At 55.4% G+C, this 134,790-nt stretch overlaps 9 protein-coding genes across 26 annotated transcripts in view; 4 read left to right on the top strand and 5 right to left on the bottom strand.

Moving 5' to 3' along the window:
• Positions 1-7,420, bottom strand: part of SIGLEC11 (sialic acid binding Ig like lectin 11) — a 9,723-nt gene extending 2,303 nt beyond the window's left edge. The window contains exons 1-8 of one of the 3 annotated variants that reach the window (XM_047834963.1): positions 7,290-7,420; positions 6,816-7,196; positions 6,157-6,441; positions 5,906-5,953; positions 1,176-1,433; positions 800-1,090; positions 446-542; positions 78-159 (exon numbers count right to left, since the gene is read on the bottom strand). In XM_047834963.1, coding sequence (XP_047690919.1) covers positions 78-159; positions 446-542; positions 800-1,090; positions 1,176-1,433; positions 5,906-5,953; positions 6,157-6,441; positions 6,816-7,196; positions 7,290-7,326 — 1,479 coding nt within the window. In that variant the 5' untranslated portion in view covers positions 7,327-7,420. The remainder of the gene's footprint in view (positions 1-77; positions 160-445; positions 543-799; positions 1,091-1,175; positions 1,434-5,905; positions 5,954-6,156; positions 6,442-6,815; positions 7,197-7,289) is intronic. The other 2 variants (XM_047834964.1, XM_047834966.1) reach the window with 2 other exon arrangements.
• A 15,318-nt stretch (positions 7,421-22,738) lies between these two features.
• Positions 22,739-26,802, bottom strand: ATF5 (activating transcription factor 5). 2 transcript variants are annotated; one of them, XM_047837073.1, is made up of 3 exons: positions 26,505-26,802; positions 24,900-25,196; positions 22,739-23,962 (listed from the first exon to the last, which is right to left on the bottom strand). In XM_047837073.1, the coding sequence occupies exons 2-3, from the start codon at positions 25,075-25,077 to the stop codon at positions 23,298-23,300; spliced, it is 843 nt and encodes a 280-aa protein (XP_047693029.1). In that variant the 5' UTR covers positions 25,078-25,196; positions 26,505-26,802; the 3' UTR covers positions 22,739-23,297. The 2 variants fall into 2 exon arrangements, with proteins under 2 accessions (XP_047693029.1, XP_047693030.1); XM_047837074.1 differs by lacking the exon at positions 26,505-26,802 and adding an exon at positions 25,416-25,678.
• NUP62 (nucleoporin 62) lies at positions 25,820-51,274 on the top strand. 2 transcript variants are annotated; one of them, XM_047837072.1, is made up of 2 exons: positions 25,820-25,943; positions 47,455-51,274. In XM_047837072.1, the coding sequence occupies exon 2, from the start codon at positions 47,519-47,521 to the stop codon at positions 49,097-49,099; it is 1,581 nt and encodes a 526-aa protein (XP_047693028.1). In that variant the 5' UTR covers positions 25,820-25,943; positions 47,455-47,518; the 3' UTR covers positions 49,100-51,274. The 2 variants fall into 2 exon arrangements, with proteins under 2 accessions (XP_047693028.1, XP_047693027.1); XM_047837071.1 differs by lacking the exon at positions 25,820-25,943 and adding an exon at positions 26,448-26,579.
• IL4I1 (interleukin 4 induced 1) lies at positions 26,456-62,707 on the top strand. Of its 8 annotated transcripts, XM_047837067.1 has the most exons (10): positions 26,456-26,579; positions 51,811-51,933; positions 53,873-54,017; positions 57,264-57,298; positions 57,402-57,640; positions 58,297-58,409; positions 58,849-59,050; positions 60,731-60,799; positions 61,125-61,261; positions 61,752-62,707. In XM_047837067.1, the coding sequence occupies exons 4-10, from the start codon at positions 57,286-57,288 to the stop codon at positions 62,686-62,688; spliced, it is 1,710 nt and encodes a 569-aa protein (XP_047693023.1). In that variant the 5' UTR covers positions 26,456-26,579; positions 51,811-51,933; positions 53,873-54,017; positions 57,264-57,285; the 3' UTR covers positions 62,689-62,707. The 8 variants fall into 8 exon arrangements, with proteins under 8 accessions (XP_047693023.1, XP_047693020.1, XP_047693019.1 ...); XM_047837064.1 differs by lacking the exon at positions 57,264-57,298 and having other exon boundaries at positions 53,898-54,017; XM_047837063.1 differs by lacking the exon at positions 57,264-57,298.
• A 254-nt stretch (positions 62,708-62,961) lies between these two features.
• TBC1D17 (TBC1 domain family member 17) lies at positions 62,962-75,285 on the bottom strand. The gene is made up of 17 exons (XM_047837062.1): positions 75,027-75,285; positions 74,648-74,746; positions 74,344-74,418; positions 70,213-70,336; positions 69,293-69,500; positions 68,758-68,869; positions 68,489-68,647; positions 68,030-68,158; positions 67,831-67,934; positions 66,898-66,992; positions 66,348-66,464; positions 66,144-66,244; positions 65,964-66,063; positions 64,663-64,760; positions 64,385-64,501; positions 63,772-63,858; positions 62,962-63,681 (listed from the first exon to the last, which is right to left on the bottom strand). The coding sequence occupies exons 1-17, from the start codon at positions 75,045-75,047 to the stop codon at positions 63,463-63,465; spliced, it is 1,965 nt and encodes a 654-aa protein (XP_047693018.1). The 5' UTR covers positions 75,048-75,285; the 3' UTR covers positions 62,962-63,462.
• Positions 75,286-75,379: 94 nt separating this feature from the next.
• AKT1S1 (AKT1 substrate 1) lies at positions 75,380-83,632 on the top strand. Of its 3 annotated transcripts, none has more exons than XM_047837076.1 (5): positions 75,380-75,534; positions 79,435-79,820; positions 80,854-80,931; positions 81,014-81,183; positions 82,574-83,632. In XM_047837076.1, the coding sequence occupies exons 2-5, from the start codon at positions 79,442-79,444 to the stop codon at positions 82,715-82,717; spliced, it is 771 nt and encodes a 256-aa protein (XP_047693032.1). In that variant the 5' UTR covers positions 75,380-75,534; positions 79,435-79,441; the 3' UTR covers positions 82,718-83,632. The 3 variants fall into 3 exon arrangements, with proteins under 3 accessions (XP_047693032.1, XP_047693031.1, XP_047693033.1); XM_047837075.1 differs by lacking the exon at positions 75,380-75,534 and adding an exon at positions 75,576-76,191; XM_047837077.1 differs by lacking the exon at positions 75,380-75,534 and adding an exon at positions 76,205-76,660.
• Positions 83,633-84,399: 767 nt separating this feature from the next.
• On the top strand, positions 84,400-90,573 carry PNKP (polynucleotide kinase 3'-phosphatase). Its single transcript, XM_047835827.1, has 17 exons — positions 84,400-84,520; positions 84,803-84,966; positions 85,621-85,667; positions 86,004-86,315; positions 87,183-87,262; positions 87,352-87,409; positions 87,483-87,590; positions 87,895-87,966; positions 88,910-88,958; positions 89,066-89,136; positions 89,222-89,314; positions 89,389-89,485; positions 89,573-89,634; positions 89,910-90,019; positions 90,098-90,185; positions 90,265-90,326; positions 90,413-90,573. Exons 2-17 carry the CDS (start codon positions 84,816-84,818, stop codon positions 90,528-90,530), a joined length of 1,578 nt encoding a protein of 525 aa, XP_047691783.1. The 5' UTR covers positions 84,400-84,520; positions 84,803-84,815; the 3' UTR covers positions 90,531-90,573.
• An 807-nt stretch (positions 90,574-91,380) lies between these two features.
• PTOV1 (PTOV1 extended AT-hook containing adaptor protein) lies at positions 91,381-100,705 on the bottom strand. Of its 3 annotated transcripts, none has more exons than XM_047835830.1 (13): positions 100,547-100,705; positions 97,083-97,220; positions 96,885-96,967; positions 96,746-96,803; positions 96,551-96,658; positions 94,850-95,005; positions 94,283-94,369; positions 94,108-94,181; positions 93,974-94,031; positions 93,562-93,666; positions 91,942-92,139; positions 91,784-91,853; positions 91,381-91,513 (listed from the first exon to the last, which is right to left on the bottom strand). In XM_047835830.1, exons 1-12 carry the CDS (start codon positions 100,688-100,690, stop codon positions 91,842-91,844), a joined length of 1,221 nt encoding a protein of 406 aa, XP_047691786.1. In that variant the 5' UTR covers positions 100,691-100,705; the 3' UTR covers positions 91,381-91,513; positions 91,784-91,841. The 3 variants fall into 3 exon arrangements, with proteins under 3 accessions (XP_047691786.1, XP_047691784.1, XP_047691787.1); XM_047835828.1 differs by lacking the exon at positions 100,547-100,705 and adding an exon at positions 99,789-100,107; XM_047835831.1 differs by lacking the exon at positions 100,547-100,705 and adding an exon at positions 97,520-97,699.
• Positions 100,706-110,510: 9,805 nt separating this feature from the next.
• On the bottom strand, positions 110,511-127,614 carry MED25 (mediator complex subunit 25). Of its 3 annotated transcripts, none has more exons than XM_047836263.1 (18): positions 127,398-127,614; positions 127,256-127,301; positions 126,940-127,064; positions 119,505-119,603; positions 118,983-119,103; positions 118,545-118,707; positions 118,289-118,419; positions 117,909-117,996; positions 117,623-117,816; positions 117,075-117,203; positions 116,610-116,695; positions 116,474-116,531; positions 116,261-116,368; positions 115,951-116,139; positions 115,496-115,567; positions 115,145-115,363; positions 114,657-114,837; positions 110,511-112,346 (listed from the first exon to the last, which is right to left on the bottom strand). In XM_047836263.1, exons 1-18 carry the CDS (start codon positions 127,529-127,531, stop codon positions 112,102-112,104), a joined length of 2,388 nt encoding a protein of 795 aa, XP_047692219.1. In that variant the 5' UTR covers positions 127,532-127,614; the 3' UTR covers positions 110,511-112,101. The 3 variants fall into 3 exon arrangements, with proteins under 3 accessions (XP_047692219.1, XP_047692220.1, XP_047692221.1); XM_047836265.1 differs by lacking the exon at positions 110,511-112,346 and adding an exon at positions 114,051-114,182 and having other exon boundaries at positions 127,398-127,613; XM_047836264.1 differs by lacking the exon at positions 115,496-115,567.
• Positions 127,615-134,790: the final 7,176 nt, after the last annotated feature.

Here is a 134,790-nt window from a genome sequence, read left to right as displayed (position 1 = left end):
TCTTCTAGGGTGTGGCCGTGGCCATCCCAGGGTGGTGGCCACATGGGACACCGACGGACAGAGGGCTCAGCACTCACCCAGGAGATGGGACCCAACATGCAGGCAGCTTCCTTGCCGCCAGCTGCTGTCTCTGGGGCCTGCTTCCTGCGGGTCTTCACTCTGCGGGGGAGGCCGGGACCTGTCAGCCTGGAGTGAGCTACTGCCCCCTGCTTAAGAGGCTGGCAAGGCTGAGCACGGCCGGAGGAGGGGACACACGGAGCCCGCCGACCCGCGCAAACAGGCGTGATCAGGGCGGCAACAGCCCTCCTTTGATTCTCTGCCCCAGTGCCCCAATCTCGAAGCCTCGGCACCACCAGGGCTCCTCCCGCTGGGGCCGCCTGGGACCGTAGGACGCGGACCCCTTCCATCCCGCGCACCCGCCCTCTCTCCCAGGGACAACACTCACATGAAGAAGATGAGACAAGCACAGAGACCGAGCAGGCCAGCGACACCAGCACCCCCGGCAGCCGCCAGAACGAATCCTCCCCCAAGCAGAGGCTGCGCTGCAGAGGAGTGAGGTTTCCGGTGAGTCCCCTCCAAGCCCCAGGCCGCTTGTGCCCCTGCCTCCCGCAAACTTGGGCTCTCATGTTCTTCATCCCCCAACCTGCAGAAAACCCGGACTCTGCCCCCCTCCTTCCTCCTCTCTCTCACCCCTTCCCATCCAGACCCCAGCCCCACGCCCACCCAGACCGTCTTCTCCAGGATGCAGACTCCTTTCTCCCCCCCGTCTCTGCCCACCCTTTCCCCACAGCCCCCAGACCTGGCAGCAACACCAGGACGGCGGCAGTGCTCTGGGCCCCGTGCTCATTCCGGGCCTCGCAGCCGAGTCTGAGGTCGGAGCGCAGCGGCCCCCTGAGGCTCAGGGAGCTGTTGGCCCAGGGCCCCTCGGAGCTGGAGGTGACGGTCAAGGAGGCGTCGCTGTGGTTCCCCTCCAGCAGCCCCTCCCCCAGCCGCCAGCGCAGGGTGGGGGCCGGCCGGGCTCGGGCGGAGCAGGTGCAGCGTAGCGCCTCGCCCTCCCAGGAGCAGGAGGGGCCGAGCAGCCGCGGGGGGCCTGCGGGGGGGTGGGGGGGCAGGGTCAGCGACGCCTCTGCTCCCCAGGCCCCGGGCGTCCCGCCCCCGGGGGTCCCCACACTCACAGACCACAGAGAGACGCAGGGAGACGTGCTGGGAGCCCCGAGCGTGCTGAGCTCGGCAGGTGAATTCGCCTTCATGGCCCGACTCCACTCGGGGCAGCTCCAGGACCCCGGGCTTCCAAGGCTGGGACGGGCTCAGAGTCCGGCTCCCCTGGGCCCAGCTCAGTGTGGCTGGAGGGTTGCTGTCGGCGACACAGACCAGGAACACAGATTCCCCTTCCAGGACTGGAAGAGATGAGCCATTCCCTGGGTATTTCAGTTCTGGAGGAAGAGAGAAAGAGCGAGGGTGAGCACCCCCAGCCCAGGGCCGAGGCCTATTTCTCTCTCCTCTCCATTTTCCATAAGTTGGGAAGGGATCTCCACAGGTAGGTTTTGTGTGTGTGTGTGTGTGTGTGTGTGTGTGTGTGTGTGTGTGTTTTATGTTTATTTAGTTTTGAGAGAGAGAGAGAGCGCGCGCAAGTAGGCACGTAGGGCAGAGAGAGAGGGAGACACAGAATCCAAAGCAGCCTCTGAGCTGTCAGCACAGAGCCCGACGTGGGGCTCGAACTCACGAACCGCGTGCTCATGACCTGAGCCACCCAGGCGCGCCAACCACAAGTAGTTTTTAAGCAGCTTTATTGTGATATAATTCACATACCATGCAATTCCATGTATATACCACTTGAAAAGGAGTCCTGCGGTGACCATTACCACAATCAGTTTCAGAACTTTTTCATCACCCCCAAAAAAGCCACCCCTCAGCTGCCTCCTCCGTTGCTCCCGTCCCCCGGCCCCTGGCAACCCCTAACCTACTTTCTGTCTCCACAGATCTGTCTATTCTGGACATTGTATCCAAATAGAATCGTAGGCCACTGTGGGCTTTTGTGTGCCTTGCAATATGATGTTTCCAAGGTTCACCGCCTTATAGCACCTGTCAGCGCTACACTCCCTTTCTTTCTTTCTTTCTTTCTTTCTTTCTTTCTTTCTTTCCTTCTTTCTAAATTTATTTATTTTGAGAGAGAATGAGCACTCACAATCCAGCAAGCACATGTGAGAGCGGGCAAGGAGCAGAGAGAGAAGGAGAGAGAGAATCCCAATCCCCGTGCTGTCGGCACAGAACCCGTTGCAGGGCTCGGTCCCACGAACTGTGAGGTCACGAGCTGAACAGAAATCTACAGTGGGATGCTTAACTGACTGCGCCACCCAGGCGCCCCAGTGCTGGACTCATTTCTGTGGCAGAATCATGTTCATTGCATGGATGGGCCACGTTGTGTCTATCTGTCCATCCACTGATGGACACTGGCTTCTTCAAGGCACACGCCCTTCGCTACACTTCTCTCTCTTTCCCCAGCTGCTGAACACCCCTGGCTCAAGTGCCCAAACTTCGAATACCAAACCCTTCAAGGCTCTTCAGGACTTGACCCCTACCTCTTCACCTCCTTTCCCCCAGTTGTCTCAGGATGAGTGGGGTGTCCACATTTTGCATTCTAAAAGTCACAAAGGAGGAAGGGGTGTTCTGAGAGAAGTCTCCCTTCCATGCTAACTAACCTGCAGGCAACAAATTCCTCTCGTCAAAGGCAACATTTATCGCCTGTTTCTTGTGTGGCCTTCCAGAGCTATTCCATAATAGCCTTATCTAGTAACATTGAAATACACGTCCCTAGGGGCGCCTGGGTGGCTCAGTCGGTTAAGCGTCCGACTTCGGCTCAGGTCACGATCTCGCGGTATGTGAGTTCGAGCCCCGCGTTGGGCTCTGTGCTGACTGCTCAGAGCCTGGAGCCTGTTTCAGATTCTGTGTCCCCCTCTCTCTCTGCCCCTCCCCCGTTCATGCGCTGTCTCTCTCTGTCTCAAAAATAAATAAACGTTAAAAAAAAATTTTTTTTGAAATACACATCCCTAAAATCCCACAGTTTTGTTCCTGGGCATGAAATTTACAGTCCCATCCCCCCGGGGTACCCTGGCACCCTCCAGAAGCTGGTTAGAAAGGCAGAACCATGGGGTGCCTGGATGGTTCTATCCCTTAAGCCTCCAACTTTGGCTCAAGTTATGATCTCATGGTCATGAGTTCAGGCCCCCTATCAGGCTCCCTGCTGTCAGCACAGAACCAGCTTCAGATCCTCTTTCCTCCTCTCTCTCTGCTCCTCCCCTGCTCACGCTCATGCGCACCTGAGTGTTCTCTCTCTAAAAAATAAACATAGGGGTGCCTGGGTGGCTCAGTCGGTTGAGCGTCCGACTTCAGCTCAGGTCACGATCTCGCGGTCCGCGAGTTTGAGCCCCGCATCGGACTCTGTCTGGGCTGATGGCTCAGAGCCTGGAGCCTGCTTCCGATTCTGTGTCTCCCTCTCTCTCTGCCCCTCCCCCGTTCGTGCTGTGTCTCTCTCTGTCTCAAAAATAAATAAACGTTAAAAAAAATTTAAAAAAAATAAACATAAAAAACAAAAAAAAGAATGCAGAACCAGAGGCCATACACGCCTCCTGAGTCACATCTGCATTGTCGCAAGATCCCTGAGAAATCTACGTGCCTTAAAGAAAGGCTCTTCTGTTGACAAGGGGAATGTTCCCAGCAGCATTATCATGAAAACTGAAAACCGTGGACAACTCAAGTGCCTGTTGAAAATGGGATGTGAGGGGCGCCTGGGGGGCTCAGTCGGTTGAACGTCCGACTTCAGCTCAGGTCATGATCTCACGGTTCGTGGGTTTAAGCCCTGAGTCCAGCTCTGCATACTGATGGTGTGGAGCCTGCTTGGGATCCTCTCTCTCTCTCTCTCTCTCTGCCCTCCCCCTCAAAAATAAATAAATACACTTTAAAATAGGGGCAGAGAGAGAGAGAGCGAGAGAGAGAGGAGAGAGAACTCCAAGCAGGCTCCACAGTGTCAGCACAGAACCTGATGTAGGGCTCAGACTCACACACCGTGAGGTCATGAGCTGAGCCAAGATCAAGAGTCAGACACTTAACCGACTGAGCCACCCAGATGCCCCTAAAAAAATCTATCTACAGATATAGATGATATGGAGATAGAGATAGAGATAGAGATAGAGATAGATGGATATATAAAAGAAAACATCATGCTAAGTGGAAGAAGCCAGACCAAAAGACCACATGCTGTAAGATTCCATTTATATAAAATATCCGGAAAAGGCAAGTTCACGGCCAAAGAAAGTTGATTAGTGGCCAGGGGCTGCAGGGAGCGGGAAATAGGGAGTTATTGCTAATGGGTACAGGGCTTTTTTGGGGGGGGTGACGAAAATGCCTTGCAACTACATACAGCGGTGGTTTCACAACATCACAAATGTCCTGAATGTCACCGAACTTGCTCACTTTGAAAGGGCTGATTTCATGGGATGGGAGCTGAATTTCAACTTAAAAAGATAACTCAGACGTCAGAGAGGAACACGTATGTTTCAGTCCTGTGTCACATAAGCTTTCAAAAACACTGGCAAGCAAACATCGCGTAGAGATTCCAACATATTTGGTAAAATGGTAAGAAAAAAAAGAAGATACGTGGATGTGTTAATTAACTAGATTGTGTGAATCCTTTAGCAGAGTAAACGTGTATCAAGTCTACACATATCGAATCTACCTGTATCAAATCATCACGTTGTACACTTTGAATATATACAATTTATTCATCAACAACACCTTCGTCAAAAACAAAAATAAAGGCATTTGGGTGGCTCAGGTGGTTCAGCATCTGACTCTTGATTTTGGCTTCCGTCACGATCTCAGAGTTTAGGAGATCGAGCCCCTCGTGGATCCTGCTTGGAATTCTCTCTCTCTCCCTCTCTCTCCGCTCCTCCCCCCACTCTGGCTCACTCGTGCTCTCTCTCTCTCTCAAAATAAATAAATAGGGGCGCCTGGGTGGCTCAGTCAGTTACGTGCCCGACTCTGCCTCAGGTCGTGATCTCACAGTTGGTGGGTGCAAGCCCCATGTTGGGCTCTGTGCTGACAGCTTAGAGCCCGGAGCCTGCTTCAGGTTCTGTGTCTCCCTCTCTGCCCCTCCCCTGCTCAACCTCAGTCTCTCTCTCTCTCCCTCAAAAAATAAATAAACATAAAAAATTTGTAATAAATACACTTTAAAAAATAAAGTAAAATTAAGTAGAAAGAATGATAACACAGCATCCCGTGTGATGGCTTTCTCTGAGGCCAGATGAAAGGGGCTGAAATTAGGAAGGAGCATTCAGGGTGTTCCAAAAGTGGGGTTGCTGTTCCTTTTTTTTTTTTTTTAAAGTACCTCTATGCCCAATGTGCAGCTCGAACTCACAACCCTGAGATCGAGAGTTGCACATTCCACCGAATGGGCCAGCCAGGCGCCCCTGTTCTAGTTCTTTTTTTTTTTTTTCAACGTTTTTATTTATTTTTGGGACAGAGAGAGACAGAGCATGAACGGGGGAGGGGCAGAGAGAGAGGGAGACACAGAATCGGAAACAGGCTCCAGGCTCTGAGCCATCAGCCCAGAGCCTGACGCGGGGCTCGAACTCACGGACCGCGAGATCGTGACCTGGCTGAAGTCGGACGCTTAACCGACTGTGCCACCCAGGCGCCCCATCTAGTTCTTAACCTCGTCACTGACCACCAAGGTGTTCATTTTGTGGTGATTCTCCATAACGTGCACGTATTTGACAAGTTGTCTTTGCGGCTAATGAATAGTAAGCAAAAACAATCCGTCACACAGCGAAAGGGAAGCCTCCGGACTCTGCTCTCGCTGTGCATCACCCTGGCCCTCCCGGGTTGGCTTCGAGGCCCTTGGACCCACCTGTGCAATTTCCTCGGGAGATGCCGATGGTCAAGTTCTGTGGAGCATCTAGGACAGAGGGACACAGAGAGGCATAGAGTCAAAGCTGGCCCTTCCCCCGCCGCCCGCCCCCAGGAGACGCAGAAATGGAAATAGAAACAGACAAGTCCCGTGTCCCCCCTGCAGCCCCTCGGAGCCACCTGCCCCACCCCGCAGGCATCTGCAGACAACTAGTCCTGCCCCTGCCCCCCTCCCCCCTCCCCCACTCTCACAGGAGACGTTGAGCGTAATGGTGCTTTGGGTGCTCACACCAGCCCTGGGGAAGGTCACATGACAGGTGAGGTTGGTGCCGTGGTCCTGCGGACGGGGGGTGAGCAGGATCTCCGAGGAGTTATAGGCCTCCAGGTCCGGTCCTGGAGGTCTGAGCGCAGCTCCCGTCCAGGAGAGGGTGAGGGGCGTCACCCCATCACAGACCCCGGGCACAGAGCATGTGAGGTGGCTGGGAGAGCCAGACTCCAGGGGCTCCTCGATACGGATATCTGGGGTCTGTGTCAGCGCTGGAGAGGAGACACGAGACCAGAGGGGACCCCTCTGTGTGTGCCTCTGAAAGAGGCACCCCAACCCTAAATTGACCACGCTCCACTGTTCCCCCCTTAAAGGTGAGCACCGGGGGCGCCTGGGGAGGGTGCTCAGTTGGTTAAGCATCTAACTTCAGCTCAGGTCATGATCTCACGGTTCGGTTTGTGGGTTCGAGCCCCACATTGAGCAGGGCTCCACGCTGATAGTGCGGGGCCTGCTAGGGATTCTCTTTCTCTCTCAAAAATAAATAAACTTAAAAAAAAAAAAAAAAGGTGAGCAGCAGGAGGTCCATGTCTGCCCTCGAAGACGTGCTCCCCCATCCCTGTCACGGACTCTCGGGGCCCCTCCATACCTCTTACAGTCACAGTGAGCAGGTCACTTTGGTAACTGTGTCTCATGGAACCTGTGTCCAGTTGAAAATAATACTTTCCACTGTCTCCCTTCTGGGCGTCTGTGATGTTCAGGGAGCAGTCCCTGTCCCCAGGGTCTCCGGCGAGGTGAAATGAAAATCTGTTCTTCCTCTTTGCGCCCTTGGCAGGGTTGTTTGTGGCCAGGAGAACATCCCCTCTGGAGTTATAGGTTTTCCGGAACCAGGAGCCATAAACATGTGCAGAGGGGCTCCTGCGAACCCCGGGGTAGGAGACGGTGCAGGGAACGTGGACACACAGGCCCTCCTGCACCGTCACAGACTTCTGCACCTGCAGCTTGTACCCGGGATTCTCCTGCAGGGACCCTGGGGGCACACTGAGGCTCAGCGACAGTGACAGGCGAAGCCCCTGCCGCCCCCCCCCCCCGACCCCGGCCCTCAACCCCTCAACCCACTCACCTGCCCACAGCAGCGGCAGCAGCAACGGCAGCAGCATCTCTGGGGTCCCCGGGGGCTGGGCCCGCCACCGAACGGTCTGGCTTCTAGGCGTGCCTGTCTGTCCTGGAAGGAAGCTCCAACAGGAAGCTTCTTGTGGGGGAAGAAGTGGAGAGTGACCATCCACAGAAGAGGAACCGCAGGAAGGGAACCACAATGTCCTGGAGAATCCCTTCTTCCAACTTCTCCTTTCACAGAAGGGAGCAACAGGGCAGAAAGGGTTCAAGGCTGGGCCTCAACAGGGAAGGAGCCCAGTTCCAGCCTCGGGGGGTGGGGGGGTGGGGAGGGCAGTCCTGGCAGTGGGGGCTCTCGGGGGAGTCAGTGAGTAAGGGCTCCAGGTGAGGTACTAGAGGCAGAATTCTTTCTTTCTTTCTTTTTCTTTCTTTCTTTCTTTCTTTCTTTCTTTCTTTCTTTCTCAGAATTCTTTCTTTCTCAGAATTCTTTCTTTCTTTCTCAGAATTTTCTTTCTTTCTTTCTTTCTCAGAATTCTTTCTTTCTTTCTTTCTTTCCTCTTCTTTTTCTTTCTTTCTCCCTTTCTTTCCTCTTTCTTTCTTTCTTTCTTTCTTTCTTTCTTTCTTTCTTTCCCTTTTTCTTTTTTCTTTCTTTCTTTCCTTCTGTCTGTCTTTCTTTCTTTCACCAGGCAAACATCTGCTACATACAGAGACAAAGAAGAGAACCCAGTGCCCACCCCGCTCCCCAAGGGCACTCAGCCTCCCTGCATGCCTCGGGCCACGTCTGTCTGTCCGTCTGTCTGCAGTCCACACACGCTCCGGGTTCCACGGTGAGAAGCAAGCAAGGACACAGGGTCCCCGCACTCAGAAGGGCCTCACGCTTGGTGGGGGGGGTGGGTGATGCTCTGAGGTTGCCATCTTGAAATGCTTAATAATTTTATCTTTGAATTTGTGCTTTGTAAGTGAAGCCCTAATGAGATAAGGAACACGAACTAGAGAAAATGGAACCTTGGGTCACACGCCGTCAAGCCTCCCCCACGCCCCCACCTCCTCCTTCCCCGGGCCCCACTCCCACTCACACGCCCCACCTGGGCACAGAGAGGGTCTGAGCCTTGCCGAGTTGAGAGGTGGGAGCCCTAGGCACCTGTGAAGGTCTACACTGCCCACCCCCCGGTGATGCCCACCTCCCAGTCAAGCCTGAGGGGGACTTGACCTTAAGTTGTTGACCTTAAGTCCCTGAGCCTGTGTGGCTCAGTTGGTTAAGTGTCTGACTCTTTTTTTTTTTTTAAATACTGTTTATTTATTTTTGAGAGAGAGAGAGACAGACAGAGCATGAGCAGAGGAGGCGCAGAGAGAGAGGGAGACACAGGATCCAAAGCAGGCTCCAGGCTCTGACCTGTCAGCACAGAGCCTGCATGGGATCCTGTCTCCCCCTCCCCCGCTCGGGCTTTTTCTCTCTCGTTCTCTCTCTCAAAATAAATATACTTAAAAAAAAAAAAAAAAAAGATGTGACCACCAGTTGACCTGTGAGCTGGACCCAGGCCATTGGAGGCTCCGCATCCCCTCCCCCGTCCTTGGAACGTGGGTCCTGCTTGCCTTTTCTGCTCCCAGAGTCCGCTCCAAGGACACAGCTTCGAGAACACCCGCGAGGTATAGGTGACTGAACACAGTTAAGGCCTCTCTTTATATAAACTTTAAGATCTGGAGGGCAGGGGGCGCCTGGGTGGTTCAATCGGTTAAGTGTCCAACTCCAGCTCAGGTCATGATCTCACGGCTCGTGAGTTTGAGCCCCCACCCTGGGCTCTGGGCTGACCACTCAGAGCCTGGAGCCTGCTTCGATTCCGTGTCTCCCTCTCTCTCTCTGCCTCTCCCCTACTCCCCTCCTCTCTCTCTCTCTCTCTCGCTCTCGCTCTCGCTCTCGCTCTCGCTCTGTTTCTCTCAAAAATAAATAAGCATTAAAAAAAAAATTAGCCTTTAAGCAAAGAGAGGTCTGCTCTTTGCCTGAGGGAACCCTTGAGCCCTTGGAACGGGAGTGTCCTGCCTGATGAGAGTGCGCTGGTTTACCTGGGGGCCTTGGGCCACAGCACAAAGGCATTGGATCAGTTTGACTTCTGGGGGAGACGGTTAGAATCTGAACAACTGAGGTCAGCCATGCTGGCCATCCCTGTCTACGTGCAGAGCAGCACAGACTAGGAGGTTTACAACAATAGGAATTGAGGGGCGTCTGGGTGGTTCAGTCAGTTAAACGTCCAATCTGGATTTCCGCTCAGGACATGATCTCATGGTTCGTGAGTTCGAGCCCCGGATCGGGCTTGCGCCCACAGTGCGGAGCCTGCTTGGGATTTTCTCTCTCTCTCTCTCTCTCTCTGCCCCTCCCCCTCCTCAAAATAAATAATAAATTAAAAAAAAAACAAAAACAAAAACAAAAGGAATTCGTTGCTGACACCTCCAGAAGCTGGAAGTCTGAGATCCCGGTGTCGGCAGGGAGGATGCGTCCAGGCCTCTCTCCTGGCTTCTGGCTGCTGCAGGCCTGGCTTAGAGACCACACTCTCCCTGTGTCTTCCCATCAGCTTCTCTCAGTATGCTTATGCCTCTGTGTCTCACTTTCCTTTTCTTATAAGGACACTGGTCCTACTGGATTAGGGCCCACTCTCGTGACCTCACCTTAACTTGGTCACCTGTGAAGACCTGATTTCCAAATAAGGCCACATTCACAAGTACTGGGGGGTAGGACTTGAAGATCTTGCGGGGGGGGGGCAAGATAACAATGCACAGCAGGACCCATAAAACCCTGGACGTCAAGACGCCGGGGAGTTCTCGATTGGCAAGGCTCCATGGGTGTTGTGACACGGTATCGCTGGGTACATTCGTCAGCTTTGGGCCCTAAAACACCACAGACGTGAAAGCCCAGAGATGGGGGGCTCAAACAGCAGAAACTGCATCTCTCACAGTTCTGGAGGCAGCAAGGTGCCGGCCGGGGGAGGCCCAGCTTCCTGGCTTGCAGACGGCTGCCTTCTCACTGTGTCCTCACGTGGTAGAGAGAGATCTTTGATGTCTCTTCTTTACTCTTTATTTATTTATCTATTTGTTTATTTATTTGAGAGAACAGCCGGGGGAGGGGCAGAGAGAGAGAGAGAGAGAGAGAGAGAGAGAGAGAGAGAATCCCAAGCAGGCTCCATGCTGAGCACAGAGCCCGACAAGCCGAGAGATCAAGATCATGGCCTCAGCTGAGATCAAGAGTCCAACGCTTAACCGACTGCGCCATCCAGGCGCCCTTCTGGTGTTTCTTCTTATAAGAAAACTTTTCCTGTGGTTTCAGGTCCTCTTGTGGTTTTGTGACTTCACTGAACCTTAGTTACCTCCCTGTCCCCACATGATATGATACAGTCACATCAGGAGTTAGGGCTTCAACCCATGAATTTGGGGGACACACAATTCAGGCCACGGCACTGGGAGAATTAAGTGCTGTCCACATGACTCCACGACGAGAGGAGAGAAGGAAGCGGGAGCCAGGTCTCTCCTGGCCCTGCCCGGTGCACCTTTCCCATTGCAGATTTTTATTTTATTTTACTTTATTTTATTTTATTTCTTTTCATTTTATATATACTTTAACGTTTATTTATTTTGAGAGAGAGAGAGCACGAGCAAGGGAGGGGCAGAGGGAGACACAGAATCCGAAGCAGGCTCCGGGCTCTGAGCTGTCAGCACAGAGCCAGACACGGGGCTTGAACTCGTGAACCGTGAGATCATGACCTGAGCCAAGGTCAGACGCTCAACCGACTGAGCCCCGCAGATGCCCTGTATTTTTATATATTTTTATATTCTTATTTTAAGTAGGCCCCACACCTAAAGTGGGGCTCACACTCACAACCCCGAGATTAAGAGTCACACGTTCTACCAACTAAGCCAGTGAGGCGCCCCGACCATTGCAGATTTTAATCTGTAACCTTTAAAAACCACGAGTACAACAGGGGCGCCTGGCTGGCTCAGTGGGTAGAGCATGCGTCTCTTGATCTCAGGGCTGTAAATTCGAGCCCCACTTGGGGGGGGGGGGGCGGGCAGAGATCACTTAAAAACAAAATATTTAAATACATACACGCATACATACACCATGCATACAACAGTTTCCCTGCGTTCTTCAGGTCTTTCTAGTGACTCATCAAGCTGCAGGGTGGTCTTAGGGACCCCCGGAACATCTGTCTCCCTCCTCAGACGCGGGTGCAAGAAGCCAAGCAGGGGCGGTGCCCCGCGGCCTGGGCCTCTCTGTCCGCAGACCACGGCTCGGCGCGCGCGCGCGGGGCGCCCCCTCGTGGACATGCTGCGCTCTGCTCGCAGCGAGCCCCAGCCCGAGCTCGCGTGCGTGGGGAACCGGAAAACCACCGAGTTCATCGCAAATACAGAAAAGGAAACGGGATGTGCACAATCCGAAACCGCACAGAGAAGGCATCAGTTCCTTTTCATCTGTAACCAGGCCCTCACTTAACTCTTTAACCACTTGTCTCTCAAACATGAGGCGACTTGTCGCTTTAAATGGTCCCAGGACATACCACAGGGACGCCGCACGGTGTCAGCAGAGCATGTCCCCACCTCCTGGCATGTAGACCCAAGGTCACTGTGTTCCTTGCCCATCGCTCCAATTGCCATTGTTACCGTATTGTCCACAGCCCGGCCTGGGTCCCACGGACAGCAGCCCTGAAGGGGTCTCCGGGGCAGGCCCTGTGGAGAGGGGACAGAGGACCCCCCGCCGTCTCCGGCTCAGTCACTCTGCCTTGTCTTGGTCTGAGCCAGTTTTTCGATTTCTGCAGAATTGCAAGATGGGCCCCTCAGACTTCCCTCCTTTCAAATCAAGTAAGCAATTCCTTACTTTTCCAATAGGCAAGCAGAAAGAATGAGGGTGAAGCGGCGAGCCCCTGGCAGGATCCCAGGGACCGGTGACCCCATGGCATTGACCCGGTATGGGTGCTAAGGACCGAGGAGTCACCCAATGCCAGGCCGTGTCCAGTGGAAGAGAGAAACCCTAATTCCTTCTCTTCCCCAGAAGGCATCATTCGTTGCTTCTGGGTTTCCTTGGCCTAACAACCGAGTCCCGTTGCCTGGATACAGAGGCCACCCTTCCTGAGACAAATAACAGGGCACAGAGTCTGCCGGATGCACAATGAATAACACCCAAATGTGTGTGCGTGCGTGTACGTACGCGTCAGTCTTGTGTGTTTGTTTCATCTGGACGTGTATGTGTCCGTATCTGTGTGTCTGTCCGTGGGTGCACACGTCTGTGTCTCTGTGTGTTTTGTACTCATGTGTCCATATGGGGTAAGGATACCTGTTTGTGTGTGTGTGTGTGTGTGTGTGTGTGTGTGTGCGTGTGTGTGTGTGTCTATATGTTCACACGCTAGGTATTTGAAACCAGCCTCAGAAGTTAATATTGAGAGAGACCTTATACACCTTGGGCACCATGTTAGGTATCTGGATCATAAGCGTCCGACTTGCGCTCAGGTCATGATCTCGCGGTTCGTAGGTTCGAGCCCCGCGTCGGGCTCTGTGCTGCAGAGCCTGGAGCCCGATTTGGATTTATGTGTCTCTGCCCCTCCCCTGCTCAGGCTGTGTCTCTCTCAAAACTGAATAAACTTAAAAAAAATTTTTTTAAGCAGGAAAAATTTTAAAAATTTTAGAAATTTAAAAATTTTTAAATTTAAAAAATTTTTAAAAGCAGGAAAATTGGGGCTCCTGGGTGGCTCGGGCAGTTGAGCGTTCGACTTGGGCTCAGGTCCCGATCTCGCAGTTTGTGACTTCGAGCCCCACGTCGGGCTCACCACTGTCAGCGTGTGAGCACAGAGCCCACTTTGGATCCTCTGTCCCTCTTGCCCCTCCCCCACTTGCACTCGCCCCAAAATAAATAAATATCTTTTTAAAAAGCAGGAAATTTGTGGTTATAATAATGAAAATACTGAGTGGACCTCCAGAGCCTGATCACTCATTAGAGAAGACCCAGAAGTGGCTGCCCCCCACCTCTGACTCGTTCTGCACAGCGAGACTCATTTTTTCGTCTTAAAAGGGGTATCTCTGTGCCTGATCTGTGTTACCAACGGTAACGTGCCTGTGAGCCCAAGCTGGGCCAGGGAGAGCTGAATCCTGAGCCGCTCACAGCCCTTGAACCCTAGAGTCCTGGGACTGCCCCAGGTGAGTTCCGGACATGCAGGTGAATTCACCTGTTGAGCTCCGGTACAAAAGCTAGAGATTTGCAGGTGCAGAGTCAGTCGGGACCTCCCCAGACTCCTCCCAGGAGCTCGGCTGAGCTCCCTGGGGCTGAGGGCAGGGAGGGGCTCAGACCAGGGGCAGAGGTGGGACCTCTAAGACTAGAAAATGTGACAATGCCCAGGGAGAGAAGGAGTGGGTGGCGAGGGGGTGGGGCTGAGAGGGCGTTTCTTTCTTTCTCCTCCCCCAGACAGAAAATCAGAGAAAACGCCACATTCCAGGGGGAGGATTCAAGAAGGCAGAGTATGTAACAGACAGAATGGTGGCCCCCAAAGATGTCCACACGCTAATCCTTAGAGCCTGTGAATGTGTGAGCTTGCAGGGCAAAGGGGACTTTGCAGGTGTCATGAGGTTAAGGATCTCGGGACGGAGAGGTTATCCAGGTGTAGCCTAAGTGTAATCACAAGTTTGTAAGAAGGACGCAGAGGGAGATGTGACTACAGACGGGATAGGAGGGGATGTGATGACAAAAGAGACTGTAGTGACGCCATCGGTCCAGAAGTGCTGGCGACCACCGGGAACCTGAAGAAGCAAGGAACAGATTCTCCCCCTAGAACCTCCAGAAAGAACCAACCCTTGGCGACACCTTGATTTCAGCCTCGTGAGACTCAGTTGGGACCTTTGGACTGCAGAACTGTAAGCGAATGCATTCGTTTTGTCTGAGCCACTAAATGTAAGTTTAACCCCTGCTCCCTTGAGAGGCTCCAGGGGAGGATCCACTTCCTGGCCTTTCCTAGCTTCTAGAACTGCGTTCTGTGCCTCACGGCCCCTTCCTCCATCGTCAAAGCCAGGGGTGCGGCAACTTCTCCCTCTTGCTCTGCCTTGAGCTGCTTTTCTTCTGTGTTCAATCTCCCTTTGCTTTGGAGATTGTTTCCAATCTCCTCTTATAGGAATGTTTGTAGGGGCAGGGCTCCTGGGTGGCCCAGCGGGTTAAGTGTCCAACTCTTGATTTCGGCTCAGGTCACGACCTCACGGTTCATTGGATTCAGCCCAGCGTCAGGCTCCATGCTGACAACACAGAGCCTGCTTGGGATTCTCTCTCTCCCTCTCTCTTTCCCTCCTCTGCTCTCTCTTCCTCAAAAATAAATAAATTTAAAAAAAAATGAATAAATAAAACAGGGAAGGAGGGGTGCCTGGGTGGCTAAGTCGGTTGGGCATCTGACTTCCGCTCGGGTCATGGTCTCACGGTCCGTGAGTTCGAGCCCCGCGTCAGGCTCTGTGCTGACTGCTCAGAGCCTGGAGCCCGTTTCAGATTCTGTGTCTCCCTCTCTCTCTGCCCCTCCCCCGTTCACGCTCTCTCTCTGTCTCAAAAATAAATAAAAACGTTAAAAAAAATTAAAATACACCGGTCGTGTTGGGTTAATCACTCACCCTCCTGTGATAGGACCTCACCTTTTTTTTTTTTTCATTTTTTAAAATGTCTATTTTTTTTTAGGGGGGGAAGGGCAGAGGGAGAAAAAGAGAATCGGAAGCAGGCTCTGCGCCATCAGCACGGAGCCTGACGGGGGCTCGAACTCACGAACCGTGAGATCATGGCCTGATCCAAAGTCAGACACTCAATCGACTGAGCCACCCAGGCGCCCCGGGGCGGGGGGGGGGGGGGGGGAACTCATCTTAACCGATTACATCTGCGATGACTCTATTTCCAAATAAGGTCACATTCCGAGGTTCCGAGAAGGACATGAATTTGGGAAGAGAGGGGGAAACGCTCTCCAACCCAGTACACTTGGTCGCATGGTCATAGGGAACCCCATGGGGTGTCGTGGCGTCACCCTGACCGTTCAGAGTGAGATCACAGAGCAGGAGGCGCAGATGATAGGGCACCTGGGACACCTGTTAATGCAGCTGACCCGTGCGCTCTGGCCTCGTTAGATCCCTTCTCTTGAGGGAAGAGATTCTGAAGCCGGGAATCTCAACGCCCAACCTTCAAAATCCATCAAGTTCAGCACCGAAGAGCCGGTACCTCTCCACGACTGCTCTCGGCCAGCTCACTTCAGTTTCCTTCTGCGTTCTTGTTGCAACCAGGATGCAGTTCATAACATGAAAATGATTTAGGGGCGCCTGGGTGCCTCAGCCAGTTAAGCATCTGACCCTGGATTTCGGCTCAGGTCATGATCTCACGGTTCGTGAGTTCAAGCCCTGCCTCAGGCTCTGTGCTAACAGTGTGGAGTCGGCTTGGGACTCTCTCTCTCTCCCTCTCTCTGCTCCTCCCCCTCCCCGCTTTCTCAAAGTAAATATACTTAAAAAAAGAAAAAAGAGGAAAATGATTTATTTACTTGTCTAATTATTCCACTGACCCAGACACAGGGTCTCACTCTAGGTCCCGCCCGGACTCCACCCCTGACTGGTGTCTGGTGGGGCCCTGGTTCTCGCCTGAGGATTTCACTCTGGGCTTTCCCTGCCCTCCACCAATGCAAAGGGAGCTGCGCTCACTCCTACAAGCGTGATGCAGAGGAAAAAACTCGGAGCTGGGAATCAGAATCATTGGACTCTATTCAGAGATCCTCCTAGAGGGTAGAAATGTGGCTTTGACGATTCACTACCCTGCTCTGGTCCTCAGTTTTCTCTCCTGTAAAATGGGAATTTGTATCCATTGATTTAACAACCATACCAGGCCCCCGCTGAATGCTTTACAGATATCAACTCGTTCAATGCTCACGACAACTCTGTGCAGTGGGTGCTATTTTCCCATTCTATAGCATTGGAAACTGAGGCACGGAGAGGCTAGGCAAGCTCTCCAAAATAACACGGCCAGCTGGGGGCAGGGTGGGATTCCACCCGGGCTGTCCTGTATACTACGCCAGCCTCTTAAGCCCTAGGCGGGGAGGCGTCCCTGTGGTGGCGGGGTCGCGACTGTGGCTTCTTGTCTGTCCTCCCCACTGGGATGCGAGCTCGGGAGCAGCGACCCCGTCTGGGGCACAGAGGGAGGCATCGGCTGAACACTGCGGAATAAGAAAGGAGGGGTGGGGCTCGGGATGGCCGCATCCCTTGCCGGCCTCCCAAGCCCTCCCACCGCGCTCTGCTCCGGGAGCTGTCTTCGTGGCGGGGCCTCCAGTCCCAGCGAACGGATCCTCTGGGCGACGCTGAACCAGAAGGAAACCCGGGCCTGGAAGGTCGGACCGAGCCGAGCCCTCTCGCGGCGGGACACGGGCGCCACCTGGCGGCGGAGTCCCGCCAACGCAGCGCCGCCGAGAGACGGGGGTTCGCTCTGGGCGAGGCTCTCAGAACGTTCCCGGCGGTGGTCCGGAAAGCAGTGCGAAGCTGGGAACCGTCTATTGGCTTCCAGGCCTTTCTGACCGTGATGCACAGCAAGAAATCATCTCACATCACCATACTTTCGGGAAATGCCACCCCGTACGGCATGATTTTTTTTATACTGTTCCTGTCTTTCAACGCTGGTCAGAATCCTTTAAATTGATTCTTTGACTCCATAACGGGCGCCCTGCTTCGCCGTTCTCCTTCCCCTCCCCCCCCCCCCCCCCCCCCCCCGCCCCAGCTCGCAAAGAAAGATTATGATGGAGCAAAGGTGAGCACCCAGGCCGGACTCCCTCCAAACCCAGGGTGATCTCCCTCCATGTCACGCCGCCTCTAGGGTCCCTGCCTGCTATCCCCTGACTTCCAGACAAGGAACCTGGGTCCGGGGAGGTGAAGACACTTGTTCAGTCCACACAGCGGTGGACTGCCAGCTTCTGCCTCACTTCTCCAGGAGAAAAACCACTAAATGCTCCTAATTTTACTGTTGAGCAAAGCTTAATTTAGTCCTTTCTCCATTTCAGCCAACACGATTGAGCTGCCCTGGCCTCCTGTTTTCCTGTAATGTACGATGGAAATTAAAGGCGTGGCAAAGCAGGCCTAAAATTCATTATGTCACAAAATGAGTCTGAGATGGAGATAAAGAGTCTGTGTTTATTCTCCATCGTGCAAACAAACCCACTTAAATAGATGTAGAGGCGACAAGTAAAATATGAACATCATCTTCTGGGCAGCCGTAGTCAGGGACCATCCAGGCCAAAGTCCATGGGGCGGGAACCCAAGACAGGAGTTAGCACTGAAATGCTAGGTGAACTTGAACTTAGGCCTCGACATTTGCACTTTTCCTGCCAGGTAGCAACCAGTGGTCAGGAGGGCTTCCTATTTTTCCTTTTTTTTTTTTAAAGCTTATTTATTTTGAGAGAGAGCGTGCAGGCAGCTGCTTCAGATCCTCTGTCCCCTTCTCTCTACGCTCTCTCCCACAAAAATAAACATTTTAAAAAATGGGGTGAGGGGAATGTGAAGTAACTGCCTAATGGGCATGGAGTGATGGGAGTGTTCTGGAACTAGGTAGAGGGGGTGGTTGCACAACATTGTGAATGTACCAAACGCCAGTGAATTGTTCACTTTAAAATGATCAGTTTTAGGGGCGCCTGGGTGGCTCAGTCGGTTAAGCGTCGACTCTTGGTTTCGGCTCAGGTCACCATTTCATGGTTCATGATTTTGTGCCTTGCATCGGGCTCTGTGCTGACGGTGACGAGTCTGCTTGGGATCCTCTGTCTCTGCCTCTCTCTCTCTCTCTCTCTCTCTCTCTCTGCCCCTCCCCCACTCTCACTCTCTCAAAATAAAGTTTAAAAAAATTATAAAAGTGTTTAATAAAACAAAATTCAGACCTGGTCAGGAGAAACTTTATTAGCAAGGATTATTACAAGGTGGAGGAGAGTTCAGGCTGAGAATGAACTACAGTTCCAGATTCTGGGGAGCGGGGCAGGGGGGAGGCACGGCTTAACCGAGGTTCTGTTAACAAACATTTTGTTCTGATGGATCAGTGGGGACAAAACAGTTCAGCTAATCGTTTATGGGTCCCATCCCCACCCCCTAAAAAAGGGGTGGGGAATTTGAAGGGGCTGTGCATGGCCCTGTCTTAGGTTAACAAGGGGGTCATCAGTGGGGGGCTGGGGGTGGGTCTTCTTATCTGAATCATGGGGAAGATGGCTTCTTTGCAATAAGCCAGTTCCTGGAACGCAAAGCCGAGGGAGGATTTCTTAACCATAGCTGTCTTCCAGATGCACAAGGCTCAGGTAAACTTCAGCACTGTCATAAGTAAAGATGGAGAAGGAGAAAAGCTGACTCTGAGAAGCTCTAAGGACTGGCCAGGCCTTAGGTGAGATTTCAGCCCCAACTCACAATGCTTGGATGGCCCAAAATCTCCAGATTTGAATTTAAGTGGAACTAAATACTAGATTTGAATTTAAGTGGAACTAAATACAGGAGTTCTCAAACTTTTTGGTCTCAGGACCCCTTGGCACTCGTAAATAAATATCAGAGGCCACAAAGAACTTTTGTTTGCATGGGTCGTATCTATCCATCTTTACAATTTTAGCAATTAAAAGTGCAAAACTTTTTTTACTTTTTTCCAACATTTATTTAATTTTGAGAGAGGGACAGACAGAATGTGAGCAGGTGAGGGGGCAGAGAGAGAGGGAGACACAGAATTGGAAGCAGGCTCCAGGCTCTGAGCCGTCAGCACGGGGCCCGATGCAGGGCTCGGACTCACAAACAGTGAGAGCACGACCTGAGTGAAGTCGGAGGCTTAACTGAGCCACCCAGGCGCCCCCAAATTGCAAAACTTTTAAATCACAGGAATACACAAGCACATATTGCATCAGCTGTCAGACCATTGATGTCATCACACATCACACAACCTCAGGAAAACTCCACATTTTGGTGGGGGGTGGAGGCAAATAACATTTTGGTATTATTATGAAAAGAACTGTAACCATGCAAATCACCTGAAAGGGTCTTGGGGATCCCGAGGCCACCAGACAACACCGCTGAACTAGAAACCCCTGCATTCCTGACTGACCCTTGCTGAGCTTTCGAGTTTTATCTTATTGACCATAGTCCCTAACGTCGATTTTTCTCTTCTTATTATAGTAATAGGACCACCTAGGTTCTCGCTGGGAAAATGGCCACCCATCTAGAGACTACATTTCCCAGGCTCCCTTGCAGGTAAGCTTGACCATGTGACTAAACTCCGCTCAAAGGAAAGGCACAGAAAAGATGTAGAAAATGCCCAGCTCTTGTCCTTAAGAGGCGACATGCTCTCCAATATCCCTGTCCCCCTTCCTGCTTGCAGTAACGAGGTCGTGGTGGTGGTGACTTCCCTTCAACTGGGTTGAACAAGGAAACACCTTATTTTTATTATTTTTTAAAGTTTTATCTATTTTGAGAGAGACAGAGCGAGTGGGGGAAGGGTAGAGAGAGAGGGAGACAGAGAATCCCAAGCAGGCTCCACACTGCCAGCGCAGAGCCCGATGCGGGGCTCAAACCCCGAAACCATGAGATCATGACCTGAGCCGAAACCTAGAGCTGGACGTTTAACCGACTAAGCCACCCAGGTGCCCCAGGAAGGAAACTCCTTGGAATAACGGTTCCCCGGGTGTGGTCCCCGGATGAGCAGCAGCAGCTCGGTCCCCTGGGATTTTGTGAGAAAGGAAAATTCTCAGGCTCCATCCAAGACCTACTGAATCAGAAACTCTGGGGTTTAGGATCCAGCAATCTGTGTTACAAAAAGGCCTCCAGGAGGGGTGCCTGGGTGGCTCAGTCGGTTGAGTGTCTGACTTCAGCTCAGGTCATGATCTCACAGTTCGTGAGTCCGAGCCCCGCATCATGTTCTGTGCTGACAGCTCGGAACCTGGAGCCTGCTTCGGATTCTGGGTCTCCCTCCCTCTCTGCCCCTCCCCCGCTCATGCTCTTTCTGACAAAAATAAACATTAAAAAAAATTTTAACCCATCTTCTATCTTATTACAGCGTCTGTTATTTGGTCTTTAGTAAATGAAATCAATGTCTTTTTTTTTTTTTTTTTAAGTAGGCTCCACACCCAACATGAGGCTTGAACTCATGACCCTGAGATTAGGAGTCGAGTATTCTATCAACTCAGCCAGCCACGTGCCCCTCAAATCAGTATCCTAATCAAAAATATATTTTAAAACACCCCTTGATTTTTTTTTTGAATTAAGAATTTTAGGCATGTATCTTGGGCGCCTGGGTGGCTCAGTTGGTTAATCGTCCAACTTCAGCTCAGGTCATGATCTCACAGTTCACGGGCTTGAGCCCTGCGTGGGGCTCTGTGCTGACAGCTCGGAGCCTGGAGCCTGCTTCCAATTCTGTGTCTCCCTCTCTCTCTGCCCCTCCCCCGTTCGTGCTCTTTCTCTCTCTGTCTCAAAAATAAAATAAACGTTAAAAAAAAAATTAAAAAAAAAACACACAAAATAAATATTGGCAAGGACGTGGAGAAATTGGAAACTGTGTACTGTTTGCGGGAACGAAAAATGGTACGGCCGCTGTGGATGTTAGGCATTTCGCAAGAAAATTAAAAATGAAATCACCAAAAAAAAAAAAAATGCAATTACCATATGATCCTTTGGCATAAAACTTTAGGGCATGGAATGGTATATAATACACGCAGAATCATACACTAATTTTTTGTGACTGGCTTATTTCACTTAGCATGTCCTCAACTTATCCATGTTGTAGCGGCTGTCAGAATTCACCTCCTTTTTAAGACTGAATTATAGAAAGATCCACGTAACATAGGTCCAGACAAGGAGATGCAGGCAGATATCTACCAAGCTAAGAAAGTTTTGACCTCCTGCCTCGAACTCATACACAATGCCTGGAGTTGTGGCCTCCATCTTGTGACCATGAGGAAAAAACTGAATCAGACAGGCCTCAGCAACAACAGCCTCTGAACCTCTGAACAGTGCCAGTAGCCCTCTCCCTCTAGACTTCTAGGAGAAAAATCAACCCTTTATTTGCATGCTGATGATCGGGTCTGCTGTTAGTTGCAGCCCAAAGCATTTATTTGTTTAAACTTTAAGTAGATTCATTTATTTTGAGTCCGACACAGAGCAAGTGGGAGAAGAGGTGGGGGGGCGGTGGAGAGGGTGAGAGAGAGAGAGTGACAGAATACCAAGCAGGCTCTGTGTTGCCAGCCCAGAGCCTGACATGGAGCTTGAACTCACGAAACCAGATTATGACCTGATCCGAGACCAGGGTGTGACTGAGCCACCCAGGCGTCCCCTCCCCGCCCTCCCCCCCCGCCCCCCCAAAGCATAACTGAGCCTGACATGGAGCTTGAACTCATGAAACCAGAAGATCAGGACCTGATCCGAGACCAGGGTTTAACTGACTGAGCCACCCAGGCTTCACCCCCACCCCACCCAAAGCAGAACTGATACACTTCAAGTTACATAACTTGTCTCCCTGGCCACAATGTAGGTTTCGTGGTGGCAGAGAACTTGACTTTGTTCACACTGCGTGCCCAGCCCTTCCTGTCCCAATCGGTGGCTGGCAGAGACCGCACAGGTGGAGTGCGTGCTTAAGGTTCTTCATCCAAAATCTAACAGCCCCATCCTCTTGTGACCGCTGAGATAATCACAGCTTCAAATAGTGCTGGATGCATAGTAAACCCTCCACAAAGAGATGTTGGGGACCATCTTCGTTATAGCTTCCAGGCCGTATTCTCACCTACTTCCCAACTTCCCCTGGGGGGCTTTCATCAGACAGCGGGCTCCTCGGCACGGGTGCCCCATCCCCCTTGCTGCAGCCCCCCTCTTGTTTCCGTGTCGTCCCCTTTGGTGTGTGTGACAAGAACCACAAGGAGCTGGCATCTTCTGTCTACACAAGTAGTAAGCGGTCTGGATCTAAAAGTGGGTCTTGGGGGCTCCTGGGTGGCCGAGTTGGCTGAGCATCTGATGCTTGGTTTCCGCTCAGGTCAAGATCTCACAGTTTCGTGAGTTCGAGCTCCGCGTTGGGCTCTACGTTGACAGCAGGGAACCTGCTTGGATTTCTTCCTCTCCCTCTCTGTCCTTCACCCGGTGCCGTCTCTGTGTCTCCGTCTCTCTCAAAAATAAATAAACTTAAAATTAAAAATAACTAAAATAACAAGTTAATTAATTAAAAAGAAGTGGGCCTTGAGTCTTGACCAGTTCAATGATCCCATCTGGGCCTTGGCCATGAGCCAAGTGTGTGTGTGTAATAAGGATTATCTGTTGTATCTACGTCATCATTCTTTGGCCTAAGACTGCCCTCTCCCCAAAAGAAAGACACACAGACCAGAGAAAATTCTTCATTTTATTTCTGCTCACAAACCACCAAAAGGATCAGTCCCTGCCCTCCCTCACCTAGATGCAGCCCCTCCCCCAACACAACACGACCCCTCCCCCCACAACAAAACACTGATTTCCTCCCAGAGCTAAAATGAACACCCAGTCCCGACTATGGCCGTTCCCCCGCCCTGCCCACCTCCCCGGCTACCTGCATATTCACCTGCTCTGTGAACTTGGCCACCTTTTGGCTTCCTGCCCAAATATGTTTCCCTAAGGTCACTTGGCTAGCTTTTTTGGTTATATTATTATACAGGGGCCATTCTTAAGACCCTCCCTGGCTCACATCCCCCGGGGGCTCCCCTGTTTGTTCCACATTCATTCTGCACAGCTTCCTGGCCTCACTTCCCTGATTGAGAGACCAGGGTTGCAAGCTCCCCGTCTCTGGGCCCCCAGCCCCTCAGCTGTTACTTGAGAAGTGGAGATGTTGAGTAAGGCCAGACATTCCAGGATTCTGGGTGGGAGAAGGGGGGCAAATTCAGAAATGGGCGAGAGCGGTCAAAGATAAAAGGAGAGGGGGGGGAGAAAGTCAGACAGAAAAGGGGATGGTGGGATCCTCCGACCCCAGCCCCAGAAATAGAGGTGAGCCAGAGATGAAGACCAGTGCCCCCTACAGCCCAAAGCCCCTCTAGCTGTGCCGGGTCCTCTGGCTCCGAGCCTTATACACCTCAATGAGCAGATCCTTGACATACTGGATCTCGCGCTCTACCGACTCAGCCCTCTCCCTCAACTCCCGGTTTCGAGCCTCCAGCCCCTGGCACTCGCCCTCCAGGGCCTCGCCCTCTGCCCGTTTCCTCTGGCGGTACCTCAGAGCTGCTGACTTGTTCTGGTCTCTCTTCTTTTGCTTGCGGTCCCCTCGGGTGGTGGTAGGATTCGGGTAGGGGGCCGGGCGAGAGGGTGGAGGTGGAGGTGGGGGGGCCTGCTGTGGTGGGGGCAGGGATGCCAACCCCGAGTCTCCTGGCCCGGCCTCACTGCGGCAGTAGATAGCCAGCAAGTCAAGGGTATCCAGAGCAGGGGGCTGGGGGAGGTCAAAGGTGGGGAGGGGGAGTGGAAGAGGGAGGGAGGGGGCTGGTGGTGGCGGCTGAGGCAGGGGGGAGGATGGTGGGAGGAGTGGTGCATCAAGGAAGAAGTCTTCTATCTGTTCCAGCTCCTTCTTGAGGAGAGAGGCCATGGCCTCCAGGTCAGGTGGGGGTGGGGAGGGTGGGGGGAGGGCACCTGGGGGTAAGGGGGGCTCCAGGGGCAGGAGGGCTGTAAAGTCCACCCGCTCAGTCATCCAGTCAGAGAAGCCGTCACCTGGAGAATTGGAGGAGGGACATAAATTTCCTTGAGTTCCCGGTCTCCTGCCTCACCTGGTGCTCATTCGCGTCGGCTTCATTCATCCCATTCACTGAGTGACATCACCCACGAGCCAATCGGTCAACCGACCAACCCGTGAATCATCAGACCCCTCAACAAACCAGCCAACAAATCAAACATCTAACCAACCAGTTAACCAGCCAATCAACTACCCACCAGTTGGCCAACGGATCAACTAAGTGAATGAAGCAGTCAAGCAACCAGTCAACCTATTAAGCAGCCAATCAATGGATCAATCAACCAACCAATGACCCAAACGACAAAACTCAACCAGCTAGATCTTCAACCATTCCCAAATAATCTTTACTAACTACCCTACGTCCATAGTTTCTGATTTACTCTCCATCCCTAAAGACAAACTAGGTCTCACACACACAACACACCTGTTTCATCTTTAACTCATTAATTATTGAGAACAAACCATGTGCCAAGCGTTTGGAAAACACTAAAATAACCCCTGCCCCAGGGCCTCTGCGTATGGCGTTTCCTCTACCCGAAAAGCTCTTCCTTTGAGTCTTTTCTTGGCTTATTCCTTCCCAGCCTTTAGGTCTCAGCCAAAATGTTACCTATATGTTTCCTGGCTACTCGCTGTAAACTAAGGCTGTGTTTTTATTTTTTTGGCTCAGCTACTGTTTCCCACTTATCCCGATATATCATCACTTAATTTGTCTCTTGTCTGCCTCCCCACTAGTGTGTGAGTTCCGGGAAGGCAGGGATTATGTTGGTCTTGTCTCAGCTGTATCCCCCAGCACCTAAAACATGACCTGGCTTATTACAGGTACTCAGTAAATATTTCTTGAATGAATAAATGAATTCTTCTCCCCTGTCCCCCATGCCCCAGCTCACCCCACCTCCATTCTCCACCTGTCCTTACCTGCCAGGGGCTCTCCTCCCCCTGGGAGCCCACCCTCCAGGGCTCCCCCAAGGATTTCATAGGAGCCGAGGGGGGCAGGGGCCAGGGGGAGTTTCCCATAGTCTACGAGCCAGCCCAGACCGCTAGCTGGGAGCAGGGCCCTGTCCAGCTCCAGCCCCAGGGTCGCCAGGAGTGACATGGCTGCAGCACGGGCTCTGGGCACGGGTCGCAATGAAGAAGGCTGAACCAACAGCTAGAAGGAGGCTCTGGAAGTTGCTCAGCGGGGCAAAGACAGGCAGCAAGGTGAAAGTGGAAGACCTACATGTGAGACAAAAGTAGTCAGTGTCAGAGGCTATCCACAGCCAAAGTCACAGGGTAACCAAGCCACACCCCCAAGTCCCCAGGGTCTTCCCGTCCGCCTTCCAACTAGGCTGGAGACTGCACCTTGCGCTCGCAGAATTCTAAACCAATGCTTTCTTTCCCCAAATCTCTGAGCCCCACCCACTCCCAAGGGAATTCTCTTTAGCCCTCACTTACTTTCCTTTAGAATATCCAAGCCCCACTCCTTCCAATATAGAAACATAATGGTCTCCCAGGGGAATTTCCTTAAGCCCCTCCCAGCCCCCCTCCACAATTATTCAACTTCATAAAAAACTCAATCCCACAATTTTCTTCCAGCCACACCCCTTCTTTAGGCTCCACCCTATCCCTAGTTGCAAGCTCGAATCGGTTCTCAGGGGAATTGCCCCAGCCCTGCCCCGTTGTCAACGTAGAACACCAAGTCCCACTCTTTCCTTTCAACTTTGCGGTGACCCCCTCTAGCCCCGCCCCCATATTTACCTTAACCCCACCCCTTCCCGAAGGCCCCGCTTTGTCTCCTATTGAAACCCCACCCCTCAGCGACGTTTGCTTAGCCCCGCCCCCTCTCACAACGGGCTCCCCAAGGCCCCACCCTTTGCAACCAAGATGATCCTAGCTCCGCCCCCTTCTTAACAGGTTGCCTCTAAGCCTCGCCTTACTAATCTAAATCAGTCCCCCTCCCCCGAGCGGGTCCCTGAGTCAAAGGTAAGTTGTGCTGTGCGCCTGAGCAACATGGAGCGGGAAAGTGGAGGGGCGGCAGAGAACAGCTCCCCACCCCTGACCCTTCCACACGCGGCTCTCTAGCCGAGGGCCAAAGCGCATGCTCCGCCACCGAGCCAACTGCTCTTACGCCTGCGCGGGATCGGGGGGTTAGGGCGCATGTGCCGTTGCTTCCGTCCGCCCTTCACACAGAAATGCGGGCTCTGGTGGCTCGTGCACGTGAGCAACCGCTCGCGGACAGACTTGCTCAAGGAGATGGTGGGTGGGAGACAACGCACCCTCTCTAGGGGCTAGTGCGCAGGCGCACCTGCACACAGGCCATCTTTAAACACCAACATTCTCAAGAACGCACCCTTCCCCCCATCGGCCCAAATGCGCATGCCTGGCCACGCGCCGACGGCGCGTCTTTTCTCTTCTGCGCTTGCGCGACCGTGATTCCTCACTCTCGTCTCCCCACCCCACCCCCACGAGACCTGGTCGAGAAGGCCGCGAGCTTCGAAAGGGCGGGAAAGGCGGTTGGAGAGGGAGGGGCGAGCGGTTACTCACTCCATGGCTGTGGAACAGAGAGGCGGCGGCGGCCTCCGCTGAAGAAAGAAGGCGGTAGCGAAGAGCGCAAGCGCGGTGAGCGCAGAGACGGGCCGGGGCACGGAGGGGTCGCGGCTACAGAGCCATAGCCAGGGCTATGCGGGCGGAGATGGCGTCGCGGTAGTCTGAGGAGAGATTGTGATCTGAGGATGGGGAATGAGGCGGCCCCGGGGACTGGGGACAGATATACCGCGGGTGGCGCAGCACAGCCCGCCAGGATCCTTCCGCGCTCCGCCCCACCCCACGAGGTCCCAACCGGGGGGCGGGCCTGGTCCCTGCCTCTCGGGGATCCTGGGATCCAGTCCCCTCCTCCTCCCGACCCCTAGAGTTCGACCTTTCCCTTCCTCCTATTTGGGGATCCACCCTCCTCATCTTTCCTACCCCGGGGGTTCCGAGCCTCCCTTTCCTCTGACTCTGGGATCCAGCCGCCCCCCGCGATTTTCTGGATTCCGTCCCCTTCCCCCCCCCCCCCCGAGCTGCACCAATTCACTTTTCCCCCTGCTTCCCGAATTTCCCACTAGTGTCCTCATCCCCCAACTGCCCCACGCTAAGAAACCTTTTTGTGGGTTAGAGTCTGGCGTGAGTCACGATGAGATCGCGCGCCTTTCAAATCTCAGACCTTCGAGGGTGGCAAGTGACAAGGTCTCTAGTCTCGTAGATTGGGGACTAACTACCTGTAATGAGGAGGATTAATAAATCAGGTATACCTGGTGAGGTTGTTTGTTGGAATCGAATAGGTGGATGCCTGTGAAACCGAGAGCCGGGCTCTTATGTACCTGTTCAGCGTATTTTATTTTATTTTTCAACGTTTTTTATTTTCATTTTTATTTTTCAACATATTTTATTTTTAATAGGAACCCTTACCCCTTCCTCCCGCTCTGGCAAAAGCCCCGGACATTTGAACATCCAGCATGTGCTAGTAGGTCACTCCTTCAAGGTCTCAGTAATTTCCAGCCATCCCCACCCTTCCCCATCGTAGATGATGGACGCTCAGCACATCCCTGTGTGGGGTGCGGAGAAGCCAGCATCATCACCATAACTGCCTTTTCTCCATCCTCTTACTCTCCATCAGCTTATTTCTGCATCAGCTCTTATCCTCAGCACTTCTTTCAAAAGGTCCTCTGCTTCAGCTGTCCCCCAGCCACCCCTGATCAATTTCCCAAACCTGCCGGAAATAGTGAGATCTGCACTTCCCTTTACTAAACAGAGGGGCTTCCTGGCCATTCCCTTCCTGTGCAGTAGGCCCTCCACTAGCCCAGGCGGTTTTGGGTCTTTGCTTCAGAAACCCTTCCCCACTTTGCATCTGCCCACAGCAGGACACCTGGAGTTCAGCTTTCATCCCTTGTGAGGGTTATGAGAAAGAAAGTGGGGGAACCCTGAACTTGAGAGGTATCTGGGAATGAAGACGTGCAGGCTTCTGTTACATGCAGGAAATCCTTCTTGGGATCGGACCACTTTCACTTAGAGCACTAGCTGTCCACTCTGCCAGTGTTTGAGGACTTGACCTACATGATTACCTGGAGAGCACAGAGTCGCAGTTAAGCACAGACTGTGGCGCTAGGTCGTTGGGTTCAAACCCTGACTCTACCCCACTTATTAGCTTATTGGCAATTTCGCTTACTTCCCTGTGCCTCAGTCTCCATTAATAGTACCAGAAGAAAGTATGAAGTTCAGTTAATAGAAACATAGCAATATACATGGCAGTTTAGAGTGCCTACTTCTTGGGTGCCTGACTGGCTGTTAGTAGAGCATGCGACTTGATCTTGGGGCCGTGAGTTTGAGCCCCACATCAGGAGTAGAGTTTGCAAAACAGTAGTGCCTACATCTTAGTACTGTTATGAGGATTAAATAAATTCAGGTCGAGCACTTAGATTAGTGCCTGGCAAACAGGTGCTACATAAGTAGTGGTGGTGGTTGTTACTGAGGCAGCTGTGTTTTATCCCCACTGCTAAGCAGTAAGTGCTTTAAAAGATCTCCCAGCCTTTTAAGTGAGACTTAAGGACCGACCTTCCTTCTACTTCTCAGTATAGATATTTGAGCCATAGGTAGGATTAGGACGGACTGCTGGCAGAGAGTCGTGTTCCCCCCACTACCCACCAAAGTCTGAGTTTTTTTCTGAAAAGATATTCTGTGATATACCTGTGGACTAGATCTACAGAAAAGTCACAAAGATAGTACAGAGAGTTTCCATATACCCCTCATCCAGTTTTCCCCCTCGTTGACATCTAACATTACTGTGGTACATGGGTCACAACTAAAGAACCCACACAGATAAGGGGGGTTTTAAAGTGCATGCTTTATTCTCATTTCACTAGTTGTTCTTAATGCCGTTTTTTTGTTCCAGATGCCGTATCACATTTAGTCGTCATGTCTCCTTAGCCTCTGGTCTCTGCAGCAGTTTCTCAGACTTTCCTAGTCTTTTCATGATCTTGGCGGTTTTGAAGAGTTGGTCATTCTATAGAATATTCCTCAATTTGGTTTTGTCTCGTAGACTGGGATTATGGGTTTTTGAGAGGGTGGCCAGGTAGGATATTTGTTAATTACTGGACATGAACTTGCTTAGTATGGGAATCATGTTGCCGGCTGCATGCCACATATGCTGACTGAGGAGACATTGGGGCAGGGACCCTGGTCCTCTTGTCCCAGCCCCTTGCAGCTTTTTCTCTCCCTAGCTGTTGGATCTCACCCAGTTCAGCCCTGGTGCCAGCTGTCCCATCAAAGCAGCTTGACTGATTCCTACTGAGTGGGTGCCAGTTCACACACTTAGCTCCCTAGCCCTTCCCGGTGTATTCTAATTTGTGACTGGTGGGTCATCCATGGCCACCTGTGAACCCCGGTCTTGGCACCCCAAGCCCTCTCCTGTACCTCCTCTTGACCCCAGACCCATGGCACCTCCAGGACTCAAATGCCGCTGCCTCCCCAAGACTTGCAGTCTTGCACGTGCCCCAGTCCCTTCAACTCCTGAGCTGGGGCTGGGAGCATGGGCGGGGCTTCTGGGGACTCATTTTCAGTGCGGAGGAGCCAGGCTTGGGGAGTGCAGTGGCCATTGCAGGCAGGTTGCATCACCCTGGCTCTTTGATGGGGAGGGGGAGTGGGGGGATTCTCTGGGGGCCCTGGCGCACCTGGCAACAGTTCCTGGTTAGCGAGGCCCTAGAGGCCTGGGTTGGGGAGGGGCCCCAGCGCTGCGAGGGAGGGAGAAGGAGAGCAGCCACCTATGCAGGATCCCAAGTGTCTGAGACCAGTGTTGAGAAGAGGCCTCAGCTCACAGGCCGACCTGCTGGTCCTGCAGGGGGCAAGACCGAGGCCCTGAGAGGTGAAGGGGGTTGTGCGCAGTCACACCGCTAGTTAGAGCCCAGGCCTCCACCATACCGCATAGCTTTCAAGACCCCACAAGCCCCAGGGAGAGCCTGTCTTCTTTAGGCTCTGTGAGGTCCCTGACCCGCAGTCCAGGGCATAGCCTGCCGGGAGGCCGCCTCATCTAGACCTTCACCTCAGGTTTGCCGCTGCTCACGATTGCCAAATTCCATCGATTCCGACCTGTTCCTCCCCATCTTCCTGCCCCAGTGGAGGCCCTCCTCACCAGCCACCCCTCACTGTTTCCCAATCAAGGTGACTGGGCCTGGCATGATAGAAAAGGCACCCAGTTTGCATCAGACAGACCTAGATTCTCTCTGAAGAGGTGCTAGGGCAGGTACCGGGGTCATGCAGGCCCGGAAGGGGGCAGGAGTTGGAGGTGGGTGTCCTGGCAAACAAGGGCAGGAGGGCCAAGGCCAGCCCGGTTGGGGAAAGGGCGGTACAGGGGCCAGGCATGCAGAGCATAAGTCCGCCACGTGGCCTAGTAGCTCAGAGTCCTCGGGAGCCCTTCCGCTGCTCCTGTGGTGTCTCCCTCGGCAGAAGCAGCCACGGCCCTTCAAGCCTGGGTAGGCCCCACATGGCTGTACCGACTCCGGCACCCTCGGTGCTCATCTTCTGTTTGTTTCCCGTGGCTGTTGCAACAGACCATCATAAACGCAGTGGCTCAGATCAACACACTTTCGTTCCCTTTCACTTCTGAAGACCGAAAGTCTACAATAGGTTTGCAGGGCCGTGTTCCTTCTGGAGGCTCAAGGGGAGAATCCATTTTCTTGCCTTTTCTAGAGGCGCCTGTGTTCCTCAGCTCATGGCCCTTCTCGCATCACTCTGACCTTTGCTTCTATCATCTCCCCTCCCATTTTCTCCTTTGATCCTCTTGCCCTCCCACTTACATTACATTAGGGTTTGTGATTACATTAGGGTTCACCCAGATCATCCAGAATATCTGCATTCAAGATCCTCAGTTTAATCATATCTGCAGACTCCCTTTTTCCAGGTAGGGTAATCTGTTCACAGGCTGTGGGGACTAGGATGTAGACCTCTTCGGAGAGCCATTATCCAACCTATCACACCTCCCAAGGGAGCCTATTTTCTCATCTGGAAGATGAAAGCTAGGGCCAGCCCTAGGGTGCCCCCAACTGTGCCCACAGGGACTGGCTATAGGAAGAGGACTGGGCAAACTGGAGGTAGTTGACAGCCTAGTGCCCAGAGCTCAAGATGCCATCACTTACTGCACTGTGGCCTCCAGCAAGATACCGGGCCCTTGTGTGCTGCAGTGGTCTCATCACTAAAGTAGGGACGATAACAGAACCCTCAGAGGGCAGTGGTGCAGACAGATAATACACGAAAAGGCGTAGAACAGTTCCTGGCTCAACGAACAAGCCTCTCCTTAAACGCAAAGGACCTGTGTTCAGGAGAGGCCAACAAAGCCCCTGGGAAACCCCAAAGGCACCTCAGGGGTGACCCCACCTTGCAGTGCAGAGCTGCTGATTTTATGAAGTTGGAAATCGAGCATTTCCTGTGAGATCCAAGTTTTAAAAGGTTGGCAAGTGATTGAGAGAAACTCCAGGGAACCATGAGTGTGGATGAGACTCAGGCTGTGGGTCCTCCCTGACCTTTGGTTCAGTGATTTCCCCTTCACCCTCAGATCTGTAATCCTCGCTGCCCAGAGCGGAGAACGAAAGGAACCAAGTACTTCCATTCCAGAGTTGCTGAAAGTTGAGACCACACCGCTCCCTGCTGAACTGATCAAGATTGAGGAAGAGCAGGGCCTTGCTCAGCCCCAGCCCCATGTAGAGTCGAGAGGACAGTGTTTGTGGGGAGCAGGGAAGGAGGCCTCTCAGGAATTGTCGTTGAGGGTCAAATGCCTGCTAAAGAGGGGCTGGTGTCTTACTTCCCCCGTCTGTTCCTCATCTGTCCGCGCCTCATGCCAGAGGCTGCCAGGAGCACCTATAGTTGAACATCGGGTTTCTTGCCCTCCACCATTGGGTCCCTCGGGGCATCTCAGTAAGTGGGTGTTATGGAGAGCTTCTTATGGGAGCTGGGTGGGGTTAGGTAGCTTTGGGAAGGGTTCGGGAAGCAGGCTTGGCTCTGGGTTGGAGGCTGGGCAGCAGAGGCAAGTCCGGGACTGGGTATCTCCACTTCATCTAGAGGCAGGAGGAGTGAGCCCAGCTAATGCTATGGTTAAGGTAAGAAGCTCCCGTCTGCTCTGAGCCAGGAAGGGGATTTGGGTCATTTTTGTGCTTTGGACAAGGTTTGTGCATCTGTCTGTGTTGAAATATGATTCCAGAGTGGTCTTGTTCTGTCTCATCCACCACAGTCGGAGTGGCCCTGCCTGGTGTTCTCTGAAGTTCTGTCTGACGGGAGCGAGCCAGGGCCTGGCTTTTCCTTTCTCAAAGCAAACGTGCCCATCCTTCCAAATGGGGAAAGAGAGATGGAGAGTCCCTGCTATGTGGTGGGTCACACATGCAGAGTCCCCACAGGGCTGCTTGAGCACAGAGGAATATAGCAGAACCTGAACCCAGCCAGCACTCGGGATGGCCAGTTGTAGTGGGAGCTGCGGGGAGCAAGAGACAGGCTGAAGCAGAGGCAGAGGACCACAACAGGGATGCCTCATAGGTCCCCATGAATGTGGGGACTGCCCGATGGAGAGCGCTGGGTCAGCGCCAGCAGAGCCCCGCTCTGAGTTCAAGAGCCCTTTGCCTTTCTCCTCTGCCAGCCCCCGCCCAGAGCAGGGACAGATTCCCGAGGTGGGGGCAGGAAAGAGCAGCTAATGCCCTTCTTAGCTTCTAGCCTTTGGGAGGTAGACAGCACTGAATTGGATTCAGAGTGAAACCTGAACAAGTCTGGAAGGTGATGGAGATGCCCCGGATGTCCTTAGAGGATGGGGAGTGCTAGAGATGGCACACGGTGTGGAAGGTGGACACGATGTCGCGTTGGAGAGGCTAGTGAGTGATTAGCAGCTCAGCTCTGGGATCGGATAGCCTGGGTCTGTCCTGACTACCTGTGTGACTTGGACTAAGTTACTAAAGTTCTCTTGGCTTTAGCTTGCTCCTCTGTAAAATGGGGTTTTGAATAATTCCCACCTCATAAAGTTGGCAGTCGGTGCAGGTAAAGCACTGCCAACAGCCCAGCACGTAACAAATATCCAGAAATATTAGCATGGTGATGGATACCCAGAGGCGGGTAGGTGTGATTGGTTTCTAGTTCTCAGAATCGAGGCCACCTTGCCCACCCCCCCTCACTTCTGGTGGCTTTCACTTGGTTCCCAGAGAAACCATTTCCATGGCAACTGTCTCTACCGCAACCTGGCCTGGGCCTTTTCCTCCCCAACCAGTGACATCACTGCCTCTCCCTCGAGATGCTGGTGTTGATTACAGGGATTGAGCTGGGGAGGGAGCACAAGTGTGTGCGGTTCTACACACACACACACACACACACACACACACACACACACACACACACACACACACACGGTGCTCTTAGAGTCCCTCTCCAAGTCTGAATGTCCTTTCTATGCCTAACTGCATGTCTCAAGGAGTCCCTGATAGCCTCACAGCTGAGGGCATTTCAGATCCTGTCTGGAAACTCCTCTGCCCAGTCCCTGCCCTCAAGGTAAAGTCAGGACTGAGTCTGGCCACTGCCTACTTCTGCAGGCTCACTTCTGCCCTCCTAACCCCTTCCTGGCATCTCCTACCTATTGGTTAGTTTATTGGCTTTTATTGAGGTATTGTACAATGCACATCCATTTATTAAAGTGAACAATTCAGTGGTTTTTAGTACATTCACAGAGTTGTCCAGTCATCACTATAATCTAATTTTCAAACATTTTCATCATCTACCCCCAAAACCCCATATCCATTCATTAGTAGTCTCTCCCCATTCCCCCATCCCTCAACCCTAGGCAGCCACTGACCTGTCTCTACATTTGCCTTTCTGGACATTTCATTGGAATGGAATCATGTCATAGAAGGTCCTTTGGCTTTCAAGGTCTATCTGTTTTGTAACATATATTAATACTTCATTGCTTTTAAAGGCTGAATAACATTCCATTTTATGGATATACCACATTTTGTCCATTCATCAGTTGGTGGGCATTTGGGTTGTTTCTACTTCTTGGCTATTACAAATAACGCATGTACAAGTTTGGGGTGGACATATGTGTTCATTTCTCCTGGGAGATACTTAAGAATGGGATTGCTGGATTATAGGGTAACTCAGTGTTTAACCTTTTGAGGAATTGCCAGACTCTTGCACAGTGGCTGGACCGTTTTATATTCCCTAGCGGTGAATGAGGGTTCCAGTTTTTCCGCATCCTCGCTAACACTCCTTGTCCATCTTTATTACCATCCTATGGGGTGTGGCCTGGTATCTTCATTGTGTTGTGATTTGCATTCCCCGGTGGCCAATGATGATGAACATCTTTTCCTATGCTTATTGGCCATTTGTGTATTTTCTCTGACATCTTGTGGTTTTAACGTAGGGTGTTTAACACTGTTCCATAAGGCAGCAGGCCCTTGCCTGTCCGACCATTTGCCTGGAATGAGGTATTGATCTAACCCCTCCCTACCCTAACTCTTCCATGTTCCTCAAAACTATGCTTAAATATCCTTTTTCTTCTCTAGGAGGGTTTCCCTGGCCCTCCCCTTACCCATCCCCCAGGTGAAGGTAGTCGTCATCTCCCCTAGGTTTCCAGTAGGTTCTAAGTCTTTTATTTTTTGCGGGGGTCAGGGGGACACAGGATCCAACGCGGCCTCTGTGTGGACAGCAGAGAGCCTGATGTAGAGATTGAACCCATGAACCATGAGATCATGACCTGAGCTGAAGGCAGACGCTTAACTGACTGAACCATCCAGGCACCCCTTTAAATTAAAAAAAAAATTTTTTTAATACTCATTTTTGAGAGAGAGACAGAATACGAGTCTGGGAGGAGCAGAGAAGGGGGGTGGGCACAGAGTCCAAAGCAGCCTCCAGGCCCTGAGCTATCAGCACAGAGCCCAGTGTAGGGCTTGAACACACAAACTGTGAGATCATGACCTGAGCTGAAGTCGGACACTTAACTGACTGAGCCACCCAGGTGCCCCTAAATTTTTTTTTTTTTTAATGTTTGTTTACTTTGAGAGAAAAAGCAAGTGAGAATCCCAAGGAGACTCTGCACTGTTAGTAGAGAGCCCAACCCAGGGCTCCATCTCATGAACTGTAGACCTCACTGTATTCATCTTGACTTTGAAGTTCATGTTGACATTGGACAAGTTACTTAACTCTAAAAGGGAAATAGTAATGGTACCTATCTCATGGTTGGAGTTCGTATACAAAAAGCACCTGGCACAAAGAAACTCCTGGATGCCATTGACATCCATTTAGTGTCATTGACAACCATTTAGTGAGTGCCTGCGATGGCCAGCAACCATTACTAACTGGGAATACAGCAGTGGAAGTCACAGACAAAAATGCTGCCCCTCATGTAGCCGACATCCTAATGGAGAGACAATAAATGAGATCCGTATATTATTTCAGATGGTGCTAAGGCCTAAGGATAGCCAGGGAAAACCTCACTGAGTAGGTGAGCAAAGGCTGAAGAAAGTAAAGGAGTGAACCCTGGGGACCCTTAAGGGAGAACATTTCAGGAGAAGGGACCAGCAAGTGCAAAGGCCCTGAGGCAGGAGTACTTTAGGCCTCAAGAACAGGTGGGGCTGGAGTGCAATAACGGAGGCAATGAGAGTACCTTTTGGCTGTTGGGAATGGTGCTCCTGTGAATATTTGTGTATAAGTTTTTGAGTGTCTGTTTTCCATTCTGGTAATTTTTTAATTCATATTTAAATATCGCTCTGGGTTTCATGAAAATGGTAGCCATACCGTATATTACTGTCTTTGTTTGCCCAGCACAGGGTCTGTCCTGTTCTACATCTTAGTGGACTTAGTGCCAACACATGCTGGCATATAATGAGTGCTGAATGGTGCTTTTTTTTTCTTTAAGTTTATTTTGAAAGAGTGAGTGTGCTTGAGTGGGGGAGGGACAGAGAGGTGGGGAGAGAGAGAATCCCAAGCAGGCTCCATGCTGTCAGTGAAAAGCCTGATGCGGGGCTCGATGTCACAAACCATGAGATCGTGACTTGAGTCGAAACCAAGAGTCAGATGCTTATCGGATTGAGCCACCCAGGCGCCCCTGAATGGTTAGTGCTTTTATCGTTATTTTTTAGTAAATGCAGTTGGTACATCAGATGGGTGGGACTTTCCTAATCTCACGTGCTGGCAAGTTGTAGGGAAATGATTCTCTTTAGGAACCAGGATAAAAACAGGTATAGGCAGGTTGGAGGGCAATTTGGTCATCCCCAGTAAAACCAAACTGCAAGTGTCCACAGCCAGCAACTCTGCTTCTGGAGATCATCCTGGAAAAACGCACCTGTGCCAAAGGTGTGAATGAGCATGCTTGTTGCCATATTGTTCAGGAAAAGAAAAATCGGAGTCATTTCATTTCCTCAGGCTCTGGATGCACACACAAGTTTGCAGATAAAAGATATGCAACAGCTTTTAGCAGCGGCTACCTCACAGGTGTGGGCACCAGGGTGGAGGGTAGTGTTAAGAGAATCTTAGCTCTGTTGGTGATGTGCAAGACATTATTTTAAAGGAAGGACTGATGTATTAATTCTGTAGTTAAAATATGAATGTTAAAAATGCAGCTAGGGGCCCCTGGGTGGCTCAGTCGGTTAAGCATCTGACTTCAGCTCTGGTCATGATCTCACAGCTCATGAGTTTGAGCCCCACATCGGGCTCTCTTGTCGTCAGCATAGAGCCCACTTAGGAGTCTCTGTCCCCCCCCCCCCTCCCCTGCGCACATGCTCGTGTGTGTGCACTCTCAAAAATAAACATTTTTTTAATGCAGTTAGAAAAAAAATCTTTCAATAGAAGAGAAACAAAATATACTAAGAATTGTTCTAAAATCTTTCTTAAAGTTGACTCTTCTTTTGTTTCCTGACTTCTTTTCTGTGCATGTCTTAACCTGATTTGTTTTCCCTATGGGAAAACTGCTGTTTTTCCTGCCATGTGAGCTCCTTTGGATGTAGTTATGGGTGTTGGAGTAAAGGAGAATGTAACTGCTAATTAGCTGGCTAGTGCTCCCTTAGGGTAAAACTAGTATTTTCAGGGGAAGGAAGGGAGGAGAGAGGAGGTTGGGAATATCGAATCCAAGAAGCATTTAGGTACCAGCTGGAGGCAGCCCACAGGAGCAGGCAGCTGAGGCAGGATGTCGTTGCCTCGGCCAAGGTGGTTCCCCTCTGAGAGCCTGTTTCTTCCTCTCTCCAGCGAGGATAATAAGCCTGCTTAAGAGGAATCCTAAGATCTAGTAAGTGAAAAATGAACAGCGCGTCCGGCACATGACATTTTGTGTGCGAAGGGGTAGAGAGCTCACTGCATTTGCTTAAATGCATCAGAAGTCTGACAAGGGGCACAGGAGACCTAGCCGCGTTTCTTCAGGGAGGAGAGCTGGTGGCTGTGGGGACAGGGGAAGACGGAGACCAGGGTATTATTTCCCTTTCGAATGTAGAACCACGTGAACAGACTGCTTGCGAAAAGAATTTTTAAAATTTCTAAAACAGCCACCACGTCGGTGGGTAGAGAAATGGAACACGTGTGACAAAGCTTCCGTAGCAGTTAGCATGCAGGGACATTTAGGGACCTGGTCAGGGCACTCCGCCTGGGAGAAGGAAGAGACAGGCAGCAGTGAGACAAGCAGTGAGGCTTTCCACCGCTCCTCCCCCTGAAGAGCAAACAGAGGGACAGACACGCCTTCTGCTTGTCATCTCCTCACAGGTGTCTAATATTTAACACAAGTTCGATACACCTGGGGGTGGAAGGGCCTCGAGTGTGCTGGTCCTCAGGGAGGGGCGGGCTGGAGGAAGTTAGGACCAGAATCCCAAGCGGCCTAAGGAGGTGAGAGGTGGGTGTCTATCCTGCCCTCTCTGTCGGGGACACCATGTACTGCGGAGAGAAAGGCCTCTAGGCAGTGGCGAGTACTGAGGTTTCCCTGCTGCCCATTTCGCTTAGGAAAGCATCCCTGCCCCTCCCAGAGCCTCCGTTTCCTGGTTTCCTGCAACCGGGGTTGGCCATGCCCACCGGGCAGGGCGGTCGTGTAAGAGCCCACGAGTGACCCGGACCCCGACCGCCACCCTCCTTCCCAGCCCCCCGCGGGGTGGGTGGGGGTCCTTCAAAACAAGATCCTGTGACACAGAGCCCTCCTGTGGCTTCATACTGCACCCCAGTCTGGCCGCACACCCCCTCACTGCTGCCTGGAACAGTGGAGACTGTCTTGGTTACGGTCTGGTCAGCGAGCTGCTCTGTGCTTATCAGTTGATTTCCATTCCCGTAGGGTAGGCTCTGTGAACTCACCTGTTCCCTGTGGGTTAGAGGGGTTTTCTTTGACTCCGAGAGAGAGGGGAACCGATTCAAGAGAAGTTTAAGAAGCAGAGTTGGTGGACTTGGGGTGAGTGGCCGACGAACGCATGTTGGTGAGACAGCCCAGGGGAGACGGTTTGGGGGCGGGGGCAGCAGAGTGGACGGGGAGTTCCTGCACTGACGCACTTGGCAAAGGCTCCAGCCGGCGTTTGAGCCTCAGTGGGGACCAGATTTCCCTGGCTGCGCCGATGGGGGCCAAAGGCGAAGGTCCCTTCAGGCTCTCATTTTCCCCCTTTTCTCTCCTGCTCCCCTTGATTCTTCTCTGGTTTCTGTGCCTGTGATCACACTTCCTGCAAGTTCTTAAATTGCTGATTGTCTTCCTTTTCTTTTTCTTTCTTTCCTTCATTTTATTTTAAATCTCTCCACCCAGGAGATCCAGAGTCTCCCCATTAAATTGCTAATTTCTTGGGGGGAAAGGGTGGCTCCCTCCCAGATGGCTCATCCTTGCTTCCTGGGCGCCACCTGGGCTTGGCGTTGTTGGCAGCGCCACCAGGTGGCTGTGGGCCAAGATGTCAGGAGCATCTGTTCCAGTTGCTCCCAGAATAATAAGAGTAGCTTTTCCTGGGCCCCAAGGGTGTACCGTGTGGTAAGTGCCTGACGTGGATCAGACAGTTTCATCTTCACAGAGACCACATGATTCATGAGCTGTAACCCCCGTTTTTCACATGAGGAAACAGGCGTGGCGGTGAGTTTAGAATCTAAGATCCCAGGGTTAGGAGTGGAGAAGTGGGGGCTCTGGCAGGTGGGCTGCAGAGCCTTGCCAGGTGACTCGTGGAAAAGGACGAGCAAAGGCCCCTGTCCTCAGAGTGCACAGAAGTCCACGGTCTGGACATTTTTTTTTTTTTTAAGTTTGTTTATTTTATTTTATTTTTTATTTATTTTTTTATTTTTTTTAAACGTTTATTTTTTTTGGGACAGAGAGAGACAGAGCATGAACGGGGGAGGGCCAGAGAGAGAGGGAGACACAGAATCAGAAACAGGCTCCAGGCTCTGAGCCATCAGCCCAGAACCGACGCGGGGCTCGAACTCACAGGCCGCGAGATCGTGACCTGGCTGAAGTCGGACGCTTAACCGACTGCGCCACCCAGGCGCCCCTAGTTTGTTTATTTTAGATAGCGCGAGCAGGGGAGGGGCAGAGAGAGAGGGAGACACAGAATCCAAAGCAGGCTCCCGGCTCTGAGCTGTCAGCACGGAGCCCAGTCACTCGAACTCGCGAACCGTGAGATCATGACCTGAGCCGAAGTAGGACACTCAACCGACTGAGCCACCCGGGTGCCCCCACAGTCTGGACCTCTAATGACCCCTACTGACCTACTGCTTGCAGTCCCTCTCCTGGCCCATCAGTGGACTAGAAAACCCTGGACTCAATCTCAAGCCCCACCGAGGAGCCCTGGGAAATAGAGCCGTTTGGCTTGACTTATTGCTGCCCCAAATGAAATGGAGTAGAACCGGTATAAAGGAGGGGACAGCCTCTATCTCTACCCCAGTGGGGTGAGCCTGGTGTGGAAGGGTCGGTCACTTAAGCTTCTGAGGTGAGAAGACGAAGGCCAGCTTTAGGATCAGAAAAGGAAGCAGCATCATGGCTTTGTCTCTGCTAGATGGACTAGAGGCAGTCTGCCTCTGTGACCTGGCCCCCAGCTCCCCCTCCCCACTGCCTGCCGCTCCCGCCACAGCTATAGAGAAGCTGCCTGTATGTGTGTCAGTCCTGCGGTGACATGTCTGCCCAGAGAACCTCACTCATCCTTCAAGACTTAATTCTGACCTCTCCTCCTCCCATGTTCCAGACAGAACAGCAGGACTTAGCTCCAGAAAGATCTGGATTCCCATCCTGGGACTGGTGTTTGCTGCCGTGTGACCTTGAAGAAGTCACATCACCTTTCTGATCCTGTTTCCCATCCAGAAAGGATTCGTTGGGCTGCTACCTAGTAATTCTGGCCCAGTACCGTGACATAGGTGGCACTCTGTAAGTGGTAGTTCTGAGTTACCAGGTAGTCAGTCACAGTCACTTACGGAGCGTCTGCTGCATGCCGGCCACCGCTCCAGGTGCTGGGGATAACCACAGTGAACAAAAGCGAGAAATCCTGTGGGCGGACACCATCTCCATTATGAGCCCTTCTTGGTGCTCCCAGGCCACCTTTCCCTCCCTCTGTCACAGATGGCTTGTTGCTGGGTTTCATACACATCCGCACCGCTGATGAGGTCTCCCCAGCAGCAGAGGACATCCTGATTCTCAGAATCGCAGCTGCATGTTCTTTTCCCACCGGCTCCCCAGCTGCCGGGGCCCAGCGACTGCAGCAGCCTCCCGCCTTGGTCCTGATGCACAGAGGCAGACCTGCCCCGGCCCTGTCTCCTCTTGCTCTAGCCCTTTTCTCGACCCCAACTCTAGGATGTGTTTCCCAGCCGTGTATCTAGATTTAGGCCATCCTGTTCTCTCTCCCCTATTCCTCTGTCCACTTCCTATTGCTGTCGTAACAAACGATCATAAACTTAGTGGCTTAAAACAACACACGTTTATCCTCTTACAGTTCTAGAAGTCAGAAATCTGAAATGGGTCCACAGGATCTCATTCCTTCTGGAAACTCAGAGAGAATCCATCTTTTCTATCTTCTAGAGACCCCCTACATTCCTTGGTTTGTGGTCCAAGCCCTGTCTTCAGAGCCAGCAACACAGCATCTCTCGGAATTTTCTTCCCATGGTCACACCTCCTGACTCTTCTGCCACCTCCCATTCCACCTAAGGACCCTTGTGATTACATTCAGGGCCCATGCTGCCATCCAGGGTGATCTCCCCATCTCGAAATCCTTAATTTAATCACACATGCAAGGTCCTTTTTTGCCATGTGAGGTCTCCTATTCACAGGTTCTGGGGCTAGGGGGGTGGACACGTATGAAGGCCATTATTCTGTCACCTAGACACTCCCCACTTCCCCCCATTGCCTTCTCAATCCTTCCATTCCTTTCAGTCCAAGGCTGAGGTTTCCCCCTCCATATTCATTCCCAAACACCCCTGTTTCAGATAGAGGAAAGGGGCTGGGACAGGGAGGGAGAGAGTCCCAGGTGCAGGGACAGTGGCCCCTGCACCTTAACCACACTGGCTGCCTGTTGTCATGTCCCACCCAGGACTTTGTTGTGGCTCTTCCCTCGGTGTGACTCAGTCAACCCCTTTGCCCCCGTGCCGCCACCGTGTTCCCCTTCCCTGCCCCACTTTTGCTTCCTCCATAGTGCTTAGCCTATTCTAGCATGCTGTATAATTCCTTTGTGAAGTTCGTTGTTCTCCTGTCTCCTTGGCTGGAATACAAGCCCCGTGAGAGCAAGGAGCCTCTGTCTCGGTCACAGCCATAATCCCAGGGCCTCGAACGGTGTCTGGACATAGCAGGTGCTCACAAATAGTTGTTGTATGAGTGAATGTTGCACTGCAGAGAGTCTGGTTTGTCTCCGTTGTCATCCCTGTACATAGAATAGGGCTGAGTAAGTAATAGAGTAAATAAATTAGATAATCTGAGTTGGGATTTGGAGTGGCAAAGGAACTGCACAGGTCAGGTTAGTGGACCTGAGTGAAGTTGGAGGTGGTGGCAGAGAACGGTGGTCTTCAAAGCCGGGGCGGGGGCTGGGGGTGGTCAGAATCTCGGACTCTCCTGGGCTGTGAAGGCGGACGGATGTGGTGTGAAAAACAAGGACAGATGCAGGGCAGGCCGCTCTGTCACCGACTCCCTCAGTGACTTCGAGGCGGCCCCTCCTCACTCCGGGCCCACTTGGGCGTCACATCTGTGGCCATCTAGCCCTCAGCACCTGGCCCAAGCACCGTCCGCTTCTCTTGTAGGGAACTTTGCCCGTTTCGTGAAAGTGGAAAAGTCTTGAAATAGTGTATGTTTTTCAGACACGTTTGTGAGAAACTCCCAAGGTCCTGGTCTTGGTTGACGGCCTCGTTAACTGAGACAGCCCCACACAGCCATCACTCCATTTCTTTACATTTCCCAAACCGCGGTTCTCTCTCCTCTGTCCTCAGAGTCCTGGCTCTGGCTTCTGGCCTAGACCATCACCCCGGCCTCCTCCAGTCCGTTCCCCACACGTACATCTGCCATGTTAGTCTCCCTACCCGTGAAGTGCCTCCCTGGCTGCCTCGAAACCAAGTTTGAGGCATCCGCGTGTCATTTCTTGACCAACAGCTCCCGTCACGTGCTGCTATACACACACTGTGCACCGTGGTCCCCCGAGACCACCCTTGTGTTCACTGATTAGTTAGAAGGACTCCTAAAACTCGGCAAACCTGTTAGATTTTTGCCCCTGTCACGGCAAAAGAGAGAGGAGAGTCAACAAAGGTAAAAGATGCACAGGGCAGAGTCTGGGAGAGACCAGGTGTGAGCTCCCGTTCGTCTCCCAGTGGAGCTGACCCGACAGCACCGCACTTGGTTCTCCAGGCACCGTCGTGTGACCACACACGTGGAGCGTTGCCCTCCAGGGATGCTCCCCTGAGCCCTGGTGCCAGGATCTTCACACAGGCACGGAGCATCTGCGTGACTGATCTTCATCACTTGGTCTCTGGCCCCTGCCCAGGGCAGGCTGGCAGGATGCTCTGGGGGCTTGGAGGTTATCTCCCAGGAACCAGACACGGGCCAGTCTTTTCTTTGGATAATCCGGGCCTGCCGAGTCCACCCTTCACTGTGTGCACAGACACGCCTGCGGTTTCAGCCTCTCTGTGCCCGCGACCAGGCCCTTCTCCCCTCCCGCCTGGCCGATCCTGGCTGATCTCACATCTCGTCTCCACACTCAGTTCCAGGAGAGTGCTCCCCAGGGCCCAGGCCAGCGTGAGGACCTGTCCTTGCTCGTACAACACGTGACCCGGTCCTGCCCCTGCCTGGTGCCCTGGTACTGAAGGTCACGTTTGACCACCTCAAGGACGAGGGCCATGGCTTAAGTAACCTCTCTGGGCCTCACTCTCCTGGCTTAGGAAAGGGACCTGCTTTCAGGAGTAAATGAGCAATAATACATCTAAAGTGCAAAGCGTGGGGCCGAGCCGGTGTGTGTTTGCCACTGCGAGTAGCTCCTGGCTCCTGTAGAATCAGAAACACGCGAGGCATTTAATAAATGGTGAACCATGAAGCCACAAAAGCCCCCCACGGAAAATTGTTTTTCTTTTAGTTTTTTAACAGCTACAGATCTTTTTATAAATGCTCTTGTGGAAAAATTTAGCTGCAGCTTATTCATAGAAGTTCTGTGGGGCTGAGGTCTTGAGAACTGAGACGTGTAGGTGGTAGCTGTTCGGAGGCTGTTGGCTGCCAGTAACCCGAACGGACCTGGCTTGACGCGGCACTTGAGTGGGGAGCTGGGCTCTCATGAAGAAGGGGGTCCAGTGCGGGGCGCCGGCGGCCCTGGGAGCTCAGGTGTTGCTGTGGCGGGAGAGAAGGGACCTTTCCCGGAACCCCCGGAAGAGCTTTATAAAAATGCCACGGCCGGGGCGCCGCCCCCAAGAACCTGCCCCCAGAGGTGCTGATGGGCAGCCAGCCAAGGTCCCCAGGCTTAGACCAGGCAGCCCCGAGGTCCTCTCCTTAGAGGCACGTGTCTATGCGGAACAGGAGAACGGAATGGCAGGCTCTGCCAGGAAGGCAGAGGGTGCAGTGGACGTTGGAGAGGGGCAGCCGCCACAGGTTTCCTCAGACCGGGGCCACAAGAGGATCCCTGGAGACCCTTGCAGAAGTAAAACTGGTCCTGAAGAGGGAGAGGGGAAAGGAGTCGGGACTTGGGGATGCCTTCCCTGGGCCAGGCTTCTCAGTTGTGACCTTGTTCTTCACAGTGGGAGGGGATTGTCCTCCTTACAGAGGGAGGCACTGAGGCTTGGAGAGGCTCAGGAATAACTTGCCCCAGTCCCCACGGCTAGCAGTGGAAGCAGAGTTCGAACACAGGTCTTGAAGTCTGAAGAACCAACCTCGTGCCTCAGGACAGGGAGCTGTCTTGCCTCCGAACTACCTTTGCTGTCTTGGATGAAAGGGAAGTAAGAAACGCGGGTATTGGATGGAGGCTGGGGTGCAGAATAGCGTCCGTGCCCCAAAGCAGGGCTGTTTGCCCTGTGACCAGGTGCACCTGTTTGACAGGGTAGAACTAAAGAGGGGTTTACAGCCCAAGGCCAGGGTTCAGGGCCCACTGTGGGATAAGAATGGACAAGTTACTTCCATCTGAGCCTCTCTTTTCCCATCTGTGCCGGGGCACAGTCATCCCGACCTCTCTGTAGGATCGGTGTGAAATTAGCTGGGGGTCTGGCTAGGGAGAGTGTACGTAGCACGGTGCCGGGCACACCTGGCTGCCTGGAAATCCCCCCGGGGTCTACATCTCGTGGCAGCCTACCGTGAATTCGCGTTAAACTTGAGGTCGGCCTCAACCCCCGCGTTTCTTTCAGAAGAACTTCTTTACAGCTGAGTGTTTGGGGCCCCTCCTGGGCTCCTTTCCTTCTTTCCTCACCAGCTTCCAGAGGCTGTCCCCAAAGTAAAACTTTCAAGCGTGTGCCTGCGCGTGGCAGCAGTGATAACGAGCACCCTAACTCGCATCCCACGGATGCTGGCCTCGCTTCAGCCCAGTAGCTGCCGCCCCACTTTCCTGATAAGGGAACTGAGTCTCAGAGAGGTTTCCTGTCCCTCGTTTGAAACCGGAGCCCTAGGGAGCCACTAGGTCCTACCTCAGGTCTGTCAGATATTTTATGCTTTCCAACCGTGTTCTTTCCCCATGGCTGCTCTCACAAATTTACAGCAGCTTCTTGGCTTAAAATGACAGATTTATTTTCTTACAGTTCAGGCGGTCAAAGTCCGAATTCAGTCTCAAAAGGGCTAAAAGCAGGGTGTCAGCAGGGCACCTGCTGTCGCCTTTTTCTAGCTTCTAGAGGTTTGTGTGTTCCCATGCTTGGGTCACTTCCTCTGCATCTCAAAACCATTAATTTAATCACACCTGGAAATTCCTTTTGCTGCACACAGCAGCATATTCCCAGGTTCCAGGGATTCGGGTGTGGGCATCTTCAGGGGGACCACATGGTTAATAGCACTTCCCATACTGACTCCACTGGAAACTATTTAGGGCTCCCACCACCTTCAGGGTCAGCTCCACCTCCCCACCTCGGTCTGGCCCCACCCCAACCCCAGTCACCTTTGAGGCAGGGCCAGCCTAGGGGAGGCTTGTTTAATTCAGTAACTCCATCTATCCTACTTGAGTTGTGATTTTAAAACCTGGCTGCATAAGTTCACTGGTTCCTCAGACTGAATCCACACCCTATAATTTGAGCCTCTTTGAAATATGAGGCTTATAGATTATGTCCCTCCATTGTATGGACAGAACAAACATCAAAGTAGAAAGGGGATGATGTAGTCCCACCACCCAAAGATGGGCCCTGTCCACATCGGTGTGTCTCCTTCCTGTGCTCCTTTTTTTTTTTTTTTTTTTTTTTTTTTTTAATTTTTATTTAAGCATTTTTTTTTAATGTTTATTTATTTCAAGAGAGAGAAAGAGACACAGAATCTGAAGCAGGCTCCAGGCTCTGAGCCATCAGCACAGAGCCCAACACAGGGCTCGAATTCATGAGCCATGAGATCATGACCTGAGCCGAAGTCAGACGCTCAACTGACTGAGCCACCCAGGCACCCCTCAAATTTTTATTTAAATTCTAGTTTGGTTAACATACATACAGTGTAACATTCGTTTCAGGAGTAGAATTTATTGACTCAACACTTAACTGTAACCCCCAGTGCTGATCCTAACAAGTTCCCTCCTTAATGCCCATCAGCCGTTTAGCCCTTCCCGCCCTCCTTGAAAGTTCTGTTTTCCACAGCTGAGATCACACTGCTCTAGTGATGTGCGTTCTGCCCAGGTCCCTTTGTTGTCACTTCTTACATTTCTTGTGTGTTGTAAGAGTCTGTCAGTAGGTGTAACGCAGCTCTTCCCTTACATCGAAAACTTAAAATCCCCTCGCTTGGTGTGAGAAAGTGCCCTGTTGTCCGGGACCCATGCTGGGCCAGTAGAAGTCAGCAAACAGCCCCGTGGCCTGGGGTCAGCTCCTGGCTCCACCCCTTGCTGGCTGGGAGATCCTGGGCAAGTCACTGCAGCCCTCTGAGCCCCACTGTCCTCACCCCACTCTGTCTCGAGGACAGAATCCCTGTCTCCAGGTATTAGTGAGAGTGAGCGTCTGTGAGCAGCCCCTGCGTCAGCTAACAGGTGACTCTGCTTGGGTCTTTTTCAGTCAGAAATCGTAGAAATCTAGTCGCCTTAGACTGAACAGGGTTGTGCTGGCTCACGGAGCTTCTAAGGAAGATGGGGTGGGGCCTCTGAGTACGTGTAGATCCTCTGGGCCACATGATCACTTTCTCCCTCTCTCCACTGTCACTCTCTCTGGTGGCAGCTCGGCTGCAGATGGCCAGAAAGGAGGGGGGTGCCCCACATGTGCATCCTCTGTGCCCTACACCTGCAGGTGAAGGCCACCTCCTCTTGAGTGCCTGGAGAGCAGTCCCAGGGGAGGTCTGAGTTAGCTGACTGGGGTCTCCCGTCCACCCCTGAGTTAGAAGGAGGGCAGAGGGATGTGCCAACACGCCCTCCATCCTCCTAACAGGTCAGGGGTGTGCACAGATGGGACCTTCGCCACCTCAGGCCCTGCCGTGCAGCTCAGCTTTCTGGGGCCTTTCTGTGAGTCCAGAAGGGCAGTCAGCGTGGCACTCGGCCAGATCAGCCCACCGCCCACCACCTCCCACCTGTGGTTGGCACGGTATCCTGGGCAGCCGGTCCTCCAGGTGTTATTTTGTGTGCCCTCCTCGGGGCTGAGGTCAGCTCAGGTGCCTGCTCTTTGGCCTTCTCTTCCACGGCAGCAGATACTCCTGCTTGTGCTGAACCTGGCTGCGCACGGCCCAAGCACATCTAGCCCCGAGCACCTGACCCCCAGGGCACCGGCTTATGCTTCCGAATCTTTCTTTGCTAGTTTAACAGGGCCTGTCTGGGCTATAGCAGGGAGCAGGGTGGCGAGCACGTATTGTAATTATGCAAAGTCCCGCCACCCTCCACACGTTCCATCATGCCATTGAGGTTGCCTTTCCCAAACTGCCATCTGATCACGTGACTTACTGTGCTTTGAAAATCTTCCCAAGGTTGCAGACACCGAGGGATTTGCTCTGGGAGTCAGAGTAGCCGCTGCCGCCGGAATCTGGAGCCATGAGCGGGTTTAATTTTGGAGGCACTGGGGCCCCCACAGGCGGGTTCACGTTTGGCACCGCAAAGACGGCAACAACCACGCCTGCTACCGGCTTCTCTTTCTCGACGTCTGGCACTGGCGGGTTTAACTTTGGGACTCCCTCCCAGCCAGCTGCAAGCACCCCTTCTACTGGCCTGTTCTCGCTCACCACCCAAGCTCCAGCGACACAGACCCCAGGGTTCAGTTTTGGAACCACAACTCCTGCTACGGGAGGAACGGGATTCTCCTTAGGGATCAGCGCTCCGAAGCTAAACCTGAGCAATGCAGCCGCCACCCCAGCCACTGCTCACCCTGGCGGCTTTGGGCTCGGCGGCAGCACCCTCACCAACGCCATCTCGAGCACGGTCACCTCCAGCCAGAGCACAGCACCCGCTGGCTTTGTGTTCGGCTCCACCACCACCTCTGCCGCTCCGTCCACCACACCGGGGGGATTCTCGTTCACAGGCGGAAGCACGTCCCAGAGCGGGACCTCTGGTTTCAGTATTGGCTCCATGGGGAGTTTGGCCCAGCCCACGGCCCTGGGCGGACTGCCCTTCACTCCCGCCACGCCGGCAACCACTGGAGCAGGAGCCACTCAGCCAGCTGCTCCTGCACCCGCCGCGGCCACCACCAGTGCCGGGCCCACGCTGTTCGCCTCGCTAGCGACCGCTCCAGCCTCTTCCACCACCACCGGGCTTTCCCTTTGTACCCCGTCGACCACAGCTGCGGCACCCGGGGCCGGGACGCTGGGCTTCAGCTTAAAGGCCCCCGGGGCGGCTTCTACCTCCTCCACGACAACATCCACTGCCACTGCCACCACTGCCACAGCCACCACCACGGCGGCCACCACCACCACCGGCTTTGCCTTGAATCTGAAGCCACTGGCACCGGCCGGGATCGCCAGCAACGCACCGGCTGCCGCGACCGTGCCTCCTGGCTCCGGTGCGCCCACGGGGGCGTCCGCCAGTCCCGTGATGACCTACGCCCAGCTGGAGAGTCTGATCAACAAGTGGAGCCTGGAGCTGGAGGACCAGGAGCGGCACTTTTTGCAGCAGGCCACACAGGTCAACGCCTGGGACCGCACGCTGATCGAGAATGGGGAGAAGATCACTACCCTCCACCGCGAGGTGGAGAAAGTGAAGCTGGACCAGAAGAGGCTGGACCAAGAGCTCGACTTCATCCTGTCTCAGCAGAAGGAGCTGGAAGACCTGCTGAGCCCGCTGGAGGAGTCGGTCAAGGAGCAGAGCGGGACCGTCTACCTGCAGCACGCCGACGAGGAGCGCGAGAAAACCTACAAGCTCGCCGAGAACATCGACGCGCAGCTGAAGCGCATGGCCCAAGACCTCAAGGACATCATCGAGCACCTGAACACGTCTGGAGGTCCCGCCGACACCAGCGACCCCCTGCAGCAGATCTGCAAGATCCTCAACGCGCACATGGACTCGCTGCAGTGGATCGACCAGAACTCGGCCCTGCTGCAGAGGAAGGTGGAGGAGGTGACCAAGGTGTGCGAGGGGCGTCGCAAAGAGCAGGAGCGCAGCTTCCGGATCACGTTCGACTGAGCTGCCGGCCGTCTTCAGGGCCCGTGGGTTCCGAGGGTGTTGGGGGCAGTGGGCGCCGCGTAATTATTGTCTGGTTTTTGGTTGCAGTGAATACTTGTTTGCTCCTTTCTTCAAACGACTGTGCTGTTGAGAACAGTTCTGTGGTCTGGCATTTTGCATTAGTAAAAAGAGAAATATTCCAAGCACTCTGGCCCTGACAGCAGCCTAGTGGGTGTGGTTTCTTTTGTGTATCTTTTGCGTATCCCAGACCCCATCACCTACAACAGCACCCTCCCCATCCTTCTTGGCTCCAGCCAGGTGCTGGAGAAGTGCTGATTCGCACAAACACCATCCGTCTCCCAGCAGGGTCCGCTAAGCGGCCACTTGTCCAACACATAGTCGTAGGTGCAGTGAAAAGTCTCCGTCTTCGAGGAGACAGCATCCTCGTATGAGGTGTGTGCGTGTGGAAATTCACCACCAGTGCAAAGAAGGGACGTGTGAATAGAACCGACCGTTGGATGTAGAATTTCAAAGGAGGAAGGACAGGTCAGATGAGGGACTTAAATGAGGTGTTGAGAAAAGGGTCAGACTCGAACCGAGAGGTCTTCACTTTGCCTGGCTGACATGCCTCCTGACTGTCCAGGTCTCCTTATCTTAGGCCTCACCTCCTCCAGGAAGCCCTCTCGGCCACCCCAAAAGCTGGGTCAGATGGCTGTCCTGTGGTCCCTGCACCACACTGAGCTCACAGCTTTGATAACACTCGCCACGTGATCTTAGGCCAACCGGTTACTGCCTCACCATAAGAGTGTGAGCCCCTGCGGGCAAGGAGCGTTCCTCATTCCCTTTTGTGACCTCAGCACCATCCCTCACATTTGCGAATGAATGAACAACAGAGATAAAAAAACAGCATAAAATGTTCATCCACAAAATGGCCTGCTGAAATGGCCACGGGTGCCAGAGGCGGCCACAGACTTGGTTCTGAACTTGACCAACGCTAAAGCAAACCTAGTTAGTTACAGTGAGATCCAGTGTCCAGAAGAACAGAAGGCAACCAGTTGTATCCCGTGTCTTTTGTATTTGTCTTTACAGTTTGCTGCACTGTCTGAAATACCTGTGACTGTATGTTGCTTTCCTAAATAAAATTTATTGTGGAACAAAAAAGATGCCATTAACGTGGATAACTTAGAAGGCTGGGTAAAAAGAGCAGGTTCCAGGTAAAAACCGCATGAAGTGGCCGTTTGTCTGGAACTCAGAAACCAGCAGAACTAGACGACGCATTTAGGCCCGCCTCTGTGCCAAAACGCAAGTGGTATGTTCCTCTGGTGCTGACGGCAGAGGAGGGACACATGGGAGAGTGTGTGCAGGTGACGTTCTAGGTTATATCTTAGATACACATCAACGTTCAGTCCTTTGCCATCGTCCCGAAGGCGGTAGCTCCGCAGCAGCGGGTGCCATGGGCAGCGTCCCTCTCCATTACCTGGGGCTAGCTGGAGGGTGCTCGTTGTGCTTCAGAGGTGGAAAGCAGGTAAAGCCGGGATGCGGATTTGTTCGGGTCATTTCCACATGCCCAACATTGTGCCTCTTGTCCCCAGCTCCCGTAGGCAAGAATGACGCCCAGCAGTTGGATCTGATCTCCTGCTGCGGGGTGGAGAGTCTGTCCGTCCGGCCTTTGCCTCGCTGAGCCTGCTTTTTGCTAAGGAATGCCCAAAGCTTATTCCTGGAGACCTGTGGTCCAGTTGCCCAAAGTCATGACCATAAGTCGTTTCACATCTTTGGCTTCCCAGAACAAGTGTCTTGCAAAAGCCACAGCAGAGGGAGAAGGGAGCCCCCAGACTAAACCACTTGATTCTCTCTAAAAGCTCCCCACCACCTTCCTGGCAAGTTGGCCTTCAGAACCTCCGCGACCCGTATCTGACCCCTCTCCCTGAAGGGGGAGGTGGGATGGGGCAGCCTCAAGTCCCCCTAGAAAGTAGGAAGTAGTTCGTATTTTATACACATTTATTCATTCAACACCCATTTTTGGAGCACCTGCTAAATAGCTGGCCTGGCATCGGGGTCACAAAAATGGGATGGTGTTTCTGCCCACACACAGGTTGCTGGCAGGGGCCAGACAGTCGTGCTAAGATTTCCCCTGAGCTTGCATTTCAAATGTATATCATTTGCCTGTTTTGCATATTAAACGCTCATAAAACTTAATTGCTGTCATATAGCTGTATTTTTTAATTTTTTTTTTAGATTAAAAAGATTTTTTTAATGCATTTTTGAGAGAGACAGAGCACAAGGAGGGGAGGGGCAGAGAGAGGGGGACACAGAATCCGAAGCAGCTCCAGGCTCCGAGCTGTCAGTCCAGAACCCAATGTGGGGCTCAAACTTACAAACCGTGAGATCAATACCTTAGCTGAAGTCAAGACGCTTAACCGACTGAGCTACGCGGGTGCCCCAGAGCTGTATTTTTTTTTTTTTTTTTTTTTTAATGAAAACATTGAAGTTCCATCTATTTTCTTCCCGTTCCCCAAGGGATCTTGGGCAACCCACTCAAACACAGTTCAAAACCAGGACGATGGCCATGTGGGAGGGCTGGCTACAGTGTTCTAGTGCCACAGGGAAAGCGGCCCCAACAGGCTTCCTCGGGGAGTCAGGGAGGGGTCCCTGAGATTGCAACAGATTCAGCAGCTGACTGGGTACCACCCTGCAGATGATGACTTCATTGTAATTGCCGTTTCCCTTTCCAGGAAGAAAACAGATGCGCTTCTTTGCCAGTGCAGACAAATGGCCTCTGCTTAAGGTTCCTCTTCATTAATTAGTACGAAGACAGCCAATGTGGTGACTAAATTTGGAATCAGTGGCTTTTAAAGGTGAATCTCTCCATAAGCTATACCTGCATTTCTTCTCCCTGTACAGGGATAAGAGTGGCAATTAGATTTGTGGCTATGGCTTTCTGTTAAGCTCAAAGAAACCCTTTCAAACGACTGCCTCTATGGCCCAGCACCTTCCCCAGGATCATGCCTCTTCCTGTCAGCCACAGCTTGGCGTCAGAAGGATCAGATGTCCCCAAACAGCACCCTTGATCTTCTAGGGGAGGTTGAAACCAAGGACTCCCAAGCAGTGGTGTGCTGGTAAATGTTGAATAGCTGGCTCTCCAGGGAAGGGGAGAGCCCTCATGGGGTACCGGTTGTTGATCCCATGGTGGAAATACTCCCACCGGGGCTGATTTCAAGCTATCGACTTGAGGTCACTGAACATGACGTCACTGAGCATGAATTTGGGAAATTGACATGCACTATCTAGATACAGTGAATTCACCCCAAGAATATACAGAATAGTAAAATGTAATCCGGTGATTGGAAAGAAATGAGTTTTGAGTAAATCTGTGTTTCAGGAGATTGATCAGAAATTTTTTTTTTTTTTTTTTTTTTTTTAAGAATGGCTTGCAGAACCAAACCGAGAAAAAGACCCTAAAAATGAAACCATCCGCTCTCGTGCACTGGTATGAGTCAGCCCCAGCACACCACTGCTCCCAAGTTTTCGATCAACCTTGAAATTACTTGGGTGCCTAAAAAGCCTGCCCTCAGACTCTCCGGGCAGCAGTGTTCTGCAGAACTTCCGGGAACAAAATCCCTCAGCCTCAGAAGCCAGCCCCCAGCCAGGCTTGACTCGGCCACGCTGCCCCTGTGCCTGCCCTAGAGTCCTCACACGTTGGCACCGATCACTTCAAACGCCAGTGACTCACCTGGTGCACACACACACTTCACAGGCAGACACCGTCCTGGTTGCACCCATGACCTCCCAAGATTTCCCTGAGGCAGAAACCAGACCTGGTGCGCTGCTGTGCCAGGTTCAGGCCTGGCCTGGGGCTGCGGGGTCCCATTAAGCCCCTTGGTTCCAAGGACACAGACACCAAATCCACCAACCTGAAAGTAATACTCGCTCATTGACAAAGACCCTCAGCATCACTCAAATGCCAAGTGGGCCCTGTCTTGAGTTTTGATTCAAACCGACTGTTAATTTTTTTTTCTTCTTTTTTTTTTTTCCAACTGTTAATTTTTTGAGACAATCAGGGAAATGCGGACTTTGGTTTAATGCCATTTTTATTTATTTTTTTAAGTTTATTTTGAGAGACAGAGATAGCACAAGGGGGGGGGAGGGGCAGAGAGAGAGGGAGAGAATCCCAAGCAGGCTCCACACTGTCAGTGTAGAGCTTGATGCGGGGCTCAAAACTCATGAACCGTGAGATGGTGACCTGAGCCAAAACCAAGACTCGGATGGATATTTAAGTGACTGAGCCACCCAGGTACCCCTGTAGTTTTGGTTTTTAGTTTTTGTTTTTTTAAAGCAAATGAGTTCATATATATTTTTAGAGCAGAAGTTGGTTGGCAAACTACAGTTCCACTTCTTGATTTTGTAAATAAATTTTTATTGGAACACAGCCACAACCAATTCATTTATACATGCTGTGGCTACTTGGAGGGCAGAATTGAGTAGGCAAGACAGAGATGGTGTGGGCCAAAAAGCCCCACATATTTACAGAAAAAGTTTGCAGACCCCTGTTTTCGAGAAGCATCCTGAAGTATTTACCTACAAAATATAAGATGTCTGGTATTTGCTGTAAAATAATCCGAGGAGGAAAGAGAAAATGTGAATGAAACAAGATGGGCTAGGATGCGACGGATGCACTTGAGTTCGGCATCCCAGTCTCTCTGTTGTTACATATGTTTGAGATTTCCATAATGAAAAGCTTTTGAGAAAGGAGGACCTGCTCTCCACAGCCTCACCACTGTTCTGACTTCACACCAGGACCCTGGCACCTTTAATCTAACAGGAATCAGGACAAAGCCACCATCATTCACCCCGTTTCCGCACACGCCCGAAGATGACTTCTGTCCCGGGCTAACCAGAAAGGCCATGGGCACTGAGAGGGCCCCCCAGAGCCAGCTGTGCAGTGAGTGCCCGCCCCCATGGGGCCCAGGGATTCTGGAAACTGGGGAAGGAGGGGCAGGAGGGCTCCGTAGGAAGGGGGACTCTGTCCAGGAGTCAGGCCATAGATCAAGGGCCTCTGGTAAGTCTGTCCTCTGCTCTCTGTACCCCTCCCCGATCCAGGCCCGGAGCCCTGACTTCCACCTGGGGCCCTGGACATCCCCTGGGCAAGGCCCTGCCCTCTTCTGAGACTTGGGGAAAGTTTTAGTACCAACCACTCGTGGTCTTTGAACTGACTCTGGGAAAGCGATATAGGTAGGCACTAGCCCTCTCCCCTGCACATCTGTGTGGCTGCCACTATTTTTTTCCTGCCCCCATACCCACGTCCCCGTCCTGCACCATATCTGGCCACCTGTGGGAGTTCTGTTCAACATCAACCTAAGCGTAGCCCAGTGGTTCTTAGCCAGGGTGATTTTGCATCCCCTTCCCCGGAGAATGATTGACAATGCCTGGAGACAGTGTCTTTTGTCACACTTTGAGGGCCGGGTGCTGCTGGCATCTAGAGGGTAAAGGCCGGTGAGGCTGTTCGGCATCCTACGATGCACAGGATGGTCCCCACCAAGATGGCCCCCAATGTCAACAGTGCCGAGGCAGAGAGACCCTGCCCTGGCCCCCTCCCTAGTTCACAAGCCTGAGCTTTCTGCTGGTGAAAAAAGTGCTTAAGAACATGGGACTGAAGCCAGGCTGCTGGGATCACACCCAGGTTCTGCTACTTCTTAGCTGGTGACTTCTCTGGGCCTTGGTTTTCTCCACCGTGAGATGGGGACAGCTAAACCCACCTTGTCAGAATTGTTCCCGGAGTAAATGAAGTGAAGCATGTCTGGCACGTGGTACCAGTCATGTTATAGGTAGCAAGATCAATCAGGCCTGGCCCTAGTAGGGCCCCTGCTCCCTCAGGCGCTGCTGGTTTCCAGTCCTGGGTGGCCTCATGAGTTGGGTTCCTCTCCCTTCCTTTCCCTGTCCTGCTGAGCCCCTTGGGTGAGGTCAGCACCCCACTTTTGTTGTAGAGTCCAGGAGGTGAGCTCGGGGCGTGCCCGGAGCCAGGGGATTTTTAAGCGCAATCCTGTGGTGGAGAGACCAGGGGGTCTACTCGGACCCCGGCAGGGCCCTCCAAACTGATCTGGGGACCGACACGGCTTGCCGAGACCAGTGCAGGAGTTCCACAGCCCTGCGGCCTCCACCCCTTTCTGCGTCCATGTTACTCCTGCTCGTGACATTGCCATGGGGAAGTAGCACAGATGGGCCTCCGGGGAGGGGCCAGCCGGACCCCCAGCTCTGCAGGCCGGGCTCCCCCTCTGACACAAGGTGTCTGGGATTAGAGGAGAAACCAGGCGGTGTGCTCAACTCGTGTCGCCATGAAGGAAGGAGGCAGGGTCTGTGATGGGAAGGCCTTCCCACGCTGAGGCCTGGGGTGAGTCCTGGGGTCCTCCTCCCCCACCTGCCCCCTGTCCATCTGTCAGATCCCTCCTCTGCCAAGAGCAGCTCTGTGAGGTCCACAGTGAGCACGAAGCACTGAGCACAGGACCACCTTAGTGCGCGCTCACCGTGGGGACTGTCTCCATCGTTTTTGCTGACTGTCCCCTTTGCTTTCTTGGCATTTGGCCTCAAGGCCCAAGGCTCTGTCCAGCTGATTGTGTTTCCTGCTTGGCTGCTGCCTCCCAGGCCCCTGCATCATATGTTTACTGACTCACTCAGATATACCCCCTCCAACCCCCACCCTCCACCAAACCACATCCCTCTTTGATGTACTGTTTGGATTTTCCCATCTTGTTGCTGGAGAGGATCTGCTACCAGCTGCCTGGTGCCTTCTCCCCCCACCCCAAGAAAACCCCCTGAAATTGCCTCTCTACCTCCACCCATTTCAGGGGACCCACCACGTGTCCCCTTGGCTAAAGTCCCAAGGGCCGAGGGACCCCTGCTGCCACGAGTGGGGGCCCCTTGAGGCTGGGTCCTCTTGTTCTGACTGCCTGCCCACCTCAGGAAAAAAGCACCCCACAGACAGGTGGAGAAGGCTAAGGCCAAAGGCAGAGAGGCAGAAGCTCCAGTGGCCTTTTTGCTGAGCCCCCAGCACCCTAGTGTGAGCGGAGAGCCACAGTGGTTCTCAACGTAGGGATGGGAAGGGTGAGCACACATCCTGGGCTGCGACTTGTGCAGGGGTGGGGGTGGGGGGTCATTCCCTGAACCCCTGCCAGCGCCCCCACGGTGACAGCAGCTGGCAATTTCTAAGGAGCAAGTTGTAGTATTGACCCAGGCACTTGTTCACAAGGCCTGACCTGGATTCACGGCCCCCACTTGACAGCTGGAGACCAGAACCACACAGGCAGGCACCAGGCTCAGGACCCGGGCAGGCTGGCCCCGAGCCCATGCCTCTGACCACTGTGCTGTTGCCTGCAAGTCCCACTACTGAGTCCATTTCACGGAGGGGAAGACGGAGGCTCAGAGCAGCCATGTGGGAGGGGAGTGGAGCCAGCGAGGGCCCTTTAGGGCACAGCGACAACTAGACACAGGGACAGACTCAGACTGTCACAGGGAACATGCGGCCCCAAGGCCAGACACCCCCCCACCCCCGCCCCAGGAATTAAGGAGACAGAGCACAGAGGAGGGCAGACACAGGGACCCTGAGACCAGGCACCCTTAGCATGGTTACCTGAGCATTTATTTCCGGCCTTCCAACCGCCCCAGAACTATTTGGGGCAAGAGGAAGAAAATAGACTGATTTGCTTCCTCTCAACCCCCTTTCCCCAACGCCCACCCCCTCCAGCCTCAACTAAATTCTAAGCACCTGACCCTACAACCCAGGAAAGTAGTTTCATTTCCCCCACTGCAGATTTCTCAAAGGGAGGGGAGGGCGGGGCTCAGCTCATTGTTTAAGGACCAAGAAGGGGGCCAGGGCAGACCTTTGGAAGCAACAGGAGAGAGAGGGTGGTACTGCTGTCCACAGAGAGCCAAAGGTAGAGGGGAGGCTGCCAGGAAACTGGGACCCACAGAAATAGACACAGGGAGACAGGGCAGAGGAGAGGGGAACAGAGAAGAGAAGGACAAGGAGGGCAGGGACGGGGACAGGGGGCAGATAGGTGAGCACAGAACAGGAGACTGCTAGAAGGGGAAGATGGAGGCATGAGGCTCCAGAGAGACGGGTGGCCTTAGGGACGGGGCCTGGGGTGGGACCCAGGCCCCTGTCACAGTGGCCCTTGCTTCCCCTCCAAACTAGACACCATCTCGCGCGGAGAGTTATGGCCTCGTCGGGTAAGTAAGCAGGAGAGGGGGGCACAGGGACGGGGGGCACGGAGCCCACTCTCCCCACACATACCTACTGACCTTCCCACTGATCCCGTCCTCTTCCCTCCAGCCCGGTACTTGCTTGTCCTGATCTCCATCTTCTTCAGCCTGGTGGCCTCCCTGGACTGGAAGACTTCCCATAGCCAGGATCCCTTTGAGAAATGTATGCATGATCCTGACTATGAGGTGCTGCTCAAGCTTGTGACCTTGGGCCTCAATCGAACCTCAAAGCCCCAGAGGGTGATTGTGGTTGGTGCCGGTGTGGCTGGGCTGGTAGCTGCCAAGGTGCTCGGTGATGCTGGACACAAGGTGAGAAGTGCTGCTTGCAGTCTACCTGGAGTCTTTTGTGCTGCAGGCTGGGAATCCCGGGTGTTAGGGGCCTGGCCACGTCCCTGTTGAGGGGCTGGTAGGAGGTGGAGAGAGGAGCTGTGCTTTCCCCCTTGGTCTGAGGACTGAAACTGGAGGGGAGGCTGAGAGACCTTTGACCTTCCCTGCCCCACTCTCTCTCATTCCTGAGGGAAGTCCCTCTGAAAGTCCTCCAACCTCCCGGAGGGGAATTTGTGCTGGTGGCCATGGTAACTCCACTCAAGGAACACTGGCTGAGGTCTAACCACTGCCCCTCTCACTGAAAGCCCAGAAGGAGAATGGCCTGGGCCAGGACTTCTGTGCACGGAGGAAATCTTCCCGCCCCTACCCCCACTCCCTAGGCTGGGAAGTTCCTCTGCAATCTGGCTTGCAGTCGTCCTGCTGCAGCTGGGAAACTGCATATTGTACGTGCTTGCTAGGACATCTGTTCTCCCACCAGCTCCTCTGGCTTTTTCATGTAGAAGGGCGTCCTTCTCTAGTCTAGGTCTGGGCTGCTGTGGGGATGGAAGCTGGGTGCTGGCACAGGGTGGGGATGGGGGGGGGGGTCAGTGGGAGGAGCTGAAGGGCCCTGCTTGGTGCTCCCCACCCCCATCCCTCAGGTCACCATCCTGGAGGCAGACAACAGGATCGGAGGCCGCATCCTCACCTACCGGGACCGGAAGACAGGCTGGATTGGGGAGCTGGGAGCCATGCGCATGCCCAGCTCGCACAGGTGAGGCCTGGCCAGGCAGCCCTGTGGGCACCGGAGCCTCCCCTAGCCCCACCTCTGTGTCCCTGAGGTGCTCAGAGCTCCGTGTCCAGCCAGAGTTCCAGTTCTGCCCTCCCAACCTTGTCTCCTCCGCATCGCAAGCCCTCACCTGACCCAAGCTCTGTCCTCATTCCCACTTCAGCCCCAACGAAAGCCTGCCGGGGCTCCAAACACGATCCAAAACCCGTACACCTTCAGCCTTCCAGCCTCTCTCTCCTCTCATTCCCAGCCCCAGCTCCAGTGACCCGCCCTCCCACCCGACTCTAGCCCCGATGCAGACTCAGGCCCATCCCCAACCCCTGCTCCCCCCCCCCCCCCTCCGCTCCGGAAGAGGGGCCCCAACTCCTCCCAGCCCTGCCCCCGCCCCCACCTGACCCTCAGCAGCCTCTCCCGGCTCCTTCAGGATCCTCCACGAGCTCTGCAAGAGTCTGGGACTCAACCTGACCAAATTCACTCAGTATGATGAGAACACGTGGGTAGAGGTCAACAACCTGAAGCTGCGCAACTATGTGGTGGAGAAGATGCCAGAGAAGCTGGGCTACAAGCTGCGCCCCAGGGAGAAGGGCCACTCGCCCGAAGAAATCTATCAGATGGCTCTCAACCAGGTAGGCAGCCTCGGGAGCCCCGTGGCCCGTCCCCCACACCCCTCTGCCCTCGGTCTCTGATCCGCTTCTCACGCACGCTGTCCGGACAGCCTCAGATTCTACGAAGGCCTTTGGCTTAAACTTTGGTCTTCGACCTGATGTTTTCCCCATCCATCTTGGGGGACCCAGACTTTTGTCCATGTCCCCCCTCCCCGGGTCATACCCCAGGACCCTCCGGCTCCCACCGAGCTCAGCATCTTCCCTTAACCCCACGCATACTCCCGGGTTCCCCCATCTCACGATGGCCCCATCACCCCCACCCTAGTCACAAGGCAGACAGACTCTCAGGTGCTGTCCTAGCTCCCTCCCTGTCCCTTCCACCACCAGTCAGTCCCCAGCCCCATCCCTCCTGCCCCCTGACTCTCCTGCAGTGTTCCCACCTCTCTGTCCCCACGGGCCCAGCTCTGCTTCAGGCTTTTCACCCTGTTCCAGCCCCTGCTCACAGCCCCCTAGGGCTCCCCAACGCCTTAGCCTCAGGGTCAAGCCCTGAGTGGTCTGGTTTCTCTCACCCCTCTAGCCTCATCTCTCCTCCAAGAAGTGTTTGTTATCCTCCAAAGCCTTCGGAGTGGCCAAACACCCCAGCCCTGCACTCCTTCGTACCCACAATGCTCCTTCACCATCCTGCACCCATGCCCTTGCTTCCTGCCCCGCCTGGCAGGCCTTTTCCCTTTCCCACCCAGGGAACCCTACTAATCCCCCAAGAACCAGGTCCAACGTCCCCTCCTCCAGGAAGCCTTCACTGGTGCCCTCAGGGAGGAGCCAGCCTTGGCCTCCTCTGGGAGCTCCTGTCTGGCTCCCCTCCTGGACCAGGGTGGGCACTGAGTGCAGGCCATTTCTGTGCCCTGGCACTGACCAGTTCAGGGAGCCTAGGGAGACGCAAGGTGAATGATGAGTGAGTGAGCAAAGGAGCACATGCTTTGAGGAGTTCCCCAGCCACAGGGGAAAGCCACGTGGACAGAGAAGAAGGCTAACATCAGATGGGGCTGTGAGGTTCCCAGGAAGGGAGGAGACTTGAACAGCGCAGTAAAGGATGGCCACTCATGTCTCAGGCAAAGACAAGGCAGGGGAACGAGCGCAGTGGTGCGGTGCAGGTGTCGGGGGGCCCGAAAGTGGTCTGGGCCCCGCACATAGTGCTGCAGAACGACAGCTGCTGTAAGATGGTGACTGAGGGGCCCTGGGCCCCGGGGAGCCACAGGAGGGCTGTGGGCAGGGGAGGATCCAGTGAATAACCCCTCAGGGCTGACAGGGGGCAGAAGGGACTCTGCTTCTGTCTGTGTCCCCAGTGATGCAGGCGACAATCACTAAGCACCAGGAGGATACAGCATTGACTAAAACGGACACGATACCTGCCTGCACTAATTCACAGACTAGGACAAGTGCAGGCCAACGGTACCCAATAGGGCTGAGTGTGACACTGTCAGGGTGGGATGAAGGCTGGGAGATGAGGGGCATTAACAACTTGGGAAGAACTTCCCAGAGTGGAGGGCAAGGCCCAGGGCACAGCATGGACAAGGACTTGAGCAAGAATGGTAAATGGCTGGTCATGGGCAGGTGCGGGAGGAGAACCCAGGTTTGGACCCCAAGTTTGGCCTCTGCAGTCCTGCCCCTGGAGCTCAGCACTGTCCCCTTGTTCCACCACAGGCCCTCAAAGATCTCAAGAAACTGGGCTGCAGAAAGGCAATGAAGAAGTTTGAAAGGCACACGCTCCTGGTGAGTGGGGGCCTTGGCCGTCGCCGTCTGAGAAACAGAAACAAGGAGGGCACCCGTGGGCTTTAGCCCTGGAGTCAGAAGGCAGGAGTCCCGGACTCCAGGCCTGCCACGGCCCTCCTGCCTGACCCGAGGCGGCACACGGCCCCCTCTCTGGGCTTGCATCCCTCCTCTGGATGGCTAAGCTTCAGAGAACCGTACTAATAAGCTCACGGTCCTGTCACGGAACCAGGAGGCTCAGCCTGGGAGGGACCCCCATGGGAGCGGGGACAGAACAGCCAGGTGCAGGACGCTTGGGTCCTGACCCGGGCGCGCACCCATCCCCCAGGAATACCTCCTCGGGGAGGGGAACTTGAGCCAGCCGGCCGTTCGGCTCCTGGGAGACGTGATGGCCAAGGACGGCTTCTTCTATCTCAGCTTCGCGGAGGCCCTAAGGGCCCACAGCTGCCTCAGCGACCGGCTCCGGTGAGAGGCGGGGCCAGTGGACAGGGCGGGGCCGACGAGGGCCAATGCGGGCGAGAAACGGAGTGGGCGGAGCTGTTGGCGCTGGGTGGGGCGGGACTGGCGGGAAAGGAGCCGGACGCACAGGTGCGGGAAGGGGCACAGAGGGCGGAGAGACGCGGAGCTCGGGTCTGGCCACACGCGCCCTCTCGTCACGGTTCCTCCGGAGGAACTGGATAAGAATGTTCCCGGAAAAAGGTGTGGCTCAGAGAAGAGACGGGGTTCCCGGGTCGCACATTCTCTGCTCCCTGGTCCTCCGGGTGATGTCAGGGACTGGCGAGGTCAAGGGTAGATGAATGGGCGGGGCCCGCGAGAAGGGGCAGGATAAGAGGGGACCCGGCAGGTGAAAACTAGGATGGGTACCGGGGAGTGCCCAGGGCGGGGCCCGCGGGGAGGAGCCCACGAGGCAGGGCAGTGCCCGAGCTCCCGGATCACGCTCTCGCCCTGCCCGCAGGTACAGCCGCATCGTGGGCGGCTGGGACCTGCTGCCGCGCGCGCTGCTGAGCTCGCTGTCGGGGCCAGTGTTGCTGCACGCGCCTGTCGTGGCGATAACGCAGGGGACGCACAATGTGCGCGTGCACGTCGCGAGCTCGCGCGGGGCCCGGAGTCTGAAGGCCATGACCGCCGATGTGGTGCTGCTCACCGCGAGCGGGCCGGCGCTACAGCGCATTGCCTTCTCGCCGCCGCTGACGCGCAGCGGGCAGGAGGCGCTGCGCGCGCTGCACTACGTGCCGGCCACCAAGGTGTTCCTGAGCTTCCGCCGGCCCTTTTGGCACGACGAGCACATCGAGGGCGGCCACTCGAGCACCGCCCGCCCGTCGCGCGTGATATTCTACCCGCCGCCGGGAGAGGGCGCGCTGCTTCTGGCTTCGTACACGTGGTCGGACGCGGCCACCGCCTTCGCCGGCCTGAGCCAGGAGGAGGCGATGCGCGTGGCGCTCGACGACGTGGCGGCGCTGCACGGGACGATCGTGTACCGGCTCTGGGACGGCAGCGGCACAATCAAACGCTGGGCCGAGGACCCACACAGCCAGGGCGGCTTCGTGGTGCAGCCGCCGACGCTCTGGCAAGACGGCGGGGACGACGGGCAGGACTACGACTGGTCAGTCCCCTACGGCCGCATCTACTTCGCCGGTGAGCACACGGCCTACCCGCACGGCTGGGTGGAGACTGCTGTCAAGTCGGCGCTGCGCGCGGCCATGTTAATCAACAGCCGCGAAGGGCACAGCCGCGAGGGGCACAGCCGCGAGGGGCACACTCTGGTCAACGAGGAGGGGCTCGTGCGCCAGGTGCCCAGCCGTCCCCGGTGCGAGTTCCAAAAGGCCGGTGCCACCCACGCTCCGGCCCCACATGGGATGACTGCTCAGCACACCAAGAGACCCGAGCATTAAAAATGTATTTTCAGAAAAAGCCGTGTGGTTCAGTAGCTTCCCCAATGTGCACGAAGCAAAGCCGTTAGCCTTCGTGGTGGAAGGCGCTGCGCCTCGTTCTGGGGCCGCAGCAGCTGTCCTACTTCTTCCTGGGCGGTGGGGCCCCACCGGGGGAGGGGGAGAGGAGGGACCAGATGGACACTGCTTTGTGCCACTGGTAGATGGTAATCACGGTGCCCACTCCGGCTGTCACCAAACAGAGGAGCCCTGATGTCAGTAATAGCCCAGCAGGCAGTGGGTTAAACACGAGTTTATTGTTTTCATGTAACAAGAAGCTGGTGGGCAGAGTCCCTGGAGTGTCTCAACAGCTCTGCAGGCCCTTCCATCTCGGTTATGTCCCGGACGTGTCCCCGCAAAGCTACCGGTGGCGGCCATACCCCAGCACTTCCTCCTCATTCCTCCCAAAGCCCCAAATCCAGGCGGATAACAATAGCCCTACCTCCACGAGCCCCCCAAAGGCCTCCTCTGACGTCTCATTGGCTGGGTCGGGACCACGTGATCAGGCGTCAGCAGAGCGGCAAGGCCACCACCCCCTCCCCATCCAGGTCCACGCCAAGATAGCCGCCTCCTTCACCGACACGAGGCCAGCTGGACACGGGACGTGTCAGTTTAATGAGATGGGCTCATTAGGAGCCGCGGGAGGTACGGTGGGGAGGCCCGCCCTCTTCGCACACTTCCTCCCCAGCCTCTGCGATCTGGATAAAGTGCTTGTGCCGGGCAGGCCGGCCGGGAGGGCTAAGACTTCACGCTTTCCTCTTCCTCCCCCTCCTCTTCCTCCTCCTCCGGCAGGATCTCCAGGCTGCTGTCCGGCTGCGGGGCTGTGTCCTCGGGGGGCGGTGGGGCCGGTGGGGCCCGGGTGGGCGACAGAGGCAGTGGGGAGGCAGGGGGCGAGGGGCTGTGGGGCTCTGTGGGTGGCACCAGACCCAAGACCTCCTGCACGTTGTGGGGCAGCTCCTGCAAAGTCGGCAGGTGGGAGCGAAAAGTCAGTGGTTTTACCGGGGGTGGTGGGGCAGGGAAGGGTGTTGGCAGAAGTCGGGGGCTCACCGGGCAGGCGGTCAGCTGCCGGTAGAGGGCCTCGGCCCGCGTCAGCACGTCCTCCACGCTCAGCTTCATGGTCAGCTCATTGATGTGCTGTGGGAAGGGGTGGATCAGGCCTGCCGGCCTACGGGCCCTCAACCACCACCGCCCCAGCGCCCCTTCTGTGCCTCTGGCTGGGGATATAATGGAAGAAAGACAGACTGGGGAAGGCTGGAGGCTGGGGAGAGGACGAGGTCATGCCCTCAGGCTGCTTGCCAGATGCAAGTACAGTGAAGGGAAAGGGCACTGAGCTCCACCCCTATGGCCCTGTCGTGCATTAACGTGATAGGGAAGGGGTAGGTCCCCCCTCACGTGCTGGCCGCACCCCATAAGGGTGCTGCTGGCAGCCAGCGATAGGATGAGGTAGGGAAAACAGCCCGATGTCACGGCCATGGTGCTCACAGCTTAGCCAACCGCACTTCCCACAATCCTGTTTTGAGCAGTTGCTACCCCAAGGTAAAGTGTGGCATGGGCACAGCACCAGCCTCTGCGGAATTCACACCTGAGCTGCCTTGAAACGCTTACGCAGGTCAGGACTGGCAGGGAGAAGGGGAGGACTGGGAAGGAGCCAAGGCCTCACCTTGAGGATCTCATTGGAGCCAAAGCCAGAAAGCATGAGGGTGTCCCGTTCCATATCCAGAATGGCACAGGCCACCAACAGGTGCAGATTGGGGCCAGGGAGCCCCGTCCACAGCACCTGGGAGGGCCAGAGGGAGGAGTCACCGCACAGTCTCTGCCTGAGGTCCCACCCAGGTCTGCCTCACCCCTGCCCACTTCCCCCCCCACAACCTCCCAGCCCGGGGTTGCTGACCTATTTCTCTTTCCTGTTCACCCACCGACCCAAACTGGGGGGCCCACCTCCCACAGCCGAAGGACGTCCGGGAAGGGGAATTCTCTCTTGAACCAGATAAGCAGCCACCGGAAGCAGAAGCAGAGAGAGCCAGAGTCCTGGGAGTCTGGAGGAAGACAATGGTGGGGAGGGGAGGTGCTGAGCAAAGAGCAAGCCCCAAAGCCATTCCAACCCCATTTTCATTTACAGTGTGCACGGTGGTCAGACTGCGACTCTAAGAAGTTATCTCAGTCGTAAGAATCTCCACCAGTCTAGGCAAGGAGCTTATGCCCAGCATGGGAAGGCTTCAGCAGTGAGCCAGGAATGCTCTGTGTCCACAGGAACCTTCCAGACTCCAGATGAGGTGAGCCAGTCCCGTTTCCCACCTTCACATAAAAGGGGTGCAGTGTGCACTCGAGGAAAAAAATAAAAGGTACCAATACCCAATGCTGGTGGAGGCGTGAGGAACCGGGACACTCGTGTGACACTCGTGTGACACATGTGTACTCGGCTAGCAAAAAAAAAGTTGGTAAAAACTTCCAGGAAAGCAGTGACGGGAACAAACATTTCAAAAGCCGTGAAACTATCTCCTGCCCTGAATACAATTTCACTTCTTGGGATTTAGCCTAAAATAATCATCCTGACTACGGTCATTGTGATGAGAAACTGCCAATAACTGACACGTCCGGCAGGTCAGGGGAGATCTAGTCTTGTAGGCACTTAAGGCAGACACAACACCTGGTCCTGCAGCTAGTGTCCAGGTGCCCCGGAAGTGGCCTGTGCTTTCCTGGATTGCCTCCTCTTTGGTGAGGCGATCTCGGCAATAGCTCCCTCCCCCAGGGCCACCCTAACGTCAGTGAGGAAACGCCCCTAAAGAACTTAACTCATCGTCACCTGCGTTCAGAAAGAACCGTATTATCGACAGCAGCTTTGACTTTCCTTATCGGGATTCCCTGCGTTTTTTACATCCAACAAGCAACGGAGAATAATTTTGAGGCCGGAATGCAGCGGGCCCAGCCCCGGGAGCCCCGACAACCAGTTTGCAATCCTGGTTCAAGGTGGGTGGAGGGACGAAGTGCTAGCAGCCGCGCCCAGCCCCCACCCCTTCCATCTGCGAAGTAAGGGGCTTGGGGAGCGTGGAGGAGGGGGGGGCGCACGGGAGCGTGGACACGTCTGCGCCTGTGGGGAGGTTTGCTCCCAAGGGCAATCCTGCGTAAATTTTGGGTTCTGGGTTATGCGGGGAGACATTTCTCCCGTTTGGATCAGGACCAAATGTCCCAGACACCGTCTGTGGCCCCGCCACCCACTGACCGCCCGCTGGGACGCCTACCCAGGAAATCACAGAGCGACGGGTCCAGCACCCTCAGGAGCAGCAGGAGCTGCCCGAGCTGCCGCTTCATCGTCTCCTGACTCTCCTCGAAGTTCCCGTGCTGCAGGAGGGACGGCGAGATGAGGAGCCAGACCCCGGTCCCTGGAGGGGCCTGTCTCCCATGCCCGCCTGGGGCCTCACCACGAGCTCCATGAAGCCACAGAAACACCAGAAGGCATCCACCTCGTTCTGGATGACGTAGAGGATCGGGGAGAGGAGGTCGCTCATGCCCTGGACGTAGCCTGGGGGAACACGAGGTCAGGGCCCGGCCTAGGCCCTCAGCACCCCGCCCCCCTCCCCAAGGGAAGGCCCGACCCCCAACCCCTCCCCGGGCCGGCGTCGCACCGAGGTCGAAGTGGTACATGCAGTAGGTGAGGAGGATGTCGTTCAGCAGGCCCAGCCCTGGGTTCTCAGGACCCTCATAGAACTTGTTGGTCCTGTCGGTACGGCTCACGTCTCTCTCTGCGGAGACAGGGCACGGGATGCCAAAGTGACGAGGCTGTGGGGGCCCATCCCTGCTGGCTGTGGGCACCAGCCCCCGCTCCTCCCTTCCGCAGACCCCGGGCAGGTGTGAGTCGGTCCAGAAACCGTCTCGGGCGCTCTCACGTGAGGCGCCCTGCTTCATGCTTGGCCAGGTCGCTGCATCCTCCCAGCCACCAACAGTCACTGAGCCATCCACAGGTGGGAAACTGAGGCCCAAGGAGGCAAAACCACTCGCCAAGGCCTGACGGTATGCAGACGGCAGGCTGAGCCCAAGGAGTCTGGCTCCCTTCCCCTACTCCCCATCTCCTCACTGCAGATAACCTCATCCCTTTTCTTGGGAAGGTAGGGGGCTCCCCTGTCCTCTCCCTGCCGTTTCCCACCTCCCCGCCCCAGCCCTGGCCCCGCGACCCACCGATGAGGCTGCGGTAACCGTGCAGCAGTGAGTTCCTCCGCTCCTGCTCGGGGCTCACAGATTTCCACTGCAGCTTCATTCGGAAATACTCATCCCTGAGGGGCCCGGAGAGGGGTCACACAAGGCCACGACGCAAGCCACCCAGTCGCCCTCGCCCCTGTCCCCGTGCTTCCCCTTTCTGACATCTCTCACAACACACAACAGCCTTGTGAACTCTACACCCGATGTGGGGCTCAAACTCACGACCTCAAGATCAAGAGTCGCACGTTCTACAGTCTGGACCAACCAGGCACCCCCCCACCCCCTGCCCTGTTGCGGGCTTTTGTTCCAAGTCTGTCATCCCCGCTGGACAGAGAGCACTGGGGCAGGGACCAGGACATACACAGTGGGGTCATGGTATGTACCAGGAAGGAGGAGAACTGGGCCCATGGGGTTAGGAGGACAGCCACAGAGTGCTGATAGCGGCAACGTTATGGTCTTGGAATGGAACAGCGATGGACATGGGAGATGGACCGGCCCGCTCACCACCGTCTCCCTGTGCCAGGGCCGGTGCCCGCACGTGCCAGGCTCTTGACTGACCCTTCGGGAGCCAGCCTACCTGTGCATCTGTGATGTATCAGGTGCCGTGCCGTGATAGGGGGATATGTTCAACTTGGGGGGTGGGAGCTGGGCGGGGCGGGGGGCCCACAGTTTCTCACTCGTGCTTTCTTTCTTTCTTTTTTTTTTTTAAGTTTATTTATTTTGAGATTGTGAGCGAGGGAGAAGCAGAGAAAGAGGAGGTGAGAGGTGAGAGAGAATCCCAGGCAGGCTCCATGCTGCCGGCACAGAGCCTGATGTGGGGCTCGAACCTGCGAATCTTGAGATCACAACCCGAGCCAAAACCAAGAGTCAGATACCTAACTGACGGCGCCCCCCCAGGCGCCCCTCACTCACGTTTTCTTGCGCACGTGGGCCTTGTGCTCTTCGGCTGAGCCCTCCCAGCTGAGGTACCCCAGGAGGAACTTCCAAGCTTCACGCCTCAGGCCAGGGCTCAGACCCTGGGGGAGAGAGTGGGGCCCGCCGCTCAGAAGAGCCTCCCCCTGGCTGCCGGCTGGCCCTCCCCAGTCCTCTGCCCGCCCACCCGGCGCCTTACCCCCGAGAAGATCCGGGCCTTCAGCATGGGGACTTGCTGAAGGCGGCCCTCGGGGCCCACATGGTGGGCCCACTCCTCCTCTGTGACCGGAGGCGCCCGCTCCACGGCTGGCCGTGGGCCCAGCTCCACCTGCGTGACACAAGGCAAGTGAGCTCAGGGCCTCACCTATCCTCCCCAGGCCACCTGCACGGCAGCTCAGAGCCCTCCTTAGCTCCACGGACAGTTAACGTTCAGGGTGGGGAGCATCTCCTTCCCCGGGTCAGCGCCAAAGTCATCCTCCATGTCAGGAAGGTCCTCCCCGAGAGTCACAGGCTATAAGCGTTTTCCTCGAGGTCACTCACATGATCTGATGAGAGTGGTGCTCTGTCGTCCCCGTTATTGTGGAAAAGGGGACCCAAGGAAATGTGGTCGCCCGCCAAGGTGACGGCCAAAACACAGCAGGGTCCACCTGATACTCACACAGGAGATGACCTCGAACCCAGGCTCGGGCTCGTCATCGGGCGGTGGAGGAAGGTCGGGGGAGGCCCCCTCTGGGTGTGGCTGCAGGGCTCCCCGGAAGAAGTTGGTCACACGGGAGAAGCCGCCGAAGGTGGTGGAGTAGGGGTCCTGGAGGAAGCGCTGTGGACAGGGCCAGAGGGCGGTCACGGCTCCACCCCACCCTGCCTCGCCCACCGAGGCGTCCACCCCTCCCTGCCCACAGCGGCCCGGCCCGGCACCGCGACACTCACGGACACCACGTTGGAGCTGTCCTGGTCAAAGAGCTGGAGGTGGTGGAAGGAGCTGGAGAGGGCCGAGGAGTCGTGGGGGAAGACAAGGTAGAGGCGGGAGTCCTGCGGGGAGCTGGGGAGGGGCAGGTGCGGTGACACACTGGGTGGGTTCCCTCCCGCTTCCAGCTGCAGCGGCCCAGCTGCCCTTGGGGAGGCCCTCGCCTCAGCTGGACCCCAGGGGTGGGCACACAACCCAGGGCTGGCCGGTGAGAGGCGGCTCCAGGATGCCGCTGGAGAAGGAACTGCTTCTGTCACCGGGGCCGCTAGGCCAGGCCTGCAGGGGCCCCCAGAGAGTGATACCAGCTCTGACGCAAAGAGAGCAATTCTTCCTAACGTTCCGGGGCCCGGGTCCTGCCTGAAACCAAACTACCCTTTGGCTTTGCGGTTACACGCACCAGTGGATTCCCCCTTTCCTGCCTTTAAAGCAGTCTGTTTCTTTCACAGCCCCGAGGGGCCGGGCCCCGGGCACAAAGGCCGGTGCGGGAGGAAGGCTCACCTGGCCAACAGCAGGTAGCGGCTGAGGACACGGAGGAGGGCGCGTGTACCCCCGCGGTGAAAGTGCAGTGCGGGCAGGGAGCCTCCGGCCTGGGTCACCAGGACCAGGTAGGCCCAGCTGAGACCTGGCTTAGACCGGCGGATGGACTTGAGCTCCCCCAGACTCACCGAGAAGGCCCAGGAGCCCCGGGGAGAGCTGGGCTCTGCACCTGGAGAAGAGAGCCGTGTTGGGAACAGGTGCAGGGATCCAGGGGCAGCACACACATCTCCCAGGAGCCCTCTGGGAGCCCTGGGTCACCTCCTGTCTCCTCGGAAACGCCCACCGCGGGCTTGCTCTGAAACCTCCCTCGGCTCTCAGAGTGACAGCTGTGTTCCTCGAGCTGGTGGCAGGCCCCTCGGGTCTACCTCCTGTCCGTCTTGTCTCCAGTTCGTTCTCCAGACCCCACACTCGGGCCACAGCTCGAGTTTCCTAAATACACCCGGTGCCCTGTACCTCTGGCCTTGCACGGCTGCTCTCTCTGCTGGGGAGAAAACTCCCAGGTGTCGCCCCCCCACCCCGCCCCCAGAGCCAGAGGCTGGCATCACCTCTTCCCAGAAGGCTTTTCTACTCCCAGAGGGGCCAGATGCCTCCTCTGGGGCCCCCAGCACCCTGTTGAACTCCAGGATAGCCCAAATCACCCTGTGACTCTACAACTGTCCACCCCCACAGCCGATCAGGGAGGGAGCCCGGTGAGATGAGCAAGGTTGGAAGCCCTGGGGACCCTGCCAGGCTGGACCTGGACTGGGGACAGTCCTGCACCCGATCCATTCTCCTGAGACTGGAAGGCCATCTTGACTGTGACCAGCAAAGCCTGTGGAGCCATGACCGCGGAGGGTAAGCTGTGTGTCCACCTGCCCCTCAGGGGCACCGGCTCAGCCTACCTCTAGTGGGCTCTGAGTGGCGGGGCTGTGGCCGCACAGTGCTGATGACAGCCCAGTCGGGTTCGTAGCCGGGGTCAAAGGTCGGTTCCTCCTCAGAGGTGCAGGCGTCACCCCCACTCACATCCTTGGGGTAGGAAGATAAAGAGAGGGAGGGGCTGTAGATTCAGGACTTCCAGATCCGAGCTGTGAGGCTGCCCTCGAAGGCAGCCCCATTGAACAAATAGGGCAACTGAGGCAGAGAGGGGGCACAATACTTGCCCAGAGTCACCCGGTGTGGCCAGGGACTGGGATAGGGCCAGGACTCAAAGCCAATCTCCTGGTGGCTCTAACCCAAGCACCACCACACGGGGGAGCACAGAGAACGCTCGGGACTGTGCGCTCCGCCCGCCGACTGCCGGAGGGCACAGTGCTTATAAGTAGCCGGTAGTCACTGGGGCAACTCAAATCAAAGCCACCATCAGGTACCACTTCACACTCACCAGGACGGTGAGGATTAAAAAGACCGGTTAAGAGAAGCACTGGTAGAAAAACCGGAACCGCATATACTGCCCCGGGAACGTAAATGGAAGGAGCTGCTGCGGAAAAACATGGAAGTTCCTCAAAAGGTTAAATGTACAAGTAACATACGCCCCAGCGATTCTACTCCCAGGCGTATACCCAAGAGAAATGAAACCAAGCGTCCACACTTGAACGCACAAACGCTCAGAGCAGGATTATTCATAACAGCCCCAAAGGGGAAACAACCCAACCGACGCGTAAGCAAGATGCGTGGGGCTCCGTTTATACACCACGTCCAGGAAAGGCCAAGCCAGAGAGACGGATTACTGGTTGCCACAGGCTGGGGGAGGAGAGGATGGGGAGCAGGGGCCAACGGGTGCAGGGTTTCTCCGGGGGGGGTGACGAAATGTCCTGGACTTAGAGAGTAGTGACAACTGCCAAGACTTTGCGAACAGAGAAACGCTCGCCTCTGTACTTTAAGAACTTAAGTTCTTCCGTGACCGTGTGCTTTACTGTAAGTGAATTCTACCTCAATAAAAGAGGCAACTCACAGGTTGTTACGAAAACAAGTAAAGTGCCCTGCGTGGGGCCTGCTGGCGGATTTGGGTAAGCAGTGCAGGTGAGGGCCGTGCTGAGGGTCACAGTGCAGTCCCGGCCGATGGTGCTGGCCGTGGGCCATGGGGAAGGACAGGGAGGGGATGGGAGTCCCTTCACAGGACGGTATGCCTTCCTGTCAGGCAGAGGTTGGAAGGCGAAAACTGCATTTCCCCGGCTCCTCTGCAGCTAGAGGTCAGGATGCAAGACAGAGGCTACCGGAAAGCAGAAGCGAGGCAAAGGCAACTTCTGGCTACGCTGGCTGTGTTTGGCTGACGAAGAAGACTCCTGTTTTCCCCACACACAGAGAGGCGACTAGGGTAGAGGTGGTGGCTAGCTCAGTCTCCCGGTGCCAGGCACTAGCCTTGTAGGGCCCAAGCAGCTTCCTGCCCTTGGGTGGCAGCTGGTGGTAGGGACCGCTCCCAGGATATCTCTCCCCGCTCCCTCATTTTGGCAGTGGCGGCAGCTCCCCTGGCAGGTCAGTTCTGCAGGGTCAGTCCCGTTCTATCAGCCCTTGAAAAAACTCTACAGGCCTCTCCCTGCCTACGATGAAACCCTGCGTGATGGGACCTTATTGGAAGGACACAGACAGTGGATCCACCCAAAAGCCATTTCCGCTGCTCCTTCCAGGCTGACGGAGCCCCTCCCACAACAGAAATTAAAACCTCCCCATGTTTCCTTTCCCAGCCTTCCCTGTGGCTCTGAGTGGCCGTAGGGACCCAACTCTGGCCAGTGGGAGCTGAAATGACACCTGTGGGGAATGTAAAGGGAAATCCCTGATTTTAAAAAGGCACGTACAGGGATGAACACCCTGTTTAGAACAGCCTTTGGGTGCCGTTGATGGAGAACGTGGTGTCTGTAGCCGTGGCAGGCAACCAGGGCCAGAAGGGAGTCAGAGACACCCATCCATAAGGCTGCTGAACCAGCCCTGGCAAAGCCATCCCTGCCCTGCGTGTCTTGTGAGATGAATTTGATGTTTCGACGTTTACATGACAACGAGAGTCAGTGCTGCCGTCTGCGAATGTTTGCAGCTCTCTACCCCTTGGGCACACAGCAGGATCACTGTTCGCTGAACTCTACTGGCTGGATGGAGCCATGCAGCTAGTCCTGACCAAGGGGCTGGGATGTCTCCAGGATGGACTGCTGAAATGCCGGGGAAGAACTCTTTCCCTCTGCCACAGGGAACGGTGGCTTCTAAGACAGCCACTCTAGCAGCACGCCTCCCCGAGTAATCGTGACGAACAGAGCTCCTTGGCCAACCTGCAGCACACATATAAAGTGAGCAAAAACAGCCAAAAAGGCTGGCACTCCAGCAGCCTCTTTGGACCACAAGGCAGCCGTGAGGATGCATTCCCGTGTGCTGGGGATGGCAGAGCAAAGATGGAAGGGACCCGCCGTCTTCTGGACTTTTCAGCTGGAGAGGTATGAGCTTCTATCTAGCTGAAGCCACTGTTATTTCCATTTCTATCCCACGTAGCCAAATATAACTGCTAACTGATGCCGAGAGTTTGTGGGAAATCGAGAAAGACAGATGTGAATGGCACCCTGCCTGCCCCCCTCTTCTCTGCCTTAAAAAGCAGATGCAGGGGCTCAGCTCAAGCAGCCATTTAAAGGTGACCAGGGCAAGCGTGGTCTGGTCTCACCGATCCAGGCCCCAGGGTCACCAGCCACGGCCCGTAGCCCCATTCGTCTTTGGCAGTCTTGTGAAACAAGAGAGATAAACTCGTCGGCTTAATTTGTTGTCGGCCAGATGTTGTGTTCCTTGGATTAATATGCTGTATGCACCTGTGCCTTTTCTGCCGAAATCCGTCTCAGTGAGTTTCTGTGGGTCAAAAGTAAGACTGCCAAGGAGAACAGCAACATTTTCACGAAAGGCACTCAGACCGCCCGTGAGGCTGATGAAAAATGCAGAATCCTGGCTGGTTCTTCCTCAACCCCCAGAAGCCAGATCCCACAACGGATTCCTGATTCCAGGAATCGCCACTTGTAATGCCCCCACACTAGGTTATTCAAAGCTCCACTGCCCCAGGCCAGGCTTCATTCTCTCTCCCTGGCCAACACAATAACCTCTCCCTGGCCTCCCAGCCTCCAGTCTCCCTCCATTGAGGCCTTCTGCCCACCCCCCCACATGGTTTCCCATGGAAACTTTCCACACCCACACCCTTCTCCCCCGATGTTTCCCCTAGGGCCCCTAGAACGCAGCCCAATCTTCTCAGTCGGGCATTTCACATCGAACTACCTTCCCGGCAAAACCCTCTACACGGGCATCTCATTCCCTCCCGTATCCTGAAATACTTTCTCCTACCATCCCTGAAATACTTTCTTGCCCCCTCCTCCTTCTTAGTATTCCGGTGCCAATGTCTGCTTCCTCTGGAAATGGGCAGGGCTCTGGAATCAGAGTCTGGGTTCAAACTCAAGTTCCAACACTTCCTAGCTTTCTGACTTTGCAAACAGGGCTCCCAATCATTGTGCCTCAATTCCCCTAAATACAACGGGGGCGGGGACTAAGGCAGGGTCTGATTGAGACTCATCTCTGGTCCCAGCACAGAACCTGGTGACAGAAAGCCTCAGGAGTCTGTAATAACGAGAAGGGCAAAGTCTGGTACCCGGGGTAAGAAGGAGTACTGGTAAGTGGGCGAGCCGCCTTGGTCACGTTCGGTTTCCTCTCTGGACACGGACGGCAGACCTGCCCGAGGGGAAACGCCACACCCTTTCAAGTTCTTGTAGGCTGAGAGCCCACGGAACCCGAATCCACAGGCTGTGTTGTCCTCTTGCACTCTGGCAGGGCTCTCCCAAAGAGCAAAGGGGATGAGGGGGCAGCTGTCCCCATGGCCACAAATGTCAGTGTCTGCCTTCTTTTGAATGGGCATCTTCAGCCCCATTTCACAGAGGGGAGGAAACCAAGGGGCAAAGAGAACCTAGATCCCAAGCAGGGTCACACAGGATCTAAGAGTTAGTCTGGGACTGAACCCAGGTCCTTCAGATGTCTTCTACCGTGGGAACCTGGAAAAAGCAAGTGGAGAAGAGAGAAAAGCCTACCTTCTTGGCGAAGAGAATCTGGGTGGAATCTCCAGCCTCCTCTACAGGAACCCACTGCAGGAGGACATCACTGTCCTGAGGAAAGGAGAGAGGAGTTTAGAAGTGCTGCCCTCCAATCTCCCCAAACCGTTTTTCCAAACTTCTTCCCCAGTCTGGACCCCCACACTTACAAAGCCCCTTCTCTCCCTCCAGTCCGCACCCCCTGCCTTCCTAAAGCCCCATCGTGACCTCCAGACCATACGCCTACAGATGCGGCCTCCATCCCGCTCTGGGCCTGCCCGAGCCCCGCTGCCTCCCGGCCCACCTTCTCCACAACGCGGATGACGCCAGCGATGAGGGAGTCCGGGTCTTGGTGCTTCTTGGCACTGGTGTGCAGGTACACGCCACCCTTCTCAAACACCACCTGGGGACAGGAACCAGTGAGGGGCGGGGCCCAAGCGCAGGTAGACGCCCAGGGGGCGGGGCCTAGGAGGGGTCCAGCCGCTCAGGGGGCGGGGCCATAAGGTAAGGGTCTCGCCTAGGGCAGCGGAGGGGAGGGTGACAGCGCATTTATAAAGGAATGATGTGTTTGCTAAGGCTCAGCCGGGCTCCCAGAGCCCCGGCAGAGTCTTGGGGCGAAGCCGACCACCGGAGGGCGGCGTCTCGCAACCACAGAAGGGAAAGAATGCGTCCTCGGTGCCTACCTTGTAGCCGGCTCCCTCCATAGCCGCGGCCGAGGTCCCACTACCCAGGTCCTCTCCCTTTCCGGGTCATCGTGCTGTCACATCCGGATAGGAGACTCCCCTGAAGCCTGGACAGTGGTAGCGCCCTTGCCTGTTCTAGAACAGGAGTGGATGTAACCATCTTTCAGAATCGGGTGACTGAACTTGAACCACGAGGGCTTAAGTCACATGGCGCAAACGCTGAAGGTAGAGCAGCCCAGCGAGAGTGCGCAGACGCAGTGCTGCTCTCCTGACCGCGAAGTAAACAAGGGGGAGGATCCAAGGGCTCCACCCCTTCTCTCAAGCCGTCTCCGAAACACCTACTTCTTTCTCCATATTGTATACTGGCATTGAAGCTAAAGAGATGCCATTTTGCTCGAGGGCACAGGCAAAGCCGGTCAGCTGCGGCCATGTTAATGCGGGGCACTTTCATCTCTCTGAGGGGCGCGACAGTGAGGTCCTGGAAAAGAAACGGATAAAAGAAAAGAAGGTGAGAGAAGGTGTGCGTCAGAAGAGGTGCTGAGGGACTTGGGTTAACGGGATGAAGCCGTCCTTATTCGCGGGAACGAAGCGGCCCTAGTCGAATTCCTGAGTCACCGTCGAGAGAAAGCAGTCTAGGCAGCCATATTGAATCCTGGCAAACCGAAGCAAAAAGGGCTACCATATTGGATCTTTACCAGCCTTGGTGCTGAAGGGGGATAGGTTGGAGGGAGAGTCCATGTACATTTTGGGCAAGTGATGCCAGGCTGGCCTGCCATGTCATTAACGGGCATACCTTTTCTCTACTTCTGTGGAAGAGGTTGACAATGGGTGAGGGGCATCAAGTCGCTGGCCTTAGTTTACTGACGCCTTGAGTGTGCATATGCCGACGGCCGTATTTCTTGGGGGCAAATCGAAATGGTTTGGCTTGTTTCCGAGCAAGCTGAAGCCTTTCTTTCGCCATCTTTCTTATGGGCACCGTGCTGTCGCCATTGCCCCGCTGTGACCCGGTGATGTTCCCGTGGCCATTTTGGTTTCGGGCGGCCCGGATACGGGAGGCGGAGTGTGCATGGTGGAGGAGGGCCAACCACGCGGAAGTGACGTGAGGCGCCGCCATGTCTTTTGAGGGCGGCGACGGCGCCGGGCCGGCCATGCTGGCTTCGGGCACGTGAGTGGAGGCGGCGTTGTGAACCGCGGTGTGGGGAGGATTTGGCCGTCCGGAGGAGAGGGGCGCTGGGAGGGCGAGCCACTCGTGGGAGGGGTATGGCCTGCGTAGATCAGAGGGCAGAGGTCGCCCAGCGACCCTACGCTGAGCGCTGGAAAGGGGTCGCCCGCGGGAACCGTCGTGTCTGACCCAAGGCAAAACCTAGACAGCCTTCTCATACGGTCTCCAGACCCACAAGGGTCCTTGCCTTGGTCGTGGACCATGTCCACAGGGTCTGGGGGTTGCCCGGGGGGACTTGGGGCGCCCCTCACCCGTCCAAAGGCGGGACTTCCGGTCCTGGCCCCCACCTGGGCGGGATTTCCTGTTTTCTTCCTAGAGAAGTGGCTCTTCCCTGGACCCTCGGGCGAGGTGGGAAGGTCTCGGAGAGGTCGAGAAAGAGCCCAGACGTTCACCTTGTCCCCGGCTACGCGGGGTAGGGGGGTGAGGGGGCATCCTCGAGTTTCTCCCACTTTCGGACAGGGGGGCACTCGTAGTTTGACAGGTGGTTGGAAGGGGGCTTCACTAGCATCCCTCATTCCTTGGGGGACTCTGCCTCTTTCCTCACCTGTACCTAGAGTTCTTTTCCTCAGTTCATCTCATCTCATCCTAGGAGGCCAGTTACCTTAGCCCTCCCCTCCCCCTCCTGTGGGGGACAAGTCTCATCTCCTCTCCCCCATCTTAAACTCTTCAGTCTTGGGGGTTGGGGACCCTCCGTCCATCTCTCCGCGCCTTAGAGGATAGAGGACTCTCCAGCAGCTGAAAGGGTGGAGTCTCCTCTGGTCTTGGCCACCCTGCTTTTGGGTAACCAGCCTCAGAGAGCCCGCAGGCCTTGGCAGAGAGGTGTGAGTTACTCTTCTCATTTTTGCCCAGGCCTCCTCTTCACAGTGTGAAGGGGGACCCTCACGCCCACTCACCCCCATTTCACTCTTTCCAATCCTGGAACTGCTCTAAGATCTAGGACGAAGAGTTTAATCCTGATGTCCTGGGGACACGAGAGCCCCAGGCTTAGCACTGCCAGGCTGTGCGACCTTGGACCAGTCATTTCCCTGCTCTGAGCCTTGGTGTCCTCCACCAGCTAAGGGTGACCCCAGGAGTCGCTGTGAGACCGTTAGGCTCCCTGGGCCTCACTTTCCCCACCTGGACTAGGAGATCCTAAACTTTCCCTGGCAAGGAAGGCAGGCTGGCATCCGAGATGAAGCATGGGCTCAGGATCCAGCCCTCTGACTCTATAATCAAAGCCCTGAATCTCCCTGACCCTCAGTTTGCCACCGTGAAGCGGGTTGATAACAGCCCCCTCCCTCGTGGGGTGGGGGAGAGGCTGGGATGACACGCTTGCACCCCTGAACCCCTGCCTGGCGGATGGGAAGTGCAGGGTGAATTTGCCGTGGGGCGTGTCCGGAATGGTGCTGGCTGTTCTCGCTGCACGTAGCTTCCGACAAGGGCTTTGTGGCCCACCACGAGCCCGGGCTGTCTTATTTGTGAGGGAACCGCTCCCACCTTAGTGGATCAGGTAGGAGGTGAATTGACAGGTGCAGACTCCATACACTGAGTCGCTGCTTTTCAAACAACAGCTTAAGTGATTATGCGTTGAAAAGGGCCTGCGAATTGAAATCCAGCTACAGAAGACCTTGGCAGGCTGGACTAGAACTGTGCTTGAATTCCTCCAGTGATGGGGTGCCCCCTACCTCCCTGAAGAGGCCCCTCAGCTTCCCAGCAGCCCTGGCTCCCCCACTGTGGTTTATAGGAAGAAGAAAATGAGGCAGAGAGAGGGCCAGTGAGTGGTCCAGGGTCACACAGCAGGTTTGCGATGGCAGACAACCAGTCCCCTTGCTTTTTTTTTTTGCTTTTTTTTTTTTTTTTTTAAGTTTATTTAAGTACTCTCTACACCCAGTGTGGTGCTCAAACTTATGACCCCCGGGATCAAGAGTCACATGCTCTTCCAGTTCAGCCAGCCAGGTGCCCCAATTACTTGCTCTTTCCATCTCATAAGGGGATGCAGCCAGCAGCTTGTCTGCTTAGGGGAGGCCTGTCCTGCGTCCTCGAGCTTGGGGAGCTCACAGTCTGATGGAGGAGGCAGCAGAGGTACAAGGGTCACAAGCTCAAGTGACAGTGAGCTATAATGGAGGTAGCCCAGGGCACTGTGGGTCTAGAGAAGCCATCTGATCCATCCTGGGGGCCAGGGAAGACTTCCAGAGGAATTGCCAGAACAGTCTTAGGAAGTACAAAACTTTGCAGATGGAAATCTAGGCACAGAGAGCGTCTCGCACACCATTTTCTGCTCAGCCCCCGCTCTCCGAGGCCTGCCACGTGCAGGGCAAGGCTGGTGGCTCCCCAGAGGGCTATGTGCTACAATGGGGGACTCTCTGCCATTGTAGGAGCCCAAAGTGGGGGGACTGACCTGATCTAGGGGCGAGGGAAAGCTCTTTCCACACTAGAGTGAAAGAAATATTGACGAGTAACTGGAAGGCAGGCCATCCAGGTGTAGGGGGACCACCTTGACTGAAGGCCTCAGAAGTCTTGGAAGGCTGTGATGCTGAGCGCAGGGCCAGGTTGCGGGGCCGTGACCTTGTCCTGGGGCTGCTGGGGAGGGGCAGGGGCTCTTCCAGTGGGGAAGGACCCCCAGGGGGCCGTGTGCTGGCCTAACTGGAAGCTAAGAGGTTCAGGAAGAGGCTGCAGTGGTGGTCCAGTGGGAAAAGAACGCAGGCCAAGCATATAGTTTCAAATCTTCTATAAGCCGCATTAAAACCGTAAAAAGAAGACAAGGTCCGCTTTCGGCATATGTCTTGTTTAGCCACTATGGCTAACACGTCATCATCTCAACATGTCGTCAACAGCAGACCTGACAGTGAGATGTTAGACACCCTACTTTTTTGTGCTAAGCCTTCAAAAATCAGTGTGGATCTCATACCCATGGCCCCTCTCGTTCTGGAGCCGCCACATGTCAAGTACTCCTTAGTCACGTGTGGCAGTTGGTTCCCAGGTCAGACAAGGCAGGGTCAAAAGGAGGGCCCAAGGCTGTGGGGACAGGGTGGGGAGGAAATCTGGGGGAGTAGCGGGCTTTGGGGAAGAAGCTGAGCTCAGCAGGGACACAGTGGCTGGGAGGGATGGGCGTGGCCTCTAGGGACAGGTGGACACACAGGCCTGGGTGTAGGCCGCGCCATCAGCCATCAGCGGAGCCTCAGCTCTCTGTCCTGCTCTGCCCTGCAGGGCGTGGATGGCGTCGGGGCGCCCCGAGGAGCTGTGGGAGGCGGTGGTGGGGGCCGCTGAGCGTTTCCGGGCCCGGACAGGCACGGAGCTGGTGCTGCTGACCGCCGCGCCGCCCCCACCGCCCCGCCCGGGTCCCTGTGCCTATGCAGCCCACGGCCGGGGGGCCCTGGCAGAGGCCGCCCGCCGCTGCCTCCACGACATCGCCCTGGCCCACAGGGCCGCCGCTGCCGCCAGGCCCCCCGCGCCCCCACCAGCACCACAGCCACCCAGCCCCGCACGGAGCCCACCTCGGCCCACCCTGGCCAGGGAGGAGGACGAGGAAGATGAGGACGAGCCGACAGAGACCGAGACCTCGGGGGAGCGGCTGGGCGTCAGCGATAACGGAGGTGAGAGGGGCAGGGGCTGGGGTGGCTCTTGGCTCGGCAAGTCGCCTCCAAGGTAGGTTTTCCTGGGGAGGTGGGACTTGCTTGTCTCTGAGCCCTGGCTGACTTGCTGAGAGACCTTGAGCGGGTCAGTCCCCATCTGTGGGCCTCAGTTTCCTTACATGTTACCTGGCGCCAGCCCCGTGGTGGGAGGTGCTAGACAGACGCAGAGCCAGTCCAGGCCCTTTTCTTGAGGGACTCCTGGCCTGGCCAAGAAGTTGCTGGCCCCCATGTGAGGCAGTGCCCCGTGGAGGCCATAGGGTTGGGACCTGAGCTGGGAGCTTGAGCAGCACAGGAGTTCTTTCCAAATCTGGGGCACCACATGCTCGTGAGAACAAAGATAGGAGTCAGGGATGCAGGCAATAGCTTAGAGAGGCCAAGGGAAAATGCAGCTGTGTGTTTTGGGGGTAATTTGGAGGTTGGACTTCAAAGAGACTGGCCTGTAACATTAGGGCTTTGAAGAGTGATTAGGAGTTTGTGGGGGGGCTCAGCAAGTAGGACTTACTACTGCTCAGCAAGTAGGCTACTACTAAGGCTTGCTTCTTCATTGTTGCTGGAGACAGCCTGCATAGGGCTAAGGGCACAGACTCTAAAGCCCGGTGGCCTGGGTTCAAATCCTGGTGACACGATTATTAGCTACGGAACTTTGGGCAATGATATAACTTCTCTGTGCCTCCTGGTCCCCATTTGTCAAACAGGCTCATAATCGTCTCCTATTTTTCTCAGTCTCTTTTTTGAGCCAGTTCAGCCCGAACAGATCTTAAGAGATTTCATGTTTATCCAGCCAGTTGTTTTCACCCGAGGGTGTAACAGATAGAAACTGGATTTGTTTCTGCTGATGACCTGGAAGATAACCGGGGCAAGGGTGTTTGAGGCAGAGGGAATAATTCCAGAAGCCCTGAGGCTCGCAAGGGCCTGGCCCCTACGGTCGGGGGGGGGGGGGGGGGGGTGATCTCAGTGGCTGGATTCGAGCCTGGACCACTAACACCATCCACAGGGCTCTTTGTGATGGACGAGGATGCCACACTCCAGGACCTGCCCCCGTTCTGTGAGTCGGACCCTGAGAGCACAGATGGTAAGTGTCCCAGGCTGTCCCCATGCCCAGGGCTGCTGGGATGAAGGCAGGGACAGAGGCTGAAGTCCACCCTCTCCCCCAGATGGCAGCCTGAGCGAGGAGACCCCTGCTGGCCCCCCAGCCTACTCAGTGCCCCCGGCCTCAGCCCTGCCCACACAGCAGTATGCCAAGTCCTTGCCCGTGTCCGTGCCCGTCTGGGCCTTCAAGGAGAAGAGGACAGAAGCACGATCGTCGGATGAGGAGAATGGGCCGGTGAGGGGCAGAGGGGAAAAGGGAAGGAGGGTGGAGGGAAAGACTCAGAGTCACTTCCTCCAGGAAGCCCTCAGGCATGGATGGCACATTTCATAGGATTGATCCTCCCCTCCACCTCATGAGGCAAGTTTTGGGGCCAGAGCCCTAAAATTTTTTAACTATTGCAGCCTTATAATGTACCCCAGTGCCTTGTAGGAAAAGTCTTTTCTGGTTTCTAGGAATAGCTTTATTTACAGAATATCTGCTCCAGGCAAGGTACCAGTACTTTGGTATCCCCTCCAGAAGGAGAAACTGAGGCTCAGAGGCGTCAGATCACCTATTGTCCCCACCCTGCATATTTCTGGCTCCTCCTGGCATTTCCCTCTCCCCCACTTCCTGTTTCTCCCACACAGTTGTACACGTGGTATCCCTGGGCTGGCCTGGGTGGACCCTCACCATCCATCCCGGAACTTCCCTGACACACGGGGAGTGTATGTGACTTCCTTGGGACCTCAACTTGTGAGGGACAGAGCTGGGATTGGAACCCAGCTTCCTTTTGGAAAGGAGTTACAGGCCACAAGGCAGGAGGCCCTGGGTCCCTTGGGCCCCCTCCCCGTGTGCCTCTCAGAGTCCTCGTTGACTCACTGGCAGCATCCATCCGCTGTTGCTGTCCTTGTTGCCACTGGTGGAAACCCAGTGAACTGACATTTGAGGCCTGAGGGTGGGGGTGCCGGGCTGGACTCCGGAGGGGCTCTCGTGCAGCTTCTGCCTGTGGCCTCTCCTGTTCTGCTGGAAGCCAGGCCCAGCTCGAGGGATCGGGCCATACGGGAGATTGCACTAGTTGCTGGGGGACAGGATGACAGGGCCCCTCCCAGGTGGAGGCCAACACGAAAAGGGGTCCTTTCCTTACAGCGCCAGCAACGTGATGGCTCAGGGCTCTTGAGCAGTCACTGGGCTGATGGTCTCAGGCTCTGTCATCATCCCTATGTTTTAAAGGGGAGAGAGAAGCCTAGGGAGATGAAATGCCCGTTGACAGCTTGTCGGTGGCGGAGGCCTGATTGTTACGTGACTCGATGCCAAGCCCACCCCAAATCCTTAGACATGACACTCTCTGGGTGCACACAGCCTTGATGGTCAGCAGACAAGCAGCACTTCCATTACATAAGGAACTAGAACAGCGATGGGACAAGTAGTTCTTGCGCGTGGAGTCAGGCCAAGAAGGGGAGGAGGAGAGAGGCAGGAAGGCTTCTTGGAGGAGGTGGTGTTTGAGTTGGGTGGAAGGATCCCACATGGAGCAAGACTGGGGGGGGGGGGGGGGAGGGCCTTCCTAACAGGCGAGAAGCGTTGGGCTGGGGCGTGGCGCCGAGGAGGCGGGGCCGCTGCGGGCGCTGACCCCACCCCCGTTCCGCAGCCCTCCTCGCCGGACCTGGACCGCATCGCGGCGAGCATGCGCGCGCTGGTGCTGCGGGAGGCCGAGGACACCCAGGTCTTCGGGGACCTGCCGCGGCCGCGGCTCAACACCAGCGACTTCCAGAAGCTGAAGCGGAAATACTGAGGCCCAAGCAAAGAGCTTCCCGGCCCAGCGTCCGCTCCGCTCCACACTACACCCCTGCCCCGCCCCCTGGGCCGGCCAATCCGAGTCAGACCTTCCAGGTCGCCCGGGCCCCGGGATTGCCCCCTCCCTGCCAATCCCCGCCATCCTTCCAGCCCGCGATCCCCTCACGCGCCGAGGAGCGGGACCTATCTAGTTTCTCGATTGGGTCTGTCGCCGCTTTCTCTGCCCTGCGACAGATTCTTTCGAGGGATTAGCTCGCTCCCTGATCGGGGCGGCCAGTTTTAAGCCCAAAAATGGGTCAACTGTTGTTTTTTGCCTAGCGACAAGGGCTTTGCTCGCGCGGCATTGGTCGAAAGCGAAAAGCCAAGCCACAGGATTGGGAAGTGGCAAGCCATTTCGGCCTAGAGATGGGAAGCTCCTATATTTGATTGGCTCGAACCCAAAGGGCTTGATCAATCTCCCGGAGTCGCCATCCCACCCTTCCTGGGCTGTCCCGCCTGATTGGCTCCAGCGTCCTGAGGGCGTGGCCAAACCCTCCTGTGCCCAGGATTGGCCTGCGGCCTTAAATTTACGTTCTTTACACTACTGGGACTGGGGTTGTTTTTGACCTAGTCCCGACCAAGTGTCCCTCTGCCCCCTCCCAGGGATGGCCCAATTCTGTCCCTGCGTCTGATACCCTCTCATTGGTTCCATCCCACAACAGCCTGCCAATCGAAGTCCGTCCTTGCAGCCCGGACGGCACCAGCTCCCGCCCCTCTCCCCCCACCCCCACAGGTGCCTTAAAGGGCCTTCGTCCGCCCAAGGTGGGGGGCAGGGGCCCTCGCTCTCCGGCCCTTGTGTGGGGGAGAGAGTCGGGGGTGGGGATTGGGAGTTGGGAGGGGTGGTCTGAGATTAAAGAATTTTACCTCTGGCAAATGAGTACAAAGTGTGTTGTGTTCATTCAACAAACATTTCCTGAAGCCGAATGAGCCGCATTTCATGGATTTTCAGTGCAAAGCTGGGAGTTTTTACAGATAAAAGAGAGATTCACAGGGTGGGAGTGGGGATTCCAGCCCTGTGTGACCATAGATCCCCACTCTTCAGGGAGATGAATGTTGGAATGTGAATAGTCTTTAAGAAATCAGTGTTCTGAGTCCACATAGACCCCAGCAAAATCAGGAACCTCCACTTGAGGCCGGGGGTTTTCTGCCTGACAGAGCTGAAATTGGCACCTGATCCCAAGTCTAGGCGGGGTCCAGTAAACCTGTAATTTCATCTCCCATCAGACCACCACCGGAGGAATGCGCAACAGATGAGACATAAACAGGACGAACTACCAGCCAAACAATTTTATAAAGTTATTAACATGTATTAACTCTTTTAATCTTCCTAGTAACCCCATGAATGGAAACGATTATCCCCACTTTACAGATGAGAAAATCGAAGTATTGAGGGTCAGGGCTGCTGTCGGGGGAGGAGATTTCTTGGACTGGCAATGATCATCAAATGGAAAAAAAGTTTCTCCCGCTATAACTAAGGGAATGAATGTTACAGAATTCAACGTGGAAAGAAAATCTGCGAAAAGAAGACCCACACCCCCTACTGGCCCGAGCCGTCCATTGCTGCGGGAGAGATGAAGGTCAGAGCACCGGAGGACCAAAGGGGCAGGTCTGGAGAGGGGCGGGGCTCCTGTAGTGGGAGGAGCCAAGGCCCTGCCCCCTTCCGTAGGACGAGTCATTTCCGTCCGCCGAGAAACAGAGAAAGAAGCCGGTGGAGTTGCGGGCAGAGCGCCTCGGGCCGGACTTCCCTGGTCGCAAGTGGCAGGTGAGCCCCGGTCCGGCATGGTGAGCGTGGGCCGGGCTGAGGGCGCGCGCGAGGTTCTTGGCTTTTGCCTTCGGACGTAGGGGTCCGGGCTCGCTGCAAGACTGAGCGGGGCGTCGTCGCCTGGGAAACGGCGCGAGCCTGAGGCCGGCAAGAGGGTGGGATTTCCGGGCCCTTCAGCGGAAGAAGGGAAATTCCTGGTGGACGGGGAGGGAGGAGGAGGGACTTCCTGTGGCAATTTGAGGGCGTTCTGTCAATCAAACCTGTTTACCTACTTCCCCTTAGGCCGGCGCTAGGGATGGCCGAGGTGGAGCCCCAGGGCCGCCTGTGGCTGGAGAGCCCCCCTGGGAGTGCGCCCCCCATCTTCCTGCCCTCGGACGGGCAAGCCCTGGTCCTCGGCCGGGGACCCTTGACCCGGGTTACCGACCGGAAGTGCTCCAGAAACCAAGGTGGGCGGGGCCGGGGCTGCAGGGGGTGTGGCCCGCTGCTGGAGCGGGAACACAGTGCAGGAAAGCTGGACGGCCGGTCCAGTAAGGGAGATGTTTGGCCACCAGGCGGAATTGCGTGGTGTAGCTAGTCCTGAAGTTGATAGGTGCCCTCTGGAGAGTATAGGAAGAGAAAGAGGCTGTGCCTGACCTGGAACTAGCCAGGCGCCTTAGTGGGGAGAGGATAGAACCAATCCCTATAGAGGTGTCAGAGGAGGATGCTTACAGGTCACCGGGAAGGCTTGAGTCAGGTCACGACCCTTGACAAGGAGAGAGCAGATCCTATGGTGAGAAGTACTACGCAGGCCTAGGTGGTAACGGGAGAAGCCCAGGACCTGCACCTAAGCACACGGCTCATCAGAGAGAAGCCAATTCTTTACGGAAAAAATGCGCGCCCTGTCCCTAGGCGAGAACCCGCGTCACAGGCAGTCCTAAGGCCTTTATCTGATTCCTGCATATAAAGGAGAGAGCCGATCCCATTTAGAAATAAACTGCTTTTCCCTCCGGAATGGGTGCTGTGGCCCCCATCCTGTGGCTTAAAGCTGGCCGCGCTCTCCAGTAATGAGGAAAACGATCACACAAGGATGCACATTCTGACTCCACCCTCTCAACCCTCAGTGGAGCTGGTCGCAGACCCTGGGACTAAGACCGTGGCCGTGAAACAGGTACCAGTTCCTCCGTGAGGCCTGGGGGTGGCGTTGGGCAAGAATAGCAACCCGGCCGGGAACAGGCCCATTGGAAAAAATCTGGTTTGGAGGGAAGGGGGTGTGGCCAATAGAGAAGCCTCGGCGTATTACCTTCTTCAGTTGGGGATCCATCCACATTTAAATTGGATAAGGCTGGCGGCCTGTAACATTTCCAGATTCTTGATTGGTGGTACACAGCGAAGAGGCGGGGCTTATGGATCTGACTGGCAGGTGGGGAAAAGAAGTCCCGTTTAATTAGAGGAGGTTCCTGGTGGGGGATGCAGTTAATGCCAGCTCCGCTCTCTCCCTTTGCAGCTGGGTATTAACCCTTCAACTGCTGGGACCCAGGAGCTGAGTCCGGGGGCAGAAGGCTCTCTGAGGGTGGGGGACACACTGTATTTGGTCAACGGCCTCCACCCGCTAACCCTGCGCTGGGAAGAGGCCCGCACGTCTGAATGCCAGCAAGACACTCCACCTGGCACCCCTCCGGTGGCCCCAGACGCTTCAGGGGACGTTGAACCACCGAAGAAGAAGCGGATGCGGAAGTCATCCTCCTCATCCTCCGGCTGGGAGAATTTTGAGAAGCTGCTAGTGTTTACAGCACCTGGGGTGAAGCCCCGGGGCAAGGTGAGGGCCAAGCTGAAGGAGCCACGCAGGCGGGGGCTTGGCCCTAAGTTTGCTGTGTGCCCCTGGGCAGGTCATTCAACCTCTCTAGGCCTCCACTTTGTTTTGTTTTTTTTGTCTGAGAAGTGGACCTGATGACAGGCGCTGGGGGCGTGGATGTATGTCAGCTCCGGCCTGACCCGCAGTAACCTCAGCAACGAGCCACAATCATGGTAGCAGGTGTAGCACATTGTAGCAGAGACCCGAGCTCACGTGTCCTTACTTCACGTGTCCTTAGCGCCACTAGACTCCCCAGTAAAATGCTGAATCCATGCAAAGCACGAGGCACAGCCCCTGACACGCGGTTAGTACCCAAACAACCCCACTCCTGTTTTTATTTACAGGGTTATTAGACTTCTGGCGTGAAGGCCAGGGGAGGACCTTAAAAACAAAATTTTTAATGCTTATTTTTGAGCGACAGAGAGTGAGAGTGAGCAGGGGAGGGGCAGAGAGAGGCAGACAGAGGATCTGAAGCGGGCTCTACGCTGAGAGTCCGATGTGGGACTTGAATCCACAAACCCTGAGATCATGACCTGAGTTGAAGTCGGGCGCTTAACCGACCGAACCACCCAGGTGCCCCGTGAAACCCATTTTAAAGACTGGAATACTGAGGCGCTTAGAAGAAGTGGGAGGCAGTAGGGTAAAGATTTAGGCTCTACGCTCTGGTGTCAGGGACACATCCTTGCTGTGGCTTTGCCCTCTCGTAAAATGTGGAGGCTCTGTGACTCAGTTTCCCTAGGGGTGAAGGGCGAGTGGTAAGTCTCCGCCTTGCGAGGGGGGGGATGGGAGGCATAACAGTGTCGCTGTTCCTCTTTTCTCACTGACCATCAGGTGGCCGCCTTTGATCTGGATGGGACCCTCATCACCACCCGCTCTGGGAAGGTCTTTCCCACTGGCCCCAGTGACTGGAGGTGATAGGAGGCAGAACAAGGGGGTGAGTGAGGCACCCACAGGGGGTCCCCCGTCACCTTACCCCTTTCCCCTTTCCCATCCGCCCTAGGATCTTGTACCTAGAGATTCCCCGTAAGCTCCGGGAACTGGATGCGGAAGGCTACAAGGTGCGTGTGCTTTGTGCGGGATGGCTGGGGCCCGGGCGAGGAGGGCACCAGGTGACATCCGTGTGCTCCCCAGCTGGTGATCTTCACCAACCAGATGGGCATCGGGCGCGGGAAGCTGCCGGCAGAGGAGTTCAAGGCCAAGGTGGAGGCTGTGGTGGAGAAGCTGGGCCTTCCCTTTCAGGTATGGCTGCCAGGGAGTCGGAGGGTTGTGGAGGTGGGGGGTGGGGACCCAGAGAGAGGGGAACAGAGATGCTGAGCTGGGGGCACAGAGAGGAGCGGACAGGGGCCTGGGGAGAAGCCGTAAGTGCCAGTGGGGAGGTGGAGGGCGGGGTCTGGGCGGGGTTATGCTGAGAAACTCATCAGAAGTGGCCGGTCCTGGGGCACCGGGAGCTCTCTCTGGATTGGTGAGGGTTGGGGTAGCATCCTTGGAGGATCCTGGGAAGGAGCCCAGGAGGGTGTCTGCCTTCAGTGACTCCCACCCACAGGTGCTGGTGGCCACGCACGCCGGCTTGTACCGGAAGCCGGTGATCGGCATGTGGGACCATCTGCGGGAGCAGGTGAGCCTCGGCGTCCGGGTCATTCCCCTCTTCCCTCTGCCCGGCCTCCCCTCCACAGGTCTCCGGGGTTTGCCGTCCTGCCTCCTTCCTCTTCCTCTCCTCCCCTCCCCAGGTCCTCGCCTTCTGTGTCACATTCTGTCGGTAGGTGAGGGCAATGCTCTCGAACTCAGAAAGTCAGAGCAGTCAAGGAGGAAATCAGTCGCTTGTTGGTTGTTTTGTGTGTGCAATTGTTCTGAAGTTCATCAGCTTCCTGAGCTGAAGGTATCTGTGTACCGGACAGGCCTGCTGGGGCACCCACATACCAGTGAGGGTGCAGACTGTACGTGCACACGCTGGTGTGTAAAATAGTGGGAGGAAGCGAGGCAAGATGAGGCAGGGTGTACCTGCGGTGGTCAGGTAAGGTCTCTCCGAGGTGCTTTTTAGACCTGAAGCTGGTTGTGGGGGGGAGCCATGAGGGTATCTAGGGGGAGTGGTCTAGGTGGGAGAAGCAGCAAGTGTAATTAAAGGTCCTGAGGCAGGTCTGTGACTAGGGTGTTTAGGGAAAGTGAAGAGGCCTGGGTGGCTGGACCTGAGTGGATGAGGGGGAGAGAGAGGGGTATGAGGTCAGGGCAGGTAGGTGTGGGACTGTGATGCCTTGAGGGCCCAGGTAAGGGCTTCCCCTTTACCCAGCAGGGGAGCAAGGGGGTGGTGCCCGGTAGGGTTGGGAGGGGTGGGGGAGTCAACATGAGCAGGAACTGGCACCCTCTGGTGGCCATGTGGGGAACAGACCGTGAGGGCAGAAGCCCACAAACCAGGATGGAACAGCCCAGGATCTGGGCGGTGGCGGTGAAGGGAGTGAGAAGTGGCCTGAGGGTGGCGCCTCCAGCAGGGCACCGACTGAGCCAAGCATCTCCAGGGAGATGTGGAAGCAGGCTCCTTACTGCCGTCACCTGTCCCTCCCCAGGCCAACGAGGGCGTGCCCATCTCCGTAGGGGACAGTGTCTTTGTGGGAGGTAAGGGCCTGGGGATGGGGAGGGTGTGCGGATGGATCCACTGGGGCTGGGGAACGTGTGTCCCCAAGGCTGCTGGTGGACGCGGGGGTGTGTCCCCTGTGTTCCAGACGCAGCCGGACGCCCAGCCAACTGGGCCCCGGGGCGGAAGAAGAAAGACTTCTCTTGTGCGGACCGTCTGGTGAGGCTCACCCCCCCACCCCCCGCCCGCCTGGAGCTACGTCCCCACCTTGTCTGATCTCTGCGTCCCCCGCCTCCTCTCCCAGTTTGCCCTCAACCTTGGCTTGCCCTTCGCCACGCCGGAAGAGTTCTTCCTGAAGTGGCCCGTCGCCAGCTTTGTGCTCCCCACCTTTGACCCGGTGAGGCCCTTGGGGCGGGAGGTGGGGGGATGGGGGGAGGCGGGAGTCACACTCATCACGGCCACCCCTCCCAGAGAACCGTCTCCCCCTCGGGGCCGCTCTACCTCCCTGAGGCCAGCTCCCTCTTGAGTCACAGCCCTGAAGTGGTGGTCGCCGTGGGATTTCCTGGGGGTGAGACACCTGACCCCCTGACATCCGGAAGCCCCAGCCCCTCTCTGGGTCCTCGGGCGCCCCCTGATCCCGTCCCTCGCTTCACAGCTGGCAAGACCACCTTCCTGCAGGAGCATCTCGTGTCGGCTGGCTACGTCCACGTGAACCGGGTGAGACACCCCACGCCCCAGGCCTAACCCTAACCCTAACCCCACGCCCCAGGCCGAGGGCCGTGCTGCCCGGCCCCTCGCTCGCTTTCCCCTCCTTACTGGGTTGCCGATTCCCCTCCAGGTCTCCGTGCCGCCTCGCAAGGCCTCCCCGCCCCTGTCCTGGTGCTCACTCCCCACTTCCGTCTGGGTCTCTGTGCCTCTTCTGGGTCCCTGCGTGCCCCACCCCCCCCCCCCCCCCCCCCCGACCGGGTCTCCTGACCTGCCGTGTCCCCCAGGACACCCTGGGCTCATGGCAGCGCTGCGTGACCACGTGCGAGACCGCTCTAAAGCAAAGGAAACGGGTTGTGATCGACAACACAAACCCGGACCCTCCCACCCGGGCCAGGTACCAGGGTCCCCCGGGTGACCTCTGTAGGGCGGGCCTGGGGCCCCTCACCAGCCCGGCCCCTTCCTGGCCCAACAGGTACATTAAGTGCGCCCGGGACGCAGGGGTCCCTTGCCGCTGCTTCCTCTTCGGCGCCACGCTGGAGCAGGCGCGCCACAACAACCGGGTGAGCTGGCCCGTGCCCCCCGCCCCCCTCCATCCCAGCCCTCCCTCCCAGCCTGACCCCTGACCCCCACCCCCCACAGTTCCGAGAGATGACGGGCTCCTCTCACGCCCCCGTGTCCGACGTCGTCATGTTTGGCTACAGGTGAGCCCGCCGCAGGGAGGCTCCAAGCGGGTGGGCGCCAGGGGCCCGGGCTGTGTCTCACCTCCCCTCCTCACCCCTGCCACCAGAAAGCAGTTCGAGGCCCCGACGCTGGCGGAAGGCTTCTCGGCCATCCTGGAAATCCCGTTCCGGCTGAATGTGGAGCCTCCCCTCGAGCGGCTGTACCGCCAGTTCTCAGAGGGCTGAGCTGCCCCTGCCCCCCAACCCCCAATAAATGGTTTTCCTTTAAGCTCGGGCACCATTGTGCTGGGAAGAAGGGTGGTCTGCCCGGCCAAGGACTGGCACCTGGCTAGTCCCCAAGCGGGGGCGGGGGGGGGGGGGGGGGGGACTCCCGGGGTGGATACAGGGGTGGGATTTGTCCTGAGCGTGTCTGGCCAGATGCCTCTCCCACCGGAGTAACTGAGGCCTCTCAGCCCATGGCCGTGGGTGCTCCAGACCGAGGCTGGGGAGTCCCCGCAAGGGACACGGCCCCCCGGGGGGGTGGGGTAGGGTCTTCCTTGCGCGTGGCTGCCGGGCTGCAGAACCAGTGCAGGAGCATGTGTGTTGTGACCCTGAGGATAAGAGCTGGATTTGGTGAGAAACTGCGAGCTGAAGTTGACCTTGGGGCAGGGCCTGCAGCAGTAAAGGCGGTGCTGGGAACACAGTCACAGGGGGCAGGTCCCCGGCCCCAGCTTGTGTTTGCTGCTGGCCAAGCACGACCTGTCGAACCCAAAGGGATGGAGAGAGAACCCCAGCGGCAGCGGGGAGCAGAACCCAGGCATGCGACTGGCCTCGAAGACAGGACCACCAGGCACGGCGGGGCCTGCAGTCTGGGGACCGACCTGCCACTGAAGGCATAGGTGGCTCCACGTGCAGCCCGTCCATCTTCGCTCAGGTGATGGTGTTCTCAGAGCGCCCCCCCCACCCATCACAAGGATGCACGTTCCCACCCCCCACAGCAGGGGGCGGGCTGGGCCATCAGCTCTCTGGGAGCCAATGCCACCCAGTCTGAGGACCCCCGGCCAAGGCTTCTGGACATGGAGTGCGGTGGCCAACAGGCTTTTAAAAGACTTTATTGGGGAAACGTACAGGGGTGGAGACCGTCCTTGGAGACAGCTCACGACGCGGTCCTCCAGCCCATCTTGCTGGGCAGCTGCCATCCCAGGGGCCCCTGCTCAGAAGCATCTGACCTGGGGGCAGGAGCAGAAGGGGAGGGGCTGGACGGGGCCTCCCAGCTCCTCAGGGAGGGGCCCTGGCTCAAAGGGGCGAGCCCTCTCCCCGCCTGGGGCTCCACCACCTCCTGGGGGAGAGGGCTGCAGTTTCCCAGGAGGCCTGGGGCTACCGGAAGCTTCCCCGACATGCCTCTCGGCTCCGGTCTCCAGACCAGAGTCACACGACTGCTCCCCAAGCCCCAGACACCTCAGAGGGCCCCTCGTGCACTCGGGCCGGGTGCCACTCACCGGTTTTGGCGGGGGCCTCGTCTGTGACTCCTGGAGGGGCCCAGCCTGGGGGTGGCCACTACCCCCCCATCTGCGGGGGAGGAAGGCAGGGGGGCTGCGTCAGTGGCGGGGACTTGGGAAGTGGGGGGAGGGGTGGGGGGTGGGGGTCCCGGCCTCACCCCCCGCTGCTGCTGCTCCTGCTCCAGGTTCCGCTGCAGGACCTGCTGCTGGTTGGCGATGACGCGCCGGATGCCGTTGACGAAGTTGCTCTGGTCGTGGGGGATGAGGCCGATGAAGATCTTCTTCTCCGAGGAGTAGAGGAGCATGAGCACGCGCACCTCGCACGACGCCTTGTAGGAGAAGTGCACGCAGCCGGCCTGGCGGGCGGGGGCGGGGTCACCGTCTGGCCGCGGTGCGGATGCGCCTCCCCACGGCGCCCCTTGGAGCCGCGGCACGCTGCATCCTGACCGCCGTCCCCCCGGCCCTGGTGTCGCTACCGCTTGGGGACAAGGACACACAAGCCCGCAACGGCCTGGGGACCGACGGGCTCTGCACAGAGGCGCCGGGACTTGGCTGCGATGTGCTCCAAGGAGACCACGGCGCCCACGACAAGCAGGGCGATGGTGGGCTGGCGAGTACGCAGAGTGCCCCCGAGGCGCCAGGTGGCCATGGCTCGCAGAAGCCCCCTCGGGCCCCAGGAAGCCCAGCACTAAGTCCCCCACACGTAGGCCCTGGAGCAGCTCAAGTGCCAACCACGAATCCCCAGTGAACTGTCAACGACACTGTTCCCTCAAACCAGGGACGCGGCCGAACGGACAGCCACCTCAGGAGAAGCGCTCCCGCTCTGCCTCCCTGGACCCTGCTCTCCAGTCACCACCCCCGGCTTACAGGTGGGCAAACTGAGGCTGAGTTCAAGGACTCCCAAGGCCCCTCAAACCACAAGGGGCTGTGCCTTCCTGTGCGCCACCCTGGGGAGACGGCGGCGGCAGGTGTCCAGGGGGGAGCCCCTCTGGAGCTCCTACCTGAGCCCCGGCCCCACCGAGGGAGCGCGGAACGCTGGGCAGGGCCGGCCAGGTGCATGCGCGGCTTTTCCAGCTTCCCCCGCGGGAGCGCTGTGCTCTCAAACTTTTGTGACACAAGAAATACACAGCCCTCCCTCCAAACGCACTTGCGCTGCTGTGACGGAATCAGATAGTTGGGGACGCATGCCGGCCTGTGACTGCAAACGTCCACAAAACGTGGCGACGGCTGTGCTTTCACAAGCACCGAGACAACGCACCTCCCCTCGCAAACTGAGGTCAAGACCCGCTGGAGGATAAGCCGGCACCTTGAGAGCTCGGGCTGGGAGCAGACAGACCTCGCTGCCTGGCAGGGCTCTTCCGGAGCCTCGGATTGTCCATGAGAAAACCCGGTCCCCGTGGAGGAGGGACCTGGGAGCACCGGGTCAGCACTCAGTGGTTCCAGCCCCTCGAGACTCTGAGTCGACCCTGGAGGCCGGTACCACACCGGGTGCGAGTCCTACTCTGAGCCTCAGTTTCCCCATCTATAAAACGTGTCTGGGACGGCACAGACCCGGGGAGTCCCGTGGACCGGGAGCCGACAGGTGTCTGGACACGAGGCCGACCGGCCGTCACCGTGGGGGCTGCCGCCACTCTCTCCCCAGCTGGCTTTGGGGAAACAGCCACATCCGTCTTCTAGTTTTCAAACACAGAGCGGACCCGGCCCTGTCTGCCCAGGGGGGGGCTTTCCGGCCGGCCGCGCCCCCACCCACTCGCCCGGCCCGCACACGCCGCACTCACGAAGCCGTTGTCCATGATCCGGCACAGGCTCTTGAGCGTCTCCAGGTCCTTGGTGAAGTGAAACTGTACCAGGCGCGAGTTCCGGAACAGCGGCACCAGTGTGGTCTGCGGGCAGGCCGGACGGTGCCGTGAGACAGGGTGCCCAGAACGGTCCACAACTATGCCGCCCGGCCTCGCCCCCATCCCCCGTGCCGCTCTGCAGGCCTCGCCCCGGCTTCTGACCTCCACCGGGTCCACACCCGCCTATCTTCACTTGCCGGACAAGCTGGCCACAGGGCCCTGGCGCGTGCTGTCCCTCCGTCTAGGATGTTCTCCAGCCGGCAACTCTGGTGCCCCCTTCTCGGGGAAGCGCCCCGGCCACCCCATGGTCTGCTGTCTGTCACAAAGGCCGAGTGCCTCCCATCACACTCACCAGCAGCTGCTGCGGGATGAGCTGCATGTACAGCTTCCTTGGCCACTGCTCGGTCCTCCTGCGGGGCAAGGGGACGGGGGTCAGGAAGCTGGGTCTTGGCAAGACACTGCCTCCGCCCCCAGCCCGGCACTCACAGGATCTCCCCTTGGTTCACGTAGACGTGCGACGGCAGCCACCTCTTGGACCGACTGTTGGGCTCAGGCCTGGGCTTTTGGGGAGAGGAAGAGGGGAGACATCAGGAGCGGGGAGGCACCCCAGTCAGCGAAGACACGCTGGTCTTCAGGTCGCCCAGGTTCCCCCAGGACTCACCTCTTGCCACTCCATGACCCCGCTCCACGCCAGGAACTTGTTGTTGACGATCTGAACTGGGCCCGCGACCCCGCCGGGACCCACCGCCTGCGGGAACAGACGAGTGGGGCCGATGCCTGGGAGTGCCCCAGGGATGCTTCTGGGGAACCTCAGAGCTGTCCTGAAGACCCTGGCCCCCGTCTCCAGGCAGTCTGGCCACAGCCCCAGAGCTGGCCCTGCCCCTCAGCTGCTCACAGACCTTCCATGGCTCCCCAGTGCCCCAGAACAAGTCTCAGATGCTCAACCTGGGGTACAAAGCTCACAGGGTCTGCCCCTAAGACCCAGACAACCCTACAATTTGTTGCACAAACAGGAACACTACTCATAAATAACTGGCAAGGGGTGGACCAGGACAGTTACCCTCCAGAGCCTTCCAGCCGCATAGCAGCCCTCCCCATAAGCCTGCCGCCCACCTCCAAGTCCTGCTGTGTGTAGGAGGCCCTCCTGTGAAGAACCGCCCTCCCCCCCCCCCCCCCAAGCCGCGCTGACAAGTCTGGGGCAAGGCTGGCCTGGGCTCCACCAGCACACCTGTTTGCGCGTGGTAATGACCTGCCGGATGGCGTTGACAAAGCCGCTCTGGTCGTAGGGGATGAGGCCCATGAAGATCTTCTTCTTGGACGAGTACAGGAGCATGAGCACGCGCACCTCGCAGGGGGAGATGTGAGGAAACAGCATGCACCCCGCCTGGGGGGGGGGGGCAGGAAGTCAGAGACCCCTCCAAGCTAACCAGAGACTGTCCTGTCTTGGGGACAGGTCGTCACTGGACAGAAGTCCTCAAAGTCGCCCTGTGGCCTTCCGTGACAAGTGAGAGGCCACAGCACAAGGCAAGAGCATGTGAATGTGCACTTGGGGGTCTCCCTCAGCTGGTCAATCTGTGGTGAGGGCCTGGGACCCACCGCTGAGACAGGAGGATCCTGAGAGGGTGGCACCTCCCCCCCCCCCCCCCCACGTCGCCCCCTCTCGATGCCGCTTTGTCCCCAGAGTAGGGCCTGCCTCGGCCGAGCCGCCTCCAGGGAGGCACTGGGGGCAGCCCCAGCTCTACTCCCTCCTACGTGCGTGCCCCAGTGCAAATCACTTCATGTTCTGGACCTCAGTTTTCCCATCTGTAAGATGGCTTAACGACAGTCCCGTGGTCGCCGCTACATAAACGTCTTTACGCGAGACGCCAATGCCTCCTTGGCATGACGTCAGAAAGGAGTGTCACAGGCCTCTCTACCTGGGCTGTCGGGACAAAGAGGCGGCTACCTCGGGGAATACCCCTGACTTGTCCTGTCACCCAGGGGCCACCTGCTCAGGGAACCTGTCCCCTGCCTTCCCGGACCAAGGCGCGGTCCGTCCTCCCAGAGCTACCAGTAGGACCAGGAGTGTCACCGGCCAGGTAGCACAGGGAGCGTGCTGGCGCGCTTCTCCCCTGTGGCCCTCGGGCCCGTCGGCCAGGCAGATGGCAGGCCCTCAGCAAGTGGCGCTGAGGTCAGGGCCGGCCCATCGGGCAAGAGACTGCGCCAATCACGACCCCCGGTTTGTCCGGGCCCCGAGGGACTGGACACTGGGGGTCATGGCCCACCCACACAGTAGGCGGAAGGAGGCGCTTGGTCCCAAAGGGGACCCCAGAGCCGAGTCCTGTGGTGCCCCGAGCGGAGAGTCCGCTCTCCTCTCTTGCCACCCACCCCCTACGAGCACCTGTCCCCTTCGGCAACCAGACCCCTGCGGGGTGGGGGTGTTCACCGCTGAGATCAGGGCCCGCATGAGACGCTGGGGCCCAGACCGGAGGGGCTGCAGAGACCACGCCAGACTCACCCCCTGACAGCCCTGTGTCACAGTCACTCACCAGCCCACGCTGACCAGGTGTCGACCACACGTGCAGGCCGCCTCCTCCAACACCACACAAGTTCACTCCCGCTAACCGCCCCGAGGAGTCCCACCGCCAGCCCTGCTTGCCGGATGAGGGAATGGCCCCAGCACGGAGTATCCCCCTGGCCCGGCTCACCCTCCCCGCACCCCCATGGCCATCTTCAGTTGGGTCCCTGCCACGTGCCGTGTCCCCAACAGGCTCCTAGGTCCCAGGAGGGCCAGCTGGGGCCCTCCACTCACTTGCATCCCTGGCACCACCGCCCGCGTCCTCCGTGCTCTGCCTTCCCTGACACCCGCGTGTTCAGACACGGACCAAGACTCCTTCGGAGGGAGGCCTTGGGCCCCCAGCCCCCCGCCCAAGGGTCCCGCTCTACTCACAAAGCCGTTGCCCATGACGCGGCACAGCCCCTTGAGGGAGTCGCAGTCTCTGTTGGTGAAGTGGAACTGCGCCAGCTGGGAGTTGCGGAACAGGGGGCCCAGGGTGGTCTGTGGGCGGCCAGGGGACAGCTGGGTCACCGCCAGGGGCGGGGTCCCCAGGAAAACGGGCCTGGGGAGGCCGGAGGTGGGTCTTACCAGCAGCTGCTGCGGGATGAGCTGCATGATGAGCTTCTGCGGCCACTGGTCGGTCTCCCTGCGGTGGGGGAAGGGGGGGGGTGGCGAGTCAGGGGAGCCCCGGCCACCCACCTACCCCCGCCCCCTGTCCGCCACTCACAGGTTCTCGCCCTGGTTCACGTAGGCCTGGCAGGGCAGGGCCCGCTTCAGCTTCGCCGTGGAGTCCGAGTAGGGTCTGCGCTTCTGGGGGCGGGGTGGGGGGGTCACCGGGCACAACCTGGGTGCGCGGGCCCGCCCCACACACAGGGCCAGCCCCCCACCCCCACCCCCGGGCTCGCGAGGGGACCCCGCAGCTCACCTCCTGCCACTCGAGGACGCCGCTCCAGGCCAGCAGCTTGTTGCTGAGCCGGTGCTCGCCCACAGCCAGGCCCCCGAGGGCGAGCCCAGGCGAGGAGGGCCCGATGGGACCCAGGGCCCCAAAGACCCGAGCACCTTGCTGCGGCAGAGGGGAGGGGGGAAGCCGAGGCTGAAGGACCCGCAGGGGCAGCCTGTCCACCACACGCAACCCAGCGTTCAGACCCAAACCCCCTGCTCAGAAACTCCCGAGGCCACGTCCAAACCACTAGTCCCAGGAGTCAAAGACCCCAAGTGGCTGACCTACATATCCTTTCCCTGCCACTACGAGCCCCTCCTCCCCGGCCACTTGTCACCTCAACACTGGTCTGCTCCCTGCTCCAGCTGTGCCCTTGGCCCGGAATACCATCCCTCCCCCTTCAGGAGATGCCACTCACTCACCCTCCTGGCCCGATCAATTCTTGGTCCCTCTGTCCTGACCCAACTCAGAAGCCAGCGGTCCGAGGGTCCAGGCCTCCATGAAGCCCCCACAATGCACACACCAGTCTGCGCTGCAGCTGGCTGCCTGGCACATGGGTTTGCCCCAACCCACCCACGCTGAAAACTCTTCCAAAGCCCCCCATGGCCCTCAAGAGAAAGTCTGGACTCTCTCCTCTAGATCCTGCCAACCTTTCCGAGGTGGTTGCCGGCCCTCCTTCCCTCCCTTGCAGACCCCGGGCGGGGGGGGGGGCGCGGGGGGGTGGAGAAGGGAAACCAAAGCACAGAGAACAGAACCATCCAGGGAGGCAGAGAAACTTTTGGAAGAGGGAGCGTAACAACATCAAGAGGGGTTTCAGACACGACATCTTGAGAGTGGTTGCAGAACACCCAGAGAACGTTCCAGCAACAAAGCCAAGGAAAGCTACACGTTCTACTCTTCACAGGGCACTCTCCCAGATATCCTTTTTTTTCCCCCTAAACCAAAGACATCTCAAAGCAAACAAGGGAAAGGCTTTGGAACAGGCTGGCAGCAAGTACTCCCTACAAATCTCACCAGTAAACGCCTCCGGGCAGCAGAAAAAATTACTAACGGGCGTTGTTCTTTTTCATCTTATATTAGAGGGCACCTTTCTGCATTTCCTATAAAGCACACAGATGTTTTCTGTCCCAGAAAGACAGTAAAACTCGGATTTTCCAGGAGCTTAAAAAAGCAAACAAAAAAACCTGAGCAAGCACGTCCTCCACCTGGACAGGTGATTCTGGAATATGGGCAATGGTAGCGGATCAGGAAGAAAACCAAAGAGAATCTTGGCATAAGAACATGTTGGTGCGCGTTCAGGGCCGGGCTGGGTCTGAGATGCAGGACGGGGGTTGAAGTCCCGGGTTTGGAGATGCCACAGGTGGGGCAGAGAACATCGGAGAATATGTGCTTAAAGCCCACAGCTGAAGAGCCTTCGGAGGGCCAGATGAATGCACTTTAGGATCCGGTCAGCGTAAACTGGGAGAGCACGTGTTTGAAGTCTGCTTTGTCTGTGAGGGCCAGCTGACCACGTTAGGCTTAAAACACGTTCTGGTCTAGAACGTAAAGACCGAGAATTCCTAGCTAAAAACTCAGGTCTACCTGCAACAACAGGGTAGGTACGTCCAAGTGCACGACCACAATTAAGGACGAGAGTTAAGTGCGGTCCTAAAGGAAATCTCATATCGGGGCAGATGTGTGAGTTTGACGTGTCAACTGTTTCCTGCACAGGGAAGCCTATTTTGTACTTGGTAGGAGAATGAAAGCCTTAGGGTGCACAGTTTCAGGACCGGGAAGCGCTTTTGAACTAGATGCAGATGCTGAACACATCCCCGTAAGACAGTGGAGCCGAGGGGTATGTTTAACTTTTGAGAGACGTTCAGAGTCTTCCTGTCTACGTTTAAGATACGAAAAAACCTGTTTTAAGGCCTGCGTGGAGCTGCCACAGCTCCATGCCACGCACAACGTCGGCGCACGGTATGAAAGAAGCGAACTCGAGAGCCAGCCTAGGTTAAAACGCACATCTGGGCAAGCGTGAAACGCCGAGACGTGCAGGTTTACTAACATTCCAGGTGCGCCTGAAGATTTTTGAAAAGTATGCGCTTATTTTAGGTTTGGGGAAGCGTGTGCAGTTAACGTCCCGACAAAGCCAGATGTTTACGTTTGGGCTTGTTGCACTCCGTAAGGGCATCCCACATCTGGGCGAGCGTGCAAATCCCGGGCGCACACGCCACGGGCGCCGTGCAGACGCGCGCGGGCCCGGGAAGGAACACCCCCAGGTGCAACACCTGGGCGCGCGAGTGCAACACGCGGGCCCCCCTCGCCGCGGCCCCGCGGCCCCCTCCCCCATTTCCAGATTTCCTGCGCGGAGACCAACTTCCCAATTGGAAAAACAAGCATGCACGCCTGCCGTCGGCCCGCCCGCCCCCCACCCCGCGTTTAAATCGGGACGCGGAGTCAGCAGTAATTTGAGCCCTCCCCGCCCCCGTACCCCACCCCCGCCACCCCAGCCTAAACGCGCAACAAAGGGGAGAGCACGGCGCGTACCACCCGGGGGGGTTCCACGGGGGAACCCGGCCCCAGCCGGGACCACCCTTTGGGTCATCCTGAGACCCCACAGAAGAGGGGGCCGCGGACAAAGACCCGAGCCCGGGGGAGGGGCTGGCGGGGGCGGGGCCGTGGAAGGCTCTGGAAAAAAGGCGGGGGGCTCACCATGGGAGGGGCCGAGCGGGCCCGGATCCGCGGTGGCTGCGGGCCCCGGGGGCTGGCCGGCCAGGAGCGCGAGCGGGCGGCGCGCACCGTGAGGGGCCGTGGGGGGCGGCCGCGACCCCCGAGGGGGCCCCCGGCGCCGGAGCGGTGCGGAGCGCGGCGCGGACGGACCATGGCGGGCGCGGGCCGAGCGGGCTGGGGGCTGCCACGGGCCGCACGGGGGGCTGCGGGCTCCACCGACTGAGGGGCGCGGGCGCGCGGCTTCGGGGGAGACGGGCTGGGCTGAACCAAGCGCGGGGGACGCGCCGCCGGAGAGGGGTCGCCGCGGCCAAACCACTGCGGCGAGCGGGGGAGCGCGGCGCGTACCAACCGCGTCCGCGAGGGGGCGTGGCCGGGCTGTACCAAAATAGGGCTGGGGGGTGCCTCAGGAAGCGGAGAGGGTGTGTGGGGCGGGGAACACGGCCATTGGAAGATGCTCTGGGCCTCTCGCGCTAGAGGGGGAGGAACTGGGAAGACGTGCGAGCAACAACTTCAGGGGGGTGTGGCGGGAGAGGCCATACCGAAGGGTGGACGGGGGGTGATAAGCGAAGACGACGATACTAAGTTGGCTTCGGGCTGGGGGACAGGATACCAAGAGACCCTACCCTTAGTCGCGGAGCCGGGAGACTTACACCAAGAGACCTTAGGAAGAACAGGAATAAGGGAATAGTGGGCCTTGTGGCGAAGGAGCCTACCTAGAAGTTTGGGGATACGGATCGTACCTTGCACCAGGAGAGAACTTGATGTTTGAAGGCAGTGACGTGGCTAGGTGGGCCGGAGACCACAAACCCCAGCGTCCCCCGCGCGGCCTGCCTGGGCGGGGCCAGCGACCCCAGAGACGCCGCCAGTCCCTGCTGCGTGCCCATTGGTCCCGGTGCCCTAAGGCTCTGCCTACCGCCCCAGGTACCTTCTCGGGCTTCTTGCCACTCGGGCCGTTCATTGATTCACTCTACACTCAGCTATTACAGGACTGCGTATTCACTTACTAGGAGTTGTGTAACATTTTCTGCTTAAATTTGTCTGTTTCTTAAATGTTGGTAATAGGTAACCGTGAAGAGGCTATGAGGATTAAGTGAGTTAATATAAGATCACTACTCAGCCTAGTAACCACTTAAATGTTAAATCTTTTTTTAAAAAAAAATTGTGATGAACACCAGTGAATAAAATAAAAACTTAAAAATCGTTATTGGGACGCCTGGGTGGCTCAGTCGGTTAAGCGCCCGACTTCAGCGCAGGTCTTGATCCCACAGTCCATGAGTTCGAGCCCCGCGTCGGGCTCTGTGCTGACAGCTCGGAGCCTGGAGCCTACTTTGGATTCTGTGTCTCCCCCCCTCTCTCTGCCCCTCCCCTGATCATGCTCTGTCTCTGTCTCAAAAATAAATACATTAAAATTAAAAAAAAAAGAAAAGAAAAGAAAACTCGTTATTAGTACTACTATTTCCAGTCTGCGCGACCAGTGCGTATACTGTGATGACCAAAACAGACAGGGTTCCCCACAGAGCCCAAAGTCCACTGGAGCAAACAAAATAATCGCAGTTTGTGATAAGTGTGATAAATAGAGCAAATGCACAGGACGACAGCATGGTGACCACGAGAAGTCAGGGTACCGACCTTTAGGTAGCCTGCAATTCTCTATGGGCTGGAAGAGCCCTAAAACGAGGGAACAGCAAGGCACAAGTCCTGAGGGCAGAAGGAAAGTAAGGGAAGCCGGCACAGTTGGAGCGGACTGAGGGTGGAGGGCTGTGGAAATGGGGAGGTGCTGGGATCCACAAGCAGGGACCTGCAGCCTTGCTATGGAACTTGAATTTTAATCTCACTCTGCTGGGGATCCACCAGAAGGTTTTCAACAAGGGAGTGACACAGACTCCCTTATTTTTAGACAAATCCCTCCTACAATACTCGGAAATGACATTTCTCCAAGTCTACCGGAATGGGACCCACAGTGGCCTCTGAGGAGAGAAGGCAGCACGCAGAGGGAATGGGGCCACAGCGACGAAAAGGAGATTCAGCTGCCTCTCTTAGACTATCTGGAATTCTTACATTATGCAGATGTGGCCTACTGAGAAATAATTTTTGAAATACTTACATCTTTTTGGAAGGATTCCTCTGGCTGCTGTGTTGAAAATAAATCGGTAGGGGTGCCTGGATGGCTCAGTGCGTTAAGCACTCGATTTCAGCTCAGGTCATGATCTCACGGTTCATGCGTTTGAGTTCTGTCAGTGCAGAGCCTGCTTCAGATCCTCTGTCTCCCTTTCTCTCTGCCCCTCCCCTGCTGGCTCTCAAAAATAAACATTAAAAAGAGAGGAAGAAAATAAACTGGTGGGAGATGAGTGGAAGCAGAAGGGCAGAGAAGGCTGTGCCAATGATCCAGACAAGAGGCATAGATGGGATGGGTGGCAGGCAGGGTGGCCACTCTGGAGGTGGTCGCTTCCACAACTTATTTCAAGCCAGAGCCCAAAGGGCTTGGGCAGAGAGTGAGTGAAAGAGGCGTGAAGGACGATGCCATGGTTTTTGGCCTGTACCGAGATGCCACTTAGCGAAAGGGAGCAGACTATGGGCCAGGTGGTTTGTGATGCGTGTTAACTTTGAGATGTTGACTAAGTGATGTAGATAGGGGAGTCTGGAGATACAACTTTGAGAATCTTCAGTGTCTGAGTCAATGAGACACTGAGATCACGAAGGGCATGTGTATAGACAGAGACCGGGACGCTCCAGACCTTTAGAGGTCAGAGTCCTGAGAGGCAAGCAGCAGATGGGACAGGAGTGGCCAGTGAAAGAGGAGAAAGGCTGGCTGTATTTCCCACCCTGTTTGCCCCGCCCACTCAGCTGCCCGCCCAAGGGGTTCCCAGGGCCGGCTCCAACCTGGCCCTGAGTTCCAAATCGGCCTTGGATTGTGACCAGATGGAGAACCGGTGCTCTCCAGACCCAGACCACAAGTTAGACAGCAACAGTTACCTCCAGAGCCCCAACAAGCATCCATGTCTGGACAACCCACTACTGGCAGCAGGGAGACAGAACCACAGGGACAGAAGCCTCCTTAATCCCCCTAAATCCTAATTTCTCACCGTTCTTGTTGGTCCAAGCCTTCACAAACCCTTGTCTGGAAACCCCCTCCTCGGTGTCTCTCGCTTCGCTAACCCAAACACCCCAGCGGCTTCCCTTAGAATTAAACGCAAACTTCCTCCAGTGCCCTGCATGCTGGATGCTGGCTGCTCTATCCACACTGATTCCTCTGACATCCCTCCTGCTCTCCAGCATCCTTCAGCGCCCACCAGGGCGCATGCGTGGGTGTGAATTCCCAGGATTGTATAAGCGGAGAGAAAATTGCGCCAGGATACACTCCAGCGGGAGCAAAATGGAAACATCCCCGAACGTGACAAGAAAACGTAGGCAGAAATTATGAGTTAGACGACAGTACAGCTCTCCGAAACCACCTTGCTTACCCGGTGTGCCAGTTTAAAAGGCAACTGCCCACTTCATCTGTGAAATCCGCTGCCCAGGCTAGCGGGCTAATATGACTAAGCAATTCTGCTCCCATCTGCCAACACTTCCTGAAAACTGTTACCGAACCTGTTTATGCCGGTTGCTCTTAAGTTAATAACTTAATCCTATCAAACCAATGAAATGTTAACGCAAGAGAGTTGTTTATATGGAAACCAGGTAGCCTGCATTAGAAGAAATAAAAATGAGTTGCTTAAAAAAAAGAAAAAAATACCCCAAAAATAAAGCGCTGGAAATGACAAATAACTTGTGCTTTGCAGAAGTAGCTTATAAAAGAATATGATGTTTTTGACAGGTGGGAAACGAATACTTAAAGAAAAGATCTTGGTCCTAACAGAAAACAGAAAAGATGATTATTTATTATTTTTGGGAGACAGTGTGAGTGGGTGGGGGAGGGGCAGAAAGAGAGGGAGATCCTAAGCAGGCTCCATAACCCCCGCCCCCCACACCCCCCGCAGCTCGAGCCCCACTTGGGTCTCGAACTCATAAACCGTGAGATCACGACCTTAGCCAAAACCAAGAGTCAGCCTTAGCTCAACCACTAAACCACGCAGGCGCCCCTGAATGTCTGTTTAAATGTTCTTAATTAAAACATTCAAAGTGCTTAGATGGGCATAAGTGCCATTTGCCATCTATTTCTAACTCCATTTGCCCCCCCAATGAAAAGGATCGCACTTGTTGGGGCTCCTGGGTGGTTCAGTCGGGTAAGTGTGGATCTCTGGCTCAGGTCATGATCTCTCGGTTTTGCGAGTTCGAGCCCCCCATCGGGTTCTCTGCTGTCAGCGCAGAGCCTGCTTCAGATCCTCTGTCCCCCTCTCTCCCTGCCCTTCCCACACTGGCGCTCTCTCGCTCTCGCTCTCTCTCTAAGCAAACCTAAAAAGATGATTGCACCTGCTGACCCCATTATGGTCGAGTGGGGTCATGTGACTAGTTCTGGCCAATGAGATACGAGGAAAATGACACGTGCCTTCAGTCGAGCATTTCATTACCAGCGCACTACGAAAGCTCTCTAAGCCTTTCCTGTGCTGCTGGCAATGTTCCAGATGTATCAGCATCACCAAGCTGACCCTCTATGTAGCAGGAGTGAGAAAACCCACCTCTGTTATTTCAAGTCGCTGCAATTTGGAAGTTGTTCATGCAGCCAAACCCAGTCTATCCTGACATATGAATGTCCTTTTTAAATAATCCCGTTTAACCAACATGATTGAGTTTACTAAAACGGCAGATTGGGAGTACCTTCGGGTTGGATGTGTAGGTGACAAAGACAAGGACACAAAGGCAACATGGACAAACAACAATGCCTTATACAACAAAAGGTGAGCAAAGTGATCTCTGTCTTGAAGTTTGTTTTGTTATTACAAAATTACGTTAAAAAAAAAAAAACAAAACACGGTCTGCCGGATACATGCGTCTCAGGCTCTATATAAGCTTCCTTAAGCTTTCTCATCATGATTTCTAATTATCTGTGGGCCCACATCAGCTTGGGAGGTTTGTAAGGACAAGCATCCCATCACGTGTCACTTACTCACAGCGATGTCCCAAAAGCCCGACAGAGTTCTCTACGTCCAAATGCTCATGCACCCCCAGAATGCCCTCCGCCTCTACACCTCTACAGAAGTGGGGTGATGTGTTTGACACCCCATTCTCCCTTTCAGGGCACACCAGAAAACCCCGTGTCCCAGCTTCCCCCGTAGTAGATGGGGGTGATTTCATCCTCACCAGTGGAAACATAAACGTGAGCACCACGATGTCGCGAGCACCACGATGTCGCGAGCACCACCTCTGGTCACAGGCAGGTAAAAGCCTGTGCGCCCAGTCCTCTCCATGCCCATGCTCTACCCCCACTGTTGGAGACCAAGGACCTCAAAATGGAGGGGTTGGCTATTGAATGAAAGCAACGGGACCCCTGAGTCACTCTTGGAGGACAGCCACCAGGGGGAACAGCTTGATCCACATTAGACTCCGGGTGGTGGCGGGGGGTTATTTCTCACGAGGGTCCTTCAAGGTCAGTTTATCAGAGCTTCCCCTGACAGATACGAGAGAACCTTCAAAGCAAGCAACCTGGTCACTTCCTGCCAACCATGGAAGGGCAGAACCACAGCCATCTTTTCACGGCCACAGCCCTGGCCTCTAGCAGGCAACCAATCAATATTTTTCAAACACATGAACTGCAAATTTATGACCTCCAGTGTCAACCAGAACGTCTAGAAGGTTCCTCTAGGGGCTCAGCAGTAGCCTGTACAGCAGAGTGGGTCAGATTGGATGTCAAGAGCTGATGCCAGACTGGATCACTTAATTAAAAAAATAATAATAATAATAAATAAATATATATATATACACACACACACACACACACTATATATATATATATATATATATATATAGTATATATATACATATACATACCATTACACACACACACACACACACACACACCATTCTAGGGGCGCCTTGGTGGCTCAGTTGGCTAAGCATCTGACTCTTGGTTTCGGCTCAGGTCATGATCTCACAGTTCATGAGTTCAAGCCCCGCATCAAGCTCTGTGCTGACAGTGTGGAGCTTGCTTAGGATTCTTGCTCGCTCCCTCTCTCCCCCTCTCTGTCCCTCCCCCACTCCTGCTGTCTCTGTCTCAAAATAATAAACTTAAAAAGAATACCATTCTTGGGAAAGCAATAATGATAGATAATATTTCCTGGACACTACACTTACTACTTCCTTTTTAAACTCACACCATGAGGTTGGCAATCTTGTCCTCACTCTATAGGTAGGGAAACCAAGGATTAGGAGGCAAGAGCCTGAGATCATGGCTGAGGACAGGCCAAGGGGGGTGGTCTTGAGGAGGGGTTCTTGATTAACCTCAGCAGAAGCCCTTGACTCACTTGATGGAAAAAATGAGGGGCATCAGGCGTGAATGCCTCACTTTCCTGTCCCTCCTGCTCAAGGCACACCACGGCTATCAACTCAAGATGGGGCCTTCCCATCCCAGTTACCACAGCACTTCTCACATCTGCCTCCAGCCACCACCAGTTGCAAACGCTCCAAGAGCTCTTCCTCACACGGAGAGGACTGTGTCCCACCCAGCCTCTTCTGATGCGGTGAGACCTATACCGGCAAATTACTGAGAAAGCAGATATTTTTGGAGGGGGCGATTTGGCAGTTCTGTCTCAGTTTAAAGTGGGCACTCCAAAAGTCCAGAAGCATCCTCTATGACTAACAGTGGGGGGTGTAAAACACGGTGGCATTCAGGGGCGCCTGGGTGGCTCAGTAGGTTAAGCGCCTGACTCTGGACTTGGGATCAGGTCATGATGACCTCACAGTCCGTGAGTTCGAGCCCCTCACTGGGCTCTGCAATGACAGCGCGGATCCTGCCTCAGATTCCTCCCCTCTCCCTGCCCTTCCCCCGCTTGCACGCTCTCAAAATAAATAAAGACTTAAAAATAAATAAACAAGTAAATAAATAATAAAAAACGGTGACGTTCACACAAGGGAATACTCTGGAGCCATGAAAAAGAACAGAGGGCTTTTTGCCCTGGTATAAACCACAAGATGCCTTGTCAGATGAATAAGGAATCTACAGAATAAAATAGGCTAAATCTAAGTTCTAGACATCTGCTGTAGGACACATTGCTGACAGTTAGCAATCCTCTACTGGGTGCTGAAGTTTAGGAAAAGGGCAGACTCATGTTAAGTGTCCTTACCACATAGACACACACACACACATACACACATACACACACACACACACACAAAGGGACACAAGGAAACTTTTGGAGGTGACAGAGGTCTATCTTGATTGCAGGAATGACTTTATGGGTGTACGCATATGTCCAAACTCATCAAAGTGTACACATTAAATATGTGCCAGGTTTTGTTTATCAATTACACCCCAGTAAAGCTGTTTTAGAAATATAAACGGGCTTGCCACTGGACAGCAGAGCCAGAAAATGAATGTTTCTGTTTGCTTCCACCTGCCTGTATAGATCTTTAAAGGATACATAAGAAACATGGCAATTGAGGGGCACCTGGTGTGACTCCTAATCTCAAGGTCATGAGTTCAAGTCCTATGCTGGGGATGGAGCCTACACTCAATCAATGAATATAAATAAATAAATAAATAGATAAATAAATAAATAAATAAAATCAATCTTGCTCATTGATCTCCAGGGGGAGCTGGGAGAGACCATGCATTGGGTTAACTCTTGAACCTCTTAAAGTGTGAACCATATGGAGGTTTTATAAACACAAAAAATAAATTCAATTTTTGCAAAGTCAAATAAGTAGAAACGAAAACCAGCACACTACTCGATTTTGAACTTTTGCTGTTAGGAGTGTTTCCCACAGGAATGCCGGCACAAGGGAGCAAAAGTAGACACGAAAGTATGTGCACACGCATTCTCCGCAGCGTTTTTAAGTGAAACTGCACAGCTAGCCAACTGCCACCCACAGTGTGGCAAACAGCTTCAAACCTGGCCCCCATACCCCCCACACCTCGCGGTATCACATTCTCATTATTATGCTTCAGTGTGGGCTGGGCCTACTGAGTGGTCGTGACGCACAAAACACGGCAAGAGTGATGGGGATATCGCTCCCACGATTGGGTTACAAAAAGACGCTGGCTTCCCTTCCATCTTGGGTGCTCGCTCACTTCCAGAGAGGCCGCCAGCCATGCCGTGAGCTGCGCTATGAAGAGGCCTTCACCTGTGAGGCACTGAAACCCGCCCACAAGCACAGAACGAGCCAGGAAGTGGGCCCTTCCCCAGTGGAGCCTACGGATGAGACCGCAGCCCTGGCCCACAGCTTGACCGCAACCTGGACAGACCTTGAACCGGGGGCAGGAGCTCTGCTGTCTGGATTCCTGACCCAGGGCAACTGTGAGGCAAATCCTTGCTATTTAAGTCACTGGGTGGTGGGGGTTGTCACACATCGACAGTGTGCACAGACCAGATGGCGTGCGGACTTGGCCATTTAACAGAGCCAAGTGTCATGAATGATGCGGACAGAAGGCCACTACTTGATTGGGAAAACAAAACAAAACAAACAAACAAACCCAAGACAAACTGAGCCCACGAATGTAAAACATTTAAGAAACTATAAACGTCTCTACGACCCAATGCATGGAAACCCAACACCGAACTGGTACGTCTGCCTCTAGGGAAGAAAGTGGTTTGCTCAGTGTGTGTGTTCGGGGTGAGAGGGGAGAAGAGGTATGAAAGGGAACTTTTTATGCGACACGCTTCAGTGCCTTTGTAGCTTTATGAAACTGTAATCGTGTGTGGCATCAATATATTTTTAAGGTTAATTAAAAAAAAACCCAAGATGGTGGAAAAATATGTATTAGTGAGTTTGGTGTACCTTGAGACAAATAGATCCTTTCTAGAAGGTCTCCTTTTTCTCATGGTCTTCCTGTCAGCTGGGCATTTTCTCTCACCCAAGACAGGTTCACAACTATTCATGTGTTGGTGTTTAAGCGTTTTTTGCCCTCCTTTTTTTTCTAAAGTTATGTTCTACCATCGGGCGAATTCTCGGGAATTTCCTACTTCCAGCTCTAGATGCAACGGTCCAAAAGCAAACTGATCAAAAATGAAATGCTTCCAACTAGTCACTCATCCAGTTCTGACGGTCACGGATGCTCTGGGGATTCTGACAAGTTGGCAGAAACCGTTAGAAACAGGTTGGCCTGCTACACTTGCCTTAAGAGTGCACTTGCGGGCGCCTGGGTGGCTCTGTCGGTTAGGCATCCCACTCTTGATTTCGGATCGGGTCACGATCTCATGGTTCGTGAGATCAAGCCCCGTATCGGGCCCTGAGCTGACCGCATGGAGTCCGCTTGGGATTCTCTGTCTCCTCTCTCTCTGCCCCTCCCCCGCTTGCACACACGCGTGTGCACACACTTTCTCTCAGAAATAAATAAACCTAAGAAGCAAAACAAAGCGCATTTGGCCAGTGAGGACAACAGAAGCTAAGAGCAGCTTTCCTGTGGGGAGGACTGTGCTGAGTCTGTCTCATGCTCGATCCTGTGGGGAAGCCGCTATTTGACAAAGGGAAAACTGAGGCTCAGAGAGGCGTGGGGACCTACCCAAAGCCACAGAGCTCATCGATGCAGAAGCTGGCGTTTAGACCCTGTTACTCTAAGGTTTTCCACCATTTCCTTCTACAAAGTAGCCTCGATACTACCCTGCGCTCAGAGAAAACCTTTCCCCAAAGACTCGTTACTGGTGATGGCTGGCTCTAGGGCGCTTAAGCACTTAGCCGACCGCCTTTCCCTGTACGGACCGTGAGGTGAGCAGGTGAGCCCTAGGTGTCTAAACGTTCTCTCCCGGGACATTCTAGCAACCCTGGGCTTTCCTCTGCCTCACCTGGGGAACACGCACCCGTGAATACGTCAGGACGGTCCCTTTGGCTCGCGTCCCCGGGTGTTGAGGTCGAGAGGCCCTCGCTGGCCAGACACAGACAAACGAGCGACCGGAAACGTTTCTCTTCGATCAGTTTCTCCCGGACCCCAACCTGCAGGGCTATTCATGGCCAGGTGGAAACAGCGCCGGCTGCTCCCTCCTGGTCTCTCTGCGGCCAACGTGGTGATCGCGCCCTCCTGGAAACACTCTGCTTCCACGACACTCGCCTCGTCCTCCTGCCTCCTGGCTCCCTGCCCAACCTGACATGTGGCTCTGTCCCAGGGCTGTCCTTGTCCCCGTGTCTTCTCCTTCTTCCAGAGGTCGCAAAATGGCGGCCCGGTGGCCTCGTCAGACCCACAAGCGGATTTTGTTTGGTCCTCACAGTGTTTTTGGTTGCAATTTGAGTGCCGTTAGGTGGGGCAAGCACTCGACAAGTTCGCCACGGTCCCCGTCACTCCCTATTGTCTGCCACCCGTCCGCTTCACGCATTTCCATCACCTGCCTGGTCCCTGAAGCCATCTGAGTTTTCAAAAGCCCCTGCTACACACGCTGCCTGGGAAACGTCACCCGCTTGTCCTTCAACTACCACCGGCGTCTCCCACTCCACCTTTCGTCTGCAGGACCGTCACCCAGGGAGCTCGTTCAAAGGTGGCTGATTCCCAGCCTCCCTCCCTCCCCCAGATTCCACTCAGCAGAGCCAGGGCAGGACGGTCAACTCAAATGCCTACGGGGGCCAGGCGGGCCACATAAATGAGTGAACTAGCCAGGCATGACAAAAGTCGACGGCCAGAGATATCGTCAAATTGTATCTTTACTGAACGATGGCGAATGCACGGAACACAATACAAACATGTGTGATACTGGCGTTCATATTTCAAATTCAAAATTGAAAAAATACAGATTGAAAAATAGAAATATTTAATTATTAAAATTTTCTCTTTCGTTACTTCTGTTGCTCCTTTGATTTGAAGCCAAAGGCCGACATCATCCCTTCCGCACCGAGAGGTCAACGTCGGGCCTTTGGATGTCACGGTGGGACGGGACGGGCAGTTTAGAATTCTACCCTGAATCCTGAACTGGGAACGGTATTTCGTTTGATTCAGTTTTGTAACGGAAAACAGCCGTTCGCAGGCGTGGGTACTTCCAGACACAGAGACTCAAAACAACTACTGGGGAGAGTTGTACGGCTGTGATCTTCACCAGAATCACATCTAGGAAACCAGCACCCTATTGCACTGTGGTTCAGTAACTGCTCGGGTCTGCACTCACACGATCGACAGCAACCCGCAAAGGCCAACCGCGCAGTGTTAGTTCCTTTTCACAAAGTCTGGATGCAGAGAGCCTTTAGGGGAATTTGGTCTTGAAGCCCACAGTCTGGGTGAATGCGGTCCAGGCCGTGTCTTTCGTTTCTGGAAACCCAACCATGGCAAAGGAAAATACTCCTTGCCGACGGCTTCCCCATCTTTGCCGGGACGGGACAAACACGATCATACATTCAAGTAGCTGTTTGTGAACATCTTTGCAGAGAAACAGTGTTCAGAGGGGTTGTGACCTCCACCGGAAGTCTTTGACCGACCTTCTCAGGGGGTGTGGCCTTCGCTTCATTGGAAAGGAACCCAGGGGACAGATTTCAACTGTTCAGGTTCCTTCCACACCATCACGTGACGACCAAGTCACAGTGCTTCTGGAAAATACATCAATCAAGTTCACATTCGACCTGCCCACGGTTAAAGGTCAGGTGTCGTGTCGAGGACGTCCACCGTGTGTTCCGGGTACTTTCTGAACGCGACTCGATTCCTGGCAATTGAGGCAACGAGCCGGCTTGCGTCCTGGCCAGATGTTGCCCCTGGGACTGAGGAGTCCTGACAATGCCCACCCCCTCCCCGGGACACAGGTCATTAGGTTACCGCACCTGTCTGCCGCCACGCTTAGGAACTCTCGCCAGTCTACGCGAGGCTCGTCATTTCTCTCGGTGCATAAAAAATAGCTCAGCTCCCAGTGCCGGGCCTGCCTCGGCACCGTGTCACAGGCTCCTTCGGTCACGTCAAAATCCTCAACACCACAAATAAATAAAGCTAACCGGCTGGCAGTAATAGTTCGTGAGCGACGACAGAAAAGGCCACAAATGATCGGACTCTTTCAAGCGACCGGACTTGGAAATCCTCTGGTTTATCTTCGACTCACGGTGTGACACAAATGTCCGTTTGGCTGAAGCGACAGTCTCGACTGGCGTGTGTTTCTGTCCGGGATGCGTCATCCCGCTCCTTTATAAACTCGCCGTCTGTGGAGTTTATAATGCCCGGGGAAGTTCTTTTCTCGCTACTCTGGAACTGCGTCTCGCGGCCACGCCACGTCTATGACCTGCTTTCTTTCTGAAGCAAACCCTACTGACGTTTGAGGCCCTTTTTCAGTTCATTGAGTATCGCGTCTCGCGTCTGTTCCGTGTACTGGTCGAAGCTCTTACTGTGCTTGGATTCGTAATGACGTCTCAGGTTGTATTCTTTCAACACAGATACGATTTTTTTGCATATTAAGCACATAGGCATACTCTTCACTTCCACAAAGAAATAGGCTCGCTCCCATTTTTCTCGAAACACGTGGCCCTCTCGGTCTCTCTTTCGTTTTGCCACTTTTGATAGAGACATGGGTACAAGAAAGGTTTCACTCTCCTCTGATCACTACCCCGGGAACAACCACAGCGCAAGCCCAAAGGCAACGAATGACCCTCTGCCTCGCGGTGGGAGCCAAACAGGAGTGGTGGGGACTGTGGCGAACCAGAGAGCACACGCCCCATTGATGGGGGCAGCTCCAGCCCGTTGTTGCTAGGCAGGAGGGCGGGCCCGAGGTGCCAGAACTTCTGACTTGTCGAGAGGAGCCAAGGCTGTAGATTGTGTGTGTGAGTGTGTGTGTTTGAGTGTGTGTGTGTGTGTGTGTGTGTGTGTGTGTGAATTATCCCGATTTTTACAACTAACTCGTTAGGAAAAAAATGCTACGTATGCTAACACAGGGAAGGCCAAACAAAACTCATCTGCAGAGTGGCCCATGGGCCACCAGATCGCAACCTCTCTCCTAGGACAGGGCCCAGGAATCTGATGTTCACCAGCGTCCCAAACCACACGGATGCTGGTGGTCCAGGCACGGACCACGTTCTGAGCAATGCTAGTCTAGAGTCTGACAACAGGCCGTGAACTCTCTGCCTCCATGCCGGGCCACCCTCGTACTCCAGATCGTGTCTGTACCCAGCTGCCCCTGGGCGCCTGAGGACGCTCTTTAGGGCTCTTGCCTCGCCACATTCCAAACCTGTACCCTGCCACGCTTTCCCTCTCCGGGACAGGCACCGTCCACCCCGTCTAAAGCCCTGGGAGGTCAGGCTCTAACTGGGACCCGGGGCTGGCCCTCTCCTCATATGTGACCCTGTCCGCTCCTGTGGCTTCAACAATCAAACATACACCGTCCCCTAAGAACACATCCTGAACTCCCAACACGTCACCTGTGCCTTGGACATTCCCTGGACCCGTCAGCGCTCACTACTGGTTCCTCCCGCTTCCCTCACTCAGGGAGGCTCCCCCATCTAACGGCACCCCCGGGCCAGAAGCCCACTCCACCACCCCTTCACCCCTACTTCCTTCACATGGTGTGCCAGTCCCGACTCACCCTGCTGGCCCTCTGACTCGGTCCCAGCCCCTCCACTGGCCTCTCTCCCCCTGAGGCCACTACCCTAGCCTCCTCCCTGCGTTCCTGGCCTGGTATTGATTGCCCTGTCACACTCCACAACCCAGAGGCCCTTTCTCACAGTGGGCTGACCCCGGCCTGCTCCCTGCATGTGGCCTCCCGTGGCTCTTCTGAGTCCCCAGGACAAACCTCGAGTCACCCCATGTGGAGCCTGGGCCTCCTCCCAACCCGGCACCTGCCCACCTCTCTAGGCCCTTCCTTCCTCAGGCCGGACTCGTGTCTCTGAACATCCCAAGCTTTCTCCTGCTTTCCCACTGTCCCCGCACCTCGATCACCATTGGCCTCCTTCCTCCCCAGCCTCATTGACTCCTGCTTCTCTCCCAAGACTGCTGAGCCCGGCCAGCTCAGAGGCCTCTTCCGGGCCCACACAGTCCCCGCCCTACCTCCACGAGGGCACACAGTCCTGTGAGCTGTGCCTGCCTGCCTCCGTGTCCCCCCCAAGCCAGGCTGCACCAGACTGCCTGACTCACTGCTGAGGCCCTGGCGTCACCAGCCCGGAACCTCAGGGACATCTGCTGAAGCGAGAACAAGGACAGAGAGGTCTCCCCCCAGGTGTCCTCCTGCCCAGTCCTGGGGGACGTCAGTGACGGGAGCCGGGGCGTGTGTTAAAAGGAACTTTATTGGGTGTCGGGGGTTCAGATGAGATCCATGAGGATGTCGTCCTCCATGACGCTGGGCTGCAGGCCCGGCTGAGGAACCGGGCCCCGGGGACCCCCGCTCAGCAGCATCTGACCTGGGGGGCAGTGGGGAAGGGACTGCATCTCCCAGTAGTCCCTGGGGCCCTGAAGGGCCCTGGGCCTGCTTCCTCCCTCTTCCTCTAGGAGCCCAAGGTAATGACTTTTCTAGGAAGCCCCAGGGGGACCCATCAGAGGCACCTTCTGGCCCCGTCAGGGCACAAATGTACTGATTCCCATGAGCCTTTACAAGGCCATCCCCCCAAATACTTCTCTGGCCCTAAGACTACGCTTCCCTTCAGCCCCAGGACACGCAGGAAAGGAATCACGGAAAGAGCTCTTGTCCCACTAGGTCTTGATCCCCTGGGCTGTATTCTCCAGAAGCCCTCAGAGCCTCCCAAGAACCAAGGGGAACCAGCTTCCATTCTTGAATCCAGGACTTCACTTCCCAGGAGCCCTTGGTCTTGAGGCTCTAGCCAGGGGCTGCTGGGATACCTGGTCCAGACCCCTGCCCTCCCCAGGGACCTCCTTACCTGGCAATGGAGCTCTTGGGGGAAGCTGTGCGGGCCAGGACTGGGCGGGTGGTGGGTGCAGGAGGGGGGGCCCCAGCTGGGGCTGCCCCAGGCCCTGGTGTGGTGGGGGCAGCAGTGCAGGAGCCCCTGGTGGCTGGAGATGGTGGAGGGAGGCTTGGGGTGGGGGCACGCCAGTCTGGGGCTGGGAGATCAAAGAAAGTGGCTCAGAAGACCCCAGCAGAGAGCCCCCCGCCCCACCAAGCAGCCTCTAGCACAGAAGTTGCCCAGAGAACATCTCATCCAGTGGTTGGGGGTCAGGGGTGGTCTTTCTTCAAAGGAATCTTAAAAGAAGCCCATGTAAGACACACAGAAGAGCCGGCCTGCCTGGGGCCTGTTCATACCCTCTGATCATAGCCAACCTCCTTCCTCCCAAACAAAAGGACCAGAAACATCAGGGCCCAGGGCCTAGGCCCTGTGGCTCCCATCTGCCCCCCACCCCTAAATCTCACCGGCGGTGGGTTGAGGAGAAGACTCCGCAGTTGGGGGTTGGCCCCAGGGTTCTGAGGCCGAAGGATGGGTCCAGGAGGGGGGGGGCCGGGGGCTGCTCCAGGAGGGCCTTGGGGGGCACCCGGGGGGGCCTGGGCAGCACCCTGGGGCTGGGGCTGTCCCGAGGCCGCAGAGGCCCCCACGGTGCCCTGAGGCTGGGGCTGTGGTGGGCGGAGCTGGAGCTGGTGGGAAGAGATGGGGGTGAGGGACGAGGCAGATTCCCCACGCTCCTTGGCCTCCGAGGTCAGGTCAAGATGACAGTGTCCTTTGGGGTCTCCCCTCCCTGGCCCTGACCCCATCAGCCCTCTCCTCACCAGATTCTGTGAGGGTCTCGCCTGGTCCTCCAGAATGGGGCCCAGCCCGGGGGGTGCCTGCTGTGCCCCCATCTGTGTGGGACAGGGAGCAGGTCAGTGACTGGGGGTGGGAGTGGGGGGGTTCCGCATCTGGGGTGGGGAGGAGCATTGTGAGCCCTGAAGGGGAACCTGTGAGGAGCTAGGAACGTTCTTTGGGAGTGGGTGGTCTGGGAACTAAACCTTACTCTCCCCAGTCCCCGAGAGGGGGTGGCCTCAGAGATTTGACGCAGACACGGAAAATGGTACAAAGATCACATGAAACCGTGGGGATGGAACTGAACTCAGGCGGCCGTGTCTTGGAGGACAGTGGGCACTGGCAGTGGAGCCCAGGAGGGATGCCGGGGGTCTGGCCGGACACTCAAGGGGGGCAGGCAGCCATGGAGGGGGGGGGGGTGCCGGGGGCCAGGGTCACTCACCCCGCGCTGCTGTTCCAGTTTCTGCTGCTGGACCTGCTTGTGGTTGGTAATGACCTGCCGGATGCCGTTGACAAAGCCGCTCTGGTCGTAGGGGATGAGGCCCATGAAGATCTTCTTCTTGGACGAGTACAGGAGCATGAGCACGCGCACCTCGCAGGGCGCCGTGTGGGGGAAGTGCACGCAGCCGGCCTAGTGGAGGACGATGAAGCAGTCACCTCTCCACAAGGAGGAGCAGGAGGAAGTGGCCCCTCGCCCCGCAAGGTTCTAGAAGCCCTACAGGTGCCCGGGTCCCGCCCAGACGCAGACTCACAAAGCCGTTGCCCATGATCCGGTAGAGGCCTTTCAGGGATTCCAGGTCCTTGTTGGTGAAATGGAACTGCACCATCCTTGAGTTCCGGAACAAAGGGCCCAGGGTGGTCTGGGGGAGACACGGGCCAGCCAGCACGCTGAGTGGGGAAGGGAACGGCGGGGGACGGGGAAGGGACGAGGGCAGGGGCTGGCGGCGTTCTCGTGAGCCACTCACCAGCAGCTGCTGCGGGATGAGCTGCATGATGAGCTTCTGGGGCCACTGCTCGGTCTTCCTGGGGCCGCACAAGAGAGGTGTCAGGAGGGTGGCGCACGCCCCGGGCCACCCAGCCCCCACCCCCACAGGCACCTACAAGTTCTCGCCGTGATTCACGTAGACCTGGCACGGCAGCGACCGCGTCAGCTTGGTGTTGGCGTCTACCGAGGCGGGTTTGGGCTTCTGAGCGGAAAAGTGGCACGTGTTACGGCGAAAGGGGCCCCGAACCCTAGTCCCCTCAATGTCTCCTGCCCTAGGCTGGGAGCCCCAGAGCACATGGGCTCCCCTGGTGTAAGTCCCACGAGCCCTGGGCCCCTCCTCCAGACCACCAATCCCACAAGCTCTGGACGCCATGATCTCCTGAATCCGTCCCGACCCTGAACCTAAGACTTCTTGGTTCTTCACCTGCGACACAGTTCTCACTACCTCCCTAGTCCCAAACCCTGAGTGAAAAGTCCCAGGCTTCTCTCCTCAGGACAAGTCCTACGGCCCCACAGGGACCCCGGCCCAGTCCCATGTCCTAACGGGCCACGAAAGCCACTTGGCTCCTCGTGCTACTCACCTCCTGCCACTCAAGGACCCCGCTCCAGGCCAGGAGTTTGTTGGAGACTGACTGCTGCCCACCGAGGGCCGGGGCCCCCAGCTGGGCTGGGGAAGGGCCGCTCACCCCGCCTGGGGCCACTGTGCCCGCCTGCCAGAGGGGGGAGGGAGGACAACAGAGTAGGATCAGAGGGTCTCTCGGGAGGCACAACCGGAGGCACAGACAGACCGGCGGGAAGAACGGAACGCAGGTTCCTTTCTCAAGGACTCGATGGTCCCTAGGACCATAAACCTCTGTAGGATTTGAGGACTGAATGCCCATGATGCCCTGACTCCGATATCCCTTAGAGTCCTCAGCCACTCTCCCCCTCCAGGAGCCAAAGCCCCACCCACGATTCCGTCCCCACACCTTCCAGTCTCGGTCATCGGTGGCACAAGCCCCGTGAACCCGAAGACTCAGAACAAGACCCGTGTACCCTCACACCCTCCTCAGGAAGGCGAGCTGCTCGGCCTCTGCTCTGTTAGCGGCTGGAAGGAACAGGGCGGTGGGGCAGGCGTGCGAGCACCTACCATGGACGGTGCCCCAGGTTGTGCGGGCGGGGCCAGGCCCGGGCCGGGAGCCACGGTGGAGACCAGGCTGGCCTGGGAAGCAGGGGGTGGCTTGGGGGCGCCAGGGGGGCCTGGGGGTAGTGGTGGGGCCGGTGCCTGGCTGAAGGGGGGACCCACTCCTGGAGCAGCTTGCTGGAGAGGGTTAATGGGTGAGACTGTGGGAGAGACCAAGAGAAGAGGTGGGGACCGTTGTGCAGAGAGGCCTGGCTGACCCCAGCCCACCCCGCAGCCCGGCCCCAGGACTCACAGCGTGGGCCCAGCCCAGCCTTCTGGTTCTTGGCGGCTTCCACCGCATTCTGGGCAGCCACCTGAGCTGCGCTCAGGTTCCCAGGGACCTGGGTGGGGAGAAGGTGATGAGGGCCACGCACCCCAGTCTTGGTGCCCCAAGGGGTCATGTCACCGTGCCCCCACAAGGCACAGCTACGCCGGCTACAACGCAGCAGGAGCTCACGGCTGCCATCACACCACGGGGACATGACTCTCCGGCCTGAGAGTCCCACCCACCCTGGTGTCCCCGTGGAGACTCCCATCACCCCACAAGCCCCAACATCCTACTAGGTCTCTCCTGAGAGGCCAGGGCTCCCGCTAGGCCCCAGGAGCATGTCCCCTTCCTGGCAACATCCATACCTGGTACTGCTGGGGGACCGGGGGCAGAGGCTGCTGGGGGGCTGCTGACAGCGAGGCGCCTGAGGGTGGAGCTGGAGGCAGGGGCACAGGCTGCTTTGGCTGGAGGGGGCCTGGGGCTGAGCCACCCCCAACTGAGAGTGAAGGATGGACGACCAAGCCCCGTGAGAAGGGGTTCGAGAGAAGGGAGAGAAATCTAAGTCAGAGGGAGCGTGGTGGGGGGCTGCCCCCCACCGTCCCACCGTCCCCCGGGCCTCACCCGGCAGCACCAGCCCCCGCACCAGCACCATGTGCCGGGGGTCCTGGCTCACATCTGTCGGTGGCTGCAGCGGCTCCAGCATGGCCGGGGGAGCCGCCTTCTCGAACAGAAGCCTCAGGGCAGGCAGCTTCCGGGGAGACACGATGGAGAAGTGGATCCCTTGCTGCAGGAGAAGGGATGAGTGGCCAGGGTGGGGGCCCGGGGGCCAACCCCCAGGTAACTGCACCTGCTGGGCCCTAAACCCAAGTTCCCATCGGGCTCTGAGACCAGTGACCACGAGACCTGGAGGTGCTGCCCCAGGGCATTCTGGGTTATAGCTCTTCCAAAAGGGGTCAGCAGAGCTGGCCACTCTGACGCAGGAGTCCGGGCCCCGGCGCTCTCCTCCCTCAGCTCTGGGACTCCAGCCTGTGCCCCTCCATCAGACTCAAGAGTCCTCACCTCCCCGATCTTCTGCACGAGACTCTCCGTCGTGTACCCAGAGTACGTGGTGCTCTCGACGGCGGGCAGCAGGTAAGGGGGCGAGTTACAGATGAGGAGGCAGACGCGGTGTGTCTGGCCACTGCCAGGGATAAGGAAAGATGTGGAGCCGGGAAGAACGGGGGCCCTGAGAAGGGACAGACCCGGCACCGGCAGAGCCGCAAGTCGGGAGTAAAAGCCCCGCTTTATGGCTGAAAACACGGAGGCCCAGAGAGGTTTCGGACTCTCTCTAGGTTGCCCGGCTGGCAGGGGGAGCAGGAGACGGACCCGCGGCAGGCTGCTCTTCCCAGTGAGGACACTGAGACCGGCCATAGGCCAGGGGACGCCTCCCACCTCCCGCCTGCCACCCCCAGCGCTCAGCACTCAGGGCCCACCAGCTCCCCCCAGGGTGAGGCAGTGGGCGGAGTCACGAGCCAGAGTTCCCAGCCAGGTAGAAAGGGACACCTGGGCCCCACGTGGACCCCACATGCCGGGCACACTCACATCTGCTCCCGCATCTTCTTGAAGTCATCGAATAGCTGCAGGGCGGTACTGAGGCCTTCGGCGATGAGGCTGCAGGTCTCACCTCCCCCGCCCATGAACCTGCAGGAGGCCAGGCTGTCAGCCCCAGGGCGTGGGGGTGCCCGGCGGTCCCCAGGGCTGCCACCTCCCAGCCCCCAGGCCACACCTGGAGAGCCTGCACCTGCGTGTCGCCCTCCTCTCCACACTCCACCACGCAGGGACACTTGCACTCCCTGCTCTATCCCCGGTGCTGACACAGTGCCGGGCCCAGAGAGTGAGGACAGGGGCCGCCCGTCATCTCCTGTGAGGGAGGCCCTCTCGCAAGAGGCCCTGTCAGAGGACAGAACGGGGAGAGGCCCCGGACACCAGGCCTATGATCCCGTACTGTGTCCCCATCCCCGCACACCTCCCCTCTGGGCCATCCGTTCCCTCTTTAAAGCCAGCCCTGGCCCCAGCCCACGCCCCCCACCAGCCCAATACGGGGGCCTCCGCTGTCCTCCCAGCATCGAAGGCTGACCTGTGTCCGTCCCCCTCCACAAGAGATATGGAAATCCTAACCCCAGTAGCTCAGAATGTGCCCTTATTTGGAAACAGGGTGTCTACAGAAGTTACAGACTACACTGAGGTCCAAGAGTGGGCCCTAATCCGGTATGACCCACGTCCTTATGGTCAAAACAGGGAAATGTAGACACGGAGACAGACATGCTCAGAGGAAAGACAACGCAGACATATGGGGAGAATGCCACGTGGAGACTGGAGTCACACAATCACAAGCCAAGGACCGCCTGGGGACACCAGACCCTGGAAGAGGCAAGGAAGGATCTTCCCCTACAGGCTCCAGAGGGAGCACGGCCCTGCTCCAAACCCTGATCGCAGACTTCTGGCTCCTGAACTGTGGGTCACTACCTTTCTGTGGCTCTAAGCCAACCCATTTCTACAGCTTCGTTATGGCAGCCCCAGGAAACGAATACACAGGCCCGGGTTTCTCTTGCATCTGACATGGAGACAGGTCACCAGAGCCCATCCCCTGTGGGGCACGGCATAGGGAAGGCCTCTATCTGTGTGAGGCTGTTGTCACGATTCTTCAGGTCACATGGCTGCGAGGCTGACTCTGCCACAGGGAACGTTTGTGCAGGTAGGGCCCCTCTCTGGGAGATTTGAGGGCTCTGTCCCCTTGAATTGTGTGGCCCCCGCACTGGGGCCACACGTGCACACGTCTGAGTCCTCTCTTACCCCCCGCCCCCCGGGTCTGACATGAGGGAGACATTGGAAAACATGAGTTAAAAACGAATTGTCGGGGGGACACCTGGATGGCTCAGTTGAGTGTCAGACTCTTTTTTTTTTTTTTTTTTTAATGTTTATTTTTGAGAGAGAGAGAAGAGAGGGCAGACAGAGAGAATCCCAACCAGGCTCTGCACTGTCAGCACAGAGCCCAACTCGGGGCTCGAACTCACAAACTGTGAGATCAAGACCTGAGCCAAAACCAAGAGGCAGACACTTAAATCGACTGAGCCACCCAGGCGACCCTGAGAGTCCAACTCGGTTTCGGTTCAGGTCATGATCCCAGGGTCTTGGGATGGAGTCCTGTGTCGGGCTCTGCACTGAGTGTGGAACCTGCTTAAGATTCTCTCTCTCTCCCTCTGCCCCTCTTCTGTGCACGCAGGTGCTCTCTCTCTCCCTCTCTCTTTAAAATGGGGTGGGGGGGCCCTGAATGGCCATGGGGGCCTGGCTGGCTCGATGAGTAGAGGATGCAATGCTTGATCTTGGGGCTGGAGTTCGAGCTCCACGTGTGGCATAGTTTACTTAAAATTAAAAAAAAAAAAAAATTGAAAACAAACAGCTACCGATCCAACCATGTCCATTAAGGCCAGAATAAAGCCAAGCTCTTATCTGGGCATCCGGGGCCCTCTGTGCCCCGGACTCTGCCCAACTACCTGCCCCATCCCTCTGTGGGTACGTCTTCCAGAATGTCTCACGTGTCCCTGGTCTCTGCAATCTGCCACATAACCAGTCCTCTGCCTGTGCTACCCACCGCCCCATGACCACATGCCAGCCCTCTTCTGGCCCGGGAGGAAAATCCCTGCTTATCTATCCTGTGACCCCTCCGCCTCCAGCCCAGAATCCCCTCCCTCCAGGAAGACTGACTCACCTGCCACCTGACTTTAGCGCCGCCCCACCCCGCAATCATATCCCACGTCACCGGATACTGCGACCGACAAAGCTTCCATCCGTGGCACACCCAGAGCCAGGACGGCCTTCAGTGACGTGGACCGGGTGGCCTGAACCATCTCAGCACGTGCCCAAGGTGTCTGAAGACACACAGGGCCTCAGAAAACGCCTCCTGGACCAGTGAGTGGTGCACCAGCAGCCAGGCCGACAGCCATGGCAGCTCGAGCCCCCTGCTCCTTAGCCGGGGTCTTGCATGACTCTCTTTCCAGTTTTGGGCTTCTGCCCTCTGCTCCCTCCACGCCGTGTGTGCTCGGAGCCTGAAGCCTTCCTTCACTGCCCCGCCCCTTACCCCCCCCAACCCCCCCCCCCCCCCCGCCCGCCCAGCTCCCAGCCCTCCTCTTCCTTACCACTGACACTCTGTTCTGCAAAGGAACTTTCGAGACCAGAGTTGGAGCAGATCCCAATGAATGAACCAGCCTTACATCCAACCTGCCACCGCTGTCTGTTCCTAAATAAATCAAACCACTATTTTCACGGGTCTTTTTGAGCCAAAAGTTCCCTGGGCTGGGCCTGGCCAGAAGGCAGTGGGGGTGGAGATACGAGCAACTGCTGCCCCGCGTGCAGGGCTCCTTTTAGGGGCACAGAAATGCTTGGGGACCAGACAGAGGTGGTGGCTGCACTGTGTGAACTTACGAAATGCCACTGAATTGTTCACTTTAAGATAGCCACCCAGGGGCGCCTGGGTGGCTCGGTCGGTTAAGCATCTGCCTTCGGCTCCGGTCACGATCTCACAGTTTGTGGGTTCGAGCCCCACATCGGGCTCCCCGCTGTCAGCATGGAGCCCGCTTAGGAGCCTCTGTCCCCTTCTCGCTGTCCCTACCCCGCTTGCGTACTCTCAAAAATAAATAATCCATTTAAAAAGTTTCTTTGAATAATCACCTCTGTTATGTGAACTTTGCCTTGACCTAAAAAGTAAGTTATGAGGGAAAGCGTGATTGGCCAATCACTTCAAGATTCTAAAACCTGCTTTTTGCCTTCCTGAGTGTAAGCTGTCACCAGCTCAGAGAGATAATGTAACGAATGTTTTGCCCAGGAATCAAGAAATGCTGGAAAACGGAGGGGGAGGAGGGGGCAGAAATAAAATCTGGCCACTTGCAAGGCAGGTTTTGAATACCATAAGGTTTACGACGAGCCTTCATCCCAAACAAGCCCCTCAACGATGCGAACCGTGAAATCAGATGAAATACAAGTGCCCTGGTGTCACGGGTGGACTGACTTGTACTGCTTCCCAGGCCCCTTGCTGATGTGACACCCTGAGTCTGCACCGCCCGCTTTCACGGGGTAGTAAGTCCTTGGAGGTACTGGCCGAAATGAATGAATGCGAACAGCAGCCAGGCTTGCCCCACCCAGCTGCTCACCCCACGTGAACACCCCCTCCTGGAGGGCCAGGACCTGGCCTGTCTCATGTCCCCAACTCCTCACGGCCTAGGACAGTTTGCTCCACAAACATCCATTGCATGAATGAACGAACACGGGCATGCATGAACAGACTGTCACGATGCTAGGGAGAAAGCGCTCAGGGCTCTTTTCTTTCTACATGCATGGCTTTGGATTCTGGGTCACTTGCTGCAGAGGAGGAGGGGGGAAACCCACCTCTCTTGAAAGAAAGGAAATGGGACAGCAGAAATAAATCCTCTCAAAGCAAGGACGTTTCAAAAGTCACATCGCCTGCTTTGTAACTTAAGTTGCGGACATTCTGGGAGAAGGTAAGATTTCCTCTCCGAGTGGGAACAAAACCCGCTGACTCTCTGTGATCTCTGTGCCAGACCTCCCGGAAACGTCACAGAAACCAGAGCGAGATGGTTACATAGGACTTGGTAAAACGGTAGATAATGGCTTAAAATGTTTATCAGCTGACTGGGAGGACTCCACAGTGAGCGCACGGCATACAAAGCTTTTTCACTTGGTTAAAAGTACAGTGTATTCTAAGATGATTAAGGGGGAGGCATGGATATGTGCTGAATGTGCTCAGAAACTACTTCCCTCTTCTCTTCCAGATGCTTTGGAAAGACTTATCTATTTATTTATTTGGTTTTTTCAACGTTTCAGTCTTTACTTGTTTAACTAGTCTCCACACACATCGTGGGGCCTGAACTCACGACCCCAAGATCAAGAGTCGCATGCTCTTCCGACTGAGCCAGGTGCCCCTCCCCGCCCAACCATGGAAAGTTTTTTGTTTGTTTGTTTGTTTTTTTAACGTTTATTTATTTTTGGGACAGAGAGAGACAGAGCATGAACGGGGGAGGGGCAGAGAGAGAGGGAGACACAGAATCGGAAGCAGGCTCCAGGCTCCGAGCCATCAGCCCAAAGCCCGACGCGGGGCTCAAACTCACGAACCGTGAGATCGTGACCTGAGCCGAAGTCGGACGCTCAACCGACTGAGCCACCCAGGCGCCCCGGAAAGTTTTAAATAAGGGGGTTTAACTGCTTTTCCTGACACTTAAACACCCACCAGAAGGCTTGGTTTCTTGGGGATGACCTTCCCCATGGCTTTCACTCATTCATTTACTCAGTCATGGTCTCCTGGGGCCTTTTGGGTGCCAGGCCCCAGCTGGAAACAAAAAGCAGGGGAACACCAGGGACCTAGACACGCATATTCCAAAGGCGTGGGGCCGGGACAGGGGAGGGAGCAACTGGCAGCTTGCCAGAATCAGGGAAGGGACATCTGAGTTGAGTCCCGCAGCTCACGGCTCACCGGGAAGAATCATTAAGGACCATTACACGTGTTCTGCACGTTCACTCACACATTCACTCTTTCCGCACGGTTTTCCTTAGACCTCCTTTGCGCCAGACCCCGCGCTTGGTGCTAGGGACTTGAGCGACATCAAGACATGAACTTGGGCCTCAAGGACCCCCATGTCACATTATTCAAGCCTCACCACATTCTATCTCAGCAGTGCTCAGCTGGAGTGGATTTTGCCCCCCGACCCTGACCCAAGGGGACATTTGATAATGCCTGGAGACATTTTTTGGTCACCGCTTGGGAAGTGGCTACTGGCATCTGGTGGCTAGAAGCTGGGGAGGCTACTGAACAGCCTGCAGGGCACAGGACAATGAATGATTTGACCTAACGCATCAACAGTACTGAGCTTGAGAAATGCTGCTCTGTCTGGACCACTAACTCCAATGACCATGAGGGGTCAAACTTGGGTGTCAACTTCCCAGTGAACGTGCAGCACCCAGTCCAGCACACACAGCCTGGAACAAAGCAGGCACCCTGCAAACAGTTGCTGCACGGACATGTGAAGAGAACAGCAGCCACGAGCCAGTGCGCTTTAATGAACTCTAACTACAGATCAGAGCTGGGGCCAGGCAGCACAAAGGCACGGTATGAAGATTAGCTCCAGGGAGCGCCCTGGGGGACTCGGTCGGTCGGTTAAGCGTCCAACTTCAGCTCAGGTCACGATCTCACCATTCCTGAGTTCGAGCCCTGCGTTGGGCTCCGTGCTGACAGCTCAGAGCCTGGAACCCGCTTCAGATTCTGTGTCTCCCTCTCTCTCTGCCCCTACCCCGCTCTCCCTCTCGCTCTCAAAAATAAAAAATAAATAAGAAAATAAAAAGATTAGCTCCTGGGATCCTCCCAGGAGCACCAAGATACGGATCACCGTTATCCATTCACAAACCAAGAAACTGACACAGGAAACAATAGCAACCACTAACTAACAAAGCACTTAAGTGCCACGTGCTGTCTTAAGTAGTCATCAAGTCAATGTGATTCCCAGAGAATGCCTACAAAGGCATGGTAGCCAGGTCCCTCAGTGGCCCCCACTCCTGGTATTCATACCCTTGGCATTCGCCTCCCTTCACACTCCCCCTCACTGAACGGGACTGACTTCTAAACTGGACAGAACGTGACAAAAAGCAATGCTGTGTGACTTCCAAAACTTGATCATAAAAACCCTCATAGCTTCCTCTTTGTTCTGTCGTGTTTGCTCAGTCTGAGATAAGCCAGCTGCCACTTTGGGAGCGCATGCCGCAGCCACACAGTGAGCCACCTTGAAATGGCTCCTCCAGTCCTGCAAATGACTGCAACCTCATCAGACCCTGAGCCAGAACTATCCTGCTAAGCCACTCCTGAATTCCTTACTTATAGAAATGGCATCAAATAGTCAACATTTATTGTTTCAAACCGCTGTTTTGGAATACTCTGTCACGCAACAGAGAATAAGGAATACGATAAGCAAGTAACACAAGTACCATTAACGTCTTCCCTTTAGAGAAATAGGAGAGGGCCCTCTGGGTGGCTCAGTTGGTTAGGCTTCGGACTCGATTTCGGCTCAGGTCATGATCTCACGGTTTGTGAGTTCGAGCCCGACATCGGGCTCTGTGCTGGTAGTGGGGAGCCTGCTTGAGATTCTCTCTCCCTCTCTCTGCCCCTCCCCTCCTCGTTCTCTCTCTCTCAAGATAAATAAACAAACATTAAGAAAAAAGAAATAGGAGATAAGCTACGTTAGGCACAAAGGGAGCAGGGACTCCTGGATCTCGGAGTTCTGTTGTGGTTTATCCGTGATGTGACCCCAGGCTGTCTGCACCCGAAAAAGCCTGTAATGCGAACATTCAAAATCCCATCCAAAGCACAGAGGGGTCTATATCCTGGCCTAGTCCCACCGGCCTTGCACTCAGGCTTCAAGGTAGCCCTCTGAAAAAGGAAGACCGGGGGCGCCTGGGTGGCTCAGTCGGTTAAGCGTCCGACTTCGGCTCAGGTCATGATCTCACGGTCTGTGAGTTCGGGCCCCGCGTCGGGCTCTGTGCTGACCGCTCAGAGCCTGGAGCCTGTTTCAGATTCTATGTCTCCCTCTCTCTCTGCCCCTCCCCTGTTCATGCTCTGTCTCTCTCTGTCCCAAAAATAAATAAATGTTTAAAAAAATTTTAAAAAAAGAAAAAAAAGGAAGACGGGAGTACAGATGAGACACAGCAGAAACCACGCAGAGAATCACAGGGTACAGGTGGGCGCTGGCCCTCCGCAGGCCTCCTAAACTGGGAAGGTTGCTCTACTTCCAAACCGGATGGCAAAACTGCTGAGCCCACAGAACCCACCACGGAAGTGACTTAGGGACACAACTCCCTCCCCGACCGTTCGGCCACCCTGTGTGAAGGGATGGTTCCCGAAGCTCAAGGCAAGCCACCATCGGTTCATGGGCCCTCACAGGGTCCCCCCCCCCCACCCCAAGCACAAGAAAAAGCTCACTTAATGCCATCGAGCCAGGTGACAAACTCATAGGCGCTGCTGGTGGGAGCGTGACACTGTACGTAGGACTCAGGAGCGCAGTCCACCGTGTTGAACACCACGAGGCTGTACTGGGTCCCCCCATACTGGGAGAGGAGGACAGAGAAACTTTTCATCTGGGACCCCACCTCCCACCTCCCGCAGACACAGGAGTCGGGGCCCCGGCGCCCTCCTCCCTCAGACTCAGGAGTCCGGTCCCCGGCCCCCTCCTTCCTCAGACTCAGGCGTCCGGTCCCCGGCGCCCTCCTCCCTCAGACTCAGGAGTCCCAAGACTCACGTCTCCCCCGAAGTCCGTCTCAGCAGGAGGACCACCATTAAAGTACCTGTGAGGGTCGGAGGTAAAAGGTCGGGGTCAAGCCAAGAGGCTGTGGAGAACTAAAGTCGGAGGGCGGGGTTGGAGTCGCGGAAACGGCACTCACTCGATGGCCGGAAGCAGGTAGTGCTTGCGCAGCCCTTCGAAGTAAGGCCCCAGGTTGGCTGTGCCCTCGATCACAAACACCACGTCAGCCACGAGGCCCCCGGCGCGGGCCGGGCCCTCCGACCCGGGGACCATGCCCCGCGCAGCAGCCGCCACCGCCGCCACCGCCGCTGCCGCCGCAGCTTCTGCGGGAGGAGCGGAAGTGCGCCTGCGCTGCGCGTGCACCGGCGCCGGACGTCTCAGCTGCGCTGCTGGACGCGCCCGCGGCCATGTTTGTGCGGGGCACGCAGGGCTCGTTGGTTCTACCTCCATCCTCGTCCGCACCCACCGCGAGCGAGATGAAGCGCAAGCGAACCCCTTCAGGAGCCTGACGGGGGAGATTGAATCATTGTCAGGACTGTGGAGAGTGGCACGTATTGAAAGAGGCACCGTCAGCCGCCATGTTTGAGCGAGGCGCCAGTTCCGACTCTGGTCTCAACGGGAGGGTCAGAAGACCTGGTTGCTATGCAACGCGTACGCTGCCCTAGTTTTCTAACGGAGAGATTAGGTTTCTAGTTCAGTTTTTTTTCTGGCGGGAGGAGATGGAGGGGGAGGGTCGCGTGAAGGCGCCAATCACAGCCTCAGAAATAGGGTTACTAGGCAACGCTTAAGGCTGCCGTCCACTCGGAGGGAAATGAAGCTGTTCTTCCCACTCACGCCGAATTCCGACCCAAGTGGCGGTTGCTAGGCAACCCCTGATTGTTGTTTTCTGGGAGAGCAGCCAGAAACTGGCCTGAAACATAAATACATTCCAGGCGGATTAAAAATGTAAATGCGAAAAAAAAAAAAAGTAAATGCAACAAATGAAACCTTAAAAATAGCTGAAGTTATAAAGAAACACGCTGTATAATCCTGGAGGCTGGAAAAAGAGTTTATCATCACAGCAAAGTCAGAAAACATAAAATATTGATCAGTTTGTCCAAAAGTCTCCATGAACCAAGTTGAAAAAAAATATGATAAACTGAGCAAGTCATTTGTAACATACATGTTGACTGAAAAACTACACAAATACATCTTACTAATCAATAAAAACTTAGGAAAATACAAATACTTTTTTTTTAATGGTAAGAAGGCTCTTCCCCCACACAAAACAATTAAAATTGGCGAATAAACATCTGAAAACTGCTTATCTTCACCAATTCAAAAGCATTCTACCTTTGTCATGCTAATTAATGTTGGAAAGAATAACGTCCATGAGGGTGGGAGAGTTTGGGCTCCAAATCTTGTGGGGGTGTAAATCAGCACAATTTGCTCCAGTGCAATTTGGCGATGTATTTCAGAATAAAAGGGCGCGTTCCTCTTACATACAGTTGTATCACCACTTGGTCACATCTACCTTATCCACCACTTTTTGCTTTTATTTTCTTTGCTGAAGACTCTTTTTTTAAAAATTTCATTCAAGTAATCTCTACACCTGAAATGGGATTAAAACTCACCACCCCGAGATCAAGAGTTGCATTCATGTTCTTCTGACTGAGCCAGCCACGCGCCCCTTGCTGAAGCCTTTTAAAGCAAAACCCCAACATCCTATCATTTTACCTCTACAGGCTTGGCAGAACTCTCTAAGAAGTCACGGGCATTTTCTTACACAGCCACTATGCCATTATCACCCCAAACAAAATCATTTCTTAGTATCATCTAAATCCACGATCAAGGGGTGCCTGGGTGGCTCAGATGGTTAGGTGTCCGACTTTGGCTCAGGTCATGATCTCATGGTTTGTGGGTCTGAGCCCCGCATCGGGCTCTGTGCTGATGGCTCAGAGCCTAAAGCCTGCTTCGGATTCTGTGTCTCCCTTTCCCTCTGCCCCTCTCCTGCTCACTCTCTGCCTCTCTCTCTCAAAAATAAATAAACATTAAAAAAAAATTTTTTTTACTAGTAAATCCACAAATTTCCCCAATTCTCTCAAAACGTCCTTTTCCATTTGCTTTATTTGCGTCAGAATCCAAAGACCAAGCACATATTTAGACATTATATCTCTCAGATTTCTTTTCATCTAAAGCAGTTCCGATCTTTTGTATGCCAGTGTAATTCGATTTTAATAGAATTGTAAGGAAGATTAAATTGGAGAAAGGAAAAATGATCAACAGGTAAGAAGATTAAAATACTTCCTAAAATTAAAAATCTGCCCTAGCAGCTAAAAGGAAACCTTTCCTTTTTTTTTTTTTTAAGTTTATTTATTTTGAGAGGGAGACAGAGAGGGAGGAGGGGCAGAGAGAGAGGGAGAGACAGAATCCCATGCAGGATCCACGCTGTCAGCCCACTCAGAGCTTGAACCTCCAAACTGCGAGATCATGACCTGAGCCGAAATCAACAGTCAGACGCCCAACCTACTGAGCCACCCAGGCGCCCCTAAAAGGAAATCTTTCTTTAGATAAGCTGAATGTATGATCAGCTGTACGAACTTATTTTTTAAACGTTTCCATTCATATATTACAAATGATAAAAATAAATAAACAATTAGATAGTTTAGCCTGGACTTCAGCTTCTGGGATTATGATGGATTAGGTGCTATAATACTGTTTTTGCAACATTGGTGGTTTCTTAAGAGGTACACCTCATGAGAGATTCTTCAAGAATCCTAACCGACCCCCCACCCCGCCCCCGGCCTTCTAGGTCACCTGGGTGGCTCAGTCAGTTAAGCCTCTGACTTCAGCTCAGCTCTTGATCTGAGGGTTCATGAGTTCGAGCCCTGCATTGGGCTCTGCACTGACAGTGAGGAGCCTGCTTGGGATTCTCTCTCTGCCCTTCCCCAACTCGCGCTTTTTTTTTTCTCTCTCAAAATAACTAAATAAACTTAAAAAAAAAAAGAAAAGAGGGGCGCCTGGGTGGCGCAGTCGGTTAAGCGTCCGACTTCAGCCAGGTCACGATCTCGCGGTCCGTGAGTTCGAGCCCCGCGTCAGGCTCTGGGCTGATGGCTCAGAGCCTGGAGCCTGTTTCCGATTCTGTGTCTCCCTCTCTCTCTGCCCCTCCCCCGCTCATGCTCTGTCTCTCTCTGTCCCAAAAATAAATAAACGTTGAAAAAAAAAAAAAAATTAAAAAAAAAAAAAAAAAAAAAGAAAAGAAAGAAAAGAATCCCTCCCTCCCATTCCCCAAAAAGACAGAGAGCCAAAAATTAACAAAAAAGAAGAGTATATTACTGCTGCATAGGCATTACCAAGAGCCTGAAGCTCGATGGGAATTGGAAAAGGAGTCTTTTTCTCCATCTAAGCAAGGGCCTCCCAGGGCCGCTGAGCTAATTCCAGGCTGGTAACACTCCTGCAAATCTGCAGAAGCAGAAGGAAATCCTCCGCACGGGACTCTGCTCAATATCAAGTAAGGAGTTCGGAGTCAAAGGCCACCAGCACAGAGGCAAGGACTGTAAGTTAAAGTCCATGGGAACAACGGTTAACAGATGTGAGATCCCGGGACTCCGAGTCCCCGAATGGTTGGGTTCCTAATGTACCATGATGCCCAAAATGGTGAGAGAAACAAAGGACGTCTAAGTTCTCTCACGCTGGGTGACGAATTACCCTAAAACTCGGCGGCTTAAAATCCACGCGGATTGTTTCGTGGTTTCTGCAGATCAGGAATCCAGGTGTGGCTTAGCTGGCTCCCGGCATCAGAGTCTCACTGGCTGTAATCAAAGCGTCAGCCGGCACGGAAATCGTCCGAAGGCAGAACTAGAGAAGCTTGCTTCCAGGCTCCCTCTTGTAATCGTGAGCGGGGTTCAGTTGCTCCCAGGCTGTCAGCCCGAGACTGTGCTCGGGTCCATGGTCCGCTTTGGGTGCGTCACAACATAGCACTGGCTGCATCAGAGCAAACAGGAGAGAGTACCAGCGAGAAGGAGAACGCAAGCCAGATGGAAGTCACAGTCTTTAGAACTTAACTTGGGAGGCCCCTGGGGGGCTCAGTGGGTGAAGCGTCCGACTTCGGCTCAGGTCGTTATCTCACGGTTCGTGGGTTCGAGCCCCGCGTCGGGCTCTGTGCTGGCGGTGTGGAGCCTGCTTGTCCTCTGTCTCGCTCGCTCAGTGAATAAACTTAAAAAACAAACAAACAAACAAACCCAGGGGGTCCCTGGGTGGCTCAGTCCGTTGAGCGTTCAACTCGACTTTGGCTCAGGTCATGATTTCACGGGTCATGAATTCAAGCCCCGCACGGGGCTCTCTGCTGTCAGCACAGAGTCTGCTTCGGATCCTCTGTCCTCTTTCTCTGCCCCTCCCCTGCTCATCTTCTCTCTCTCTCTCTCTCTCTCTCTCTCTCTGTCTCTCAAAATAAATAAATACACTTTTAAAAAGTTAACAAAGAAAAGGAAAACAAGGAAAAGGGAAGAGATTACCCAACTAGGAAATGAAAAATATGTTTTAAATTTGAAAATGGATATGGTGCTAGAAAGTGAAAGTCTGACATTTCTCTAATTGGAGTCAGAAATGGGGAAAAAATGGAATAAAAGAGAAACAATATTTTTAAGAATTTATTGCTGCGCATTGTCTAGAGCTGATGAGAAATTAAAAAAAAAAAATCGGGGTGCCTGGGCGGCTCAGTCTGTAGAGCATGTGACTCTTGATCTCAGGGTTGTGAGTTTGAGCCCCGTGTTGGGCAGAGAGATTACTTTAAAAAATTAGTGTAAACAAAACAAAACATGAATTCTTGAATCCTGGCAGCACAGAATATAAAGTTACATTAAATTTTTTGTAATGTTTATGTCAGAGAGAGAGAGAGTGTGCGTGTGTGAGTGGGGGAGGGGCAGAGAGAGAGGGAGACACAGTATCTGAAGCAGGCTCAAACTCACAAACCGAGCCGTGAGATCATGACCTGAGCCAAAGTCAGACGCTTAACCAACTGAGCCACCCAGGCGCCCCTATAAAATTATGTTTTTAAAAAAAACCTGCTCGCTTTGACTCATTGTAGTGAAAGAGAAGCCTAAATAGCCCGCAGAGTGAAAGAAATTTCCACAAAGAAATTATACGTAGAATGACAGCCACCTTCTTAACTGCAGAAATAGAAACTAGAAGAAGGTGGTAGATGTTCAGACTCAAAAAAAATTAACGATCACTCCAGAACTGTATGATAATGAAGGTGGGAGGAAACCATTCCAGGCAATAAAAACAGCATCCAACTCCAAGAGACTTTCTAAAAGATGTGATATTATGGTATAAGAAATATATGTTTGCTCCTGGTCCCGCTTCTTGGCCCAGAGTTCCTAAAATCCTTGTAATTTCCTGTGCTAAGGGGAGGTAGGGACATCTTTTATTGTCCCATGTAGCCTCAGTTTCCTACTGGTTCGTCACACAAGAGCTTCTAAGACCCCTGGGATCTCTGGGGAGGGGAAGAGTGCTGGGGATTGAGTTAATCGCCAATGCCTACCTAATGAAATCTGCATTAAATTTTTTTTTAATGTTTATTTATTTTTGAGAGAGAGAGAGAGAGAGAGAGACAAAGCCCAAGCAGGGGAGGGGCAGAGAGAGAGGGAGACATAGAATCCCAAGAAGGCTCCAGGCTCTGAGCTGTTAGCACAGAGCCCAATGCGGGGCTCGAACCCACAAACCGTGAGATCATGACCTGAACTAAAGTCCGGCGCTCAACCGTCTGAGCCACCCAGGTGCCCCTGAAATCTGCATTTAAAACGCCCAATAAGGCATGGGTTCAGAGAACCTCTGAGTTGCATCCCTGTGTTGGGGGAATAATGCACCCCAATCGCCATAGAGACAGAATCTCCTGTACTCAGGACCCTCTGGGTTTCATCTAGGTACTTCTTCATCTGGCTGTTCATTGCTATCCTTTATAATATAGTTTACAATAAATCAGTAATACTAAGTAAAGTGTTGCCCTGGGCTCTGCGAGTCATTGTAGCAAATGATCAAACCTGAGGAGGTGGAACCCCCAATTTGTATCCAATTCAGACAGAAGTATGGATAACCTGTGGACCCACTACTTGCGATTGGTAGTTCTGTTTGTGTGTTTGTTTGTTGAGAGAGAGAGAGAGAGAGAGAGAGAGAACCTTAAGCAGTTTCCATGACCAGAGCACAACTCCAGGCTGATCTCAGATCATGACCATGAGATCATGACCTGAGCTGAAATCTAGAATGGGACGCTTGACTGACTGAGCCACTCGGGCGCTCCACGATTGATGTCCAAAGTGGGGGCAGACTCATGGGACTGAGCCCTTGACCTTTGGGGTCTGCACTGACTCCAGGTGGTTAAGAGTCAGAACTCAATTGACTTGTAAGACACCCAGTTGGTATCCACAGGGCACTGGAGAATTGCTTGGTGTGGAAAACCCACACATGTGGTGTCAGAAGTGTTGTGAGGAAACCGTTTTCCAGTAGGCTGTACTTCAGGTAGGAGGCAAATTTTAAATAATATTGAAAGGATAGTTTATGAGGGGCAAGAAGGAAACAGGAGGGCAGATGAGTTATCAACACTTATGTAATTACAAAGAAACATTGCCTGGGGGCACCTGGGTGGCTCAGTCGGTTAAGCACCCAACAGATGCGTCTGACTTCGGCTCTGGTCCTGATCTTGAGGGTCCATGAGTTTGAGCCCCCACGTCGAGCTCCGTGCTGACAGCTCAGAGCTTGCTTTGGATTCTGTCTCCCTCTCTCTCTGCCCCTCCCCCACTCAAGCTCTGTCTCTCTCTCTCTCAAAAATAAATACTAAAAATTTTAAAAAATAAATATGGACTGAAGAAAATTCATAGAACAGCAGGGAGAAACTGATATTTTACTTCATTTATTATTTTATGTATGTTTATTCCTCTAGAAGTTTGATGTAATTTAGTGTGAGAATAAACCTCTTAATATATTTCGTATCAGCTACTAAACATCAAATCCAGAATGCAGGCAAAACAGGTTTTCAGGAAACAAATGTTTTTTAACATTACTATATATTTTGCAAATACATTTGGGCGCATGCAGGCCACTGTTCTCACAAAGCAAAAAAGTTCTAGTTGATTAAATTCATAACTAAATGAAATTCTACTTTATCAGTTTACTTTAAACACACAGAAGAAAGAAACGGATGTATGTCAATACAGGATTGGCTAAATCGATCTGCTTACATCCGTAATGTTGATTATCAAAAGACATTTATACAAAAACGTCGTATTTATGCGGTCTGAGGAGAAAAAAAAGTTTGAAGGCAACATTAGCACAGTGGTCATATTTGTCAACAATGGGTGAATATTTTGTGTTAAATGTCAACCTTTTATCTCGGGAAAGTGGGGGCTATTTTCACGTTCGGCGTGCTACACTAGCGTGTATAAATTTATTAGAAAAATAAGGTTATTTTTGTGATTCTGGAAAATAAAGGATTTCGTCTTTCTTTTTCCAACAACAAAAACAACCTTCTCCTCTGGTGGTTACTAGGCAACGTTCGC

The sequence above is a fragment of the Prionailurus viverrinus genome, chromosome E2, assembly GCF_022837055.1.
Source record: "Prionailurus viverrinus isolate Anna chromosome E2, UM_Priviv_1.0, whole genome shotgun sequence".
Lineage (NCBI taxonomy): Eukaryota > Metazoa > Chordata > Mammalia > Carnivora > Felidae > Prionailurus > Prionailurus viverrinus.
Note: the sequence above shows the minus strand (reverse complement) of the source record. Positions and strands in the feature narration are given on the sequence as shown.

Bases quoted from the DNA above. Each gene is read 5' to 3' on its own strand.
- ATF5 (XM_047837073.1), bottom strand. From the start codon at position 25,077: ATGTCACTCCTGGCGACCCTGGGGCTGGAGCTGGACAGGGCCCTGCTC. The intron at 23,963-24,899 runs GTAAGGACAGGT...CCAATTCTCCAG, and splicing joins GGGAGGAGAGCCCCTGGCAG to GTGACGGCTTCTCTGACTGG.
- NUP62 (XM_047837072.1), top strand. From the start codon at position 47,519: ATGAGCGGGTTTAATTTTGGAGGCACTGGGGCCCCCACAGGCGGGTTC.
- IL4I1 (XM_047837064.1), top strand. From the start codon at position 53,981: ATGGGCACTGAGAGGGCCCCCCAGAGCCAGCTGTGCA. The intron at 57,641-58,296 runs GTGAGAAGTGCT...CCCATCCCTCAG, and splicing joins TCGGTGATGCTGGACACAAG to GTCACCATCCTGGAGGCAGA. The intron at 60,800-61,124 runs GTGAGTGGGGGC...CCCATCCCCCAG, and splicing joins TTGAAAGGCACACGCTCCTG to GAATACCTCCTCGGGGAGGG.
- TBC1D17 (XM_047837062.1), bottom strand. From the start codon at position 75,047: ATGGAGGGAGCCGGCTACAAG. The intron at 70,337-74,343 runs GTAGGCTTTTCT...TCCTACCCCAAG, and splicing joins AGATTCTCTTCGCCAAGAAG to GATGTGAGTGGGGGTGACGC. The intron at 66,993-67,830 runs GTGAGTGAGGGG...CGGGCCCCTCAG, and splicing joins GCCCACGTGCGCAAGAAAAC to GGATGAGTATTTCCGAATGA.
- AKT1S1 (XM_047837075.1), top strand. From the start codon at position 76,139: ATGTCTTTTGAGGGCGGCGACGGCGCCGGGCCGGCCATGCTGGCTTCG. The intron at 79,821-80,853 runs GTGAGAGGGGCA...CACCATCCACAG, and splicing joins GGGCGTCAGCGATAACGGAG to GGCTCTTTGTGATGGACGAG. The intron at 81,184-82,573 runs GTGAGGGGCAGA...CCCGTTCCGCAG, and splicing joins CGGATGAGGAGAATGGGCCG to CCCTCCTCGCCGGACCTGGA.
- PNKP (XM_047835827.1), top strand. From the start codon at position 84,816: ATGGCCGAGGTGGAGCCCCAGGGCCGCCTGTGGCTGGAGAGCCCCCCT. The intron at 86,316-87,182 runs GTGAGGGCCAAG...ACTGACCATCAG, and splicing joins GGGTGAAGCCCCGGGGCAAG to GTGGCCGCCTTTGATCTGGA. The intron at 90,327-90,412 runs GTGAGCCCGCCG...CCCTGCCACCAG, and splicing joins GTCGTCATGTTTGGCTACAG to AAAGCAGTTCGAGGCCCCGA.
- PTOV1 (XM_047835828.1), bottom strand. From the start codon at position 99,959: ATGGTCCGTCCGCGCCGCGCTCCGCACCGCTCCGGCGCCGGGGGCCCC. The intron at 97,221-99,788 runs GTGAGCCCCCCG...CCTCTGCCGCAG, and splicing joins CCCGCTCGGCCCCTCCCATG to CAAGGTGCTCGGGTCTTTGG. The intron at 93,667-93,973 runs GTGAGTGTGATG...GCCTGCCCGCAG, and splicing joins TCATCCCGCAGCAGCTGCTG to ACCACACTGGTGCCGCTGTT.
- MED25 (XM_047836263.1), bottom strand. From the start codon at position 127,531: ATGGTCCCCGGGTCGGAGGGCCCGGCCCGCGCCGGGGGCCTCGTGGCT. The intron at 117,204-117,622 runs GTAGGTGCTCGC...CCCCTCTGGCAG, and splicing joins AACCTGGGGCACCGTCCATG to GCGGGCACAGTGGCCCCAGG. The intron at 112,347-114,656 runs GTAAGGAGGTCC...CTCTATCAAAAG, and splicing joins CCCAAGAGCTCCATTGCCAG to TGGCAAAACGAAAGAGAGAC.